This window comes from Aphidius gifuensis, linkage group LG3, assembly GCF_014905175.1.
Source record: "Aphidius gifuensis isolate YNYX2018 linkage group LG3, ASM1490517v1, whole genome shotgun sequence".
NCBI lineage: Eukaryota > Metazoa > Arthropoda > Insecta > Hymenoptera > Braconidae > Aphidius > Aphidius gifuensis.
Genome location: NC_057790.1, coordinates 7070879 through 7215057, shown reverse-complemented (window position 1 = coordinate 7215057; position 144179 = coordinate 7070879). Strand labels below are relative to the sequence as shown.

The 144179-nt window shown below is 24.8% G+C and overlaps 17 protein-coding genes, 1 long non-coding RNA gene and 2 pseudogenes across 25 annotated transcripts; 8 read left to right on the top strand and 12 right to left on the bottom strand.

Annotated features, from left to right (window-relative positions):
- Nucleotides 1–3474: 3474 nt before the first annotated feature.
- On the bottom strand, nucleotides 3475–8199 carry LOC122851804 (sodium-coupled monocarboxylate transporter 2-like). Of its 2 annotated transcripts, none has more exons than XM_044151266.1 (13): nucleotides 7566–8199; nucleotides 6853–7219; nucleotides 6643–6781; nucleotides 6472–6558; nucleotides 6344–6395; nucleotides 6126–6193; nucleotides 5008–5528; nucleotides 4763–4946; nucleotides 4616–4702; nucleotides 4371–4549; nucleotides 4129–4287; nucleotides 3973–4051; nucleotides 3475–3905 (listed from the first exon to the last, which is right to left on the bottom strand). In XM_044151266.1, exons 2-13 carry the CDS (start codon nucleotides 7038–7040, stop codon nucleotides 3879–3881), a joined length of 1770 nt encoding a protein of 589 aa, XP_044007201.1. In that variant the 5' UTR covers nucleotides 7041–7219; nucleotides 7566–8199; the 3' UTR covers nucleotides 3475–3878. The 2 variants fall into 2 exon arrangements, with proteins under 2 accessions (XP_044007201.1, XP_044007202.1); XM_044151267.1 differs by having other exon boundaries at nucleotides 3481–3905; nucleotides 6853–7059.
- A 259-nt stretch (nucleotides 8200–8458) lies between these two features.
- Nucleotides 8459–12956, bottom strand: LOC122851803 (endoplasmic reticulum transmembrane helix translocase). Its single transcript, XM_044151265.1, has 3 exons — nucleotides 12471–12956; nucleotides 9386–12391; nucleotides 8459–9303 (listed from the first exon to the last, which is right to left on the bottom strand). Exons 1-3 carry the CDS (start codon nucleotides 12735–12737, stop codon nucleotides 9052–9054), a joined length of 3525 nt encoding a protein of 1174 aa, XP_044007200.1. The 5' UTR covers nucleotides 12738–12956; the 3' UTR covers nucleotides 8459–9051.
- Nucleotides 12957–13213: 257 nt separating this feature from the next.
- Nucleotides 13214–14207, top strand: LOC122851802 (mitochondrial import receptor subunit TOM40 homolog 1-like). Its single transcript, XM_044151264.1, has one exon. The coding sequence runs from the start codon at nucleotides 13214–13216 to the stop codon at nucleotides 14150–14152; it is 939 nt and encodes a 312-aa protein (XP_044007199.1). The 3' UTR covers nucleotides 14153–14207.
- Nucleotides 14208–14229: 22 nt separating this feature from the next.
- On the bottom strand, nucleotides 14230–16958 carry LOC122851799 (endoplasmic reticulum lectin 1). Of its 2 annotated transcripts, XM_044151259.1 has the most exons (7): nucleotides 16618–16958; nucleotides 16331–16504; nucleotides 15737–16255; nucleotides 15274–15327; nucleotides 14923–15081; nucleotides 14624–14863; nucleotides 14230–14548 (listed from the first exon to the last, which is right to left on the bottom strand). In XM_044151259.1, the coding sequence occupies exons 1-7, from the start codon at nucleotides 16759–16761 to the stop codon at nucleotides 14294–14296; spliced, it is 1545 nt and encodes a 514-aa protein (XP_044007194.1). In that variant the 5' UTR covers nucleotides 16762–16958; the 3' UTR covers nucleotides 14230–14293. The 2 variants fall into 2 exon arrangements, with proteins under 2 accessions (XP_044007194.1, XP_044007195.1); XM_044151260.1 differs by lacking the exon at nucleotides 15274–15327 and having other exon boundaries at nucleotides 14236–14548.
- Nucleotides 16959–17015: 57 nt separating this feature from the next.
- LOC122851800 (chitinase domain-containing protein 1-like) lies at nucleotides 17016–18996 on the top strand. Its single transcript, XM_044151262.1, has 7 exons — nucleotides 17016–17297; nucleotides 17360–17506; nucleotides 17586–17766; nucleotides 17831–17940; nucleotides 18015–18169; nucleotides 18246–18578; nucleotides 18657–18996. Exons 1-7 carry the CDS (start codon nucleotides 17181–17183, stop codon nucleotides 18796–18798), a joined length of 1185 nt encoding a protein of 394 aa, XP_044007197.1. The 5' UTR covers nucleotides 17016–17180; the 3' UTR covers nucleotides 18799–18996.
- A 431-nt stretch (nucleotides 18997–19427) lies between these two features.
- On the bottom strand, nucleotides 19428–22244 carry LOC122851801. The gene is made up of 8 exons (XM_044151263.1): nucleotides 22097–22244; nucleotides 20637–20736; nucleotides 20482–20544; nucleotides 20294–20374; nucleotides 20135–20215; nucleotides 19965–20045; nucleotides 19806–19886; nucleotides 19428–19709 (listed from the first exon to the last, which is right to left on the bottom strand). The coding sequence occupies exons 1-8, from the start codon at nucleotides 22154–22156 to the stop codon at nucleotides 19519–19521; spliced, it is 738 nt and encodes a 245-aa protein (XP_044007198.1). The 5' UTR covers nucleotides 22157–22244; the 3' UTR covers nucleotides 19428–19518.
- Nucleotides 22245–22486: 242 nt separating this feature from the next.
- LOC122850824 lies at nucleotides 22487–23744 on the top strand (annotated as a pseudogene).
- A 9-nt stretch (nucleotides 23745–23753) lies between these two features.
- On the bottom strand, nucleotides 23754–25519 carry LOC122850822 (estradiol 17-beta-dehydrogenase 11-like). Its single transcript, XM_044149887.1, has 8 exons — nucleotides 25162–25519; nucleotides 24793–24917; nucleotides 24612–24722; nucleotides 24386–24547; nucleotides 24232–24317; nucleotides 24049–24168; nucleotides 23881–23975; nucleotides 23754–23761 (listed from the first exon to the last, which is right to left on the bottom strand). The coding sequence occupies exons 1-8, from the start codon at nucleotides 25397–25399 to the stop codon at nucleotides 23754–23756; spliced, it is 945 nt and encodes a 314-aa protein (XP_044005822.1). The 5' UTR covers nucleotides 25400–25519.
- Nucleotides 25520–26315: 796 nt separating this feature from the next.
- Nucleotides 26316–30631, bottom strand: LOC122851798 (estradiol 17-beta-dehydrogenase 11-like; the record flags this gene model as incomplete). Its single annotated transcript, XM_044151258.1, has 8 exons — nucleotides 30513–30631; nucleotides 29276–29522; nucleotides 27414–27538; nucleotides 27196–27306; nucleotides 26950–27111; nucleotides 26738–26820; nucleotides 26525–26641; nucleotides 26316–26433 (listed from the first exon to the last, which is right to left on the bottom strand). Coding segments are annotated over exons 2-8 (954 nt in total), but the record flags the coding sequence as incomplete, so codon positions are not given.
- A 3035-nt stretch (nucleotides 30632–33666) lies between these two features.
- LOC122851796 (laccase-5-like) lies at nucleotides 33667–37042 on the top strand. Of its 2 annotated transcripts, none has more exons than XM_044151256.1 (12): nucleotides 33667–33857; nucleotides 33934–34201; nucleotides 34295–34618; nucleotides 34700–34940; nucleotides 35067–35271; nucleotides 35357–35544; nucleotides 35629–35824; nucleotides 35911–36132; nucleotides 36209–36436; nucleotides 36512–36545; nucleotides 36617–36728; nucleotides 36946–37042. In XM_044151256.1, exons 1-12 carry the CDS (start codon nucleotides 33728–33730, stop codon nucleotides 36949–36951), a joined length of 2154 nt encoding a protein of 717 aa, XP_044007191.1. In that variant the 5' UTR covers nucleotides 33667–33727; the 3' UTR covers nucleotides 36952–37042. The 2 variants fall into 2 exon arrangements, with proteins under 2 accessions (XP_044007191.1, XP_044007192.1); XM_044151257.1 differs by having other exon boundaries at nucleotides 36617–36724; nucleotides 36942–37024.
- Nucleotides 37043–66269: 29227 nt separating this feature from the next.
- Nucleotides 66270–66546, top strand: LOC122851795. Its single transcript, XR_006373744.1, has 2 exons — nucleotides 66270–66326; nucleotides 66408–66546. It is a non-coding gene; the product is annotated as an uncharacterized LOC122851795 (long non-coding RNA).
- A 4002-nt stretch (nucleotides 66547–70548) lies between these two features.
- LOC122850821 lies at nucleotides 70549–77440 on the bottom strand (annotated as a pseudogene).
- Nucleotides 77441–77837: 397 nt separating this feature from the next.
- On the bottom strand, nucleotides 77838–89275 carry LOC122850820 (laccase-5-like). The gene is made up of 9 exons (XM_044149886.1): nucleotides 89098–89275; nucleotides 88747–89020; nucleotides 88120–88684; nucleotides 87818–88022; nucleotides 87547–87734; nucleotides 87274–87469; nucleotides 86980–87201; nucleotides 86681–86898; nucleotides 77838–77954 (listed from the first exon to the last, which is right to left on the bottom strand). Exons 1-9 carry the CDS (start codon nucleotides 89234–89236, stop codon nucleotides 77838–77840), a joined length of 2124 nt encoding a protein of 707 aa, XP_044005821.1. The 5' UTR covers nucleotides 89237–89275.
- A 2512-nt stretch (nucleotides 89276–91787) lies between these two features.
- LOC122850819 (vascular endothelial growth factor receptor kdr-like) lies at nucleotides 91788–96533 on the bottom strand. The gene is given in 9 exon segments (XM_044149885.1): nucleotides 91788–92169; nucleotides 92171–92466; nucleotides 92537–92690; nucleotides 92770–92915; nucleotides 92918–93316; nucleotides 93884–94041; nucleotides 94124–94532; nucleotides 94616–94758; nucleotides 96518–96533. Coding segments are annotated over 9 exon segments (2103 nt in total).
- A 440-nt stretch (nucleotides 96534–96973) lies between these two features.
- LOC122851794 (laccase-like) lies at nucleotides 96974–100080 on the bottom strand. Its single transcript, XM_044151255.1, has 10 exons — nucleotides 99924–100080; nucleotides 99532–99799; nucleotides 98872–99436; nucleotides 98596–98800; nucleotides 98332–98519; nucleotides 98048–98243; nucleotides 97767–97988; nucleotides 97456–97686; nucleotides 97338–97371; nucleotides 96974–97260 (listed from the first exon to the last, which is right to left on the bottom strand). Exons 1-10 carry the CDS (start codon nucleotides 100021–100023, stop codon nucleotides 97149–97151), a joined length of 2121 nt encoding a protein of 706 aa, XP_044007190.1. The 5' UTR covers nucleotides 100024–100080; the 3' UTR covers nucleotides 96974–97148.
- Nucleotides 100081–100634: 554 nt separating this feature from the next.
- On the bottom strand, nucleotides 100635–106018 carry LOC122850818 (laccase-like). The gene is made up of 12 exons (XM_044149884.1): nucleotides 105956–106018; nucleotides 104411–104509; nucleotides 103576–103663; nucleotides 103070–103316; nucleotides 102409–102973; nucleotides 102139–102343; nucleotides 101875–102062; nucleotides 101591–101786; nucleotides 101294–101515; nucleotides 100937–101161; nucleotides 100819–100852; nucleotides 100635–100740 (listed from the first exon to the last, which is right to left on the bottom strand). Exons 1-12 carry the CDS (start codon nucleotides 106016–106018, stop codon nucleotides 100635–100637), a joined length of 2238 nt encoding a protein of 745 aa, XP_044005819.1.
- A 548-nt stretch (nucleotides 106019–106566) lies between these two features.
- Nucleotides 106567–110125, bottom strand: LOC122851793 (laccase-like). The gene is made up of 10 exons (XM_044151254.1): nucleotides 109812–110125; nucleotides 109476–109746; nucleotides 108823–109387; nucleotides 108555–108759; nucleotides 108277–108467; nucleotides 108011–108206; nucleotides 107692–107913; nucleotides 107334–107558; nucleotides 107216–107249; nucleotides 106567–107137 (listed from the first exon to the last, which is right to left on the bottom strand). Exons 1-10 carry the CDS (start codon nucleotides 109984–109986, stop codon nucleotides 107017–107019), a joined length of 2205 nt encoding a protein of 734 aa, XP_044007189.1. The 5' UTR covers nucleotides 109987–110125; the 3' UTR covers nucleotides 106567–107016.
- A 609-nt stretch (nucleotides 110126–110734) lies between these two features.
- Nucleotides 110735–121297, top strand: LOC122851792 (short-chain dehydrogenase/reductase family 16C member 6-like). 3 transcript variants are annotated; one of them, XM_044151251.1, is made up of 9 exons: nucleotides 110746–110786; nucleotides 112413–112488; nucleotides 112580–113132; nucleotides 116507–116631; nucleotides 117151–117261; nucleotides 117818–117979; nucleotides 118671–118753; nucleotides 118833–118949; nucleotides 119481–121297. In XM_044151251.1, exons 3-9 carry the CDS (start codon nucleotides 112904–112906, stop codon nucleotides 119659–119661), a joined length of 1008 nt encoding a protein of 335 aa, XP_044007186.1. In that variant the 5' UTR covers nucleotides 110746–110786; nucleotides 112413–112488; nucleotides 112580–112903; the 3' UTR covers nucleotides 119662–121297. The 3 variants fall into 3 exon arrangements, with proteins under 3 accessions (XP_044007188.1, XP_044007186.1, XP_044007187.1); XM_044151252.1 differs by lacking the exon at nucleotides 110746–110786 and adding an exon at nucleotides 110796–110811; XM_044151253.1 differs by lacking the exon at nucleotides 112413–112488 and having other exon boundaries at nucleotides 110735–110811.
- A 1124-nt stretch (nucleotides 121298–122421) lies between these two features.
- LOC122851791 (NADH dehydrogenase [ubiquinone] 1 beta subcomplex subunit 2, mitochondrial-like) lies at nucleotides 122422–123264 on the top strand. Its single transcript, XM_044151250.1, has 3 exons — nucleotides 122422–122600; nucleotides 122722–122842; nucleotides 122941–123264. The coding sequence occupies exons 1-3, from the start codon at nucleotides 122500–122502 to the stop codon at nucleotides 123016–123018; spliced, it is 300 nt and encodes a 99-aa protein (XP_044007185.1). The 5' UTR covers nucleotides 122422–122499; the 3' UTR covers nucleotides 123019–123264.
- Nucleotides 123265–124803: 1539 nt separating this feature from the next.
- Nucleotides 124804–141721, top strand: LOC122851790 (dual 3',5'-cyclic-AMP and -GMP phosphodiesterase 11-like). 3 transcript variants are annotated; one of them, XM_044151246.1, is made up of 16 exons: nucleotides 124804–125314; nucleotides 129899–130015; nucleotides 135227–135563; nucleotides 135819–136209; nucleotides 136287–136706; nucleotides 136771–137019; nucleotides 137118–137228; nucleotides 137454–137551; nucleotides 137786–137849; nucleotides 138511–138746; nucleotides 138847–138946; nucleotides 139054–139311; nucleotides 139388–139497; nucleotides 139570–139975; nucleotides 140136–140219; nucleotides 140346–141721. In XM_044151246.1, exons 3-16 carry the CDS (start codon nucleotides 135259–135261, stop codon nucleotides 140526–140528), a joined length of 3015 nt encoding a protein of 1004 aa, XP_044007181.1. In that variant the 5' UTR covers nucleotides 124804–125314; nucleotides 129899–130015; nucleotides 135227–135258; the 3' UTR covers nucleotides 140529–141721. The 3 variants fall into 3 exon arrangements, with proteins under 3 accessions (XP_044007181.1, XP_044007183.1, XP_044007182.1); XM_044151248.1 differs by having other exon boundaries at nucleotides 139057–139311; nucleotides 140346–141553; XM_044151247.1 differs by lacking the exons at nucleotides 124804–125314; nucleotides 129899–130015 and adding an exon at nucleotides 133725–133842 and having other exon boundaries at nucleotides 140346–141553.
- The last annotated feature ends 2458 nt before the right edge of the window (nucleotides 141722–144179 follow it).

Sequence of the window (144179 nt, the reverse complement as noted above, 5' to 3'; positions counted from 1 at the left end):
AATCGATTACATTGAATTAATTTGATGGTATCCGTTGGAAAATATTTATAATTTATAAATCATTATCAAGTGATAGAAAAGGGGTAACAAACGGAGGCAATTAACAGTCAATCACAGGTGTCTTTCGCGTCATTGAAATAATGTCAAACATTGTATTTGTGTAATTGTCCATTTATCCCATCTCTTGTCTGTCACCTGACAAATTGCCTTCCAATTGCAATGCATCCATTTCATATAAATTTTTTTTAATATTATTTTTTTATAAATATTATTTTTTTTTTAAACCTTTATAATATTTCCATGAATGATAGACCACCACGACCACCACCAAACACACATGAGTTTCATTTTAATGTCAATCCCAGATGTATTGTCATTGGTTATATTAATTAGTATATGAAAACTCCAGTGGGACATGCTGTCTGTAATTGCAACTGTCAAAACAATTAAAACAACTAAAAATATTTATAATATGCAAAACGTTCTTTGATAACGTCATTGTCCAAATTATTGATTTGTAATATTTTTGTTAGTTATTTTTATGTTATTATTATTTAAAATAATAATAAATAATATTATTTAGTTTTTAAATTTACAAAACAAAAGATTTTAAAAAATATATTTTAACATATATACGACATTGAAACATTGTAAAGATATTTTTATCAAAAGACTTTTAAGACTTTGGTTATATATGCAAATTTATTAGAATGAAAATACCGTATATAGTAAATGTATTTTAGGATAAACCCACCAGTATATACCAATGTCTTTTACTTTAACTTGAAAAGGAGTGTCTTCATGATGTATTTATAACTCCTTTTTCCTTCCTCTCGTTGGTATACATAGTTTTACCTCTACAGTTGGTGATGATTCTCTCTTCTCTCTTGATGAATGCCCATTCTCATTTTACTTTCCAACAAGTGACTATGACTTTATTAAACTTTATACTTGTATGATAAAATTATGAATAATTTTCATCACCATTGTGCTATTTTGTATCATCTGTAATCTACAGAACAATAATTATTCTACGCGTATTATTATTAGATTTTTTTTTTATTATTATTTTTATTGTTGATGTCATTGGTGCATCAGTTTATGATTAATTTATTTAATAATTTTATCCAACAGTTTTTAAACTTAATGATAGTTATATGAATAATTTTTTAATGCAAATTTGTATTAAACGTGGTGGTTCATTTAGTCAATATGTAGATTTTGAACTAAGAAAGATATATTTATAAAATTTATGTGTGTATGGGTGTGCGAATTGATATTTATGTGTGTCAAGAATATTGTCTAAAGATATTAAGGATTTTCAAGATGTTATATTGAAATTTCTTGTGGTTTATGTGTGGAAAATTATGTGTCATATAGATTTGTGTTTATCTTGGATTTTCGGTGACTTAGATCAACGTTTCTCTTATGCTTGAATACACAGTATCATCCTGGTAGTTTTGGGATTTAATTTAATGTATAAATATTAATGCTATACAAATATTTCTGATTTCTTGCTAGACATATATTTTTCTGTATTAATCATCTTACATTTAAAAAAACAAACTTTTAAAAGTATAGGCTTGAGTCGTATAGTTAATCTTGTAAGTTAAATTTTCAATCTTATATACATAATACTCGCTTTTTCTTCAACGAAGAATGTTTGTTATAGAGCTCTTGTTATAGAGTATACTTCATGCAAGAAAAAATTTCTTCAGTCAATCTAATTCTAAAAGTATTCCTTTTTTCAAGCATTAAATTTTTTTTTCAAGTGAATTAGATTGACTGAAGAAATTTCTCTCGAATAAAGAAATTTCTTTTTCTTTAGAAAAATTTCTTTATTCGAGAAAAATTTCTAGAAGGAAAGAAATAAACAACAGAACGCTTCAAAACAATTGTTAACAATTAGATCATGATGGGAATGAAGAAGAAAATATTTATGGGGTCAATATCAATAAACAATCATCAATTCGATTTGTATTTTCTCCCAATTAACGTTATGAGGGAAAGTGAATGAACACATTTATGTAATGACACAATGAATATTAGTATAGGTGAGAATCACATTAAGAAAAACAGGTGATACGTGATCTCAATGAATTATGAAAAAATCTATTTGTTATAAATCATAAAATTTTCCGAGTGGAAACATTTCTCCGACTTTCTCCGATCTTTCCGTCTTTTTCCGATTTTTCTTCGAAATTCCTCTGAGAGAAATAAGTCGGAGAAATATTTCGACCAGGGTTTGTTCGGTAAAAAATTTGTTCAATATCATGTTTCTCTTGTTCCACCTATTATTTCGAGGAGTCATTGGTTAATCTCATGACATTTTTGTGAAATTAATAAATACACTTGTTTAATTAATCAAGAAAAAAATTAATTATCAGCCATTTTTATAAACTCCCTTATAAAAAAATAGAAAGCTGCAACTTTAGACAAAATAATATAAAACGAAACAAATTAAAAAATTTAATAATTCAATAAAAATTTTGTAGATTATTAAATATTGACACATTAAAATATTATATTTATATCTTGACTAAAAAGAATTAATGTTAAATATACTTAACTAAAATTTACACGTGAACGTTTTGTTTGTTAAAGTTGAATATATTTTGGCTCAATACCCACGGCGATTTTCCGTACAAATATAAACCAAACTAGTCAATGTATATGATACCAAATGAAAACGGACTGGTATATTTACACGAGTTTGTAAATAGTGTCTTTCCTTCAATCGATGCTGAGCAAAGAATTGATAAATTAGTTATTCCGTTTATTCATTTCTGTCGTTGACAGTAACTATATATATATCCACTCAAATGTAGTATTTGATCAGAGTATTCCTTTACAAATTGACATTAAATTCTTGACATTGCCAGTGCTCTTGAAATTTTTTAAAATTACCTAATGAACATTTTATGAATTTTAAACATACTTAATTTAATTAAATAATCATCATGTTTAATCACTCTGTTTCTTTGAAATAAATTTATAAATAATAATTCAAAAATTTTATCCCGGGATTTTATGGAAATATTTTTTTATCATTATTTTAATTAAATTTAAGATAAAAATATTATTAACAATAAGTAAATATATTGTGAAATTATTTAATCATTTGGTTTATAACAAGCGTGTTTACTTATCATTAAACTAAAGGTCCGAGTTGATTTTCCATTTGGTTTAGTTTACCCAAGGATTTTGTTCTTCCACTATTTCAGCCGCTAACACTACAGAGTCCAATTAATTCTGTAAGAATTCATTTATATAGTCAAGATTATTCCAAGATATCTGCAAAAGTTTAACGGATTATTCTCACAAATAATATTTATTTAACTACTTATAGTTATGCATATTAGTGTTAATTTATTTTTACGAATTTTAAAAATTATTTTTTAAATCTTAAATTATAGCAAAAATATATTTATTATTTTTCAAATATTAATTATTTGAATAAAAAAAAAAGATAAATTAAGTTTTCAAAAGTTTTATTATTTTTGACTATATCATTTATATATAATTACGAATTTAATTGTTTTTTAAATGAAAATAAGGCAGTTAATAATTAAAATACATTCATATAGTAAAAAATTTTTCATTGGTAAGTAAATGTAAACGTGTGTTTCATTATTCAGGATGTTTGTCGTTGCTTTTCCTTAATATCCTGGTTGGACTGCTGTGAGCTTGAAAACCAAACAAACTCAGTTTATACTCATAGAAAAGTTTTCAAAAGAGTGAGTGAGAAAGAAATATATATACAAATATATAATCTTGTTCAACACTCCATAAATTCATAGAAATGTTTATATAACATTTAAATAAAATTTAATAAATTTTTTATTTTCATTAATTAACTCAACGAAAATTAATTTATTTTATGTTGCACTTGGTACGTATGGTTTCTGTAAATTGAAAAGAAAAATTTAATTTTGTATCTTAAACATTTATTAATTTATTAATTTTAATTACCCTTGATGATCTTGGTGCTTCTTTTAGAGGATAATGTTGACCTGTTTGGTCAAATGAATTTGTTGTTTTTGGCACCCACCTGTAAAATTAAATAAATTTATTTGTTTTAAATGATCTAAATCAAAATTAAAAGTATATTTAAGATAACAATCATACCTGTGTATCACAGGTGATAGCAGATCACGATCAATATTGCCAGAAGTTGAGGATCTTGTTATCCAACTAACTAAACTACCAACAATGATAACGACAATTGTGCCCATTGGTGAAATCCAATGATAGGATAATCGATAAAGTGGAAAAATGTTACTCTCACTGTTGATTATAAAAGTTTAATTATTTAATTATTCTTTTCATTAAAATGAATTTATTTTTTCAATTTAAAAAGTATTACTAACTCATGGTCAACTGGAAATTGATTGAGAAAACTTTGACTTATATTACTTGGACAACCAATACTCGTAAGATCAACTGGCAATTTTTTTGGAATAATATCACCAGTTGCGACCATTGCATTTGAACCAAGGCTAGACCATCCAGCAACGATGAATCCTGTTATAGCACCAATAAATGCTCCCTAAATAATTGATAAAAATTAATTAATCAAATACTCAATTAATAAATGAGAAAATAATAAAAATACCTTTGAATTTGCTGAAGGATTTAACATTCCAAGTGAAAATACACCAAATGATGTACCAGCAGCAATAGCAGCTAGACTATTCGTCAGCTAAAATAAAAATAAAAAGTTAATCAATGCATATCTACAGCTAGAAAAATTTAAACTCACAGCTAATACTCCACCAAGTTGTTCAACAACAAACATCAATCCTAGAGCAACAAGACCCAATAAAATAACAACAAATTTAACAAAAATTGTTGCTGATCGATCATTTGGTTTGAGTCTAAATGTTCCTTTGACAAAATCTTCCAACAAAACAACAGAAGTTGAATTTAATCCAACTGATAAAGTACTAAATAGAAAAATAAATTAATTATAAAATTAATTATAATAAAAAAAAGCAATTAATTTACCTCAAAGCAGCACTGAATATACCAGCAACAAATAATCCTGGTATACCATAAAATTTACCAGCAATTTGCATGACATAAGCAGGCAACATTTGATCATCAGCTTTTACAAGACCTGATGCTCTTGGATCACATTTTGGTGATGACCACCATGCTAATACAACAAGCCCACACCAACATGTCAATGATATAAAAAACATAACTCCAATTGTAAATATTGTAAGTGCTATTTTTGAATCTTTAATTCTGGGTAATGAACTGTATCTCTGTACAACTGTTTGATTGACAGCAATATATGCTGTACTATACATACAAGAACCAAATAATACTGACCAAACAGTGTGTCTTGTATATAATGATAAATCAAAGTTTAAAAATTCAATTCTATTTGAATTTAATGCTTTTTTCCATACTTCACTTGGACCACCAACTTCATAAGTACCTAAAATTGTTACTGTTATAAATGCAGCAGTCATAACACAAACTTGAAATGCATCAGCCCAAACAACAGCTCTAATACCACCCTAAAAATAAAACAAATCAATACCAATTACTTTGATAATTAACAATACATTATTTATCATTATTCATTATCAAAAAATTTAACAAATAATCATTGACAAAATTAAACAAATAAATTGTATAAATACATTTAATATATATATATACTTTTTTTTGTTTAAATTTACTTTTTAAATAATAGGATAGTCTGATACAATTTATCAAAGTGATTCAACTGACCCATTGTAAATTTTCATTAATTTGAAAGTTTAACAAATTGTTCAAATAATTACATGAACGAGTAATTAATCACTTTGCTTTTGAGTTGATAGGACAAACAAGGACAGTTGTTAAATGAAAAAAGAAAGAATGGCTTCTACGTGTTTGTGTTGGAGCTCATTGTTAAAGGGATCAGTTTAGGTATATTGCACTTGTTATACATATATTTTTAAGTGAAATTGACATTGTAAGAAGTCTTTTCTTCCATAAACAATTTCAATGGCCTCTAAGCATTTTTTATTGTGTTTAAAATTTATTTATTTATATATATATATGCTCTCATAGAAAATTACTACAGAGTAATTTTTAATTTTTTTTTTTTTTTAATTAAAAGTTCTTACCATCACTGTGTAAAATACACAAACAGAGCAAACAATAACTCCAATCAAATGTATATTAATTCCCGTAACTGAAATGAAAAAAAAAAAAAAAACACATTTAGTAAACAGAAAAAATTGATTTTTTTAAACTTCAATATAAAATTATTTTCATCTTTTTTTTTTTTTAATTGCATTTGATTAAAAAACTTTTTGAGTTTTATAATTAATTTTAAAAATACCTTGATTAAGTGCTAATGATGGAACGTAAACGACAATCGATTGATACAAAACCTACGATAAAATTAAATTATTTTCAAACTAATTACAAATTTTTTATTTTTCATTATACAATAATTATCGTACTTACCACATCAATAACGAATATCAGTGATATTAATACTCTCACACTTCTATTGAAACGTAATTCCAAATATTCATAACAAGAATTGAGTTTCTATAATAAATTGATTTTAAATAATATTTTATATTTAGTATTATATTAATTAAAATAACTAATAGGTTTTTTTTTTTTAATTACCAATTTCATGAATACCGGTAAATAAACATTTCCAACAATTATTCCAGCAAACAAAATTGAAATTATTGTTACCCAATATTGTGTGCCAAAGTTATAAATTTCTGTTGGTGTTCCAAGTAAAGTTATTCCCGAAATAAAACTGTAAATTTAATTAATCATTCGTTAAAATAATGATACATCAATACCTAAGAAATTAATAAATAATTTCACCTGGAAATTAATGATGCAGAAACTGGAAAAACACTTAGTCCTGATTTACCAAGTGCATAATCAATTGTTGTTGATTTTTTTGCTTTTTGATAATGCCAAATACCGACAATTGCTGAAAAACTCAGCATCAATCCAAAAACAAGCCAATCAGTCCAATGAAAAAACCATCTATCATCCATTTCTGTCATGATTTATTATCTGTTTCAACTTATAATTTATAAAAAAAAAAATACTCGAATGTTCAACTGTGGCATAACAAGCAGTACATTGTAATTTACAATATCAAAGTCTCAACCAACACTCAATAAAAATAATAAATTATTAAATAATAAATCTTGTATTTTAATATCCTACACTACATGTTCTTCTAGAGCAATAATTATCATCAATAAAAACTTCATTTTATTCAATCACATTATTTAAAAATAAACAACAATTGTAGCTAATGCCAAAACAAGATTTTATCAAGGTCAATTTAACATAAGTGTATAATAAATATTGGCTCAAGAGCATCAATCATAAAAGGAATATAAAAAAATGAAAAAAAAATAAATAATCATACAATTATTGTTATACAAGATAAGTGTGCAATTAAATCAATATGTAAATAATTTTAAAAAATTATAATTATTAATTAAAAACTAATTAGTTATAAATTACAAGTCGATAAGAAAGAATGTATAAGAGAAATTCTTGGACAGTTGGATACCTACTTTTATATAAATAGTTTAATTTATATTTATAGTATATTTTATTGGTGTTACATAGAAACTAAAAAATGTGACTTTTAAGCTAAATTTGAGTCGTTAAAATCTTGTTAAAATATTTTTAAAAAACTTATATAAAACACTGATCACGCGAGTGCAAGTTTGAATAACAGTTTGGTCATTATAAAGATAATAATAATAATGTTCGATATACTGTCATGCATTAATCAACCATCGGTAATAATTGCACAGACACATTCAAATGAGTTTTTTTTTGTGTTATTTTATCATTGTAAAAACAAGTTGAATAAAATTGTATTTAAGTCACAATGTTGCACTTGATATTTGAGATAATTTAAAAATTATAATTCTGATGACAGGTCATTGACCTTGTGAAGAAATTTTATCAGTCTATGTTTATTATGAGATTACAATGTGTTGTGTAAACTTGAACTCAAAGTGTAGCACTAATTACGCGAATATTTTATTTATTTATTGTTTTTGTTTAAATAATAAACAGCATGTTTTTAATATTAAACAAGATACTGAATTGAAATTGGCTAACTGTAGTCTACTAAGATATCGTAATGACGAATTGCTTACAGTTCTTTAACAGCGAAAGTTTCCACTTGAAACTTTTCCCTCTCCTCCAGTTAAAATGCCAACCAATAAAAAATTATCATTTATAAAATCGTGTTACGTCTGAAATATTATTTAATTTTTAGTAAATAAGTTGAAAAAAAATACATAATAACTTGTTGATTGTTGATAATATTTTTAGCTTTTTAAATAATAAAATTTAATTCGGTGACACACATCAATTGACCGCAACAATTTATTTATATAAATAAAAAAAATTGATGCAAAATATTTTTTTTTTTTTTAAATAACACAACTTCATTTACTTACAATGTTTATTTTATTTATTATTTTTCTATTACATTTATTAATTAAAAAACAATCAATTAATTGCACGTTAAATCTAATTTTCAATCAGCCTTTTTTTTTTTTTTTATTTTAACTGTTTACAATTACTGTTTTTCTTTATTTCTTAAGTTTTTTTATTCTTTTATTTATAAAAAAAAAAAAAAAAAGATGCTAAAAATTTTTTATTTCGTGAAATGGTATTATGAGAAAGTGACGAAAAATATTGGATACACGTAGTTGAATAAATATTCACAAACAATTGGAATGTTATGACTTTAAATTATGCTTATGATAATCGATATTTATACATCAAAATTTGCCACATTCAATATATTTACGTATTATTGTATTTTTATAAATTAACTAAATTCATTGTTCCTAAGATTTATTGAAAATTCTAGATTAAAAAAAAAAAAAAAATACAATTTTTATTGTGAGCATAAACTAAAAATTATTCCCAAGAGAGAAAAACTTTTTTTTCTTGTTTTTCTATTAATTATTTATCATTTGTTTGACAGTATTCTTTTTTTTTGTTTTTAAATTATTTCTAATTTGCAATTTTAAATCACAATTTTTTCAATTCGCCTTCGCCAAATAGCCAGCGACATGATCTATCAACAGCAAATGTTGCCATAAAATTACCAATCAATACCATGATTAATATTTTACGAAATTCATCTGGAAAATCAACAATTTTAAGCATTTCAGCCATTGGTGGTATTAAATTACAGGTCAAGCCTATAATAAGACCAAAACTAGCAACGAGTGAATAAAACAATGGTTTATTTTCAGTCAAACCTTCCATAAAAGGTACCCCCTGTAAATATAAAAACAAAATAATTATATATAAATAGTAAATATAAAATATTTAATAATATATTAAAATAATAAAAACATACCCTATAATTGACAGCAAAGTTTGATACTTGAAGTGCCAATGAAATAATGTAAACAGCACTGTTGACAACATTAGCTTCAAATATTTCTTCAACTTCTTCAGCATCATTAACAACAGTTTCTGTAACATTTGAAGTTCCTAAAAGAGCTCGTAATTTTTCTTCTGGTGGTGAATAAATAGTTGCTTCTCTAACCAAATATATAAGACATACAAAATGTACTGAAAATTGTAGTAAAACAGTTAAAATAGTATATAAATTAAATATATTTGGTAATGGTCTCTGTTTTGAAAGTGTCTTTAGTGGTTTTGATCTTGATATAAAAAAAAATGAAAATGACAAAAGAAAACTTTGTACAGTTGCTTGTGAATCACTAAATTTAATACCAGAACAATATAAAACTGATTGACTATATGCAAGTACAAGTGCATTTAATGCCAATATTTTAAACATTTGTAATGTTGTTACAAGTGTACATCTTCCTTGTTTAATAACATGACAAATACATTGTATTGATGATAATTTACTTGTAAATGGTGCTGCAATTGATGCATCACCTAATTTAACAATTGTTGCTCGTTCTTGTTCATCAATTTCTTGTAATAATTGTTGTAATTGAACATTATTTAATTGTTGTTTTGTCAAATTTTTAGATGTATTATTTGTGATTGATGTGGTTGATGATGTTGTTGTTGCTGTTGTTGTTGTTGTTGAGCTTTTATTTGCTGATGAATTATCAATTTTATTTGATAATAATTTTTCTGGTGGACTTGATAATATTGCAACACCAACTTGTGCATGTTTTAATGCACCAACATCATTTGTACCATCACCACACATTAATGTTGTATAACCAAGTTCTTGTAATGATATTATTATAAATTCTTTTTGTTTTGGTTCACAACGTGCATGTATAACAACATGTGGTAATAATTTCATTAAAATATCTGTATGATTATTTTTTAAATAATCAATACCATCACCAGTTAAGCATAAAGCATATGTATTCCATATTTCATTTGATTTTTTAATGTTGTCATAACCAAATGGTACAATAATTTCTTTATCAACACTTTCCCAACGATAATTATCAATATGCTTTGTTAATATAAGTGTTGTTGGTTTATCAGAAAAATATAATTCTTTACCAACATGACATGCTGTTAATGGATTATCACCAGTTATCATAACAACAATATGTGATGCATTAATAATTTCTTTAATAACTTTACTTGAATCAAGTTTTAATGGACAACTTATTATAACAAAACCAGCAAATGTTAAATCTTTTTCAACTTGATCTCTTGTAAGTGAACGTAAATCTTGTGATGTCATTGGTCCTGTTAATTTTTTATGTCCTAATGCTAATACTCTTGCACCTCTTCTTGAAAATGATAAATAAATATTTTCATAATTTTTTGGTATATCAATAAACATACTTTGTAATGTTTCTGGTGCACCTTTAACTGTTACAATATAATTTGTTTCAGTTGAATTTTGCATATTATAACCAGCAATAACAGACATTCTTTTTAATGATGATGAAAAATGATATCTATGTACAATTTTTAATGCACGTAATTTTCCTTTTAATGGTACAACAGCATCATTTTTAGTTAAATTCCATTTAACAGCTTTTAATGTTGATTTTTCTAATGGATCACCAACAATACCATCATCAAGTTGTACCAATGAATGACATGTTGCTAATACTTGTATACTTTCAATTGATGATTCATCAGCATCAATAATACAATCACTACCATCAATACCAGTAATACCTTCAACAACTAAATTATCACTTGTTAATGTACCTGTTTTATCAAAACAACATACATCAACTCTACCAGCAAATGGCATTCTAAATGGTTCAGTACAATAAACATCAAGTTTTGATAATGCAAGTAATGATGTATTAACTGCAAGTGATAATTCAATTGGTAATTCTGGTGGTATAACTGATGTTAATATTAAACAACATTCTAAAAATAGCTTATAACGACTTCTTGTTGGATCAGCTGTACCATTTATCCATACATATGATGCAGCAGCAATTGCAAATATTAATAAAAATAATATAAAACCAAATGTTTCAAGATTATTTGCTGTAACACGTTTAACACCAAATAATATTGTTCTTAATAATTTTCCTTGTGATGTTGAAAAACCAGTACGTAATACATAACCAATACATCCTTTATCAGTTGCATTTAATGTTGAATTTTTATTTGGTGGTGTATGTTGTACAACTTTAGTACCACCATATAATACATAAATTTTATGTTTACTATCAATATTTAATGTATTATTATTATCATCAATATCATCAATTGATTCTTTCATTTGTGGTACTGATTCACCAGTTAACATACTTTCATCAACAACACATTGTCCTTTTAATAATAATATATCACAAGGTACTAAATGATCATTTATTGATCTTGTTATTGATATAATATCACCAGGTATTAATTGATCAGTAAACATCATTCTCCATCTACGATTTCTATATACATTTATCATATATGGTTTATTACCCATTTTACGAATTTCAGCCATATTACGTAATTGTTGACGTACCAATATATATTCAAACATTGTTAACATAATTAATGTAAATATACTGTAATACCAATATTCATCAAAACACCATAATGATACACAAAAAATTTGAAATACAAAAAATGGTGCAACAGCACGTTCTTTAAATAATTCCCATGCTTCTGGTATAAACATATCCAATTTATTTGTTCCATATTTTTCTTCAGTATCTAATATATCATTTTCATTTTGATAACCTCTCCAATCACAATAATATTTTATTGTATTATTTATTGGAAAATTTAAACCACAAAATTCATTTTTTTCAGAGCTCCAATAATATTTTGTTTTTTGAAATATAAACCATGGTTCTTTATTTTTTGCTTGATGCAATTTTACTAGCTCAGAACTTCCATTATTTGGTGTTGGTATTACTTTGACAACTGTAGATTTGTATGGATCTTTAGACTAGAAAAATTATTATTAAAATTATATTGTTGTTTTTGTAATTGTTATCAATATTTATAATCAAAATAAATATACTTACTGAACTGCAATTGAGAAAACAGTAAACATGAACAGACCATTGACAACAAAGACATAAAAATATTTGTAATACTCCAATTGCACCAATTCCGACAAGACCCTCATGAAAATAATCATCAATACCATAAACAAATATCCAATTAAATATCCATGCTATTTCAAGTGTTAAAAATGGTAATACATAACCATTTAATAAAAGTTTACGTGGATTATGCAAACTAACTGATTGCACCAGGTCATCAACCCGACCCAATTTTTTATCCATCATATTTTTAATAAAATAAATTTACCAACTTTTAATAAAACATTACAAATTAATAGTATAAATTATTTTTACATTAATATACACATAAACAAAGTTTTTGTTGTATTTTGTTTGTCAGGTTGTAAAAAATCTTTTTTTTTATTCTTGCCAACTCGACGTTTTCATCAAGTCAACAACTCGAATTATTTATTATTTATTATTATTACAAGCCGACACATGCACACACACGTCACACACACATGCACTTTTATTTATTTATTTTGTTTTTTTTTCTATCTGTAATGATTTTTCGAACCGCAAGATGACGTAAGAAATTGTTGTAATCTTTTATACCGACTTGTAAATAAATGGCGGATTTTTTTCAAAAAAAATTTAACTAATATTTATTTGTAAATTTTTAATTTTTTAGATAATTTATTAACCAATAAAAAAGAAAATAATAATATTAATTTAATTTACAAAAAGAGTATAATTGTATGATGGGTATAATTTATGCATCAGGAAGAAAAAAAAATCCACCATGTGTACCATGTCCTCATGGTTATGCACCAGGAAATCCAGGAACACTTGGTGAAGTACACAAAAAAGTTGAAGATTTATATCCAAGATGTTTTGAAGGTGTAAGATTGAATGTTAAAAAAAGTTTAAGTAGTAATTTTTCAACCTGTCATATGATAAAAATAAGTCCAGTTGAACCAACTGGTTATACATTTGGTGCATGTTATCAAGGTGATAAAAAAGCAGCACCAAATGAAAGATATCCAGAAATAAATGGTACATTAAGACCAGATGGACATTTAGCTGCAACATGGATACATACATTGGGTTGTCGTTTAAGAATAAAACATATAACACAAATGTTTAATGGTAAATGTTTAACATCAAAATCAACAATGGAATATAGACGTGATGATATGACATTATCAGCATCAATTGATGATCCTGATTTTTTAAAACAATGTGGAACAATATCATTTTATTATCTTCAAGCATTTACACCAAGATTAACAATGGGAATTGAAGTATCAGCAAAACGTAGTCCTGATATTATTGGTGGACAACAAAGTCATGTTGCTGGAGCATTTAGATATTCAACTGGTATATGGACATTATCAACAACAATTGGACATGCTGGAATTCATGCATGTTATCATCATAAAGCAAGTCAACAGTTACAACTTGGTGTTGAATTACAAACAAAATTACAAAAACAAGATTCAACTGGTACAATTTATTATCAATTTGATATTCCTCATGCTGATATGATATTCAAGGGATATGTTGATACAACAACAACTGTTGCTGGTGTTTTTGAAAAAAAATTATATCCTGTACCTGGTGCATCATTATTACTGAGCTGTCAATACAATCATATTCAAGAAAATCTTCATGTTGGAATTGGCCTCAATGTCGGTTGATCTCTTCATCATTATAATAGTATACTCCCCTCCCAAAAAAAAAAAAGGTCTAATATAAAATTTAATAACAGTAGATATTATATTATTTAAAATGTTTTTTTTTATATATATATAATTTACAAAACTTATCAAACAAAAAATTTATAATTCTATTTTTTTCTCTTCGGTGGTTTCATCTTTGTTTGACGTTTTTGATGATGATGTTTCTGTTTTTAATATTTCAAAATTAATAGTTGGCTCGTTATTTATAAGACCATTGTCATCAGCAAGAGCAAGAATATCACAAATTAACGCTGATTCAACACTCAATACGTATTCACATGTTTTTGGCTCATGAAGTGATAGTGATACACTTGATGTAGAACCTGATTGATTTTCTGCACACATTAATCGAACCTACAGAGAAAAAAATATACACTTAGAAACTATTTTTTTCAGTTGAAATGAATTTTAATTGATGATTATTTTTACCTCAGTTTGTCTTGATTTACCAGTTTTTTCACAATAACTTCCATCACCATAAAAATGAGAAAGTTGTTTTCTTAAATGTATTTGTTTTGGTTTTTTAATGGGGTTTGCTTCAATCCATTCAATATGTTTTTTTTTATCAAATTTACCAAGATCAACAACTAATTTTGAGCCATCTCTTTCAACATGATACTGGACAACTGAACGAGCATAACAAAATTCATATTTCCACCATCCATGACCCTTAAAATATAAATAAATAATTTAACAATTGATTATATGTAAATATAAATAATATTTACCCCATGAAGACAATGTTTTCCACTCAAAAAACTTTTAACTGGGCTTATATCAGTTACTGTTTGACCAGAATTTTCAAGTAACGATCCTAAATTTTCATCTCCCTTAAGATCCTTTTCATCAGCTGAATGAATTTCTACTCTGACTCTTGGCTCACCATCCTAAAATTTTCGTATCAAAAAACATATTTAGTATTTTTATCAAATGATCAATTATATTTTAATTAAGTTTGTTTTTTTTTTTTTAAGGATGCAGTTAGTGTCGAAATAATTAACAAAAGCAAAACACACTTAATGAAATGATATGAAAAAAATTAAAAATATATTCCTATTTTCCTAAATATATTTTCTGACCTTGCTGTTTTTATCTACATGGAAGATTGCATACAGTTTCTGTGGTTTGCCCTCCTGTTTTCAACAAATAATAATAAAATATACAAAAAAAAAAATATTTTTGAGTAAAAGAAAAAAGAAAAATCAATAGAATTTTATTTATTTTGTTAAAATTCTTTTGTTTATTTATTTTTATTTCTGCTCATCTAGTGATTGTCCTGGTGATGAATCTTTTTTTAAAAACTCGTAAATAAATAAATAATTAATTAAAATAAAAAACATGCTTCTAGTAAATACAACTGAGAGGCAAGTTATAAGCTATAAAATAAAAAAATTTATATAAATAATTTGCACTGTGTATAAATAAATATATAAAAAATCATTCGCTTACAAAAAAAAAAAATAAAAAAATAATAATTAAAGAAAATCATAATAAAATGTTGCATTAATTTATTTAAATAATTACTTGATGATTAATTTTTACCATGACTTTTTGATGGCGAAGTTTAATACTTTCTGCTTCAAGTGCAGCAAGTGATTTTGGTTTTTTAGGTGTTTTATCAGTTGGAATACAATTAATTTCATCTTCACCATGACCACGTGGACCATAATCTGGATGACTACATATTAATGATGTAAATATAATTGCTTCATATTCACAGCTTGATGTTTCTTCAAATGATAATATTTCATTTTTACCATGTTGATGACAAATATAAAGTAATTTTATTGTTCTTGGTTTATTACTTAAATCACAAAGTGTACCATTTGTCATTTTAATTTCAACATATGGCATTGGAACACCATCAAATTTTTTAGTTGGTAATTTTTTATCTGGATTTTTAGCAAGTTCATCATAATATACTGATAATCTTTCACGTTCACCTTTTGCAAATGTACCCAATGAATATTCTTGGATTTTTATTTTTTTTCCTTCACGTTCTTCATGAAATTGTCTAACATATCTACCATGACATACTTCATAAGTCCAATATGACTCCAACTAAATATCAAAAAAATATAAAAATTAATTAATAAATACATCAACAAAAACAATTTTAATAATTTTTTTTTATACTTTGTATGAACACGAATTTTGTTCAACTAATTTTGTTAAAAGATCAATTGGATTTGGTCCTGTGTAAAGTTCAGCTGAATTTTTTTCTGCCTCTTTAGCAACTGGAATTGTACAAATATATTTTTCATTATCAGCTGTTGTTATTGGATAATATTCAAGATGTTCTTGTGGTTCCTGAAAATAAAAATAAAGTTGTTTTTAAATATTGTCAACAAACTTGCCATGAAATTATTTACTCCATTTTTTTAAAAACAATTTTATAAACATTAATAAAAAATAATACATACATCAAAATTATGGTCAATTTTTCCTGGCCAATTTATTTTATACAATACATCAGGATTTTGATGTCCACTAAATCCATCAACACTGACAAATATCAATATCACCACTAATATAACCAAACAACTTAAACTATATTTTTTTAACATTTTATATATGATTCAAAATTAACTTTTACATATCATTGTTGAACATTTAATTGTTGATAATCTATTTTTATAATTTGTTATTGAATAAACTATTTTTTTGCAATTGTTGTTATTCTATAACGATGTGTCGTTTTATTTTTGTGACACGTATAACAAAACTAATGGAAAGAAAATACATTGAACCTGTGGTGCGCAATGGATTGACTGCGCACGATTTGTATTTTGGAGTAAATTTTTTGCCAGCTGGTCAAAATCAAAACACATGGATAAATAAAAAAAAAACAGAGTTAGCCGGTTGACACAGACAAAATGTTGACATATTAATTTGAAAATAAGTGGATAAAATGGATAAATAATAAAAACATAATTTGTTAGTTTTTTTTAATTTAATAAAAATAAAATAATATTTCAAGCAAGCCATGAAGTATTGGAGTTTAATTGTTATTGTCTTGTTAATGGTTGGTTTGACGTTATCAACATTGTCACCACCAAAAGACAAACAACGAAAAGACAAAGGAAAAAAAAAAGATAATCAGGTTATTACAATTATTTGAATTATTAATAATAAACAATGTTAATTTTTTAATTTTATTTACAGAAAGGACCAGTTGATCAAAGTGTTTTTGATAGAGGTTTAGTCGTCAAGGATCCAAAAAATATTGATATTCTTCGTGAATCTGGTTTATATCATCAAGATACTAATCATAGAAATTTTGATGGTGAAGTTTTGGGATACATTACACCGGTTTGTTGCTTAATTAATATTTGTTATAATTTTAATAAATAAAATTGTTGGAATGAAACGATTGAGAAATACTTTTTAGTGGAACAGTGGAGGTCTAGAAGTGGCTAAAACATTTCATGGTAAATTAACATCAGTATCACCAACTTGGTTAACACTGCCAAATGGAAGTATCAAAGAATTTAAAATTGCAACACATGATGTACAAGAAAAATGGCTCAAAGACATTCGCACAGCTAATGATGCAATTCATCAACTGAAAGGTAAATAAAGCTAATGTTTTTTTTAATTATAACAATAATTATTGGTTAATGATTTGTTTTTTAGTATTGCCTCGTTTGTTATTTGAAAACTGGAAACCCAAAGAAATAATTAATCTTCATAAAAATGAAGCAAGAAGAGCTCAATTGGTACAAGCACTTATTGAAACAGCCAAGGTAAGATGGAACAAGATTAATTCAAAAATATTTTCATGATAATAATACTTTTTATTGTTTTTTTTTTTTCAAAGAAACACAAATTTCATGGCTACGTTTTAGAAATTTGGATTGGATTTTATTATTCTGGAGTTGACACAAGAATTATTATTGATTTAATTAAATCACTGAGTGAAGAATTGAAGAAAAATAATTTACAAGTTGTTCTTGTTATTCCTCCATCAAGAAGGCAAATTATTTATTTTACTTTTTTATATATTACATTAATAAATAGATAATAATTGAGTAAATTTTTATTTTTATAGTTCAGAAACTGATGTATTTTCACAGACACATTTTGATTTATTATCACCAATCGTTGATTATTTTTCATTGATGACATATGATTATTCATCAGTACAACGTCCAGGACCAAACAGTCCTTTGGATTGGGCTAGAAAATGCATTGAAAAATTAGTCCCTAATGATGATGATCCAAGACGTCAGCAAATACTAATGGGTTTGAATTTTTATGGCTATAATTATAGCCTTGAAGGTGGTGGAGCAATACTTGGCTCACAGTATTTAGAGTTAGTTGAATCACACAAAGGAAAAATTAAATGGGATGATGGAAGCAAGGAACACTATTTTGAAGTCAAGTATGTTTAATTTCATAAATCAAATACGTGAGATTTATCATATAAATAATCAAATTATTTTACTATTTTAATTTACAGAACAAAAGTTGGAAGTTCATTTGTTTTTTATCCAACACTTTTTTCACTTCAACAAAGAATTCAACTTGCCAAAGATATGGGTACTGGAATATCAATTTGGGAACTTGGACAAGGTTTAAACTATTTCTACGATCTTCTCTGAATTTGTTAATCAATTAACTATCAAAAATTTATCATAGTTTATAAAAACATTTAAAAATATTAATATTACAAAAAAATTACATGAATTATATATTTTCTTCCAAATAAAATCCATATTTGATCAAGAAATAAACTATTAATTTTTAGCTATTATTAACAACTATGTAAATGAATTAATAAATAGTTAAAATAATTAAATTTACTTTCACAGTATATTTATTGTTTGTATCATGTTATTTATAGTTGCATACATTTATTTGTATTATTATTATTTATCAGATTATTTGAATTAGAAAAAATTAAGTTTAAAATTAAATAAACTTGCATATCTTGATTCTGATACTTTTAAGAAACTATATCATCTTAAGAATCTTGATGTCAGTAGTAATTAATTAAAATATTTGAAAATTGATATTTTAAAGAATTTAATATCTCTAAATTTAAAATAAAAAAAACTGACAAGTCTTTAGTCTTTTACTTTTAACAGCTTGTCTAATCTTAAATTCTTAGATATCAGTAATAATAAAATATACTACAAAATATATACAGTAAACTATTGTTACTTATATCTAGATATCTAAGATGAGACAAATAGTTAAACGTACGAGACTCAAGCTCTGTCAAATTGTTTTAATGTAAGCTCAAGCAGTTTAAAGTTGTAATTCTTTAAAAGTACCATTTGACAATGATGGCAATTCGTTTGATTCAAGTTTATTTAATATCAAACTTGATGTTTTTCTGTTTGAGATTCATTAAAATCATCTGGCAAAAGCGATTGTAAACCATTAATATTAAGCACCTCGTTCAACGTCAATGGTTGAACAGTACTGTCAATTGTAACAGAAGTAGAAATCAAAGATTCATCAATTGGTCCTATTGTTTCAGGTGCTGTTGCTAAAGTAGAAGTTAATTCTGAAACACATTTAATTAAAACAACTAAAGTATACTATTTAATCAAAAAAAAAATTGGGTTATTATTTGAAATTACAACTAAAAATTGTAACTTACCTTGGAAAAAAGTTGTGGCAGCATCTCTTCTTGATCTTGCTACAATTGTTTCAGTTACCATTGCTAAAGTAGAAGTTAATTCTGAAACACATTGAATTAAAACAATTAAAGTATACCATTTAATTGTGTTATTAATTGTAATTAAAAATTGTAACTTACCTTCAAGAAAAGTTGTGCCAGTATCTCTTCTTGATCTTGGTACAATTGTTTCAGCTTCTGTTGCTAAAGTAGAAGTTAATTCTGAAACACATTTTTTATGAAACAGCTAAAGTATACCATTTAATTGAAAAAAATTGTGTTATTAATTAAAATTAAAAGTTGTAACTTACCTTGAGGAGAACTTGTGCCAGCATCTCTTCTTGATCTTGGTATAATTGTTTCAGCTTCTGTTGCTAAAGTAGAAGTTAATTCTGAAACACATTGAATTAAAACAACTAAAGTATACCATTTAAATGTGTTATTAATTAAAATTAAACGTTGTAATTTACCTTGAGGAGAACTTGTGCCAGCATCTCTTCTTGATCTTGATACAATTGTTTCAGCTTCTGTTGCTAAAGTAGAAGTTAATTCTGAAACACATTGAATTAAATCAACTAAAGTATACCCTTTAACTGAAAAAAAATTGTATTATTAATTATAAGTTATGTACATCTAAAGACTAAAAATTGTAACTTACCTTCAGGAGAACTTGTGACAGCATTTCTTCTTAATCTTGGTAGTCTGATCATAGGAATTGTTGCTGAAATACGTTAAATTAAAGCAATTAGAGTAAACAATTATAAAAAAAATATTAGGTTATTAATTAAAGTTGAAAGAATAAATGCAACTTACTTGTGATACTTTCTTCGGTCATGTCATCTTCTGAGAAAGTGCTGATTCCAGTTGTTGAACCATCATCTTCTGATAGGTCTAGCAATGGTTTACATTCTCCCTGAAATTATATTTTAAATTAATTAAAAATAAATGTGTTGAAATTTTCAATTAATAGAGGTATATTTTATCAACATTGCAATTTAAACTGATATTGAATTGAGCACCATCAACACATAACTATAGTATTTTTTTGATCTACAATTTATTAAACTGCTAAAATAAACGTGAAAAATATTTTTTTATCATTGGACAAATTGTCTTGAAAATAATTTTTATAAACAATCAAAAATATTGTTTCTTTTCATGAAAAATAAAAATTTTCGTTATTCATTACTTAAAAGCTACATTGTGAGTTTTAACTTAAAATACACAAAAAATTATTATAATTTTTTTAAAAGTCAAAAACAATTATATTATTTAATGATATTTAAATCAGTCTATTTTAAAAAAAATTTCTTAATTACATATTTCTTATAAATTATTTTCTATATTAATGTATTTATTTTTTAATTTTTGTAAGCGTTATGTCAACATGGTGATTTGGTAAAATATAGTTTCAAAAGATTAACATCGAAATGTTCGTACAACTCAAAAATGGCCTCATGTTTTTGGCCACATGTTTTTTGTCTCAAAAAAAGGCCATTTCAAGGCCACTTTGAGGCCATTTTTGAGTTGTACGAGCACATTTTTTTAAACTATTCTTCACCATGTTGCCATGGCACTTATAAAAATCTAAAATAACACGTGTCTTCACAGCTCTGCTCATTGAATTTATTCTATTACAAAATATACATGTATGAGTATAAGCTTCAAATTTTTATACATAAAAAGTGGATATTTATTGAATGTAAAAACATTGTTTTTTAATTAGTAATCTATTAAACTATTGAAATAAACGTGAAAAACCTATCAATTTAGATGATGAAATTTTTTTTATCATTGATTAAGCCTATAAATGCATATTTTGAATAATAAAGAAATATAATTATTCTTTAATTTGTGAAAATATTGATAAATAAGTACTTGATATATTATTACTATTATTTATATCAAGTTTAATTTTAATTTTTTAAACGTAAATTATTGAATAGATCTACCAAATTTTTTTTTTCAGTATCATGTTTTTACTCTCAATTAACAATAAAATTAATTTATAAATCATCAAAGGTTATTTTAATTTAAAAAAAAAAAATAAAAAACTACATTAAAAATCATTGTTTTAAAAAAAACTGATTACGTAATCAGAGCCACGTGTTTCCGTCTAGATTCTTATTGAGTATACGAGGAAAATATCTTGTTGAACAGCATCAATTAAATATTTTTTAAAAATATTAATATACAAAGTATATTATTTATACATATATGTATTATAAAGTAGTTTAATATAATTAAATTGTAGAAAATAATTTTTAACTCACCCCAATAAGACAAACAATGACGAAAAGTACGCCAATCGCTCCATAGTTGAACATCTTCATCTTTAAAGTGATTTAACACGACTGAACACGAGTAACACTGAGTAACACGACTGCACGACTATGTAGTCAAAACTTAAAAGTGACCGATACCACCTTGGTCCTCTACTCGTAGATACCACATGGACGACAAAGGACACGTTCAAAAAATCATTTGGAAGACCGGAAAATCCTGGAAAAGTCCGAAAAATTAAAGATAAAAGAAAGTTAAAAGTTACTATATGTTACTATACCGCTCTTTACCTCCACCTCCTATGCAATTGCATATGCCACTTGCTTTTGTTTGCTTCTGTTGCTTGTGGCATTTATTTTTTTGAATTATTATTTTTGTAGATGAAAACAAAATCATGTATATCATTGTATATCACAACAAAATATTAAGTTTTTTAAGATTGCAATCCGGAACTTCCGGTCTTCCGAGTGAATAGTAATTTTTCAAACGAGAATATCATTGAACCTGTTATGCGCAGGGGTGTGGATTGACTGAGTCTGAGCACGATTTGTATTTTGGAGTTAAAATTTTTGCCAGCTCGTCAAAAATCCAAAAAATACTGATATTTTTCGTGAATCTGGTTTATATGATTTCAAAACATTCGCAAAGCTAATAGCAAAGGAACAGTGGAGGTCTAGAAGTGGCTAAAACATTTCATGGTAAATTAACATCAGTATCACCAACTTGGCTAACACTGCCAAATCGAAGTATCAAAGAATTTAAAATTGCAACACATGATGTACAAGAAAAATGGTGAAAAGATATTCACACAGCTAAGCTAATAATGCAATTCATCAATTGAAAGGTAAATTAAGCTAATGTTTTTTTTTATTATAACAATAATTATTGGTTAATGATTTTTTTTTTAGTATTGCCTCGTTTGTTATTTGAAAACTGGAAACCCAAAGAAATAATTAATCTTCATAAAAATGAGGCAAGGAGAGCTCAATTGGTACAAGCACTTGTTGAAACAGCCAAGTCAAAAATATTTTCATGATACTTTTTATTTTTTTTTTTTTATTTAAGAAACACAAATTTCATGGTTACGTTTTAGAAATTTGGATTGGTTTTTATTATTCTGGAGTTGATACAGAAATTATTATAGATTTAATTAAATCACTAAGTGAAGAATTGAAAAAGAATAATTTACAAGTTGTTCTTGTTATTCATCCATCAAGAAGGTAAATTATTTATTTTACATTTTTATATATTACATTAATAAATAGATAATAATTGAGTAAATTTTTATTTTTATAGTTCTGAAACTGATGTATTTCCGCAGACACATTTTGACTTATTATCACTGATTGTTGATTATTTTTCATTGATGACATATGATTATTCATCAGTACAACGTCCAGGACCAAACAGTCCACTGGATTGGGTTAGAAAAAACGTTCCCAATGATGATGATCCAAGACGTCAACAAATAATAATGACTTTTAATTTTTATGGCTATAATTAATTGGAAGTTCATTTGTGTTTTATTTAACACTTTATTCACTTCAACAAAGAATTCAACTTGCCAAAGATATAGATACTGGAATATCAATTTGGGAACTTGAACAAGGTTTAAATTATTTCTACGATCTTCTATGAATTTGGTAATCAATTTACTACATAAAAACATTTAAAAACAGTAATATTACAAAAAATTACATGAATATTTTCTTTCAAATAAAATTCATATTTTATCAAAAAACATATTATTAATTTTTAACTATGGATTTTTTGATGTTTAAATTTTCACATTGTGAAAAAGATTTGATCAATTCTTCAGCTTTATAAACTTTTTTAACAAGTCGAGTGTATGATTTTGTAGGAAAAAGTCTGAAAAATTAAATTTTAATTATATCAATGACATCAATTAAATGTAAAAAAATAATATATAATTGATAAATACTCTATTAAAGCGATGATTAATTTCAAGCTCTTTGATGGTAGCACAATAGTTTTTTTATTTGTCAATATTCCAAAAACAATTTCTTTAACAGTGTAATTTGGATCCAATGCGCCTAAAATTCTGTTTCAAAAATTAATTAATTATATTGATAAGAAATAAGAAATATTAAATTTAAAAATATACCTCGGTCTCACGTTTGGAAATAGACCAATTGTGTGAATAAAATATGGACACACTAATGTCATGTGAATTCCATCATATCCATCGGCCTATTGATTACAAAAATAACAATTACTCATTGATAAAAAAAAATCAAATAAATTTTTCAATAACATACATTTAATTCTGTAAACAAAGATTTGTGATAACCAACAGTTGCATATTTAGTTGTTGAATAACCGGTTGTTCTGTATCCACCAATGAAACCAGCCATGCTCGAAATTGTTACAATATGACCATGATTATTTTTCATCATATTCGGTAAAAATGATTTAGTTGTCTGAAAGTAAAGTAGTTTTAAAAAAATATTTTTAAATTAAATTTATATATAAATATTTATTTACCCAAAAATGAGAAAGTATATTAGTTTTAAAAATTTTTTCAATTTGTTCATCGGTACTATCAACAATTGTTTTTGTGTAGACATAACCAGCATTATTTACCAGAATTGTTACCTATAAATTATTAGAACATTTAATTATATAATTTTAAAAATTAATTGCCAATCAAAAAATAAATATTTACATTTCCAATTTCTTTTTTAACAGTTTTAGCAATTTTATAAACTTCATTTTTTTTTGTGATATCACAAATATAACCAGTACAATTTCCATTTAATGATTTAATTTCATTAACCACTTTTTCAATACCTAAAAATATTTATATTATAAAAAATTAAAAATACAAATTATTAAGAAAATATATGTGTTTTTAAGATGTTGATTTTGTTTCAAATTTTTTATATTTAAATAAACAAAATTTATTATTAAGTTGAAAAATGTATGGGATTTTTCGTGTCCCAACACTGTCTTTTTCAATAGAGATCTTGTTATTAGAATTTTAAACATGATTTTCGATTATGTATCTTCTTAAATAAATTTAAAAATTACTTACCTGATTTATCAATATCCCAAATAACAATATGAGCACCAAGTCCAGCTAATTTAATTGCAATTAATCTACCAATTCCGCTAGCTCCACCAGTTATTAATACAACCTCACCTTGAACACTTTTACATTTATATTTTCGAGGTATCATGAACAATAAAAAAGCCTTGGTAATATCAATTATTGCCATGAATATAAACACAGCAATGTCAAATACAATACTCATTGTTTTTCGAAAATTCATTTTATCACGTTCTAAAATCAATAAATCACACTGTTAACTAATAGCATCTATAATTTAATTTATTCAAAATACAAATTTGTATAATAATTTTTTTATTACTTTAGTATAAAACTTGACTGCTTCTTCTGTATGTTATCAATCAGTAATTTAAAAAAAATAAAAATTCAGCTGAGGAAAAGAGAAAGTAGTCGGTGAAAAAAACATAGAGTGAGAGTATTACTAAGAAAAAGTTTGCTTGAAAATACGTAATATTTAAGATTATTTATTATATATTACTATTACGTGTAATAATTGACTCATCCTAATTATAGTAAAGATCAAACTAACTGATGATTTGGCAAGAAAAAGTATGAAAAATACTAATAGAAAAAAAAATTATTACTTAAATTTGTTTGACAATTTTTTGATTTCTAAAGCCGAATAAAAATAATGATATACATGTAAAAAAATGTCAAATTTTTTTAAAATGTTAAATCAACATTTTTCTTAATTTTTAATATTTTTTTTTCAATATTTATTATCTAATATTTTTCTAAATTTGAAATTTTAATACTTGTACCAAAAAATGTAAATTTTACATTTTTCATTATAATAGCTTTGATTTGAAAATTTAAATACCTAGATAAAATAAAATTTATCTTGAGGGTAATTTATTTATTTAATTAGTAATGTCGAACAATTAAATTCAAACATTTCGAATTAGCTTTCATTACAGTTATGTACATTATATCATAAATTTTAAAAACTGATTTATAAATTTGTTTTGTAAAAATTAGAATACGAAATTAGTTTAAATAAAAAATATTATTTCTATAATACTTCAACTGTTTTATTACACATAAAATTTAAAAAAAAAAATATATACATTTAATAAATTAATTTTATTAATTTAATTTGATGAAACAATTTTTCTTTTATCATCAAATAAAAATTTTTTTCCATCTGATTCGTCATGTTTTTTTAACATCATCATTGCTTGAGGACTTTTGACAACATCATGTATAAATGCCCACCATAATTTTGCCGGTAAAATACTGAAAAATAATAATTTTCATGTTAAATAAAAATTTGCATTACCAAAAAAATAAACAAAACATTAATTTCTATTATCTTTTATTTTCTTACTTTTTAAGTGGTAACATATAATTAGCACTACCTGGTAACGTGACATTTATTTTATTTGTCAATATACCAAATACAATTTCCTCAGCAACATATTCTGGCTCCAATGCAGGAATAAGTCTGTAAAAAAATAAAAAAATTTATACATTTATATTTACAATTCGTCTGGAGTAAAATCCATTATAAATTTTGCATAATATTCGAAAACATACTGACCTTGGTGTAACGTTAGGAAACATTCCTGTGTTGATGACATATGGACATACCAGTGTCATATTGATGCCATGATATCCATGTACCTGATAAGTAAAAGTCAATTTTTAAAATAATTATACACATGTTAAAAGTTTTTCTATAGTAAAAGTGAATATTTCCAACAATATTTTTCGATATTCTCAAAAGAAAAATTAAAAGACTTTTCAACTTACATTTAATTCAGTAAATAGACTCTCGTGATAACCAATAGCAGCAAATTTTGTAGCTGAATAATCAGTACAATTGTAAGTTCCAAGCATTCCAGCAATACTTGCTATTGTCACAATATGACCATGATTATCTTTCATCATTTCTTTGAGAAACGATTTATTTATCTATAAAAAGTAAACAATTGTTTCATTTAGTTATGTAATTAATTAATTTTGTTATTTATTGAAAAAAAAATTGTATTTATTTACCCAATAATGTGAAAGAATATTGACTTTAAATGTTTTTTCTATTTCAACATCTGGAATATCCATAAATGTTTTACCATAAATATATCCTGCATTATTAATGACAATAGTTACCTGAAATAGTTTGTATAAAGAGAGAAAGAAAAATCATAAATATAGATAAATAAAAACCGGTTAAACTGATAAAAAATAATTAGAACGTTCAATGAATTAATAATTACATTTCCAATTTCAATTTGAACGGTTTTAGCAACTCTGTAAACCTCATTTTTATCTGATATATCACAGACATAGCCACTGCATTTTCCTTTCATTGATCTTATTTCATCAATCACATCTTGAATACCTAAAAATATATTTAACGTTTATGGAAATATTCAAATTCGAATTAATAAAAGTCCAACAGATTTATAAATTTTATGGAGCGTCATTAGAAAGTAATGATTGCATGCATGTTTTTTTTTTTTTTTCAATTCAAGTTATAATAAATAATAGAATTGTCATGGAAAATAAAATAAAAATGGCATGTTGATAGTCATACAATTATTTCCGGCAAGTTTATAATAGAATTAAGTATTAAAATATAGAGTCATTTCTCAAAATTTCTTTATTGCAATTGTACATAGATTAAAAATAAAAAAGGAAAAACGACAAAGTCAGAGATCAGTTGCAATGTCAAATGGTTAAAACTTTCAAATAATAATGATGCATCTTTTTTTTCGTGATGATAATTTATTCAACAAACAAATTTATTTGTAAAAAATGAAAACTGAGTTAACCACTAAAATTAGAGTAATATTTGATAATTTTTCAGTCTTTTTTGTATTGTGGTATTTGATAATAAATAATGAAATTTGTTTAAGGAAAGATTTGGCTTCGAGGATCATTGAAAATAATTAAAGCCGAACTTAGGTAAATTTTACAAACATGGTCGGTTAACAGTAATTTAAAAAATCACATAATTATAATTGCATCATTTAATGTCAAGTTCTTTCACTGCTGCAACGACTTTTGTTAATATAGCAATTAATTTTAGTGTTATACTAGTGAAGAAGTTTTTAAGAGTCTACTATCATCGGAGAACTGTATACAGATTTGTGTTAATTAGTATGAGAAAAAAAAAAAAAACAAAATTCTTTCGAATAAAATTGTTTTACTATACATTTTATTAATGTCGTATTTTGTATTGTATTAATGTGGATAATAAATAATAAATAACTATTGATTTGTTTCAATAAAAAAATATATATTTAATTATTTATTTATAATTAAAAGAAATTTTTGTTTCGTTATAAAAATGAATAACAAATATTATTATTATTCAAATACAAATAGAAATTACATCATCATTTTATATATTTATTTCTATCGATAAATAATATTCAGTATTAATCAAATAAAATTACAAGATAAAATATTTCTATTAATTTATATTATAATTAATTCATATATAAAATAATATTATATTGTAATCTTAATACTTAATTATTGATTAATTCAATTTAATTTATAATTGATCAATTAAATAATAATCAATTAAATTAATATAATTAAATTAATTAATATATACAATGAATTTTTTATTTCAATCTAATAATGAATCAATAATATTATTAATCATAATAATAATCATTTAATAATAATCAATTAAATCAATAATAATAATCATATATCATATTAATTTAATCATAATATCAATTAATTAATAATTCAATTTTATAATAATAATAAATAATTAATGTCAATTTAATTACTAATAGTAAATAATAATAATTAATTTGTTTATAATAATATTAAAAATGATTAATTTAATTAATTTCTAATTATTACTAATAAATTGAATTATTCAATTAATAATATCCATTTAATAATGATTAATAAATTATTTAATCATTGATTGAAATAATATGTATATAATATAATAATTATTAATCAGTTTTGATCATAATATACATAAATAATTAATATATAAATTCATTTCATATAATGTCTTTTTATTTTTCTCAATTTTAACATGTAAAATTCAATTATCCATGAAATTATTAATAATGAAAAATTCATAATAAAATATATTGTGGCTTACCTGATTCATTGATATCCCAAATAACAACATGAGCACCAAGTGCAGCCAGTTTAATTGCAATTAATTTGCCAATTCCACCAGCTCCACCAGTTATTAATGCGACCTCACCTTGAATACTTTTGCATTTGTATCGTCGAGGTACGATTAAAAGTAAAAAGGCCTCAATGATGTACACCATGGATGTGCATGCAAATACAAAAACATCGAAAATCACATAAATTGCCTTCTTTAGTTCCATTTTAATGACCTTTAAACATTGCAAAAACATATATTACTAACAAAATAATTTCAATAGTTTTTTAATAATCAATTAAATTTAGTAATAATATATATTGACTCTTTAATTATTAATATTTATCTTTTGTTAAATTTATTAATGCATTATACTATAATCTTTTTATAACAGCCGATAATAAATTAACTTGAACTAACACAAGTAATAAAATTACAAAGCGTAAACAATCTTTTTTATTTTTATTATTTTTATTTATTGTATTTATTTTTTTCTATAAAAACAAGTCAATTGTATCGTTAAATGAAAGTAATAAACAATGCTATTTCTAAAGAAAGTTTTAAAATTGTTAATGATTAATTAAACTACAGTTTGAACTTAGTTAGTTTTTTATTTAAATATATTTTTCAATAATATTGACTTGTTTACTCATAATGATAAAAAAAAATAAAATGAAAATCAAACGACTTTATTAATTTATTTTTTTTCTTTTCAGTATACTTATCATTTGCATATTCGAAGTATATTTGACATAAGTAGTTGATGCAATATATTAAAACATCGACATAATATATTTATAAATGAAAAAAAATAATTTAATTTAATTTATTCATTTAAAAATAATATCAAATTTTTATTAAATATTATATTAAGTTTTCAATCAAGATAACACTGAGAAAGTCGGACGTTAAGTTACCATACATGAAAATAATTTTTCTGCATGTTATTGAGGTTTCTCCAACATTAAAATATATTTATAAGAAAAAAAATAAACAAAGATTAGCATTTACTTGAAAATTCAATAAACGTTTTTTTGTCATAAAAATAAAAAACATGTTTTTTTTTTGGTAGCTCGTATTTTTTTATTACAAGTATATATTGTCTTGAATTAAAATTGATGAAAAACAAATATTCCTTTTTTATATTTATAGACACAAACTTGAACGTTATAAATTTCGAATAATTAGTTATGAAAAAAATAATGTTATTTAAATTTTGTCTTACTTGTAACAATTAAATATATCACTGGTAATTAAAAATATGATTATTTTACTATATATAAACTCTTAGTACGAATTAAGTTCAATGACATTCTCTGTTAAATGCTGTGAACACATCGAGTGTTGGAAGTTGACTGTAGGCCTAACAGACTTACAGAAAACTTGCTGGGTTTACCCACACCTTTATCATCATAAAAAATATTTTTTAAATACTATCAAACATTCAATTATAAGAAATTTAATCTATAATAATTTTTTCATCAACAGAAATTATAATAATTATACCAATGAGACATGCTCGGCCACCATTATTCTTTATTTATCAAGGTCAACCTATCAGTATTACGAAAAAAACAAATTCAAATCATCTATTACACATGTTTAGTATAATAGTATTTTTTTTTAGATGAATATATTATATAAACTATTACAAACTTTTTTTTGACGATTCTATTTATAATTTATTTTGTATAATCATTAATAATATTATATTTCTATATAAAACTAGTTTTAAATTAAACTGTTTTAGTTTTTTTTTTTTCTTTTAAATAAAATTGCACAAACTAAAAAACAAATAAATTCATAAAAATAATATTTGATAAACTTTATTATTTTTTTAAAAAGTATATCAAAAGCTAGATTTTATAAAGTACAAATTAAAGAGAAAGGAAAGAATCATTTCAACAAGTCGGCCAACTATCTCCGTGCAAATAAAAAAAAAGAAAAGAAATGCATATATTTTTTTTTTACGTTTTACACATACAAAAAGATTAAGATTTGTAATTGAGAAAAATAATAATTGATCATAATAAAATGAATGATGACAAGAGTTTTGACAGCTCAAAGAAATCATATAGTTAATTGCATATTGATAGAAAATTCATACAAAAAATAAATACAAAAGACGTGTCGTGATTGTTAATCTAAAGAAGAAAAAAAATTTTAAAAATACACTATTGCAAAAGTTATGAATACAATTGGCATAAATTTATTGTCGATTGTGTTTTTAATTTGAATATTTAATGCGAGATTTTTAGTTCTTTTTTAATTGAGTCTTGATATTTTTAAGAAACATTAGATGAATGAATATTTAAAAATTCATTTAATGCGGTTTATTTTCTATTTCTTGGTGAAACGTTTCAAGTTATGTTTATTATGATGAACCAGGTCATTCATATGACTGTTGAAATATTTACAATTCTATTTGTATATACACAATCCATTCATGCTTTATAAATTCAAATTTTCCATCAGTTCAAGGCTCAGACAAAAATAGATAATAATAAATTGAAAAAAAAAAAAAAACTTATGAAACTTGTACATATATAATATAATAATTAACAATATATTTCATAATACTAATAATAAAATAATAACTTATTGAACCACGATATATCCATTATATTCTTTGATCAGCATCAAAATGTAATAGTATTACCATTAGAGTAGAATTTTTGGGAAATGGGAAGTGATGCCATCCAATATATAATGCAAAAAAAATGATGGTTAACCGGGTAAGCAATAGTAATGATAATGATAATGATAGGCCTCCATGAAATAAATTAATAATTTTGAATGTAAATAAACGTTTGGCATTTTTCACGGCTATTTGACTTATGAGGCGCCTTCCGTATACAGCATTTTTTTGGATCTTCGAGATGGCAGCGAATACATATATTTACAGGTATATTTAAAAATGAATGTATATATGTACGTATAGAAAATTTAAATTACTAAATTGCGTCATCTTGAAGATCCGGAAAAATGCTTTATACGGAACGCGCCTCATAGACAGGCTGAAATAATAAATATAATTGAAATAAACGCATCAGTCATCACAGTATTATATTTCAGCTTGAGATTCCACCACATACAAATTAAATTTTGTTTTTTTAACTATTAAATTCATTTGTACAGTGGATCATTACAAATTGTCAGCTATATGTGCTGCAACGTGTAATTTTGATTGATTAATTACAACTAATAAGGGGGTACAACAAAGTATGAATGCTTGACATTAATCAATTTATTCAATTGAAATACAAATCGAGTACAATCACTGATTTTTTGTCGACCAAAAAATCGTCAGCTACAATGTATAAAAGTTGGGAAAAAAACCGGAGGGAAATTGGAGAAAAATTTGAGAGAAGTCGGAGAAATTTTCCAAGTGAAAAAAGACGGAGAAAGTCGGAGAAATATTAAAAATAAACCAAATATGTGTTGTTTGAAAAAAAAATAATTTAATTGTTATCAAATAAAATATTATCACAACAAAAAAATCATTATCATTGTTATTGATCATTGAACAAAATGTTCCCTTGATTTTGAAAGCCATTAAATCTATCAAAGTCATAATAAAAAGTTAATATAATAAAGACAACATACAGTTGAGGTATATTCGTGGCTTTAAATATTTATTTGTTTGACAATTTATCAGTCTTCACTAAAAGATAATTTTTTATTTGTCTATCATTAAACTCAACAGTTTTTCAATCACTAAATTAATTTAAAAATATTTACATATAAATAAATATTGTAAATTCATTCAGTGATTAAAAAATGTCAAATTTAGTATTAAAAAAAATTGTTTGAAAAAGTGTTTCAATGATTAAAATGACCATTCAAACATTTTTTTTATTTACGTGTAAAGTATAAAGAAACAGATTTTTTTATTTGTTGATTATTTGATTTTTTCTTGAAAGAAAGAGCTAATCAATATTTTTCTTGCATCATAAATGTACTTATCATTATTTTTGCCGACAGTCATCCATCATTTTTCATAATTGAGTTTTGTTGATACTTTCATATCAGCAATATTGTATATCAGATCGATAAAATATTAAATTTAAATACTTTTTCTTTGATCTCTATTAAGATTAAAACACAGAGTATTTGAATTAGAGCTCTTACTATATTGATATTATACAAGTAACTTTTTTTTTTATTTACTCAACTTTTTAAAAGTTCGGATGATCATCATATTTTTGTCATGAATGTTCTTATCAATTTAATCAGCAAATTTTAATAATCTTTTGATGTAACAACTCGTATTCTATTGATATCTCATTTTTTTTTTTTTTATTTACTCAATTTTTTAAAAGGTGGGGTGACCATCATATTTTTTGACCAATCATTGTTACGTGAAGACCTTGATTAAAGACAATATATAAAAGCTTGTGTCTTATAAATTTTATATAAATCAGTAAAATTGACATCAAGATGATAATTTATAATTTTAGTTTTTTTGTGATATTATTTGATGTAGTTTTGACAACATTGGCAGTTAATATATCAGTAGATAGTATTGATAAACATTATAATAGTACGACATACCCAAAAAATACAACTTGTAATAACAATTGAAATTATTTTCAAATAAAATTAATTATAAAACTGTTTTAAATATTTTTTTTTTCTATTTCAAGCATTGGGATCATTTAGAGTGTACAATAAAAATTCAGCACAATGGAAAGAAGTGTATTATTACAAAGAGAAAGAGCCAGAATCAGCAACATCTCACACAAGAAATGAAGAAGATAAAGATATACCAGGTCATTTGAAAATTGGTGGAAAAATCAATGGATGGGGAAATGTAGCAAGCCCGAAAGAATGTGCACGTGAATGTGTAACTGGTGCACAACCAAAAATTTGTTATTATGATTGGACTGTTGAATACTATCGCACACTTGGCGGGTGAATAAAATTACATATTATAATATTTTTCAAATTAATATTAACAGCTGCATAAGCAATTTATGAATGTATAATAATTATCATAATATTTAGAGCATGTGATTTATGTGTACCAAAAACAAATTCATCAATTACAAGTGATTGCCAATGTATTTATGGTGATGGTTATCATATTTCTGGAATAATAACAGTCAACAGGATGTTTCCAGGGCCATCAATCCAAGTATGCCTTGGTGATTTAGTTGTTGTTGATGTTACCAATAAAGCTCCTGGTAATGAAATAACGATTCATTGGCATGGTATTTATCAAATAAATTACCAACATCATGATGGTGTACCATTTGTAACACAGTGTCCAATTCAAAGTGGTACATCATTTAGATATCAATGGAGAGCACAAAATATTGGTACACATTGGTAAGTTTTTTATAAGTTGTGGCTATTAAATAATTATTAATAATTATTTTATAAATTAATTATGAGATTTTTTTCATGCAGGTGGCATTCACATTCCGGTATGCAAGAATCAAAATCACTTGCAGGAACAATTATCATACGTCAACCAAAAGAACACGATCCAAATCACAGCCTGTATGATTATGATGACAATGATAATCTCATTTTTTTGAGTGACTTTTTACATGACAATCCAGATGATCATTTTCCAGGCACATCCAGTAAATTTAATGCAGGCTCTATTCCTAAAAACATCCTCATTAATGGCCAAGGTCAATGGCTGGTATGTTTCTTCAAATCATTATCTGTTTACATGTTTATTTCGGATTACTGCGGTTATCTCGAATAATTATCTTTGACATTCGTGATAAAATAAAATTGACTGTTTGTATTTTTTGTAAAATTGTAGAACACAACATCTGGTGAGTTTACAGAAACACCATTAAGTGTAATCAATGTAAAACCAGGAAAACGATATCGATTTAGAATGATTAATGGTGCTAGTTTTGGTTGTCCTTTAACATTTACCATTCAAAATCACAACTTAACAGTGATTGCAACTGATGGTGAAAGTGTTAAGCCAATAGTAGTTAATTCTATCACTTCTTATTCTGGTAAAAATACAAATTCAGTTTATTCAATTGTTGTTAAATAAATATTATACAAATTAATATTGAAAAATTTTAATTCTACAAATAGCTGAACGTTTTGATTTTATTATAAATGCAAATCAACAGTCTGGAAGTTATTGGATACAAGCACGACTCATTGGCCCATGTACTGCTCGAGAAGTAATGCAACTTGGAATTCTACGTTATGTTGGTGCATTTTCTATGCAACCAAATTTAACACGGCCCACATTTAATAATTCTCTTCCACTAGGAATTGTACGTCTTTTCTCTTTAAATAATTTACATTAAAATGAAAAGTAAAGTATATTATTATATTTAAATTGTATTTTATAATCTTAGTCACTCAATGAATACAATAATGTTTGTGAAGATAAAAAATTCGATATAATTTGTATGAAAAATCTTGAAGCTGCTGAGCCAGTTGATCCAAGGATTCTAGCAGAGAAAACAGATTTTCAATTTTATTTAGCTCATGAGTTTCATAGATGGAATGAAAATGAACTTTTTGTACCGGGCGAATATGATACTTTTTTAAGTGAGAATTTATTAAAAATTTTGTTGAATTTTTTTTTACTTTAATTTGTTAATATTTTTATTTTATATGTAAAATTTTATTTATAGCACCAGATGGAGGAAAACGTGGATACATTCCTATGATCGATGGAATTTCTAATAGGTTTCCAACATCACCATTTTTAACTCAACTTAATGATATTCCAAAACAGCAAATTTGTAATGGAAATAACAAACCAAAAAGTTGTGAAAATAAACCAGTTTGTGGATGCTCACATGTTTTAAAAATACCATTAAACTCATCTGTTGAAATGGTCATAATAAATACTGGTAAATTAATTTAAATGAACAAAAAAATATCAAAAACAAAGTGAGATAATTAATTTATATAATATATTTTTATTAGATCCAATGGATTCACCTCATCCTTTTCACATGCATGGATATGGATTTCACGTGATGGCTCAAGGTTCACGAGAAGTTGTCAATATAACACGAGAAAATAGTTACGAAGCTTTAAAACTTGATAGAGAAATTTATAAATTAGACTCATATGACCGACCACCAGTTAAAGACACGTTGACAGTCACAACAAAAGGCTATACAATCATTAGATTTATTGCCAATAATCCAGGTAATTGATATTTTGATACATCATTTATTGATCAAAGTTTTTAGAATAACTAACACATTTATTTTTTATCTGCAGGATATTGGCTATTACATTGTCACATAATAACACAGTAAGAAATTAATTGATTTACGATTATATAGAGCACAGTGCATTTATTATTTAATAAATTTGTCATTTCAGTTTAATGGTTGGTATGTCTCTCACTCTGCATGTGGGTGAAGACAGTGATATTCCTCCAACACCAGTGAATTTTCCAACTTGTGGAAATTATAAACCACCAATTTTGAGTATAGGGATCTGACCTATGGGCGGGGTTTGGTCGCTCACGCACACATTTATTGTGTAAAAGCTTATCTGTGAGGCAATATGGCGCATTCCAGACCATTTTACTATAGTATGCTATCGTCAACAAACTATACCATATAAAATTTTTCAATGTAGTTTCAATGGTCTGGAAATAGTTCACTGTGCGCCACCAGATGCCATGGTGAATAGGCCAGATTCCTATACTTTAAGTCATCATAATCTTTATTGTTAATTTATTTTAATTGAGTTTAATAAATTTCTATACGTGTCATTCAAGTCTATAAAAAGTATTGAAAAAAAAAATAAAAAAATATTGTTAACGAAATCGTTTCCCGTTGAAAATTGAAAATTTTCAAAACTCCGGTGAATGCGGGTTTTTTAATTACGGAACCATACTTATCATTATTATTATTATACATAATATATTTTTAAATATAAAAATATAATAACAACGATAACATTTGAAACTAACCTCAATATAACATGTATATAATTTTAACTATATACATTAGGGTGGTTCTTATTTGGGTGATAGCACAATTTTCATCGTGCCGCCCCCTAATATCGTTGAAAAAAAATTGAAAAAATTTTTGGGCAATATAAGAAATTTTTATTTTCATCCTAGCCACCCACTGTAAGAGGGTGAAGTTTCCCATTTGAAATACATGGGGTTTTCTTACTTAGACGTAAGAATCGATCTAAAAGCGTCAATTATGCATGGAAAAAATCTTTTATTAAATTAAATCATCGAGAATGAAGTCTGCTTTAAGATAAAAAAAAAAAAAAAATTTATATGGGTTATTCCATAATTTTTTTATTACGCTAAAGTTTTTTTTTTTTGTTCGATTTCGCTAGTTTTCAACGTTTTCAATATAATATATGACCCGGGAAAAAATAGTCTGTATCTGGTTAGATCTGTATGGCCAGATATTATTAGATTCCCCATAGGGCGTGATCTACAAAAATCCCGGGGAATATGCCTAGATCTGCCGGTAGTGACCAGAGTATAGCAAAAAAGATAGATATCTGTAGATCTGTATAGATTTACTTAGATCCGTACAGATCTATTTAGATCTGTTTTATTCTACCACATGAAATAACAAGTCAGTTAGAGTCTCATCTTAAGTTATATAAAATTGAAATTAAAAATGTTGTTAACGAAATCGTTTCTCTTTGAAAATTGAAAATTTTCAAAACTCCGGCGAATGCGGGTTTTTTAATGACGGAACCATATTTATCATTATTATTATTATCCATAATATTTTTTTTTTTTTTAAATATTTATTTGAATATAAATATTGTTAATATAATAAAAAAAAAAAAAATATAAATATTGTCCACAAAAATAACAATGATAACATTTCAACCTAACCTCAATATAACATGTATATATATTTTTAACTATATATATTTGTTGTTTCTTTTCTAGTTGCAATTTAATTTCTAATAAAATTTAAAAAAGTTAACTGTTATCTTATTTTTCTGCTTAGATCAAAAACTTTTACTATTCTTATTTTTTTTAATTTCATTCTTACTATTTAAATGAAAGATCGATGAAAAGAAATACCGACTTACTGATCAAAATATATTTTTTGATTGGCGCATGCGTACGAACTTTTTATTTAGAAGAAATAGTTGTAAATAATAAATTGGTAATTGTTTGGACACCCGATAACTTTTGAATAAATAAACGCAAAAAAATTATGTTGCATTCAAAAAATTATTTATAAAAATTGCCACAACCAAGGATATGATAGAAATTCCAAGTCCAAATTTTTAAAGGCCCTTCATTCATTTTAAAGTTCGCGATGACACCTATTATTATAAACAATCGTCTTACAATTGAAAATGGGTGGTTTTCATATTTTTAAATATAGCCTTGGCTGTAGAGATTTTGATGAGGAAAATTTTAAGACCAAATAGAACTCTGTGAGATAATTTTTAAAAAAGTTATGAAGTGTCTAAAAAAAAAATTACTGAATTCTTTTGATATTCTGTTAACTAAATTTCTAGCAACAATAAAAAAAATCGTAATTTTGTAGAGTTTTAAGAAAAAACCATCCTGGCAAAAAATTGCATCCATGATTTGTTTTTAGTTTTCTTAATATTTCGAGTTTAAAATTTTTTCATTATCTATTTTTATCAACAATTATTTAACTAATAATCCAAATTTTTCCTTTCATATACTTGGTTGTAGATCTTTTGAATACCTTTAATTTAAGCCTATTTCAAACTCTCTATCTTAAATAGTTTAGAAGATATGAACATTATTTATTTTTTGCCAGTGATTTCAATACGTAAGGCTTCGCCTCCGTAAAAAAAAATCTATGATAACAAGAAGTATTAATTAATAATACATTTTATTTGAATAATAATAAAAAATATACAGTAAGTATTACATTTATTTATATCTTATTTAATTAATTAATTTATTAATTTATTAATTAATAATACATTTTATTTGAATAATAATAAAAAATATACAGTAAGTATTACATTTATTTATATCTTATTTATAAAATATCATAGTTTTTTATGTTTTGTGCCTTTTTTTTTTTTAATTCTACTTTATACGAATATTTTATTAATTTTAATAATTAATTCAGGAGAATATTATTAATTTAAAACATAAAAATATTTAAATTAATGAGTTTTTTTTTTTTTTAATAAAGATTCAACTTGATTTTAACATAAGTATATACTGTCGTATCATAAACATATAATTTTCAATTTTAATTTCATAACAAAATAAATTTGTTATTCATTGTTCATAAGCAAGTATATTTATACTATTAAAAAGTATCCAGATAAAACGACTATAAAAAAAAATTAATCTTTTAATATTTAATTTGAAATTTTAATTAAACAATTAACTATATGATGTTTAATTATTCAATTGATAACTATCATGAACAAAAAATTTGTATATATTTAATCATTTATTATTTCTATCAAAAAAGAAAAAAAACAAAGTTCAAAAACAATAATTAAAAATAATTTTTTATCGAATCAACAAATGGTTTGTTTGTGTACTGAATTTGACAGATTATTTTTTACTATACCATTTTGTAAGACTACGTTTATTTTAAAATTTGCTATAAATTTCATTAAGGTGAAACACAAGTTGTTCTGTTTTACCGGTAAAGTCTGTATGCTTTTACATACAAAAAAAATACTATTATTATTATTATTATTTTTTGCTATATAAAACACATGGGCTTTACCGGTAAAACAGAACAACTTGTGTTTCACCTTAACACATGAAATTTTACTATTAACTATAATTTTTAATTATTTATTTTATCATCTTCAAAGATGAAAAATTTTAATACAAAATTATTAATTGTTTTCATCAATAAAACAATCAAATATTTTGATTTATATATAGAAAAATTTTTTTTATATCTGATCTGAATTAAAAGTAAAATTTTATAAGACTAAATTGTACTCGAATCGCTTATTGAATTCACAAAAAAAAAAAAAAAATTTTCGAAACATTTTAGTAAAATGGTACCATATTGAAAATATTTTGAATCAAAAATAAAAATTTTATTATAGAAATTTTTGTTAAAATAAAAAAATGATTATCTGTAAATTTAATTTATCAAACTATTTTTTACGATGTCATATAAGTCCCAAACGCAGTGACTGTAGTGTGGCGTGTTCTTGCGGCAGAACTACTGAGCTAATCTAATATGATTATTTGAAAGAATATTTTTTAAAATAAAATTTATGTTGGGTTTATATTTCAAACATAAAAAATTAAAATTATAATAGAATTTTATAATTATTAATATAATGCCAGAGCCAGTCTCACCCAGCTCTTGATATGTACAAATATATTTTTTGTGTAAGGCGCAAAAATTAGTACATTCATTATATATATATTTGATCTTTGATCAATTGAAAAAAAAAATAAAAAACTAAGGAAATAATGTAAGCATGAAAATGATATACAAAAAATGTCATTATAAATACTTGATAATTCATAATTATTTAAAGAATTTAAATATTATATTTATTTTCAAGGAAAAAAATATTATTGTTATTTCAAAAGTTAAATTACTTCATGGGCGGCAACCCCTCATTTTCTTTTTCCTCAAAAATATTTTATTTTAATTTTGTATCTTTGACAAGTGAAGAGTATATATTGTACATATATAAGCAAGTAAAAGAGACTCACTCAGGTATATTTTTCGGTAACTAAAGATTTCATTGCCAAAACAGAGTTCGAGAATTTCGACGAGGCATAATTTCCAGAAAAAAAAACATTTATTATGATTATTTATTTTTAAAAACTTCACGGTGAGTGTAAAAAAAAAAAAAAAAAGAAAAAATATCTACTGCTATAGTTAAACAAAGGCAGAATTTTTCTTATTTTTCAGTATTTGTATTTTTCACAAATGTAGATACTTATTTAAAAAAAAAAAAAAAAAAGACAAAACTTTTTTGTGAGATAACATTTTCTATAATTTTTTTTTCTATATATTTTATTTTTATTACTTTTTTTTTCGCACCATGTGATTTTCAGCATATGGTTTTTTCTTTATTTTTTTCCTTGCGTATGCTATGAAAATCATAAAAATATTTTTGAAATTAAGATATATTAAAGTTTCTTAAAAGATACGATCATTTTATACTTATACCTTTTATTTTCATGTAACACTGTTCAATTCGTTTAATCTCGTAGTCATAAGGGAGAAAAAGAAAAAATTCAGCCAGGTACATTTTTCAGTACAATGTATCTAACCATAAAATTTTGCAGACACAGATTTTTCTTTTTTTTTTTTTTTTTTTTTAACGGTAATCTTTACTCTTGATGTATTTGTTTTCTTTTAGATTCTAATCCTGAGAATCTTTTGATTTTTACATGCTGTTTTTGTTTTATATTTTTTTTTCTTTTTTTTTTGTCAAGCTGTCGTACAGTCAGAACTGTTTGGATACATTTTTCAAATAAATATTTTCTTTTAATATTTATTAATTTTAAAAAACTATTCTACTAATTATAACATAATAATAATCATTATATATATATAAAAATATATACATTGTCAATATTTAATTTGTAAAAATCATCATTTTGAAAATATTTATTCTAGCTTTTTTTCTAGCAAAAAAAAAAAAGTTATTTTTATTTTAAAAGTTAAATTACTTCATGGCAACTTCTTATTTTCCTTTTCTTTAACAATATTTTTTAAAAATTTTGTATCTTTGACAAGAGTATATTGTATGTATATAAGCATGTAAAAGAGATACTCACCCAGGTATATTTGTCGGTATGTCTATAAGTGAAAATTTCACTGCCAAAACAGAGTTTTAGAATTTCGACCAGGCGTAATTTAAGGGAAAAAAAAACATTTATTATGATTATTTATTTTTTGAAACTTCACGGTGAGTGTAAAATTAAAAAAAAAAAAAAAAGGAAAAAATATCCACTGCCATAGTTAAACAAAGGCAGAATCTTTCTTATTTTTCAGTATTTGTATTTTACACAAATGTAGATTATTTAAAACTTATTTAAAAAAAAAAAAAAAAAAAGACAAAACTTTTTTGTGAGATAAAATTTTCTAGAATTTTTTTTTCCTGTATATTTTATTTTTATAACCTTCGTTTTCGCACCATGTGATTTTCAGCATATGGTTTTTTTTTTTATTCTTTCCATGCGCATGCTAAGAAAATCATGAAAATATTTTTAAAATTAATATATATTAAAGTTTCTTAAAAGATACAACCATTTTATGCTTATTACCTTTTATTTTCATTTTCATATAACACTGTTCAATTCTTTCAATCTCGTACAGTCAAAAAGAGAAAGTGGAAAAATTCCGCCAGGTCCATTTTTCGGTACAATGTATCCAACCATAAAATTTTGCAGACACAGATTTTTCTTTTTTTTTTTTTTCTTTTAACGGTAAACTTTACTCTTGGTATATTTGTTTTCTTTTAGATTTTAGTCCTGAGAATCTTTTGATTTTTACATGCCGTTTTTGTTTTATATTTTTTTTGTCAAACTGTCGTACAGTCAAAACTGCTTGCATGCATTTTTTAAATAAATATTTTTTCTTAATATTTATTATTTTTAAAAAACTATTCTACGAATTATAACATAATAATAATCATTATATACATACTTTGTCATTATCCATTTTATAAAAACTATGACTTTGAGAATATTTAGACTAAAATTATTACTACACTGTGTATTCATTAACTATATGGACCAAAGTAAAATATAAACACCAACCACGAGGGTGTCCTGGTTTTTTGAACTCTAGTCAATTCTCAAAAGTTTCATGTATCGTCAAAACCAGATGTTGTACATTTTTATTCATTTAATAGCCTTTTATTTTCATGAACTCTTAATATATTCGGTCATCAATTGTCATTTAATGCCTTGAGAGTGTTTAGTTTTCACTTTTCTAAGTATTTTGGATTAAATAAATGTCAATCTCAAATGCAATAAAAAAAAAAACATTCGAAATATTTTTGTATTAATTTTATCATATCATAAATCAATTGTTTCACTCTTTTAAATAATGTTATTAAAAGAATTTGACTTTTCAGTTTTTTTTATTTTTTTTTTAAATTAAAATTATAAACAAATAAAACAAAAGAAACTGCGACCAGTAAAATTTCAATTTCAATTTAATTAAAATAATTACTGGAGAGTATGCAACGTTCCTGTTTGTAATTCTTTCAGATGTATATATACATTATACACAGACGGCACTTATACAACCTAAACTATATAAATCATTTAAATAATTAAATAAGGCGAAATAAGCTAAAGAAAGGATGTAATTAAATAAATTGATTTGTTGCCTGAATTATCCATTTTATAAAGATTATTAATTTGAGAATATTTATATTTAAATTTTGGACTACACTGTATATATTTATGTGGACATGAGTAAAATATATACACAAAACACGAGGATGTTCGGGTTATTTCGAAAACCGTCGTAGGTGAAAAAATGTGTTTGTATACCTGGGAACATCCCCAGTATTTACTTTGCATCCAAAGTTGCAATACATGCTTTTCGTTAGTGTCTATTCAATCACAAAACTACCTGTCTTTATCTCAGTTTAAAATGGCAGAATCTGACCGTGAATTTATGCCAAAAGCCAACAAATCAAGAAAGCGCTGGGTAAAGGATAGGAATGAAATGGTAAGTGTTATTTAGAATTACTCCCTCAACAAGTAACGATACTGGCCACAATTTTTCTAGATGTTTTTCTTTTGATGATAGAATTTTTTAAATATCCGCCCTACTGAATACATATATTTGAGCATATGATTTCCTGTTGTGTATGAATTTATTTTACTCTGAAGTAAAATATCATTTTATAAATCGAATACCCAGCACTAAGCAGCATTTTTCTTTTTAGGTACCTTATAGAACTTATCTAAAATTGGCCAAGAGTTGTCAAGAGTTTGGTCTTGATATAAATACTTTTTTTCCACGTCAAGATCAACAAGCAGTTATACCAGTCGCTGCGTCAAGTCACGACCACGACGAAAATCTAAGTTTCAGTGAAAATGGTAGTGAGTCATCGGATGATAAGCAAATTATGGAAAATCATAATAATAATGACCAGCCACAGCCAAATATCATCAACAACACCAACAATCAACAAACTGAAACCGAAGAACTTCCCGTACACCATGTCCGAGAAAACCATCAAGAGAGAGTTAATGTTATTGTTGCCAATGAAATCAATAACCATCACAACAATCACAACATCCAAGACAATGAGCCAAACGAACTTATTTTAATAAATAATATTGTTAATGATGATAATGAGCAAGGTGATGCAACTGAACATGAAGCAGGCCAAGAGAATGAGCAAGAAGAAATGATTGTCATCAATAATGTTATAAACAATAATGAGAACAATAACAACGGTCAAGTAGTCCAGAACCAAAGTGACCAGTATAATAGAATCAATAACAACAATAATATTCTCGCACAGAGGCAACCAGCTGCCCAAGGTCATAGGCAACGAAACTGGATAGACGAGCTGCCTCCTGATGTAGAGCATGAGGATCAATTATATGGTCCCGATCATGAAGGTGGAATGGTAAATATAATAATAATAATAATAATAAATATCGGGATTATTATAATAATTATTCGAGTATACTAATTATTATAAGCATAATATTAAAAATATTAATAATACTTGCGAAAATTCTTGTTTTAGATGCAGAATATAGGACACAACATTTTCTGTCGCAACCATGTATACTTGGACGCAATTCGATCTTCAAGTGGAACTACAATAGCAAGACGATTAATGGATGGAGTTTTTAAACCAGAGATAATTCAATCTTGCACATTGACGGGACAAACAGCAAGAAATGGAGGTGTAAAAAACCCAGTTACTCCACCCCGTCGCCTTCACATCCGAGCAATAGAAGCAATAATAGGTAAAAAAATTCATTATATTCTTTGTATTTAAATCAAACAATAATTTTATTATGCAAATTTTTTACTAATTATTAAAATTATTGTAAAATTAATTTTTTTAATTTGTTTTTCAGAATGTGCCATGAACAATGCACGCTTCCGAAGACTTGTTGCACAAACCCGAGATAAATACAACAAAGCGATTGCCAGCAAAATATGTAAAATTAAGGCGAAACATAAAACAAATAATCATATTAGAATTGCTTAGTAGTTCTGCCGCAAGAGCACGCCACACTACAATCACTACGTTTGGGACTTATAGTACATAGTAAAAAATAGTTTGATGAATTAAATTTACAGATAATCCTTTTTTTATTTTAACAAAAATTTATATATTAAAATTTTTATTTTTGATTCAAAATATTTTTAGTTTGGAACCATTTTATTAAAATGAAAAAGTTTTTTTTTTGTGAATTTAATAAGCAATTTGAGTACAAACTATAAACGAATTACTAAGTTTATTGTTTTTACTGTGTGGGCTGTCTTATAAATTTTTACTTTTCTTTATCATAATTTTTAAAAATATCAAAAGCTTATCAAATATAAAAAAAAATTTTTCTATATATAAATCAAAATATTTGATTGTTTTATTGATGAAAACAATTAATAATTTTGTATTAAAATTTTTCATCTTTGAAGATGATAAAATAAATAATTAAAAATTATAGTTAATAGTAAAATTTCATGTGTTTATGAAATTTATAGCAAATTTTAAAATAAACGTAGTCTTACAAAATGGTATAGTAAAAAATAATCTGTCAAATTCAGTACACAAACAAACCATTTGTTGATTCGATAAAAAATTATTTTTAATTATTGTTTTTGAACTTTGTTTTTTTTCTTTTTTGATAGAAATAATAAATGAATAAATATATAAATTTTTTGTTCATGATAGTTATCAATTGAATAATTAAACATCATAGTTAATTGTTTAATTTAATATTTCAAATTAAATATTAAAAGATTAATTTTTTTTTATAGTCGTTTTATCTGGATACTTTTTTATAGTATAAATATACTTGCTTATGAACAATGAATAACAAATTTATTTTGTTATGAAATTAAAATTGAAAATTAAATGTTTATGATACGACAGTATATACTTATGTTAAAATCAAGTTGAATCTTTATTTAAAAAAAAAAAAACTTATTAATTTAAATATTTTTATGTTTTAAGTTAATAATATTATCCTGAATTAATTATTAAAATTAATAAAATATTCGTATAAAGTAGAATTAAAAAAAAAAAAGGCACAAAACATAAAAAACTATGATATTTTATAAATAAGATATAAATAAATGTAATACTTACTGTATATTTTTTATTATTATTCAAATAAAATGTATTATTAATTAATATTTCTTGTTATCATAGATTTTTTTTTTAATTTCAATTTTATATAACTTAAGATGAGACTCTAACTGACTTGTTATTTCATGTGGTAGAATAAAACAGATCTAAATAGATCTGTACGGATCTAAGTAAATCTATACAGATCTACAGATATCTATCTTTTTTGCTATACTCTGGTCACTACCGGCAGATCTAGGCATATTCCCCGGGATTTCTGTAGATCACGCCCTATGGGGAATCTAATCAGATCTGGCCATACAGATCTAACCAGATACAGACTATTTTTTCCCGGGGAGTGTTATGACATTATACTTTATATATATGATAGAAAAAAATTTAAAATACAAAAATCTATGGGTCATTACACGAAATTCCGTTCAACTCTAAACTATTTCTAATATTATTAGATATTAAATATTGTCTTGAAATGAAAAAAACAAAAAACATTTATTTATACATTTTGAATTATTTATTTTTTTTAAATTTCTACAGGACCGTTATTTTTTTTTTTTTTGCATCAGGAAACGGTATTCTGACACAATCTGTATGACAATTCGCTTTTGATCTTCATTTTGTGTTATTATTGAATTGTATTCATCAAACAGGCTAACAGCTCGTTTAGCAGCAGCATTGACGGCTCTCAACTCCGTCACCGTTTTCAAACCTCTTTTGTAATTGATATCACTATGACTATAGAGATGGATCAACTTCTAAAAATCTTTCATCAATATGAAAACGAAAAAAAAATAAATTGATTTATAATTTAAATTAACTCCATACCCGTGTAGGAGATAAACAGGCCATGTAATACGATTACGAAATTTTATTTACAATGATTATTAATTCAATGTTACACCATTCTAATATTGGCTGCCATTATTGATTAACATTAAGATGTCATTAAATTTGCCAAGATTGGTACATTAAAATTTTCAAGATTGCATTAAACATTTGCTAAATTGGCCCATTACTTGCGAAACTACTTTTATAAACAATAAAAAAAAATATTTTTTCTAAATTGCATATATAGATTATCGAGTCAATGTTTTTTATAATAAATTTTATTAACTACCGAAAAATAAAAATATTTCAAATATGCTTTTAAATAACTGATACGACGATATATAATATTTTCGGAATTTTTTGTTCACTTGTAGTAATTATCTAACTTGGTAGAATTTTTGAAGATGATTATTCAAATACAAAATATATTTATTTATTCATTTAATTTTAAGATTGTTGAATTTTTTTCTATTGTCTTGTTTTTTTGTCAAAAATTATTGATAAGTTAATACGAATTTGTATGAATTCGATGAACAGTATATTAAATGAATTTGATTAATTGATGAACGGTAGCCATTAATAGAATTTCATGAATTATAAAGCCATTAATCAGTCAGCAATTTTAATTGGCCGATAATCATTAAATCATGAATTTGTGAATTCGATAACGGTAGATTCATGAATTTGAATTCGATAACTAGCCATTAATGGCCAGCATTAATTTCATGAATTCTGAACGGCAGCTATTAAATCAGCATGAATTTGCTATGAATTTTGATAACAGTAGCCATTAAATGGCCAGCAAGCAATTCCGATTAGCTACAATGGCCAGCCATGAATATCATAATTGGCTGATAACGGTAGCCATTAATCCAGCCATGAATTTGCCATGAATTGCTTTATAAAGCCATTAAATTGCCATGAATTTGCCATGAATTTATGAACAGTACATTAAATCAGTATTGAATTTGCCATGAATTGATGAACGCAGTATTCAGCCATGAATTTTATAATTCGATGAATCAGCATTAAATAATTTAAATTCGATGAATGGCAATTGAATAGAAAACGTTGGATCACAAACTGCCAATCTTACAATAATACCGATCGTTTCAATATATATTATTGCTTGGATCAATCTCGTTTATCATATGTATTGTTTATGCTTTATGATTTAACTATTTTGATACAATAATTTTAATTTAATATAGGAAAAATTTTTGTAAAGTTAATCTAGGCTTTGGATTAATTTATTTGGTTACACCCTTTCCTTAGCTATTTTTGCCATGATTAATTAATGAAAAAGCTATCAGCAAATGTTCCTAAGGAGAGGATGTAACCAGATAAATTACATCGTAGTCTAGATTAATTTCACAGCAATTTTTTCTATATTAAATTAAAATTATTGTGTCAAATGGCTGTAGAGTTAATTTAGATTATAAATTAACTTATTTGGTTACATCTTTTTCTCAGCAACGTTTGCAAATATTTTTTTAATTAATTAATTATGGCAAATGTATCTAAGAAAAAAATAAAGCCTCAAATAAATTAATTAACAGTCTAGATTAATTTCGTAGCAATATTTTCTATAATAAATTGAAATTATTATGGGAAATGGCCGAGAAATTAATCCAGACTACGCATTAATTTATTCGATTACATTCTTTTCTTAGCAACATTTTCCATTAATAATTTATAAAAAAAACTATTGGCAAATGTATCTAAGGAATGGATGTGACTAAATAAAATAATTTGTAGTCTAAATTAATTCCTCAGCCATTAGCCTTAAATATTTCAATCGTTTATAGAATATTTCGCTGTGGAATTAATTTAGACTAGAAATTAATGTATTTAAAAGGAACTTTTGTATAATATTTAATTGATTTATTTATCTATTTAATTCTTGAAAAGAGTGTGAAAGCACTTCAAGAGGTTCTGCCGATTTTTTAAATCGAAGAGTAAGACAACAGTTTTCTTCTGTTTTTTGTCTTTTTCGCTCTCATAGAAATACTGTGTTTCTAAAAGTCATCCACAAGAGGTCTCTAGCGATTTCTCAATAATTCCTAATCAAAATGGCCATATGGGCTGGTACCCAGGCTGTATATTTTTTTGTACATTTGTACATTTTGTTAATAAAAAAAAAAAAAAAATCCTAATCAAAACCAATTTTTTCTTACTTGAATTATTAATTGTAAAAAAACTAAGCTCCAAACCTCTTTTATTTTATGTCCATACGTTTTGTCTTGTCTCATTTTATAACCCGATAGTTTTTTTTTTTACATTGTCATATTGTCGATTAGAGATATTGCTATTTTGATGGACTTTATTTTGACAAAAATCGCATTCTCCATAACAGCCTATGGTAAAAGTTGCCAACTTTGAAAATTAATTGAAAAATAACAAGCATCCAAACAACTACCAAAAAATTACATAGAATGTATTAGTATTTCAATAATCTACTGTATAATTTTCGAAGCATTCTCATATTCAGAGAAAAATCGACAAAATCCCTTAAAATTAAAATTTTTGTTTCGACTTGAAAAAATTATAAAATGATTTGCAAGAAATGACATCCCTTGAACAATTTGAATTATAAAATGACCTTTAATTTGATTGAAAAATAATAGACGGTAAGCTGATGGAAAAAAATCGCCACAAAACGCCCACGTACAAATACTTGTTAAATGATAGTTTTTTATACCCAGAACACGTTACACCTATTGTCAAGCAGTTTTTTTGTCGTCCGTCCACAGGTAAGACAGGTAAAATATCGATAATTAAAACAGCTCATAACTGCTTGGCGATTGTTTAATACTTTTAATTTTATATTATATTAAGTTAATTTTGCACCCTCAAGCAAATTAATTGTCATACGGCCGAGATATTAATTTTTGAAAACTGAAAAAAACACGAATCAAAAAAATCTCAATCACGCAGATATGTTTATGATAAAATTTCGTAGTGTTGTGACTAAACAATTGTTATATTAATATGGCATTTTATTTGAAAAAAAAAAAAATTACACTAACTAATAATTGCATATAACCCACCGGAGTATTGAAAATTTTAATTTTCGTTATATATGATTTTTTTAATAATTTAGTTTTAAGAAATAAAAAACATAATTATTAATTTTTCTGAATTTATTTTATTTTGTTGTCGAGAAATATTTTTTTCGTAAAGAAACGGGAGATATTTATAATTCAAATTTATACTTATTTATTTATTTTAAATATAACTATATATATTTCATTGATTTTTTATTATCGGAATTCATTTAAAGTGATAAATATTTATGTATTTTTTACCAGAGAGTACATTTATTTGTTGGATTCATTTTGGATCCAATTGGACATTGAAAATCAATCGAAAACTCTTTCATATTAGATAACGGACCAATGACTCGAAATTCGGAAGGTGCATGCCTGTTCAAGAGGACACGTTTTGAATCCTGAACTGTAACTTTTTTACACCATCTATTTGCATAACTTATCCAAAATAATTGTTTTGAATTGTAGTCTAAACCAAGAAGTCTTTCACCTCCACTTGATGATTCTAATTTTTTAATATATGCGTGATAAGCAGCTTTTAATCCAGTATTGTCTGCAATATTATCACCTAAGGTCAATCTTCCATTTACCTAAAAAAAGTAAATAAATAAATAAATGTTAAAAATATGAATAAATTTATTAAAAATTAATTTTATGAATAAAAAATATTATAATTACATTTGCATTTATTTCTGGCACTGTGTAATTCCCATATTGTTTAACCATACACATGGCACGAACATATAATTTTTGTAACGAATCATCTGTCCACCAACGATTTCGAATACCATACGCATTATAATAAATTCCTTGATTATCAAAAGCATGTCCTATTTCATGACCGATAACATATCCTATTGCACCGTAATTTACAAAGTTTAAATTATTTTTTTCAAAGAGAACGTTTTGAAAAACTGGTGGAATAACTAGAATATAAAATTATAAAAATAAAACAACAATGAAATTTTCATTAAAATTTTTAAATTACAATTGATATATTAATAATATATAATATTACTTATAATATTTTTTGTGCGAGCATATCGTGCATTGTAGTCAAGCATGGCCATTCCCCACAAAGCCCAGAAATTTTCATCATTCTGTGTTAATAGATATTTCCTATCAAACACATCTACTCGAATACTTTGATCAATGTAATGATCACTATCAGAAAATTTCAAACGTCCATAAAATTCATCAATTATTGAATTATTCAGAAACTCCTTTGGACATTCAATGAAATATTTTAAGGATTCAAGTTTTTCAATAGCTTTTTCCTTTGTCATATTATCAATCCAGTATGAATCAATAATCATGTCTGAATATTGATTTTTAATATCCAAAATTATTTGTAAAACATCATTTCTAATACTGTTATCACCATAGTTTTGACAATATATTGCTCCCATTGCAATTGGAAGTTTTTCAATTATAATACTAACACAATTATCAGAATTTAATGAATCAAATATCTCATATTTTCTTTGATAATGCTTCCACGTAATGTAATTTGATTGAATAATTTTTTCTGTTGAATTTAACAAATCTTTTAAATTTTTCAAGTATTTAATATTTTCAATAATAACCGTTGTTGCTGTTGCGTTAACTGGAGTGCCACGGAGATAATTAATATATCCTTCCCAATCAAAATAATTATAATTTTTTTTTAATTTATCAAGTGTCATTTCTACGTCTTGAAAGTTATTATTTGACATATTTAAAATATCAGTTTCAAATTTTAAAATGTCTTTGATCATTTTAACTATCGTAATATTTGACGATGCATCTGTATAAAAGGATGCTGAAAGATTCATCATCTTGTCGTAATAATTTTTGACTTCACTGTTATTTAAACCTTGATTAAATTGATCCCTTGTCAATTTAGATGAAAATGGAGAAATTACAATTGACGAATAATCATCAGTATTCAAATTAAATTCAAAAAAATAATTTATCCATTCTGCTGTATTGCCAACTTTGAATATTGTTTTATTAAAATTAAATTCACTCTCATTCCATTGGGATCCTAAAACTGGCCAGGGTTTAATAGGTTTATTTAAATATAACAATGACTGTGAATAATTTTCGTTCAGCTTTAATAGCGAACACTGGTAGTAGAAATTTTTAGCAAACTTTAAGTGTTTTGGATCATCATCTGTAATACTTTGTGTAAGTATCTTTTGAAGTTTTTCAAGTGTTTCAATGCGGTATTTATCATCCGTAGAATTTAAATAATCTCCACATGCAAATTGATAAAAATTATCACAAGGATTAACACTTCGATCCATGTTGTGCAAAAGTTGAGAGGCTGCAACATTTTGATAAAAAAAAAAGTACAGTAACAGACTAATTAGCTATAGAGGAGAGACCAAGTATTTGTGTGTAAGTGTTTTTTTGTTCATGAGGGTTTTCATGAGCATAAACACCCAGTATCACATATAATTAATGTTTATAGTATATTAAATATACTTTTTTTATTACCTGTATCCTTACATGCCAACGTTGCGCAAGGAACAGAATCATCAGTTTTCAATGCCGGCTGTCGAAAAGCTGTGATACAAATAAAAAAAATATACTGTTTGCCATTAATTTATCATTTGGAAAATAAACGTAATAATTTATTAATAATAAATTCTTCCCAATAGTTTAAAACATAATTAAACTAAACAGTAATAAAAAATAAAAATAATAATAATCAAAATCATTCAAAAAGTAGTAAGAGTGATCGATGTCGATTTTTTTTTTAATATTAAAAAATAATGCATACGTGCAAACGAAAAAAAACATTTTTGACAAATAAAATTGAAAATTAATTATATCATTATTATATGAAAAGTATAAATAAATTTTATCGTAATTACTTACCAAAAAATAAGAGTCCAAATAATAAAAGCACTGACAGAGTTGCTAATATCGAAATCACCCAAGTCTTACGATCCATTTTTTTTTTTCAACAATACAATCCACTCGCTGGAAATTTTAGTTTTCTATTGTATTTTAGAAGATTTTACACCTTAATTTTTACTAGGAATCTTATCACTTAACAAACGGCTTATACACTAATGACGTTTGACGAATGATCAAGTCAGCTAGCACACTGATATCTTTTGTTGAAAAAATTAAAAATATATTATTTAGTTTTATCATTATATTTATCAAAAATAAATTTATCAAACAGGTGACACACAAAAAAAAAAAAAAAAAAAAAATGTTATCGAGAATGTTGAAATTATAGTCAAGTTATTATTTTTAGAATTATTATAATTATTATCATGTAAATTGAAGAATAAAAAATATAAAAATTAAAAATTTTCATCATAATAATTGCAACGAATTGAAACTCGTTAATTTTTTTTTCAAATTTATTTCGCTTTGAAGAATAATATTCAAATTTCTTTAGTAAAAAAGAAATTTTCAAGTAATTAAAATATGGATGGAATATACATTCTAATAATTTAGTTTTAAAAAGATAAGAAACATAATTATCAATTTTTCTAAACTTATTTTATTTTGTTATCGAAATATATTTTTCATAAAAAAATTGGACAAACCCACCAGAGATATCAGTTATCGCAGTTAAAAATATTAATATAAAATAAAAACAATATTTATTTGTTTTAAATAAAAGTTACAACTATATACATAAATATTTCATTTATTTTTTATTATTGAAATTTATTAAAAGGTATTCAGAAAGTATTTATTTGAAGATTATTTTAAGATATTGTTATTAAATAATATTAATTTTAATTGAAATTCATTAAAAGTAAAGAATATAATATTTACGTATTTTTTACCAGACAGCACATTTTTTTATTGGATTCATTTTAGATCCAATTGGACATTTAAAATCATTCGAAAATTTCACATATTCGATAATGTATCAATTACTCGAAATTTAGACCGCATCAATACTGTGTGTAAGTTCGTGGCCTATCACAAATCCAAGAGCTTCATAATTCATGTAATCTGGTTTTTCATTGTGAAAAAAATACGTAAATGGAATGACCAAATAAAAAAATATATAAAACACATTGAGTTGTATTACCAACTTTAAATATATTTAAAAAAAAATAAATAAATAAATTTGACTTCGACCATTTATTCTTTTTTAACACTGGCCAGCGTCCAGATGGTTCCATTGAATTAAAAATTTCTACATTTACTTATTTTTTCCCGTGAACCATGACATGATTTGTCTAAATCTTTAGCAATTTTTAGGTACTTAAGATCATTTGATGTTTCATTTTGTTAAATTATTTTTTCGATTTTTTTAACAAATTTTCTTTAGTTTTTCACCGAAATAATTTTTTTTACTTGAATTAATAAATTAAATCGTCATAAAGATTTATACTTGGATCCATGTTATTTAATAGTCCAGCAACTAGATTTAATAATTAATAAAAAATAAAATATAACTATAGAATTACATAAAAATTTTTACGCAATTTTTTGAAGTTAATAATAATTTTTATATTTTTCTTACTGGAGGCTTTTTTGCGCATTGGTGTTTTGCAAATATCAAAAATATTGTTTTTAAATCAATCATCACTAGCTAAAAAATTATTAGGCAAAAAAAAAAAAAAAAAGGATAAACACCCAGTTTAATTAACAGTTTCAAATTTTTTATTTCTGTAGTCATATCTGCAGTTGAGAGTTGTTCAATGAAAAAGTACAATAACTAATTATTTTATTAGGTTTTTGCATTAGTGATTTATTTGAATAAAGATAACAAAAATATAAAGACAATTAAAAATGATAATCGACCAAATGGACTATTTAATAATGGAACTAATAATGACTACGTTTATCGATGTTAGAAAATGAAAAATTATTGAACACAACACATGAATTATTTTAAAAATAATAATTGGAATTGTCAATTGTCACATGGAAACCAATGGAAATGCATGGAAATTGGAAAACCAAGAAAAGTGAAGAGAGAGAAAACCATAGAGTAAAAACGCATGCGACGATTATCACGCAGTTTTTTTATAGTGGTTGATATTTAAACTTGAAAATGAAAACAGGAAAATTTTCCGTTTTTATAGATTACAGGCAACTAAAAAACCTTGGTTTTGTTTTTAATTAAACTTTCATTAAAATAAATTGGAAAATATTATTCGAATGAACTCAAATGAATTTTATAAACGAATAAAAAAAAAATTATAATTTTGTTTTTTTTTTTTTAATTGAAAATTAATATAAAATTCAATTCAAGTTGTAAAAATAATATATATTTTCTTTCATACTACACAGTAATAAAAATAAAATAATTTATCTATTTTAAATATATAACTACTACTTTTTTACCAGACAGTACATTTTTTTATTGGATTCATTTTGGATCCAATTGGACATTGAAAATCAATCGAAAATTCTTTCATATTCGATAACGGACCAATTACTCGAAATTCTAAAGGTGCATGACTGTCCAAGAAGACACGTTTTGAACCCTCAACAGTGACTTTTTCACACCATCTATTTGCATAACTTATCCAAAATAATTGTTTTGAATTGTAGGATAAATGAGTAAGTCTTTCACCATTATTACTTGATGATTTCAATTTTATAATATATGCTCGATAAGCTGCTTTTAGTCCGCTATTGTCTGCAATATTCTCACGTAAAGTCAATATTCCATTTACCTAAAAAAAATAAAAGAATAAATAAATATTAAAAATATACAAAAATTTATTAAAAAATAATTTTATGAATAAAAAACAATATAATAATTACATTTGCATTTACTTCTGGCACTGTGTAATTCCCATATTGTTCAACCATACACATGGCACGATCATCGAAATTTTTTACCGAATCATTTCTCCACCAATTATTTCGAATACCATTTGCATCATAATAAATTCCCTCGTTATCAAAAGCATGTCCTATTTCATGACCTATTAATCTTCCAATTGTAGCGTAATTTACGGAGTTTAAATTATTGTTTTTAAAGAAAACGTTTTGATAAACTGGTGGAAGAACTATAATGGGAAAAAAAATAAAAACCAATGAAATTTTCATTAAGATTTGTAAATTATATAAATGATATATTAATAATATAATAATATTACTTATAATATTTTTGGTGGGAACATTATATGCATTGTAGTCAAGCATAGATTGTCCCCAATAAGCCCAGAAACTTGTATCGTTCTGTGTTAATATAATTTGTTGATTGAATATATCTATTTGAATACTTTGATCAATGTAATTATCACCATCAAAAAATTTTAAACGTCCATAAAATTCATCAATTATTGAATTATTCAGAAACTCCTTTGGACATTCAATGAAATATTTTAAGGATTCAAGTTTTTCAATAGCTTTTTTCTTTGTCATATCATCAATCCAGTATGAATTAATAATCATGTCTGAATATTGATTTTTAATATCCGAAATTATTTGTAAAACATCATCTTTATTACTGCTATCACCATAATTTTGATAATATATTGCTCCCATTGCGATTGGAAGTTTTTTAATCATAATACTAACACAATGTTCGGATTTCAATGCATCTAATATGTCATATTTCGTTTGATAATGCTTCCAGGTAATGTAATTTGATTGAATAATTTTTTCAGTTGAATTTAATAAATATCTTAAATTATTTATGTATTCAATATCTTTAATAATAATTGTTGTTGCTGTTGCATTTATTGGACTGCCACGAAGATAATTAATATATTCTTCCCAATCAAAATAATTATAATTCTTTTTCAATTCTTCAAGTGTCATTTTTACGTCATCAGAGGTACCATTTGACCGTTCATTTTCTGGCACCAGTGTCATATTGAAAATATCAGTTTCAAATTTTAAAATTTCATTGATCATTTTAATTATTGTACTATTTGGCGATGCATCTGTATAAAAAGAAGCTGAAAGATTTGTCATCTTGTCGTAATAATTTTTGACATCACTGTTATTTAAACCTTGATTAAGTTGATCCTTTTTCAATTTATATGAAATTGGAGAAATGATAATAGACGAATAATCATCAGTATTCAAATTAAATTCAAAAAAATAATTTATCCATTCTGTTGTATTGCCAACTTTGAATATTGTTTTAGTAAAATTAAATTCACTCTCATTCCAATGATTTTCTTTGAATACTGGCCAGCTTTCGATTGGCTTTATTAAATCCAACAAAAAATGTGGCCAATCTTTACCAAGCTTCAATGGAAAACACTGCTTGTAGAAATTTTTAGCAAGCGTTAAGTATTTTGGCTCATCAACTGAGCTTTTTTTTTCAAGTAATTTTTGAAGTTTTCCAAGCATATTATTGCGTTGTTTTTTTTCTATATCATATTCATCATCGGTAGAGTTTAAAAAACCTCCACATGCAAATTGATAAAAATCTTCACAAGGATTAACATTTTCATCCATTCTATGCAATAGATCGTAAGCTGCAACATTTTAATAAAAAAAAAAAAAAAATTTATTATTAATCCTACTTTATATAACAATTTACCTTTAAGAAATAATGAATATACATTTGCTGCTTATTCGTATTACAGTAACAGAGCAGAGACCAAGTGATTTTTTTTTTTTGATATGATTTTTTTGATGAACATAAACACCCAGTATCATACATAACTGCTTATAAATTATAATAATAATAAATATATTTTTTTTCTTACCTGTATCAATACATGCCCGTGTTGTGCACGGAACAGAATCATCAGTTTTTAATCGAAAAGCTGTTGTATACAAAAAAAAAAAAAAAACAAAAATTAATTTTGTATGTAGAATATACTCTTTTCCGTTTGTTTATCATTTGGAAAGTGTCAATAATAAATTATTCTCAAGTCAAAAACATAATTATAAATATTATTTATATAAATTAAATAAAATTAATTTAATATATTTTTTCTCTCTAACCAGTAGTAATAATAATAATAATAATAATAATAATAGTAATAATAATAATAATAATAATAATAATAATAATAATAATAATAATAATAATAATAATCAAAGAGTTTAACAGTGATCAATGTTGATTTTTTTTTGTATCAAAAAATAATACATACGTGCAAACGTAAAAAAAAAGAAAAATTCGACAATTAAAATACATATTAATATAATATTAATATACATATTATATCATATTATATAAAATGTAGAAATAATTTTTATTGTATTACTGCTTACCAAAAAACAGGAGTCCAAATAATAAAAGCACTGACAGGATTGCTAATATTGAAATTGCCCAAGTCTTAAGATCCATTTTTTTTTCTTCAACAATACAATCCATTCGTTGGAAGTTTTAGTTTTCTAATGTATTTTAGGATATTTTACACGTTGATTTATATTAAAAATCTTATCAGTTAACAAACGACTCATACACTAATGACATATGACGAACGTTAAGTTAGCCAGCACACTATTATCTTCTGTTGAAAAACTTAAAAATATATTATTTAGTTTTATCATTATATTTGACAAAAATAAATTTATCAAACAGGTGACTCAAAAAAAAAAAAAAAAAAAACCAGAAAATGTCATTAGAAGTCTCGAAACTATCGTCATATTATTATTTTTAGAATTAGTATAATTATTATCATGTGAGAATTAAAAATATTGAAATTAAAAATTTTCATGATATAATAATTGCACCAAATTAAAACTCGTTGAATCTTGATTTTTTTCTGTATGCAAAATAAGCAGCTTTTAATCCACCAATTTCAGCAATTTTTTCATTAATCTAAAACGAACAAAAATTAAAATCAAAATCAATATAATATTAATTTTTTTAATAATATTTATAAATTTATTTTTATTTTTTTTTTTTTGATAAGAAATAAGAATACGGTTATTTAAATATTAAATCGAATACAATAACCACCAGGTATCATTGAAATTATTATTTTCATCATATTTTATTGTTACCGTATCAATACTGTGTGTAAGTTCATCGCCTATCACAAATCTAAGAACTCCATAATTCATGTAATCTGGTTTACTATTGTGAAAAAAATCATCTTCAAAATACGTAAACGGAATCACCAAATAAAAAAAGAAAATATATAAAAACAAATTAAATTTAATAAGTGAATTGCTTAAAAATTCATCAACCAATTAACAATTTCCACTATTTAATTTTCTTTGTAATTTTATTATCTGTTTTATTGTCAATCTAACGAGTATATTTAATAATTTGATAATATCGCTTTTTAATATTTATTGTATTGAAAATATGTAAAAACAACTTGAGTACGCGTACTCAAAAACATTAAATTTGGCTAACTTTAAATGACAAAATTATATTTTTTCTTCAATTAAAATACTGTAAAAGTAAGTAAAAGTAAGAGTAATATTCAATAGTTGATATCGATGAAAAACAAATTTTACTCGGGATCCCTCTAATGGCTACTTGCCGCTGGGTTTTAGAAATAAATAAATAAATAAATAAATAAATATCATAGTTCAATCATTATTTTATTTTAATTTTATATTTAATAATAAATGTAATATATTTATACACATTACATTTATTTATTTTTCTTCATAATTTATTTTTATGTTATTGAAATTTATGATTTCTAAAAATAATAAAAATTAATAATATATTAAAAATTGTAAAAAAAAAAAAAATACAGCCAGACAAAATAATAAATTAAAATTATTGTCAATGTTTAAAATAAAAGTGTGGTTTGTTAATTATTTCGGAAATAAATTGACATTATATAATAATAAAAATTAGAAATTATATACAAAATAAATTATGATTTTATTTTTGATTTATTATCTAAAATTTTATTCTTATTTATATTTTTTACTGACGCACAAGATAAAGAAAAATAAAATTCTATTTTCAACTATATACATTATCAGAGTTTAATATGAGTAGTTTCGGTTATCACTGACGCTTATAGAACAAAATTATCAGTTTCTATTCTATTGATTTGTATTTAAAGAAAAATAAAAATATGGATGACTCCCAAAAAAACAATATATTTTTATTTTTTAATAAAACGGTCAAAAAAAAAATGAGGTCGTGCGTCATTGAGTCGTTAACTATTATCACAGTTTATGATTGCGTTTTTGTCTATTGACGTGGGTTTTTTATTTTTAGTTTTTTTTTTTTAGCTGTTATCAACATTGTTCATTTTTAATGACTTAATATTTTTTTTTTTTTTTTTCTATATATTTAAGTTTAGTTGGTCAGGTGATGTCAGGTGATGCCTATTGACGTAGGTGATTTATCAAAAAATTGATAAAAAAATTGTATAAATAGCTAGATTTTGTATAACGAAAATCACTACTTGGTTGGCCATCGACTCGTTTATATATACTAAATAGTTTAAAGTTATTGCTTGAAGAGAGTGTCTCATTGGTTCAAAATGAGATTACGTGAGTATTATTATTATTTTAAATAACAATTTATTCAATGATATATGTAAAGCAATGTTTGTGAACATAAATAATTAATTATTATTTATTTTTAAATAATTGTTTCAGCAATTATCTCATTTGCCGTTTTTGTGGTATGTTTTGGACTGTTTGGCTGCGCTAATGCAAAAAGCTTTTCAGATCGTGATGAAATCGTGCCTTTGATGCAGCCATCAATATCAAAAAAACAAAGTAAGTCATATTTTTTATTTCACTTAATTTATATTTAAAAAAAACTGTTACGTTTATTGTTTATATATTTAAAATATTAAAAAAACAATTTTTGAAATTTTCTATCGTATTTTTATAATACGATAGAAAATTAAAAATTTCATCGTTATCTATCTATACAATACATATTATTATTATTATTAATTTTTTTTTATATTTTAGATGACTTGACAAATGTATTATTACTTGTAACTGACGACAAAATTTTAAGATCCCAATATTCTACAAAAAATGTAAAATTATCAGAGTGTCAAATTGAGAATCGTAATATATCTTTTGAAGATTATAGCGATGTAGAAGATTTTACATCTTCTTGTGCAGATAATAATATTTATATTTTAAAATTCAAGCGAAATCCAATCAGTAAATATAATTTATTATTTAAATAATAATTTTTTTTTTTTTTTTTTTTTTTTTTTTTTATTCTTTAATTATTGTAAAAAAAAATTATTTTTTTTAGGACATGTACTTGATGTAATACACTATGATAGTAATAACAAATTTCAAAGAATTAATCAAATTAAGAATATGTTTGAAAATGCAACATTTATTGCATCAGACTATATGACAGGCAGAATATATTGGACTGAGAGAGCCGACAGAAAATCGTCAATAAAATTTACAGATGAATCATTTGAAAAAACAGAAACCATTATTCAACCTGCCAGGGATATTTATATTAAAAAACTTCAAGTTTATCCAAAAGGCGGGTGAGTAAAGAAAAAAAACAACACTATATTAACAAATAACAACAAAAGCTGATAGATTAATTTTTCATCAATTATAATACATTAATCTTCATTATAAAAAAAAAAGAAAAACTAAATGATAACATGTACTTATATATAATATAAATAAGTCAATTATTTGCATAACTTTTTAATAATTCATTTTCATTTTTTTTTTTTTTTTTTTCCAGAAAAATATTTTTCTTATCTAATTATGGTCTTTGGTATACTTTTACTTCACCGAATAGTACTCCAAATTTACTATTTGAGTCAGAATTTTTACTTGGCATAACCGATTTGACTATTGATTATGTAACTGATAAATTGTGTTGGACTGCTAATTTCAATGAGGAGAATTATCACTTAGGTTAATATATCGATATTCAATATAGAAAAAAAATATATATATATATAAATTTATTTATTTTTAATTTTTAATTATATTTAGATTGTGTTGATATTGGTACTCTTGATCGTCCATTAAATACCAGTAAAATGGAGAGAATTGCAACAAGCTCAGATTCCTTTATCAGTTTAGCAGCATTTAATAATACATTCTATTGGACTGCATATGACGGCTATGCTGCGTGAGTTATAATATTTTTTTTTTATTTACTTATTTATTTATATTGAATAATATTATTTATTATTTTGTCAGGCCAAAATTGTATTTTAAAAATGGTAATGAAACAAATGCTGTTGTAAAAGCTGCCTTACAAGAAAAAAGTTTGGTATATATTGTTCCTTCAATTTGTTCATGTAAGTATTGAGAATTTATATTTTTTTATCTCTTTAATTTATATTTCTTATGACTCTTTTTTATTTTTTATTCAACTGCAGATGGTCAAAAGAATGATGAAAAAGTGTCTAAATTTAGTACTGAAATTGATTTACCACAACAAGTAAGTTTGATGATAATAATTATTTCAATAAATATATGATCTTGTGATACACTAAGTTTTATATAATTTAAAAATGAAAAAAAAAATCATAACATTATTCTGTTGAATATGAATTTTAAACTTAAAATAAATTTATAAATTATATATTTTTAAATTAAAAACGTGAAATTAATTTCTTTGTAAAATAGAATATACAATTGTTTTTTTTTTTTTTTTTTTTTTTTAAATTATATTGCAATCTCAATATTTAAATTTATTTTCAAATACATTATCTATTGTATAAATAATCTTCAACTTGATACATGGATAACTTATTGTTACTTATGTATATAAATATTTTTGTAAATTTTAATTATTCAAGAAAAAAAAAAAATTTATGAATTATTAATGGAAAAATATAAAAACTTAAAAATTGTAATGTATTAATTATTAAAACATAAATTTATAATTAATTTCAGAATCATGAGCAGCAGTTAGCATTATCCAACAAACAAAGTACGTAAAATTTTTCATTCTTACTAGAATAAATTTATGAGGAAAAAAAAAAAGCTAAAGTTTCATTATATACTTAATTCTATACAACACATTTATTATTATAATGATTTATTTTTTTTTTTTTATATTTTAGATAACTTGACAAATGTATTATTACTTGTAACTGACGACAAAATTTTAAGATCTCAATATTCTAAAAAAGATATAAACTTATTAGAGTGTCAAATTGAAAATCGTAATATATCTTTCGAAGATTATCGCTATGTAAAAGATTTTACTTCTACTTGTGCAGATAATAATATTTATATTTTGAAATACAACAATCACCAAAGTAAATATAATTTATTTTTTACAGATAAATATTTATTATTATATAATTTTTTTTTTGTCTTGTTTTTTTACTATTATAAATAAAAATTATTTATTTTGTAGAAAAAGTACTTGATGTAATACACTATCAAGAAAATTATGTATTTGAAAGAATTAATCAAGTTCCATTCATCTTTGATAATGCAAGATCAATTGCATCAGATTATATGACAAACAAAATATATTGGATTGAATATACTTCCCATATTATTGGTAGATATGCAATAAAAGTTACAGATGAATCATTCAAAAAAGCAGAATACATTATTCAACCTACTCATGAATTTGGTATAAAAAAATTTCAAGTTTATCCAAAAGGCGGGTGAGTAAAAAAACAAAAAAAAAATAATACTATAATTAACAAATAACAACATATAAGCTAATGGATCAATTTTTTGTTAATTATAATACTTTATATCTACATTAGAAAAAAAAAAGAATAACTAAATAATAACATGTACATATATGATGAATGTTCGAGTAAATCATTTTCATATCTTTTCAATAAATTATTTATTATTTTATTTAGCGAAATATTTTTCTTATCTGGTAATGCTCTTTGGTATACCTCTAATGCACTGAATAGTACTGCAAATTTACTATTTTTCCCTGAAGTACATTTTCGAGATATACTTGATTTTACTATTGATTATGTAACTGATAAATTGTGTTGGATTGCATTTTTCAATGACAACTCTTCTATATGTAAGTATAATTTTTTATTGATTATTCTATATTAAAAAATATATATATATATATATATATATATTAATTTATAAATTTTTAATTATTCAGTTTGTGTTGGTATTGGTACTTTTGTTCGTCCATTAAATCCAGTTGACATCGAAATAATTTCAACAATTCCAAATTCCGTTAATAATTTTGTAGCATTTAATAATACATTTTATTGGACTGCAGTAGACAATGATTATATGTGAGTTATAATATTCATTTTTTATTTTATATAAATAAATGCAATTATTGTTTCGTTTTTAAATAATATTCTTTATTCTTTTGTCAGTGAAAAATTGTATTTTAAAAATGGTAAGAAGGCAGATCCTGTTAAGAAAGCTGACTTACGAGAATATGGTTTATTATCTATTGTTCCTTCAATTTGTCCATGTGAGTATTATCAACTGATTTTTTTTCTTATTCATTTTTAAATGTATATTTATTATTTATCAAATTGATAAAATTTTTTTTAATAATTAAACATAATTAATTTACATTCAACAGCTGCTCTAAAGGAGGATGTAAAAAAAAACAAAGTCGTTCCTTACTTGGGTATTGAAATTGATAATCTACCACAACAAGTAAGTTTTATAATGATACTATTATTACATTTATAATTTATATACATTAGTTTTACAGTTTAAAAAAATAATAATAATAATAACATTATTTTGTTGACTATAAATATCAAACTAAAAATATATATTATAATTTATAAATTATATTTTTAAATCGAAAACGTGGCATTATTTTTTCTATTAAATTTTTTTTTTTTATTCAAATGATATTGTGGTCTAAATATTTAAATTTATTTTTAAATATTTTTCGTATAATTAATATTTTTTTTGTCAATTATAATTATCATATTTATGTAGCTATAAAACGTGGAAAGCGATGACTTTTTTTTTTTTTTTCCAATACATATATCAATAATTTACAATGTAACAGCTATTATTTTTTACCATTGATTGATCAAGTCAACAAATTATAAATAATTAATACTTGAAAATTTTAATGCATTAATTTTTAAAATATAAATTTATAATAATTTCAGAATGATAAGCAGCCACCAGCATCATCTGATAACCAAAGTAAGTTACATTTTTCGTCTTAGTCTTATAGACTAAATTTTACAAGGAAAAAAAAAAATTAAAATTTAATATAATTATAATAATTTTGTTTTTTTTTTTTTTTAATATTTCAGATAACTCAACATATGTTTTATTAGCCCTAATTGGTGCAAGAAAAATTTTAACATCACAATATTCTACAGATGTAAACTTAGAGTATCAAATTGAAGGTCGTGGAAGTTATGATTACGTGACTGCTTTTACTTCTTCTTGTTTAGATAATAATATTTATATTTTAAAACACAACAATTCAAACGGAAAATGTAATTTAATTTTTTTTAAAAAAATTATCATTTATTTATTTGTCTTTTTACTCAATTTTTATAAACAAAAAAATTATTTATTTTTTAGCTTTAATGTATAATGAAGGACAAATGCTTGAAGTAATACGCTATAATAAAAATAACAAATTTGAAATAATCAATCAAAAGAAGGATATGTTTGATTATGCAACATCAATTGCATCAGACTATATGACAGGTAGAATATATTGGATTGAGTTAGTTCACAGGGAATTTTCAATAAAATTTACCGATGAATCATTTAAAAAAACAGAGACCATTACTCAACCTACTACTGAAATTAAGATGAAAAAACTTCAAGTTTATCCAAAAAGCGGGTGAGTAAAAAAAAAAAAAAATAAATATTACTATAATTAACAATATAAGCTAATGAATTAATTCTTTATTAATTATAATTTTATCTATATACAAAACAAAAAAAAAAAAAAAAAATTAATAATTTATTTTGATTTTTTTTCAGCAAAATATTTTTCTTATCTAGTGATCAACGTCTTTGGTATACTTCTACTTCACCAAATAGTACTGCAAATTTACTATTTCCGTCTAAAAAATTTAAAAGCATACTTGCTTTGACTATTGATTACATAACTGATAAATTGTGTTGGATTGATTATTACAATGGAAAGTCTCAATTTGGTAGGTATCTTTTATTATAACACAAATATTAAATATAAAAAAAAAAAAAATATAATAAATTTTTAATTTTCAATTATTCAGATTGTATTGTCATTGGTACTCTTGATCGTTCATTAAATCCAGTTGACATCGAAACAATGTCAACAATTCCAAATCTCGTTAATAATTTTGTAGCATTTAATAATACATTTTATTGGACTGCAGTAGACAATGATTATATGTGAGTTATAATATTCATTTTTTATTTTATATAAATAAATGCAATTATTGTTTCGTTTTTAAATAATATTCTTTATTCTTTTGTCAGTCAAAAATTGTATTTTAAAAATGGTAAGAAGGCAGATCCTGTTAAAAAAGCTGACTTACGAGAATATGGTTTATTATCAATTGTTCCTTCAATTTGTCCATGTGAGTATCAAAAATTTATATTTTTTTTCATCAATTTTTAATGTATTTATTTTAATTTATAATATTTTTTGCAATTTTTTATGTTTATTTAGCTAAAGCTGCTTAAAAGAAGGTAGAAACAGGTAGAAAAGAACTAAGAATTCAAGGAGCATGATTTGTTTAATTAAAAAAAAAATTTTTTAATTTCTTACAACAATGAATTATTCTCAATTAATTTAACAATATTTTAAAACAATATAAAGAAAAAATTTTTTAAAAAATTATGTTTATTCTATAAAAAAATATTCATCTAGCCAATAATAATTATTAGTATTAAAAAAAAAAAAAAAAAACAAATAATTAAATATACTTGTTAAATCTGTCAATAATAAAAAAATTAAATTTCAATGAAATCAGCATCATTAGCATAAAAATAAACGTCTTAAATATTTGTTTATCAAAAAAAAATAAATTTTTTTTTAAATTTACTTTTACAATTTGAAAATTAAAATTAATAATAATAACAGTAATAGTTAGTTCAAGTACACGTTTACCAGTACAAATAAATAAATAATAAAGGAATGATTCAAATGATGAGTTGATTATAAATTAATAAATTACACAGAAAGGAAAAATAAAAAAAAATTTTAATCTATAGTAAATAGTAATAATATTTATTTATTTTTATTAATGATTTATATTTAATTTCCTTTTTAAATGAATATTTTTATTTGTATTTTTCTAAAATTTATTTATAACTTAAGAATATTTTCTTCAAATAATATTCAGCACTTTCTTTATTGAATTTGGTGTTGACTTTTATATACTCGATGTGATTTTCATTCACAATTTATTTCATTATTACTATTTTTTTTTAAATATAATATTTCCATTGATATCGCTAGGCGATTATTATTTTTTTACAATTTTATTTCACATATTTTTATTTCATAGAAAGGCTGCTCTTCGACACAAAGTTGTTAGTTTTTTTTTTCAGATAAAATTAATTTTTTTTGATTTTGTGTTACAATCGTTTTCAAAAAATGTTTGATTTGGATAGTTTTTTTTTTTTATTTGAGCAAACTATGATATTTTTTTGATGATTTTATTTTGATCATATAAAGAGTTCGATTATTCTCAAAACTAACAAACATAAAAAGAATTTTGCATCGTTGATTTTACCTGGTGAAAATTTTATTTTGATTGAAAAGTATAGATTATTCAAATTGCAAATACTGCTTGACACATTAACTTAATTTATTATTTTGATGATATTATTAGCTAAATTATACATACTAAATTGTTCTGAGCAATTGATATCTATTTGGAGGGATTTTTTATCAAGTTTTTTTGGAATAAATGTACAATTTTTTTTTTTTTTTTTTTTTTTTTTTTATCTTTATTTAAAGTCGCATTAACAACTGTGGTCATGAGCGACTTAGTACATTATTTTAAAAAATAGTAAGCAAGAAAATGATGAGTTACATAGGTTGTTGTATTACTTTTTTAGTTTTTTTTTTTTTTTTTTTAAATATCAATTTTACTATTTTTTATAAATTTTATTAGGTTTGGGAATTCTTTTTTCTCAGAAAGTAGAGTCTTGATGTTTGTTGGTAGTCCAAGTGCGTTTCTGTGTGTTGAAAAATGATTACAGACTGTTAATAAGTGTGTAACAGTGAGTGATTCATTGCAGTGTTGACATACCGGTGGTTCAGTATTGTTCATCAGGTATTCATGTGTTGTTCTTGTGTGTCCAATTCTGAGCCTGGTGATGATACATTGGTCTTTTCTATTACTACATGATTCAGTATTTTCCCAGATATTGTTTCTCACTTGGTGTAATTTCGTGTTTGTATTAGTCCACAGGTTATTCCAGCAACTTAAACTTATTTTTTTGATGAGTCTTTTGAATTCTTGTGGTGTTAGTGGTTCATCAAGTCTCATCAAACCAGTTGTTGTAGCTTTTTTGGCTTCTACGTCAGCTGTTTCATTTATAATTTACAATTATTTTATAATATTCACTCGACAGTTACAACTATCATCTCAATTAATTTAATTACACTCGAATTCATCTTTTTGTTTCAATTTCCAAACCATATTTGTTCTGTTTTTTTTTTCTTAAAAAACCAAGCACTTTTTTTTCATTGTAACTTTTCTTTCGACAATTATTTTCAGGTCAATTTTTTTCCATTCAAGATTTTTATTAATTTTTAAAATTACATACCAATATATTTATTCATATTTTTCAAATATTTTTTTGATGACTCAGTCAGGTATGATGCAAGACTAAAACTATAATAAAATTTAGTTCTATTTTTTTTTACAAAACAATTTTTTTCAGCCCTAAAAAAGTAACACTCAGATGTATACTCAATTAGGCCAAGCAAATAAAATATTTTCAAATTTTTCTGAAATTGTTGGTGAGTAGCAAAAAAATGACGTCAGTAACATAGTTCAAAAAGGAAAATGTAGGGGCGCTTTTAATGTATAATGCATAGAGTGGGTATAAGCAGAGTGAAGCCATAGATGATTTTTATCTCGGAAGTGACGAAAACCTCTTATACTCGCTCCATACGGCGAGCACAAAATGTCGGACTAATGGGACCTCGGTGGCTTCACTCTGCTTATACCCACTCTAATAATGCATAGAGTGAGTATAACCTGAACCCGCTGTTGGCGTCACTCTGCTTACCCACTCTAATAAAGCATAAAGTGGAAGCTTATCCCCCTTCTAATAATGCATATTGCATGCTATCATGGAGTTTAATAACAACTCCATGCATGAAACTAAAGATGTACATATGTATGAATAGATATCCGTCGTCAATATTATAAACAATTATAAAAGTGTGTAGGCTTGAAACTTTATTTAGGAAGAACCTGGCGGGGTCAAGTATAAAATTTTGTCAAAAGTTAAGACCATTCATATGGGTCAATGATTTTTAAAGAATTTAGTACTTACTACTTTTGTACTTGACTTTTTTAATATTCTCGTTTTTTGTATGTTTAAAAAAAATAATAATAATAATTTCGAATACTTGACTTTCCTTTTTGTACAAAAATTTATTTTTGTTTTTTGTTTGATCCGCTATTGTCTGCAATATTCTCACGTAAAGTCAATCTTCCATTTACCTAAAAAAAATAAAAAAATAAATAAATATTAAAAATATACAAAAATTTATTAAAAAATAATTTTATGAATAAAAAACAATATAATAATTACATTTGCATTTACTTCTGGCACTGTGTAATTCCCATATTATTCAACCATACACACGGCACGATCATCGAAATTTTTTACCGAATCATTTCTCCACCAATTATTTCGAATACCATTTGCATCAAAATAAATTCCCTTGTTATCAAAAGCATGTCCTATTTCATGACCTATTAATCTTCCAATTGTACCGTAATTTACGGAGTTTAATGAATTATTATTTATAAAGAAAACGTTTCGATAAACAGGTGAAAGAACTATAATGGGAAAAAAAAAAATAAAAACCAATGAAATTTTCATTAAGATTTGTAAACTATATAAATGATATATTAATAATATAATAATATTACTTATAATATTTTTTGTGGGAACATTATATGCATTGTAGTCAAGCATATAAATTGTCCCCAATAAGCCCAGAAACTTGTATCGCGTTCTGTGTTAATATAATTTGTTGATTGAATATATCTATTTGAATATTTTGATCAATGTAAATATCACCATTAAAAAATTTTAAACGTCCATAAAATTCATCAATTATTGAATTATTTAGAAACTCTTTTGGACATTCAATGAAATATTTTAGGGATTCAACTTTTTCAATAGCTTTTTTCTTTGTCATATCATCAATCCAGTATATGAATTAATAATCATGTCTAAATATTGATTTTTAATATCCAAAATTATTTGTGCAACATCATCTCTATTACTGCTATCACCATAATTTTGATAATATATTGCTCCCATTGCGATTGGAAGTTTTTTAATCATAATACTAACACAATGTTCGGATTTTAATACATTTAATATGTCATATTTCGTTTGATAATGCTTCCAGGTAATGTAATTTGATTGAATAATTTTTTCAGTTGAATTCAATAAATATTTTAAATTATTCATGTATTCAATATCTTTAATAATAATTGTTGTTGCTGTTGCATTAATTGGAGTGCCACGGAGATAATTAATATATTTTTCCCAATCAAAATAATTATATTTATTTTTTAATTCATCAAGAGTCATTTTTACGTATTTAGTGGGACCATTTGACCGTTCATTTTCTGGCAGCAAAGGCATTTAAAATTTCATTGATCATTTTAATTATTGTACTATTTGACGATGCATCTGTTTAAAAAGAAGCTGAAAGATTTATCATCTTGTAGTGATAATTTTTGACCTTACTGTTATTTAAACCTTGATTAAGGTGATCTCTTGTCAATTCATATGAAACTGAATGAATTTCTATCGACGAATAATCATGAATATTCAATTTAAATTCAAAAAAATAATTTATCCATTCAGGTTTGAATATTTTTTTATTAAAATTAAATTTACTCTCATTCGAATGAATCCATTTCAGTACTGGCCAGCTTTCGATTGGCTTTATTGAATTTTCCAATTTTTTATATGTTTGAGTATCAATTAATGAACACTGGTTGTAAAAATTTTTAGCAAGCTTCAAGTATTCTGGCTCATTAACTGAACTATTTTGTTCCAGTATTTTATGAAGTTTTCTTAGTGTTTCAATATATAGTTTTTTTTCTATATCATATTCATCATCAATAGAATTTAAAAAACCTCCACATGCAAATTGATAAAAATTATCACAAGGATTAATGTTTTGATCCATTCTTTGCAAAAGTTGAAAAGCTGAAACATTTTAATAAAAAGAAACCATTAATCCCACTTTAAATAATAATTTAATTTTAATATATTTACTGCTTATCTGTACTACAGCAACAAAGCAGAGACCGAGTGTTTGCGTACGTTTTACTTTTCATGGGGGTGTTCATAAGCTTAAAGTTGATTCCCAGTCGCATCACCGAACCAATATTTATGCCACGAAGGGCCCGTATATCAATAACGCTATTTTTTATTCCCGTGTCCTAAAATTTTTTGTGGCGCCACTGATGGAAAAAACAAATTCTTTAGTAGTATGTGTGTCGTGGCTACACACTATCGAGCAAAGATTACATCGTACACTGAAGCCATGCTTGTGTTCATGTCTGTGTGCTGCGCTTCTCGCGAAATTTTTGAATTTCAAAGTTATTTATTTTTTAAACGCAAAAGACGAAATACTAAAAATTTATATCAAAAAATTTGTCTTTTCTAGCACTACAAACTGATAGAAATTTAACGTTTTCTGTTGCGTTTTGAAAAAGTTATTAATAAAAATATGAGATACCGCCTATATACCTTGCGTGTTAAAGTTGTCAACTTTGACAGTAAATATCTCAAAAAAACCGAACAAAAAAAAATTGACAATGTAGATAATTATTTCATTTAAACATAAGATAAAAAAAAAAAAAATCTGTTGCGATTTCAGATTTCCAGAATCAACCTTAAACATGCAGTATCACGATTCCACAAATATTAATAATTCGTCATTCATAATTGTTTGATGCAATATATATATATTTTTTGACACTCTGCTTGTAAAAGACACCATTACGCACCAATTATAGTGCGTAAAGAAATACTTTTACGCACGATTTTTTAACAAGAAATGATTTTTTAACAAGCCTTCGGCTCGTTCTTAACTCCTGGTGACTCGTATTGACACCTTCAAAATCGTGCAAGAATCACCTACTTTACGTACTAGTTATATAATATACTATTACCTCTTAGCCAGGATCTTCTTGAGTATTGATCAATAGGCACGGTAGTGCCTCGAGTCAAGTATGAGAAAGAAATAAGCGCTTTACATAAATATTTTCGTGATACTGTTTTGTATTTCCAGTCGTATGATGATATTTGAAATATTGGAAATAATGCTGGAATATCAGCAAATGCTGGTGGTAATCTACCAGCTTCAGTAAGCAACACTTTAAAACTATACCATTCATTGATTTTGATGATAATATTGATCTAGCACTACCAGCACCAACTTTTTTTTTTTTTTTAAATATACAATTAGCTTTTTTATTTAATTTTGATAGTCAATTATTATATTTACCAATTATGTAGTCATAAATTTTGTTAATAGGAAAATAATTATTGAAAATATAATAAATGAACATGTTTTAATCAACAAACCCATGATATTGACATTGTTTATTTATTATTTTATTTTTCAATTTTTTTTCTTCTTGACAAGAGTTTGTTGTTGTTTTAAGAAGAAAAAACATATAAATATAAAATAATTAATTTTGCTGTTATTATTACTATTAAAAGAAAGTTTACATATACTTATATATATTTTTTTTTTTTATTATGTGGACTAAACTGAGCTAAACAGTAAAGTCATCTATTGAAATTTTTTTTTCAAGTAAATATAGCTAACACACTTTTTTAAATTATTTTAATTAGAATTTTTTTTTTTTTTTTGAGATTGAAATTCATGATAAATATTTACGTGTTTTTTACCAGATAGTACATTTTTTCATTGGATTCATTTTAGATCCGATTGGACATTTAAAATCATTCGAAAATTCTTGGATATTTGATAATGGAACAATTACTCGAAACTTAGAAGGTACATGTTCATTAAGAAGGTCACTTTTTAAATCCCTAACTGTAACTTTTTTACACCAGTCATTTGCATAACTTATCCAAAATAATTGTTTTGAAGTGTAATCTAAACCAGGAAGCCTTTCGCCCTTACTTGATGATTTTAATTTTTCAATATATGCTTGATAAGCAGCTTTTAATCCACTATTGTCAGCAATATTCTCACTTAATGTCAATGTTCCATTTATCTAAAAAAGTAAATAAATGAATAAATATTAAAAATATAAATAAATTTATTAAAAATTAATTTTATGAATAAAAATTGTTATAATAATTACATTTGCATTTGTTTCTGGCATTGTGTAATTCCCATATTGTTCAACCATACACATGGCACGATCATTAAAATTTTGCAACGAATCATTTCTCCACCAATTATTTCGAATACCATTTGCATCATAATAAATTCCATCGTTATCAAAAGCATGTCCTACTTCATGACCTATTGTGCTTCCAATTAGACCGTAATTTATGGAGTTTGAATTATTTTTTTTAAAGAGAACGTTTTGATAAACTGGTGGAAGAACTAGAATGAAAAAAATAAAAATGAAAAAACGATGCAATTTTTATTAAGATTTGTAAATTATGAATGATAACTTGAAAATATAATATTACTTATAATATTGTTTGAGATAAAATTATATGCATTGTAGTCAAGCATATACTTTCCCCAATAAGCCCAGAAACTTTCAGCATTCTGTGTTAATAGATATTTCCTATTAAACACATTTACTCGAATACTTTGATCAATATAATTATCACCATCAAAAAATTTTAATCGTCTATAAAATTCATCAATTATTGAATCATTCAAAAACTCTTTTCGGTATCCAATTAAATATATCAAAGTTTCAAGTTTTTCAATTGCTTTTTTCTTTGTCATATCATCAATCCAGTATGAATTAATAATCATGTCTGAATATTGATTTTTAATATCCAAAATTATTTGTGCAACATCATCTCTATTACTGCTATCACCATAATTTTGATAATATATTGCTCCCATTGCGATTGGAAGTTTTTTAATCATAATACTAACACAATGTTCGGATTTTAATACATTTAATATGTCATATTTCGTTTGATAATGCTTCCAGGTAATGTAATTTGATTGAATAATTTTTTCAGTTGAATTTAATAAATATTTTAAATTATTCAAGTATTCAATATCTTCAATAATAATTGTTGTTGCTGTTGCATTAATTGGACTGCCACGAAGATAATTAATATATCCTTCCCAATCAAAATAATTATAATTCTTTTTCAATTCATCAAGTGTCATTTTTACGTCATCAGAGGTACCATTTGACCGTTCATTTTCTGGCAGCAGTGTCATATTGAAAATATCAGTTTCAAATTTTAAAATTTCATTGATCATTTTAATTATTGTACTATTTGACGATGCATCTGTATAAAAAGAAGCTGAAAGATTTGTCATCTTGTCGTAATAATTTTTGACATCACTGTTATTTAAACCTTGATTAAGTTGATCCTTTTTCAATTTATATGAAATTGGAGAAATGATAATTGACGAATAATCATCAGTATTCAAATTAAATTCAAAAAAATAATTTATCCATTCTGTTGTATTGCCAACTTTGAATATTGTTTTAGTAAAATTAAATTCACTCTCATTCCAATGATTTTCTTTGAATACTGGCCAGCTTTCGATTGGCTTTATTAAATCCAACAAAAAATGTGGCCAATCTTTACCAAGCTTCAATGGAAAACACTGCTTGTAGAAATTTTTAGCAAGCGTTAAGTATTTTGGCTCATCAACTGAGCTTTTTTTTTCAAGTAATTTTTGAAGTTTTCCAAGCATATTATTGCGTTGTTTTTTTTCTATATCATATTCATCATCGGTAGAGTTTAAAAAACCTCCACATGCAAATTGATAAAAATCTTCACAAGGATTAACATTTTGATCCATTCTATGCAATAGATAGTAAGCTGCAACATTTTAATAAAAAAAAAAAAAATTTATTATTAATCCTACTTTATATAACAATTTACCTTTAAGAAATAATGAATATACATTTACTGCTTATTCGTATTACAGTAACAGAGCAGAGACCAAGTGATTTTTTCTTTTTGATATGATTTTTTTGATGAACATAAACACCCAGTATCATACATAGCTGCTTATGAATTATAATACTAATAGATACATATATATTTCGCCACGTCGACATGGAAAACACTCGAAATCACACCGTCCACAGGGTCCCAAAATCCCTGTTTTTCTATCGATACGCAAAGGCAGTGGCCAAAGATAGAAATACCATGCGCAAAACATCTGCATCGATGAGCAAAATTTTTTCACATCGAAAGCCATCTAGCGTCAGACATTTTGCGCACTGGAAGTCATCTACCGGGAATACGTGAACTATATTTATGTATTATTATTATCATTATTATTATTATATTATCACTCATATACATATTATTTTTTTTAATATATTCATGGTTAGGTTAGATACCATATGTCAACTGACCAAAAATAAAAAACAATTTATACATATGTGAAATTATCATTGACTTATTGTTTGAAAACTTGTTTTTAAAATTATTAAAAATGTGTAATGAATAAATAGAAATCTATAATTATTTACAAAAGTTAGTGGATGAAGCTGATACCACTGTCTTAGACATGTTGCCTGAAAAATCCAAATCAAAATATCAAGTTTACATATGACAAATTTATTCAATGGACATATGACAAATTTATTCAATTTATTTATAATTTAATCAATCAAAAGATTATAACGTGCTGTTTGTTTAGAGCTAATAGCTATACATTGATTGACTGGTAATGTTGTTGATAATTATTTTGACTCTATAGCTAGCACAGTCTTATGACGAACATCCAAATTATTGTTAGTATCATTATTATTATTATTATTATTATTATTATTATTATTATTATTATTATTATTATCATCGTTACATGGTAGAATTTTTCAAGATAATTGTTTCATAACAAAATGTCGTTTGACACTTGCTACATTTAATTTATATGTATCATCAGTAACTGTCAATGATTCTATCAGTTTTTTTGTCGATTTTTTAATTAATTTTTTCAATGTTGGCTTTTTAACTCGAACATAAGCATTACTATTACTTGACATGATGTCTTCCACAACAAATAAAAATAATAGTGTGAACCAAAAATTATTTTTAATAAAAAACAAAAAAAAAAAAAAGGTAAACGTAACCTAATTTATTAAACAACGTAAGAATGTCAAGGGGCGCAACGTTGATCGCTCAATATCGAGTATCGACGTTATTGTCTCGTGTTTTCCATGTCGTTTGTGACGAAAAATAGTGTTCGACACTCGGTGCCAAAACGGCGATCTGTGCATGGCGGATATAATCTTGTGGAACACTCGCCCAAAGTCTCGTCTTAATCTCGACTTTGGGCTCGTGTTCCACGATTATATCGCAATGCGCAAAACGCCGTTTTGGAACCTTGTATCGAAATATACTAATTTTTTTTCTTACCTGTATCAATACATGCCCGTGTTGTGCAAGGAACAGAATCATCAGTTTTTGATCGAAAAGCTGTTGTATACAAAAAAAAAAAAAAAACAAAAATTAATTTTGTATGTAGAATATACTCTTTTCCGTTTGTTTATCATTTGGAAAGTATCAATAATAAATTATTCTCAAGTCAAAAACATAATTATAAATACTATTTATATAAATTAAATTAAATTAAATTAATAATAATAATAATAATAATCAAAGAGTTTAACAGTGATCAATGTTGATTTTTTTTTGTATCAAAAAATAATACATACGTGCAAACGTAAAAAAAAAGAAAAATTCGACAATTAAAATACATATTAATATAATATTAATATACATATTATATCATATTATATAAAATGTAGAAATAATTTTTATTATATTACTGCTTACGAAAAATCAGGAATCCAAATAATAAAAAAAGCACCGACAAGATTGCTAATATTGAAATTGCCCAAGTCTTACGAGCCATTTTTTATTCTTCAACAATGCAATCAACTCGTTGGAAGTTTTAGTTTTCTAATGTATTTTTGAATATTTTGCACGTTGATTTATATTAAAAATTTTATCGGTTGACAAACCACTTATATACACTAATGACATATGACGAACGTTGAGTTAGCCAGCACACTATTATCTTCTGTTGAAAAACTTAAAAATATATTATTTAGTTTTATCATTATATTTGACAAAAATAAATTTATCAAACAGGTGACTCAAAAGAAAAAAAAAAAAATAAACCAGAAAATGTCATTAGAAGTCTCGAAACTATCGTCATATTATTATTTTTAGAATTAGTATAATTATTATCATGTGAGAATTAAAAATATTGAAATTAAAAATTTTCATGATATAATAATTGCACCAAATTAAAACTCGTTGAACTTAAATTTAGCAATTTTTCTATCACCACATGATCTTGATTTTTTTTTGTATGCAAAATAAGCAGCTTTTAATCCACCAATTTCAGCAATTTTTTCATTAATCTAAAACGAACAAAAATTAAAATCAAAATCAATATAATATTAATTTTTTTAATAATATTTATAAATTTATTTTTATTTTTTTTTTTTGATAAGAAATAAGAATACGTTTATTTAAATATTAAATCGAATACAATAACCACCAGGTATCATTGAAATTATTATTTTCATCATAATTTATTGCTACCGTATCAATACTGTGTGTAAGTTCATCGCCTATCACAAATCTAAGAACTCCATAATTCATGTAATCTGGTTTACTATTGTGAAAAAAATCATCTTCAAAATACGTAAATGGAATCACCAAATAAAAAAAGAAAATATATAAAAACAAATTAAATTCAATAACTGAATTGCTTAAAAATTCATCAACCAATTAACAATTTCCACTATTTAATTTTCTTTGTAATTTTATTATTTGTTTTATTGTCAATCTAACGAGTATATTTAATAATTTGATAATATCGCTTTTTAATATTTATTGTATTGAAAATATGTAAAAACAACTTGAGTACGCGTACTCAAAAACATTAAATTTGGCTAATTTTAAATGACAAAATTATATTTTTTCTTCAATTAAAATACTGTAAAAGTAAGTAAAAGTAAGAATAATATTCAATAGTTGATATCGATGAAAAATAAAACTCTGTTATAGTATTGCCGATTGTACCAGCAGATAATATAACATCCTATTTTGACTGTAATTTTAAGCTTTTTACCTCATTGCATTACTAATACACCATCAGCTTTTGGTTTATTATTTTTCAAATTAAATATAATTTTTTCAACATGTAAATATTCTATTAATAGTTTTATATATTATTTTTATCATTTAAAAATTGTTCTGTACTCCAACGACTTTTATTGATCATTGCAAATTTTACTTTCTCAAAATAATCTAAATTTGTATTATTAGATTTATTATTTTTCGAGTCTGATAGAGCATTGTAAACGGCATAACATATAGTTTAGTATAATGAATTGAATTTTTTTCAATATATTTATCATCACTGAGATGATCTTTATTATCAGGAAACTAGCCATAATACTCCTGGGGATGTCGTTTCATGAATAACATGTTATTTAGTTTACTAGAACCTTTACATGAATATTTTTGTGATACTATTTTGTATTTCCAGTCGTATGATGATACTTGAAATATTGAAAATAATGCTGGAATATCAGCAAATGCTGGTTGTAATCCACCAGCTCCAGTAAGCAACACTTTGAAACTACTATTTGTTTATTCTGATGATAATATTGATCTAGTACTACCAGTACCAACTTTATTTAAAAAAAAAAAATATACAATTGACTATTTTATTTAATTTTGATAGTCAATTATATTTACTCATTATGTATAGTCATAAATTTTAAATTCATTTATATCAAATAAACTTCAATCAATAAATCTGTTGATTAAATTTGATAATTCAATAAATTTTGTTGGTAACAAAATAATTATTGAAAATATAATGAATGAACATGTTTTAATAAACAAATCCATGATATTGACATTGTTATGCAAAATATAAAAAAACAGCAATTTCGTTTTTTTGTTTATTAACAATCTTCTAACGACATTAAAAACAATTTTCAACTCGATTATTATAAATTCTTTCATTCCTAATATCCTGGCAAAAAATCGCATCCATGATTTGTTCTTAGTTTTCTTATTATTTGACTTTGAAAATTATACGGTGATTATTTTTTGTTAATAATAAATTAACTAACAATTGAAATTACTTTTTATAAGTTCCCAGTTTCAGTATTTTCATAGACGAATAAGTTGGTCTTATAATACGATTCTTCTAATTTTATTACTTTGCAAGATATGATCATTTTTTAAAAAACGCGAGTGAATTCAATACTATAGGCTTCGTCTACGTAAAAATCAATTTATAAATAAGGAATTTAATAATAATATATTTTATAATATTAATAATAAAATAATACCTTAATGAAACCACGATATATCTATTATGTTCTTTGATCAGCATTGAAATGTGATTGTACGACTATTAGAGTAAAATTTTTGGAGAGTGATGCCATCCCATATATTATGCAAAAAAAATTATAGTTAACAGGGTAAGCAATAATGATGGTAATAATAATGATAGACTTCCATGAAATAAATTAATAATTTTGAATGTAAATAAACGTTCGCTAATTTCCACAGCTGTTTGACATATGAGGCGCGTTCCGTATAGAGCATTTTTTTGGATCTTCAAGATGGCAGCGAATATATACAAGCTTATCTAAATACATATTTAAGAATGAATATACATGAATATGAATATAATGAATATATGTACGTATACAAAATTTAAATTACTAAATTGTGCCATCGTGGAGATCCAAGAAAATGTTCTATACCGAACGCGCCTCATGGACAGGCTATATAATTTAAAATAAAGTTTGCCTTTGAGATATACTATACGAATGCATACCTGAGTTAATATAAAAATTAAACCTCTGATAAGTATTTTTCACACAAAAATGTTCGGTATTACGATTACAAATACAAGCATAAATTCATTTGTGGTACCTTAAAAATTTTTTGGGTGTGTGCAAAGTGTAATTTTAATTAATTGAAACTGAAATTGATAAGGAAGTACAGAACTTATGAATGCATGACATTGAATTACAACTCGAGTACAATCTAGTACAATCATTGATTTTTTGTGGGTGCGTCAATCGTCGGCAACCGTATAAAAGTTAGAATAAAAAACCAGAGGGAAATTAGGGAAAAATTTGAGAAAAGTCGGAGAAAATTTTCAAGCAAAAAAAGACGGAGTCAGTCGGAGAAATATTAAAAATAAACCAAATAAGTGTTGTTCGAAAAAAAAACTAATTTAATTATCATTAAATAAAATATTATCACAACAAAAAAATCATCATCATTGTTATTATTATCATTGATCATTGAACAAAAAATCCCTTTGATTTTGAAAGCCGTAATGAACTGATGGATATGTTTTGACATAAAAAATCAATGTATATAACTTGGTTAAAGTCGATTCTTTTTTTAATATGATAAATACAACATAAAGATTATGTTAATCACAGACTTATTAAAACATCTTGAATTAATTGTTTAATTTTACTTTTCGCTATTATTTTTTGCAGATGTTATTTTCTCATTCAAATTAACAATTTTTCAACATTGCTGTAAAATATTGTTGACTATAACTCATATCTTTTTTATCATTAAACTCAACAATTTTTTAACACTGAATGAATTTAAAATTATTTATTTACATGTAAAAATTTTTAAATTAATTCAGTGCTTGAAAAATTTTTGAATTTAGTGTTAAAAAAATTTGTTTAAAAAAGTGTTATAATGATCAATCTGACCAGTCGAACATTTTTTTTACTCACGTGTAAAGTAAAGGAAAATATTTTTTTATTTGTTGATTATTTGGTTTTTTTTTTGAAAAAAAGACTTAGTTAATATTTTTCTTGCATCATAAATGTATTTATGATTATATTTGCCAACAGTCATCCATCATTTTTTATAATTAAGTTTTTTTTTTTTTTGTTATATTAATTATAATTAAGTTTTGTTGGTATTTTTATATTAAACCAGAATAAAGCGAGAGATAATAAATACAGAATATCAATGAGATCAAACGTGAATTAGGCCTTTGTATGAATATATCATTTAAGATAAATAACTATTTAAATTATTTAAGCAATAATATTGATGTAAAGAGATAAAATATAGGTAGAACAAGTAATGTAAAAGTTTACAAATTTTCGAGATTGACTTAATACGACTAAACACAATAATCCCTATAGCGTCGGGCAATAGTAAATCCAGACCTTTTCCAAAGTGAAACCAGACTTGTAAAAATGCCATTTATCTATGACAATATCAATAATTATTGATAAACAATGATAAATTAATATGTTTTAATGAACTTTGAAGACTTGTTTAAATTAATTTTTCGTGTGAAAAAAAAAAAAAAAACACATCAATCTGTGGCAATACAAAAGTCAGGTGGAAGCCAGAGTAAAGCCGGAGTCAATACCGTTTGAATCTTATTTGACCTGCCAAGTCTTGAATTGACTCGAACCAAAATCCTACGCCGTCTATCTATTTGGCAATTCCAAAACCGTTCAAACCTTATTTGACCTGCCGAGTCTTGAATTGACTCGCCATATTTCTCCACCCGAAAATAATTCCTCGGAAATTAATAGCCGGAATGAATTTTAGGTGGAGAAAGGTTGGAGAAAATTCGGAATAAATTTTGGGCGGAGAAATGTTCAAGAAATTTTCCCACCATTTCTCTAACCATGGGTCATTCTCGGAAAAAAGTGAAAAAAAGTAGAGAAAAGGCGGAGAAAGATGGACAAAATGCAGAGAAAAATTTACATTGTATATTGCTGCTCAAAAATATCAAAGGACCATTTTCTTGGAGGATTTGAGGAAGAGGAGGACATACGCTGAAAATGTAAGCTTCCATTTTTCAATATTATCAGGAAAAAAAATCAGTGCCTTCCCATATCTAAAATTTTTTAACTCTACTGCCGCATTCTTAATATAATGTGTGTTATTTCATGTAAGTGATTTTCTATTCTTTGACCATATTTTTAGATTGTATTTTTTTGGTTGTTATATATTTTTGTATAAACTTTATTACTCAATTATTTCACTTTCAATAATGAATGGGTTTTATATATGACTATTTATCATGAATGGGTTTAATGAGTTTTTTTTTTTAATATGTTACAGAGATTTGGATGACATTGGATTTTAACACCACACTTCGTTTTATAGTTTTTATTATTTTTAATTTCTTTTTTTTGTTTTTTAGTATAGTATTTAGATATTTTGTATAATTTTTTTAAGTAATTTCAGCAATAAATTTAGTCCAACCAAATAGAAAAAATTATTATTATATAATTTATTTACGAAAAATGATAAATTTAGTTCGAACAAATAGAACAAATTATTATTATTTAATATATTTACGGAAAATGATAAATTTATAGTTTAAACAAATAAAACAAATTATCATTATTTAATATATTTACAGAAAATAATAAATTTAGTTCAACCAAATAGAACAGATTATTATCATTTAATATATTTACGAAGAATAATAAATTAAGTTCAACAAAGAAGAACAAATTTATTGCAGTAAAAAATGGCAGAATTATCAATAAATCTAAAAGTAGATAGACTTCCAAATTTAAGTAACACATGTTACTTAAATGCTGTTGTTCAATCACTATTTGCCGTAACACATTTTTGTGATAAAATTGAAAAAGATGATTCTAAATCGTTTCAATCACTTAAAGATATATTTATATCAATATCACAAAATAAAATTCCATGTTCTACAATTAACGCAAGTTTGCAGCAATTAAGACGGAAAAATTTAAAGCTGTAGAACAACATGATCGTTCAAAATTTTTTCTAGATTTATTTGATCACTATTCAAAGAACGGAAATGGCAGAAAATTAATTCATAATACATTTCATGGTAATTGAATACAAATGAAAAAATGTATAAAATGTGATAATAAAATTCATATTTCCAAACCAAAACAATTTTCTATGATAAACTTGTTGGTTCCAAAATTCTAGATACAACAGTCCAGAGTGTAATTAATATTGATTTAGAACCAGAAACAATTGAAAATATTGAAACTTGTGAAAATTGTAACGTAAATCGTATAGATATAACAAATAAAAAATTGTCACAAGTTTACCCCTGATGGAAATATTTTTCCGGCATTACTCTGACATTACTCTGTTTTTGTCTCATTTCCTGAGAAATTACTCCGGCATATGATGATAACAGCGAAAATACTCCGTCATGAGATCACTGCCGGAGAAACTACTCCGGCATGAGATCAATGCTGGAGTTTTTTCTCCTTCATTTATCTCATGCTGGAATAATTTTTCCGGTACTAATTTCTTGCCGACGAAATTATTCCAGCATCAACCTCATGCCAGAGTAATTTCTCCGATAATAGGCAAAAAACAGAGTAATGCCGAAGTAATGACGGAGAAATATTTCCACAAGGGACCACCTTATTTGATCTGAAATTTAAATTATTTTTATTTCAAAGAGGATTCATTTGAACCAGAAAAAATAATAAGTAACAAAAAAATTGATAAAGAAATAACAATACCAGTTCAAGATATTTCATCAATTCATCAACTATTAATCAAACGTTTGAATTATATGCTATTATTATTTATAAAGATGAAACATTAAAAAGTGGTCATTATTATACATATAGTAAAGATAAAGACACAAAATGCTGGTACAAACATGATGATACTGTTACGTAGATCAAGTCAGGTAAATCGATTAGCTTCAAATCATTCCAACCGAGAACGATCACTATCAGTTCAGAGTATTGATCGTATTTCAATCGCAAGTGAAGCATCAACAACACAGACTATTCGGATGGGAATAGAAAATTTAAATATTGTTTCTGAAAAAAAGAGCTAACAATGATACTGGTATCTTTCTTGCTCCTGCTCCAAAAAAATCAAAATTATCAAATCAAGAAGAGATTACTAATAATAATGATATTAATAATCATCATAGACAATCTTTGATTAAAAAAAATTTAGATAAAAATAAAAACTTCAAACACTCCTCGATCAAATTTAGTTTTAGAAAATTCTGTAGGATTCAAGATATACCACTTGATACACGAACGGAAACTCTTGACAATAATGACAGAACACGAATGGAAGTGTATAATTTAGTGAAAACAATTATGGCATCAATGAAAAGACGCCCTCTTTTTTTTGTTTACAATGTATGGAGAGATAGTTCCTTCAAAAATCGTGGACTAACAATCACCCAAAAAACAACAACCGAACAATAAGAGCAAATTTTAATTGAAAAACAAAAAATAGATGAAATGAAAAGTTAAAATACAAAGAATATATACAATGTAAACCAGATAAAAAAAAAAAAAATTTGCGTGTTGCGAGTACGCTAGTATATAATTCTCCCCTCTTTATCCGCTTGTGACCGAGCGTATACCAGAGAGTATACGAGAGCGCTTAACGCTAGCGGGGCCTCGAATTTTGTCGCTACCCTCCGTAAAGAAGTTTCACTTCAAAAATAGCACTACAAAAAATCGTAGCAAAAGCATTGAAGATGTAACAGAAAGATTGAGCACTAATTTTGCTATTGGTATTTATGAATGGTATGTGACATGTTGAAGTAAAAAAACGAATTCACCTCTGAGAGATGTTCCTAAAACATATCTGTACACGTTTGTTTAAATTTAAAAACTCAAAAATTATCTTCCTGTTAAAAAAAATGTTTGGTATTACTATTAAATACCAGCATAATCTTAGCTGGTTTAAAATCGAATATTTGTACAGTCGTACCTTACAAATTTTCGGGTATGTGCAATGTGTAATTTTACTTAATTGAAATTAAAATTGATAAAGAGGTACAAAACTTATGAATGCATGACATTGAATTGCAACTCGAGTTCAATCAAATACAACCATTGATTTTTTGACGACCCATCTATCGTCGGCAACCTTATAAAAGTTAAAATAAAAACCGGAGGGGAATCGGAGAAAAATTTGAGAGAAGTCGGAGAAATTTTCTAAGCGAAAAAGGGCGGAGAAAGTCGGAGAAATATTAAAAATAGAGCAAATATGTGTTGTTTGAAAAAAAAATAATTTAATTGTCATCAAATAAAATATTATTACAACAAAAAAATCATCATCATTGTTATTATTATTGTTGACCATTGAACAAAACGTTCCCTCGATTTTTGAAGACGTAATGAATTGATAGTTATGTTTTGACATAAAAAATCGATGTATATAATTTGATTATAAAGTCGATTCTTTTAGAAACATAATAAATATAACATAAATTTTACATTGAAAAAAGGCTTTGATTATTAGAATTATAAATTTATAAATTTCTAAAGTTAATCTTAATTGGTACCAATTATTCAAAACTGATGTTTTTTTTATCATTAAATTCAACAATTTTTTAATCACTAAATTAATTCAAACATATTTACATATAAATAAATAGCTTTAAATTTATTCAGTGTTCGAAAAATTGTTAAATTTAGTGTTAAAAAAAACTTTTATTTCGAAATGCGTTTCAACGATCAATATTTGTTAATATTTATCAAACATTTTTTTTATTTACGTATAAAGTAAAGAAAAATATTTTTCTATTTATTGATTATTTGTTTTTTTCTTGAAAGAAAGAACTGATCAATATTTTTCTTGCATTATAAATGTATTTATCATCATATTTGCCAACAGTCATCCATTATTTTTCATAATTGAGTTTTGTTGATATTTTTATATCAGCAATATCGTATATCACATCGATAAAATATACTTTTTTCTTTTATCTCTATCAATATTTCAATTGAAACACAGAGTATTCGGATTCAGCAGCGATTGATAAAATTTCTTTGACATTCAATTATATATAGGTATAAATTTTTTAAAATAATTATAGATATTTCATTTTTTCCCAATCTTTTTCAGAGTAATTTAGACAGTAATTAGTATATGTAAATTTTGAATAATAATTTATAATTGGTTGAATATTATATGTTATTATTTTAACAGCAAAAATATTTATACAAAAATATGTATTCCAACCAAGAATTTATTTACTGGAATGAATGGATGGCTGAAAACTATTGCAAATTGGAAAACCAAGTGGTATAGGTACATAATATGATTAAATATCTGATTACACCTGCACGACTGTATAGCCATTGCCGTGACTGTAGCCAACTGTCAACGTGTCTTTAACTGGTGGTCGATCGTGCGAGTCTAATTTATATATTTCTCTATCAAGTTTCAAAGCTTCGTAACTATTTTCTCGTGTTATATTTACAACTTTTCGTGAACCTTGAGCCATGACGTGAAATCCATATCCATGCATGTGAAGAGGATGAGGCACACCATTTGCAGCTGATAAAAAATAAAATAAAATTGTTTTAATTATGTTGTTATTAATAATTCAAGTTTGATTGGATATGAATTTAAATATACCAGGATCAAACATAATCATTTCAACCGATGAGTTAAGTCGTATATGGAGGACATGTGTACATAGACAAATTGACGAATTATCACAACTTTTCGGCTTATTATTTCCGTCACAAGTTGTTTTTTTGTCAATATCATTTGCTTGTGTAAGAAATGGTGATGTTGGAAATTTGTTTGATATTCCATTGATCATAGGAATTACTCCACTACCTCCACCATTTGGTGCTTTGAATAAAAAAATAAATAAATAATTATAATGATAAAAGAAAAGAAGCAGAGATTTTATTGAATCCTCACCTAAAAAAGGCTTATATGTGCCAGGTGTATAAAGTTCAGTTTCATTCCATCGATGAAATTCAAATGGTAAATAAAATTGAACATCTATTTTTTCAGCAAGAATTCTTTTGTCAACTGGTTCAGCAGCTTTAAGATTTTTCATACAAATTAAATCCGGGTTATTTCCATCACATACCGTATTGAATTCATTCAGTACCTGTTACAAAAATATATTGATAAAGAAATTAAAAATAAATTTATTTATATAATTTCATAAAATAAAAATTAACTTGCAGTTCCTATTGGAAGGCCAGTATTATATGTTGGTCGTGTTAATTGTGGCTCAGTTACAGTTGAACCAGCATAACGAAGAATACCAAGTTGGATTATCTGTCGAGAAGCACATGAGCCAGTTAATCGTACTTGTATCCAGTAACTTCCAAGCTGTTGATTTGCATTTAAAATAAAATCAAAACGTTCGGCTGTTGATAAAATAAAATCAATATTATTATTCCAATAATTCCAATGAGTAGAAAGAAATAAATTTAATGAAAAAAATTGTTACCAGATAATGTTGTAATGCTGTTGACTATTGTTGGTTTTACATTTTCTCCATCGGCTGCTATAACAGTTAAACTGTGATTTTGAATTGTCAATTGAAAGGGACAACTGAAACTGCCAGCATTAATCATTCTAAATCTATATCTTTTTCCTGGTGTGACGTTGACAACATTGAGTGATGTATTGGTCCACGTTCCAGTTGTTTTGTCCTAAATTTATTTAAAAAAAAAAAAGAAATTATATTTTCATTTATTGTTACATCTTTTCTTTAGTAATAAAAAATTATCTATAGTTATGTATACATACAAGCCATTGACCTTGACCATTGATAAGTGCGTTGTCAGGTGATTGACCTGCTTTTAATTTACCAGATGTTCCGGGAAAATGATCATCTGGACTATCATGCATCCAATCACTCAAAAAGATAAGATTATCAGTATCATCATGATCATACAATCGATAATTTGCATCATATTCTTTCGGCTGACGTACGATAACTGCGCCTTCAAGTGTTTTAGCTTTTTGTAATCCAGAATGTGAATGCCACCAGTGTGTACCGATATTTTGTGCTCTCCATTGATATCTAAATGTTGAAGCACTTTGAATCGGACACTGTGTTACAAATGGCACACCATCATAATATTGATAATTCATTTGATAAATACCATGCCAATGAATTGTCAATTCATTACCATCAGCAGCATTATGAAGATCAACAACAACTAAATCACCAAGACATACTTGTACTGATGGTCCTGGATACATTCTATTAACTGATAATAATCCAGCAACATCAACACCATCAGCTAAAATACACTGACAATCTGTTGCAATTGATGAATTTGTTTTTGGCACGCACATATTACAAGCACTGTAAAAATTATTTATTATTTAATGATTATAATATGTTTGGTTACTTTTTTTTATATTTACCCGCCCAAAGTACGATAGTATTCAACAGTCCAGTGATAGTAACAAATTTTTGGCTTTTTACCAGCTATACATTCACGTGCACATTCTTTTGGTCCTGCTACTTTTCCCCAGCCACTGATTTTTTGACCAATTTTCAAATGACCTGGTATCTCTATATTTTTTTCATTCGATTTTAATGTTCCTGGTAAATCACTTGTTGACTCATCTTCTTTTTCATAATACATTGTTTTCCATTGACCTGAATTTTTACTGTACACTTTAAATGATCCCATAACTGAAAGGTGTATTTATAAATATGATTTATATTTTATTCACTTTGAATTGATTGATAAATTTTCAAATTTATAGTACCATTAGTCTTATGATTGTCGGTTTTTGAGGTATTGTTTAGTGTATTTCCATGACTGTTTGATTGATAAATATTTACAGCAAATGATTTTGATAACAAACAAAACAATAATGAGAAAAGAGTTAACTTTTTATTGATCATGTTTTAATGAGATTAAAATAGTCTAAGTGTCAAGTAAAGTACTAGTTAACTAATTATTAAAAAACATCAGATGACATTGAGCTTTTATAGGTGGCAAATAATATCATTTGTGTAGATCTCAAGATGACAATGATCTAATCTTAATCTTTCATCAGCTATATTCTTTTAATCTTCGATAATTAAATGAAAAACTCATCTGTTATCGTATTTTTTTTCATTCTCATTAATACGTCATGTCAATCTTGAAGATATATCTTATAAGTTGAATGACAATAATAAAAATATAATATATAATTGAAAATATTGGATATCGCCACTCTTCACAGCCTCTGTAAAGAGGGAAAGAATAAAACAGTTTCCTTGAATATTACAAATCCTTCATTATCATATCCACATGGACGCCATCCAGTATTGCCAATTACTGTTCGATTTCTCAATCGAACTTAAATGTGCAGCTAAAGCAATAGTTTTTATTATAAAAAAATTTTTATTCATTTTTTTATATGAATAATATTAAAAACAAAAATTGCTATTACGAAAATTTCAAAATATTTAAACAGTAAATTTCACCAAGATTTAATTACTAAAAATTACTCAAAAGTAAACAAAAATACTGTATTTTTACACATAATTAATAATATTCTTTATTCATTCAAAATTATTTATCAATAATGTATTCAGTAGAATACATTTTTTACTACTGACTTTCAACAAAAATAACCCTTGACAGAGAAACATTTTTACCTTTTTCAGACTTTTTTTTACCCTATAGGAAACTGCCGCCTTTTTTCCAACTCGTTTCCGATTTTTTCCACGTCTTTTTAAAATTTTGGATAAATCTGATAAATAAAAATTGATTGCTGAGAAGGAAAGTCAGAGGAAAAGGGAAAAAAAAGAGGAAAAATTCCTCCGCGATGGGTCATTTGGGATTACATGACAAAAAATATATGACATAAAGAATGAGACGAAAAAAAATTGTGACAAAATAAATTTTGATAATAAAAATTAGGACAAAAAAAAGTGCAGATGAAATATATTATGCAACACATAATTATTTTTTTTTTGAATATATTTTGTCTAAATTTTTCTTGTTAAAATTTATTTCGTCATGTTACCGTCAATTGGCATTCTGCCAAATATCATCAGTACAAAACGAAAGTTTAACAACCGTGATAACAATCATATCTATCAATATATTTATATTAAATATATCTATCACTCGAATGCTTTTTTAGCTATTATATATCCGTTAAATGTCAAGCAATATTCATTAACATAGTTCATTGACATATAGCTTGACATTCGACGGATATATAATAGTTAAAAAAGTATTTGAGTTGATATTTGAAATGCAAACGCCAAACAGCAAATGTCTAAAGCGTTATAAGTCTAACACAAGTAGTCTAGAGAAATAAATTAAAGTAATTAACATTATATTATCAAAATTTGTCAAAAAATTTTTAAGTGCAAAAATATTTCCACCAGGGGTATATCAAATATACATAATGTACTCTGGTAGAAAAAATCTCTTTTTTCAAAAAAAATTCCCTATTTTTGTTTCCTATGTAGACTCTTATTTCTCGTTTATTTATTCATTTTCCCATTTATTTCCGTTGGTTTTTCGACGCGAAAATTCCGGAAAAAATCCCGAGATATTATGAAAACAATCTGGAGATCACGGAGTAAATATATTGCTCCGTGAATATCTCCGTAAATTTTTTATTAAAAAACTCTATTTTCAGAAGTCTCAATAACGTAGAAACTCGGAGATATCCTGGGAAATCCAGAACAATTCCGGAATTATCCGGAGAAATTAAAAAGTGAACATTAAAAATTAAAAAAAGTGAACATTACAATTTTTTTTGTAAACCAACCGTTGTTAGAAAAAATATCTCGATAACATATTTAGTTTGTAAATGCATTTTCTCAACATAAAATTTCTACATTAGCCAATAAAATTAAAAAGAAACTTCTCGATAAAAAACTTAATAATACACGGGGTAAAATATCCATTATTTTGATTTTGTCCATTATAAATTATTTTATCCATTATTAATTAAATAGTATATACATATTTTATGAATATATAATATAATATAATAATTAAAAAAAACGATTCTATTGAACCATGATTTAACAAAATTGTTGTTTTTTTTTTTTAATTTTTTGTAGAGGAAGTAAACCATTTGCAATTTCCAATGTTTAACCTTTCAAAAATAAAAGGATCGAAAGAGAACATTATTTTTTTAAATACAAGAGCGACCCCGCGCCTCTGGCGAGTGGTTATCATATATATATTATTGTGTATGTTTATTATAACTATTTTTATCATCATAATTATAATTTTTATTAATAACGTGAAGTACTTTTCTTATTTTTCATTTTCATGAATAACTATATTTATTTCAAGTTAATAATCAGTATTATAATTATCGTAATGACCAAAAATATCATTTGATCAAATTATACAAACAACCATTAAATCATTTTAGTTGCGTCGTTGCTCGAGTCATATTACAGCTTTTTATAAAGTCAATTGTATTATTATGAGTTACAGCTCATTCATCTTTAAATAAGTATGATTTTCGAACTGTTGTATTGGTAATACAACATTTTTGCCTGTCGGTCCTACGCAAGTAGATGAAGTACTCGCATCTGCTGTATACCCATTTTCATATGTTGCTGTTGGCGATGATAATACTGCATGATCTGGTACATTCATCATCATCAAATAGTCACTGTTGGTATTCTCATGATGAATTTTGTTCATATGAACATACGTTGAATTCAAATCAATATAATGATTTCTTACACTTTCATCAAGGAATTCACCAAGATTATAAACAAGACTGGTAAAAGTTGGCCTAAGTTTTGGCTTTGCTTGCCAGCATTGAATCATTATATTGTAAATTTCCCTTGTGGCATATTCTGGCATATCCTTCAATTAATTTCGAATACAGTGTTCTAGTTTCAATGCCTGGATATGGTGATTTAGCAAGAGTAAAAAATTCCCACAGTACAACACCAAACGACCAGACGTCAGATTGTATCGAAAATATTCCATCACTTATAGACTCAATTGCCATCCATTTTACAGGAAGTGGAGCATCACTTTGTCTTATATAATTATCATCTTGGTACAAAGATTTTGCTAAACCAAAATCACAAACTTTAATGATATTATTTTCTGCAAGAAGTATATTTCGAGCAGCCAAATCACCATGAAGTACCTAAAAATAACAAAAATTTTTTTATAAAATTAATTGATTATAATTTACAAATGTATATATAAATAATTACTTTTCTTTGGCTTAGATACTCCATCCCTCGAGCAACTTGAAATGCCCATAAAAATAAATCCTGTGTACGAACTGACTTTAAATTTTTATTCTTATAATCACCACAATAATTTGATCTCCAACCAGGTTGTGCCAAGTTGTCATTGACGACCATACTATCAAATTCCATTTAATCATAAATTGAATTACTTAATTTATTTTAATATAGCGTTAAATTTTTTACAATATACTAACCTCTTGTGACTTCTTGGGCTTGTTGATTGAATCGGGTCATAAAAATTAATAGAACTATCAATTTTACCAGTTTTTGGATTAATTTCATTGATAAAATCATATTGATGTTTCATTAAATAATCATGTAAATTACCAAAATGACAATATATTCAACAATAACAAGTAATTCACCTTCAGCAATATTATTAGTACATGCACCAAGTAAATTAACAATATTTAAATGTTTACCAAGATGAACCAAAATTTTTAGTTCACTTGCCAGTGCTCGTGTATATGTTGTGTCAGTGAATTTTTTGACCATTTTTACTGCTACTGTTGTTGCTAATTCACCAGAACAAATACCTTGTGCTTCAGCTTTTTTTACAACGCCAAATGCGCCACATCCTAATTGAATGCCAAAGTTTAATTTATCTAGTGGGAATTCCCATTTTCTATCATATGGAAGTAAATCTGCTTGATCATCAACTGTCAATGCTGGATTTAAAGACCCTAAATCACCTTTCTCGAAATGTGCCAAATCATTATGTGAAAAATCATCATAGGCTAACTGCATGTGTAATTTTTTTTTTTTTCCCACTTTTGAAGATACATAAATTAGTAAAATAGTGGCGCTCAACAGTGCTGATATAACTGCTATTACTAGAAATTTTTTATATATTGCGGTATTTATTTCTAAAAAAAAGAAAAAAAAAGAAAAATTTACTGTATATTTTCAAAATCAATGCTGCAGGTAAGACGATAAAATAAACAAATAATTTACCAGTTATAATAATCGGAAAATTAGAAGAAGTATTGTTCAATTCATTCTCGGCAGTACATGTTAAATTTCCAGCTGATATGGCTGAAAACGTAACGGTTGAATTGACTGAGTTTATTGATGCGTTCTCAGTGGTTCCCTGTTATAATTAATATACATATTATTTTCCTAGTAAAAATATTTCTCCCAATTTTCTTCAAGATTTTTCTGTATTACTCCAAACTATTGACTATTTATTTGAATGTACTTTTGATAATATTTCACTGTGATTTTTTTAAGCTTGTCAATTCTAGAGGAAAACGGAAAAATCCGGAAATATCTTTTCATCAGGTTTAAACTGGTGAAGTGTTTACTCACGTTTAACACTCTAATCATTGGATCTGAATGCGATTGAAATGTCCAATTAATAATTGGAATTGGAAATCCTTCAGCAAAACAGTGTTTCGTCACCGTTTCTCCTGGACTATAATTTTTTTTTGCATTATCCATTGCAAGATCTTTAATCACTGGTTCCGCTAATTAATGATAATTAAAAAATTAATAATAAAAACAATTAAATATTGTTAATATTGATAAACTAATAATGTAAAAATTTACCTAATACATTAAGAGTAAAATTAATAGTTTGGAGAATTGTTGAATCTACACTTTTAACTTCAACAAAATAGTTTCCCATGTCTTCGAGTGTTAAATTCCAAACACGCAAACATGTTAAGCTGATGTTACGTTCACTTGTAAATTTTCTCTCACTAAAAGGAGGTATTATTTTATCACCTTTTGGAGTAAACCATGTTATGTTAGGTATTAAAGAAGCATTAATGGACACATGCAATTGCGTATCTACACCTTTTATTTTATTAACGTTGGTCTCATTTGGTGATGGTTCTAAATATATATATTTACTGGGATTAGAAACATTTGAATCTGTAGATGTTGATTCATTAAGTTTTGATGTTGTTTGAATGTTTTTTTTTTCGCGTGTTTGAGTTGTCATTATTCTGTTATTCTGTATAATATCAAATTATTGAAGTAATTATTAGTAAATATTAATTATTGAAAAACTGATATTTTATTTTTGACAAATATTACCTGTTTTGAATAGTCCCAAGTCAAAGTTGGCAACTTTCTATTTGGATTTGCTTCAGTTGAAGAGTCACGACTAATATTTTGACCTTCGATAGCATAATAGATTGAACCTCCTTCTATTTTTGGTACACTGAGAGAAATTTTAACTAAAAATTAAAACCCATGTTGAATAGAAAATACTATACTGCTGTGTAATTTTTGTTTTATTTCTGCATGACTAACCGCAGAGATGATATTCACAATAAAATTATTCTTGAAAATGTCACATAATGTATTAAAAAATTGTTATGTACTTCAAGTCTGTACATCGTTATCTATTGTAGATGACATGGGGGTTGAGTGGGGAGTTAATTGGTAGAATTCAATTCCTAAGCAATTTTATAAAGAATTACTTTTTGATTAATGTCTTAGATAATGAGTTATGAGTTAATTAAAATAAAGCACATACATGTTTTGAGGAAACTTGATAAAAAAATATTATAAGTTCAAATAAAAATACTACAGAACAATTTAATAAATATTCTAATACATATAATAAAATTTATCATGTACACATATAAAAGTTTAGCATAGACTTAAATATTTTTTACTATATCACTTTGTAAAATTTGTATTTATGGGGCGAAATAATACAAAAGATGGCCGAATGATTGAACAAATGATTGAATTGTCATGTATTTTCAAGCATTTCTACACCTTATCTGTTGAAGCTAGGTATGGGGTTAATCAAGGGTTTTATTGTTGATAATTTTATTTTCTAAACAATTTATCAAGGTAATTTTCTATTTATCAATTAGTTTTTCGAGAGTTTGAGAGTGTAAGAAATGAAGAAAAATGTTGCCGGGAATTGATTGCCGTTCTCCGTGAATTTAGCACAAAAATGTCCAACTTTTAAATAAAATTTATAATAAAATATAGTAAATTCTAAAACCGGTAGTAGGTAAATTCTCCCAGTCTGCTAGAATTTTACTTTGGCCAATTATCGTATTAATTTAATCATTTTTAAAAGAGTACAATAAAATTATGTAATTTTATTAAGCTTAGATGTTGTATATAGTCAATTTTATCAAATTTTTACATAACTTTATTGTAAAATTGAAATATACGAATAATTCTTACAAATAATCGGAGGAACGCAGTTTTTACTATTCGCTTTGTAATTTTTTCTTATACGTTTGTAATTTTTAGTTAAAATTTCTCTCAGTGTATGTGCTCATCTGTTGAAAATGATACATTTAATTTTTAATACCTCAAGAACAAAGGAGGGTTAATCCCGAGTCATATACTCATACAAATATTTGAGACTTGAAGGGCTCATACATCTTAACGTCATATATTTTATCCTCGCATATTCCAGAAATTTTGTCAGGTTGAAAAATTAAGTTCTTTATATTTAGTATTAAAAGTATGTGTGGGAATAAATACATGATACTATTTTAGAACGCAAAGTTACTTTGGTTGGTTTTTCCTCTGGTGAGTTTATTTATTTTTCATTTATTTATTCATTTTATTTTCATGTTTGAGTAACCCGAATTTTTTTATAATTCATACATACAACAAAAGGGTTTTCAATATCTCAAAAATATAAATATGAAATTTTCTTTTCGATTGCTTCTTCTGCTCTCAATAAAAATTGATTTATAAAATATAAAACTTATAAATTATGACGGAAAAATAAAAAAAAAAAAGAACGTTTTCCTCTTGAATACAGTTTTATGATTCATACAAAACTAAATTGAATTTCATAAATCAAGCATCAACAGCCGATAAAATTCAATTAAATTAGTAATCATCATGACTTTTTTTTATTTTGTATTTATGCGTAGAATTGATTTTAATTATAATTTAAAGTTAAATATTGTAATAATTAAAATAAATAGTATTACTATTTTTAAATGATTTTACCTGTATATTTCACCATAATCACGAGACACACAAAACACTTCATGATGCATCAATAACAAATACATTTTTTTGATATGAAAAAGTTAGATTTTTTTTTTACAATTTTCACATAAAAGTTTTTTTTTTACATATAAAATTTATAGGAATATATTATTTTTTAATTATAGATATTTAATTATAAAAATTGAAACACAATGATTGTAACTTGCAATGCTGATTTACTAATTTCCTACAGACCAGCGACATGAGAATAAAAAATGACAACTGTCGCTTTGAGGACAATCATTCATCATGCGGAAACAACAAGCTGAGTCACAATAACTTGGTATCAAAGTTTAACAACTCCAAACGATGAATATTTCACAATGACCTCATGAAAAATATTTTTTTAATATTATATAATAAAAAGATCAAAAGAAAACATCATTTTTTAAAATTGTTTTATTTTTTTTTTAACAATTAAAAAAATCTAGATAATAATGATCATTTGTATTAGTTTTTTTCTAAGATGTTTGAGCGTATTTGAATCAATATTCTGATCAAAGTGGAATAAACTAAAATACAAAATATAAATAATAATGATAAATAATTGATAATAATAACAATAATTATGGTATTTTTGAAAATTAAATTATTTTGGAATTCGTGGCTGAAAGTTTCCACATGTTGGAAAACCAGGTGGTGTAGGTGGAACATCACTCGGCCCACCAACGTGAACAACCAGAGACATTCCAACCATCAAACTGAAAACAAGAAGAATGAACATTAAATATACTGTAAATAAAAATTGAAAAAAAATAATACAATTTTCCTGACTTACTGTGGTAGTATGTGACAATGGTAGAACCAATATCCTGTAAAAATTAATTTTTCAGATGAGTAAATAAAATTAATATTGATGATCAATTAACCGATAAATAATATTTGAAAATATTAACCTGGATTATCAGCAATAAATCTAATAATTGTATATCCATTTGGTGGAACTGCTAAACTATCTTTTACTGGTGGTCTGCTGTATGAATTGAGTTTGTATTTTTGTCGATCAAGTTGCAATGCTTTATGTATATTTTTTGGTGTTAATTTTACTTTGTCCTGTGAGCCTTGAGCCATTACATGAAAACCATATCCATGCAAATGAAAAGGATGTGATAAATTCGCTGTTCGATCTGTAAAAGAAAAAAAAAAACCGATTGATTTAAAATATTTTTTAAAAAATATTAAATTTTACAATGATATTGGGATTTACCATTATCATATATGACAAATTCGACTGATGAGTTTAAAGCTATTTGAAGAACATGTGTACATTCACAAACTGTTTTATTTTCACAATGCTGTGGCTTTTTGGTTCCATCACAAATTTCTGATGGAGGTATATTTTCAACTTGTGTCAATAAAGGTGATGTTGCAAGACGATTTGTTATTCCATTAATTAATGGAACTACCCCCGTTGGTGATCCATTTGGCACTATTGACAAATGATAATTTTGAGTCATGTGTTCGATATATATATAAGTTATTACTCACCCATATAATGTTGGTAAGTACCAGGTTCAAAAAGTTCATCTTTAGTGTAATCATGAAATGTAAATGGCAAGAAAAATTGTACATCTGTTTTCTCAGCGAGAATTCGTGGATCAACCGGATCAGCTGATTCTAAATTTTTAACACAAATTTCTTTAGGATTGCTTCCATCACAAACTTCACCGATATTATTAAATGTCTAGATAAAAAAGAAAAAAAGAAAACCTGTCATTATTAGAAAATTTTAAATATATAAAACTTGTTCAAAGTATCAAAATATTAATTACAATTCCAGTAGCAATCGGATTATTATAAGTTGGTCGTGCCAGTTTTGGCTCTGTCAATTGTGAACCACTGTACCGAAGTATACCAAATTGTATTATTTCTTGGTCAAAACAAAAGCCAATTAATCGTACTTCAACCCAATAATTACCAGGTTTTTGATCAGCATTGAGAATAAAATCATAACGCTCAGCTGTTATTACAAAAAAATAAATTATCACTCAAATAATTGTCATGCATTGAAATAATTTTTAACTCTCATGACATACCTGCAAAAGAAGTTATTGTATTGACAACTACAGGTTTAACATTTTCTCCATCTGATGCAATAATTGTTAAATTATGACTTTGAATTGAAAATTGTAGTGGGCAATCCCAACTAATTGTATTAATCAAACGGAAACGATATCTAACTCCTGGCTCAACATTAATAACAGCAAGTGGTGTATTTGTAAATTGGCCAGTGGCTGGATTCTGAAAACACGAGCACATTATTATTATTATTCAAAGAAAAATAAAAAGGGATAGCTAAGAAGTAAACATACAAGCCATTGTCCTTGTCCATCAATGAGTATATTGTCTGGCCTTTGGCCAATACGAGATCCACCAGTTGTACCTGGAAAATGCTCATCGGCAAGTGAATGCATCCAATCGTTTAAAAAAATAATATTATCAAAATTATCACAGTCATACAATTTATGATTATAATCGGCTTCTTTAGGTTGTCGTATAACAATAGCACCTTCAAGCAATTTAGCTTGTTGAAGACCAGCATGTGAATGCCACCAGTGAGTACCAATATTTTGTGCTCTCCATATATATCTAAATGATGTACCACTTTGAATTGGACATTGTGTTACAAATGGTACACCATCATAATGTTGATAATTCATTTGATAAATACCATGCCAATGAATCGTCATGTCTTGACCATCAGCCATATTTTTAAGATTAACGACAACTAAATCACCAAGGCAAACTTGTATTGATGGTCCTGGAAACATTCTATTGACTGTTAACATTCCAGAAACATTATAACCATCACCATAAATACATTGACAATCACTTGTAATTGATGAGTTTGTTTTTGGTACACATAAATCACATGCTCTAAAAATTATAATTATTATTATTACACGAATCGCTTACACAGCTGTTATAATTAACGATAAGAAATAAAGAAATAATATTTAATTTTTAATTACCCGTTATTTGTATTATAGTACTGAACAGTCCAATCGTAATAACATATCCTTGGTCGTGCTCCAGCAACACATTCACGAGCACACTCTTCTGGACCTGCAACTATTCCCCAGCCACGTACTTTCTGACCAACTTCAATCTCCTCAGGCATATCAGTATATCCATCTTCTTCATTGCTCAATCGTGAATTAATTTCAGCTTCAATTTCTTTGTAAAAATTATTCGTTTTCCAAAGTCCTCCGCTTCTGCTGTATGATTTAAATGTTCCTACTGTTGTTGTAAATTAACAAGTTTATAATTATTATATGTCTAGATTTTTTTACAACTTGGTTATTATAGTAATTCTAAAACTACTTTCGATTAACTAATTATTATTATTTTTGTCTAGTATTACCTTTAAATTTTTTAGGATTAAATGATGATTGTTTGAAGGACAAAGCTATCTCAGTTAAACTAAATAGTAAAAAACTAATTATTAATTTATTAGTAATCATAATAAACAAATTCTATTTGCTAATAACTCAAGAATAGATTTTTCAACTAACTAAAAATTTATTCACGCTGTACCCATGTATTTATACTGATGAATTTTCACCGATAAATATTTTTTATTTTCATTCGAGAATACATATATATTATTACAATTTCTCCGACATTTACACAGCTTAATTCATCACTTGTATATTTTTATTATAAAATGAAAATTAGTCTGAATTGAAGAAAACAAAAGTTGGCTCATTCATCATATATTTATACTTTTTATATTTTAACATATTAACAAGAATAATAAACAAGTTAGTTTAAGATTAAGATAAGAGTTAATTGAACTTGTATTATATTTATTTCAAATAAAATTAAATAATTATTTTAATATAAAATAAACTTCAATTTATGAAATATTTATTCAAAAAAAAAAAAAACAAAAACATACAACTTTTCTTTTATTTTTTCATAAACAATTGATGATGATCGTTATTATTGATAAATAAAAACAATTATGAGGTTTACAAAATTTTAATACATTATGAATTAATTCTTTTTGTAGCATCATCAAATGAATTTTATTTTGATTGTCAAAATATCGATTGTGTACATAGTTTAATTTTTAAATTGGTGGCTGAAAGTTTCCACATGTTGGAAAACCAGGTGGTGTAGGTGGAACATCACTCGGCGTACCAACATGAATAACCAGAGACATTCCAATCATCAAACTGAAACAAAGAAAAAATCAACATTAAATAAACTGTAAATAAAAATTTTAAAAAAATAATACAATTTTCTTGACTTACTGTGGTAGTATGTGACAATGGTAGAACCAATATCCTGTAAAAATTAATTTTTCAGATAAGTAAATAAAATTAATATTGATGATCAATTAACTGATGAATAATATTTGAAAATATTAACCTGGATTATCAGCAATAAATCTAACAATCGTGTATCCATTTGGTGGAACTGCCAAAGTGTCCTTCACTGGAGGTCGACTATTGAATTTGTATCTTTGTTGATCAAGTTGCAGTGCTCTGTGTATATTTTGTGGTGTTAATTTAACATCATTCTGTGAGCCTTGAGCCATCACATGAAAACCATATCCATGTAAATGAAAAGGATGTGATAAATTTGCTGTTCGATCTGTTGTAAAAAAAACAATTAATAATACAAAAAAGACGTTGTTTTATTTCTGTTTCATTTAGTCAATTTTAATGTAATATAAATAACATCAATAATAAATTATCCAATATGTTTGTATTGAGGTTTATTTACCTTCATCATACATGATAATTTCAACAGACGAGTTCAAAGGTATTTCAAGTACATGAGTGCATTCATAATTTTCATTATTTGACAACGTTTTTAGCTTTGAGGTTCCACTACAAACTTGTGATTGATGGGTTTTATCAGCTTGTGTTAACAAAGGTGATGTTGCAAGACGATTTGTTATTCCATTAAGTAATGGAACAACTCCCATTGGTGCTGCTGTTGGAACTATTAACAAAATAATAATTATTAAACATATGCTCATAATATATAATAAAAAAAAAGATAAAAATTATTACTGACCCATGAAAGATTTGTAGGTACCAGGTTCAAAAAGTTCACTTTGATTGTACAGATAAAACGTATATGGCAAAAAAAATTGTACATCTGTTTTCTCAGCAAGAATCCGTGGATCAACCGGATCAGCTGATTCTAAATTTTTAACACAAACTTCTTTAGGATTGCTTCCATCACAAACTTCACCGATATTATTAAATATCTAGATAAAAAGGAAAAAAAGAAAACCTGTCATTATTAGAAATTTTTAAATATATAAAACTTGTTCAAAGTATCAAAATATTAATTACAATTCCAGTAGCAATCGGATTATTATAAGTTGGTCGTGCAAGTGTTGGCTCTGTTAATTGTGAACCACTGTAGCGAAGTATACCAAGTTGTATTATTTCTCGGTCAAAACAAAAGCCAATTAATCGTACTTGAATCCAATAATTTCCAGGTTTTTGATAAGCATTGAGAATAAAATCATAACGCTCAGCTATGAATACAAAAAAATAAATTATTACTCAAATAATTGTCATGCATTGAAATAATTTTTAGCTCTCGTGACATACCTGCAAAAGAAGTTATTGTATTGACAACTACAGGTTTAACATTTTCGCCATCAGCTGAAATGATTTTCAAATCATGATCTTGGATCGATAATTGTAGAGGGCAATCCCAACTAATTGTATTAATCATACGAAAACGATATCTAACTCCTGGCTCGACATTGATAACAGCAAGTGGTGTATTTGTAAATTCACCAGTGGCTGGATTCTAAAAATATCATCACGTTATCATTCAAAGAAAAATAAAAAGGCATAGCCAAAAAGTAAACATACAAGCCATTTTCCTTGTCCATTTATAAGAATATTTTCTGGTATTTGTCCAAAATTATGTCCACCAGCTGGGCCTGGAAAATGTTCGTCAGGCAGCGAATGAAACCAATCATTCAGAATGATAATATTATCAGAATCATCTCGGTCATATAATTCATAATTATTATCGTCTTCTTTAGGTTGTCGTATAACAATAGCACCTTCAAGCATTTTAGCTTGTTGAAGACCAGTATGTGAATGCCACCAGTGAGTTCCAATATTTTGAGCTCTCCATTTGTATCTAAATGTTGTACCACTTTGAATTGGACACTGTGTTATAAATGGTGCACCATCATAATGCTGATAATTTTTTTGATAAATGCCATGCCAATGAATTGTCATATCATGACCATCAGCCATATTTTTAACATCAACAACAACTAAATCACCAAGGCAAACTTGTATTGATGGTCCAGGAAACATTCTATTGACAGTTAATATTCCAGAAATATTATAGCCATCACCATAAACACATTGGCAATCACTTGTAATTGATGAATTTGTTTTTGGTACACATAAATCACATGCTCTAAAAATTATAATTATTATTATTACTCGAATCGCTTCCACAGCTGTTATAATTAACGATAAGAAATAAAGAAATAATATTTAATTTTTCAATTACCCGTTATTTGTGTTATAATACTGAACAGTCCAGTGGTAATAACATAATTTCGGTGGTGCCCCAGCAACACATTCACGAGCACACTCTTCTGGACCTGCAACTCTTCCCCAATCATCGACTGTCTGGCCAACTTTAAGCTTTTCTTGACTATTATCTTCCAAAGGTAATTCAATCTTACGTTTATTTTTTAAATAGTATGGATGTGTTATCCATTTTGATTGGCTTTTACTGTATGACTTAAACGTTCCTATTATTATGAAAAAATTATTCTTTAATTTAAATATCATTCATTCACACTTATCAAAAACATCTTGAAAAAAATAAAAAAGTGACTTCGATGGGAATCGAAACCGTAATTATTGTTTAGCAGGCAAAAGTCTCAACAAATTGACGACACAATCTGAGCCCCCTTATTTTTTGAATCTTAATCTATTTAGCAGTGTTGTTTATCGAATCGACATTTTTAGCTATTATTACGGACTTTTGTATTTTTTTTTTAAACTTACTTTGAACTGATGGCAATAATTGACCCGCAGCTAGTATTATCAAGGTAGAAAAAAGAATTAATTTCATCATTTTATCAATTCCTCCCTCCTGAAAAAATAAAATAGATTTGAATAAAATCATTATATTAATTTTTTATATATAGAAACATTTTCAGGGAAAGTTTCGTGGAATGAATCAGAAATAAAAATTACACCGACTTACTATTTTACAGTAAAAATGTGTGTATCATTTAATGATAAATTGATTTAATTATTTTTGGTGAGAGAATGAAGAAAACGATGCAGAAATATTTTAATGAAGACAACAAATCAAAAATGACTTTTAGGGTGCTTACCTGAGGATGAAAACTCGTTAACTGTGAATCGTGGTCACTTCAACTCTCGCATTTATACGAAAAATTCATCTTGTAAATGGCTTTTATCCTAATTTTAGAGATCCAAACTTTGACATTGATTTCTATAAAATCTTAGACAAATATATCAAACACGTGTGTTTGAACAATCATCTTCAATACATTACTATTTAGACAATTTAGACTCACAATATATTTTGCATCTATCTTTTATCATAGTTTCAGAGACCTTGGCTGTGATTGCTAAAAAAAAATTTGAGATAAGTATTAGACACGTGTGTTTGAACTATATTGTCTATTTGATTAAAATATTTTTTATTCATTTGCTTACATAAATATATATTTATTGGGTATTTGACGCCATGCATTAAATTAATTTATAACTTTTGTAACACACTTGCAAAAGAAGTTATTGTATTCTTCATCAGCTAAAATAATTTACAAATCATGATCTTGGATCGAAAGTTGTAGGAGGCAATCACAACTAATTGCGTGTTAATCATACGGAAACGATATCTAGCTCCTGGCTTGACATTTATAACAGCAAGTGGTGTATTTGTAAATTCACCAGTAGCTGGATTCTAAAAATATCATTACGTTATTAATAATAACTTATTAATAACTTATTATCATTCAAAGAAAAATAAAAAGTCATAGCTAAAAAGTAAACATACAAGCCATTTTCCTTGACCGTTGATAAGAATTATGACTGGTATTTGGCCAATATGATATTTAAATTCCAAAAATAGTGATTCTTTTTCTTAATCAATATTGTCTATTTCATGATGAGAAGGATCACTCATAAAAATATTAAAATAATATTTTCTTTTTGTATATTTTTATTTTAAAATTTTGAGGTAATTGTTAAAATAAAATTTACATATTTTTTCTTCAATTTATTTTAATAATTTATTTTATTATATTTTTATTTTTTACGATCAATTATTTTTTATTTGTATATAAAAATAAAAAATTCTAATACAATTCAATTTATTATTATTGTTTTTTTATTTTTAGTAAAAAACCTTTTTGTTTATTATAAAGTGATGGTATAAAGTGCAACGAGACCACTTTATACGGCTGCTACATTGTTTGGCTATAATTAAAGCTAAGTAAAAAATGTAGCTAAGTAAAAAATTTTGCTGGTAAAATAATGTAGATATTGATTGTTTGGCTACAATTACAGCTGAGTCAAAAGTTTTAGTTTAGTCATTAGTTTTTTTTAACGCAAAATAAGCAGGAAAATAGGTTATATTTATTGTAATTTTATTTTTATTTTTATATTTATTTGATAAATAATATTTTAGTTATTTAATTTTTTTGATGTCGAATTATCGTTTTTTATCCATCAAAACAACATATCATACAATGGCATCGAACGCTGAAGAAGACACTATCAAGCAGCGTTTGATGATCAGTCTACGCGGTCGCTGTCGTAGAGGCTGAAGCCATCCTCCACGAAAAAATATATATCCTGGATATCCTGGATATACACGCCATTTGGATATATCCGAGAGTGCGCTACTGGTGTTATTCTTAAGAAGTTCCAGGATATATCTGATTGGCGTATATCCAGGATATATATTTTTTCGTGGGGGATTGAACATGGCTTACATGATACTAGTAGTGCTGAACGTGGTGCTGATGATCATCTGAACCACGGGTTAATGAAATAATTAAAAAAAATTTTTTACATTAGTTCTAGATATTGGGGACGAAAATATTAGCTATAGCTAATATTATGTATATATCCATCCATATATATATATCCATCCATGGTACCGAAAGGATAGAAGGCACAGGAAGAGGTAATGGAGGCAGAGGTAGAAGAGGTTACAGAGGTGGTAGGCTGGAATTAAACATATTATTAATTATTATTAAATGTCGTTGATGTAATTATACTTGGCACCATCTCCATACCTTAGTGAAAATATTTCTCCGACTTTTCTCCAACTTATCTCCGCCTTTTTTCTCTCTCTTACGAAAAAGACCCATAGTTGGAGGAATGGTGGAGGAATTTCTTCAACCTGCAATTTACTCCAACTTTTTTCCACGATACCTCCGACTTTTCTCCGACCTTTTTCTGCCATTTCTCTAACCTCCAGTTCAATCTGACTTTTTTCGCTCAAAATTTATTCAAACTTTACATTTATGTATATAATATTTTCCTTTCCTTGAAAGTGAAATTTTAAAAAACTTTTTCAGATAAATTATAACTTTATTGACATAAGGGTATTTATGATTAGAATAATACGAATTTTAATAATTATTATATTGGCAATAATGATAATCCAAAAAATAACAATAATTTAAATTTTTTTTTCAAAAATCTACCTAAAAAAAAGCAACAAATAGTGAATAGTAATCTTTTGAGTTTTGGAGTTTACCAAGAAGTATATTTTTTAGGGGGTTATTAAAAAAGTCCGATAAATCGCAATGAAATTAGAGCTAGATATGAGCAAAAAAAAAAAAATTATTTTGTGACGTTAAATGCCTCATATATACGCACATATTTTTATCAATGTAAACAAATGAATAAAAAAAATATTTTTATCAAGTTTTTTCATTTGATTATAAATGATAATGTTAATTATTCTGTACATATTGTTTTTTAAACGTATCAACAAATTAACACTTGTTTAATATTCAAGATATTTATTATTTACATTATTTTATTATATATTCATCATTTTCTTTTTCAAAATACATTAGTTTTTTTATCTTCCAAGTTAGCTCTTGGTTCGCCAAATAATCGAAACTATTTTTTGTAGAAGGCTATTCATAATTTCTTAAAGTTCCCATGATATTCCTTGGTTAACCAAGAGATTTGGTGATATTTTCGATCATCTTTATGGTTTTTATTTTCAATGAAAAGCTATTATATTTTGAAAATGAAATAATAAAATAATTTCTCGAAGCTCCTCAAGTTATTCTTTTGTGTTGAATAATTTTATAATGCAAGTTTTTTCCAAAATGGCATTATTGAAACAATAAAAGCAAAAATAAAAGAAATTTATTATCATTGATTATAAAACAATCGCTTATAAAAAATAATATATGATTTATAATTATTGATCATGTTGATAAATTAATTATAATGGAATGAAACCGGTGGCTTGAAGTTTCCACAAGTTGGAAAATGTTCAGGTGTAAGTGGAAGATCACTTTCTGTGCCAACATGAAAAGTAAGAGACATTCCAGTCAACAAACTAAAAAAAAAGAAGATTGAACATTAAATATACTGTAAATAAAAATTAAAAAAAAATAATACAATTTTCTTGACTTACTGTGGTAATATGTGACAATGATAAAACCAATATCCTGTAAAAATTAATTTTTTAGATAAGTGAATAAAATTAATATTGATGATCAATTAACTGATAAATAATATTTAAAAATATTAACCTGGATTATCAGCAATAAATCTAACAATTGTGTATCCATTTGGTGGAACTGCCAAAACGTCTTTCACTGGTGGCCGACTGTTGAATTTGTATCTTTGTTGATCAAGTTGCAGTGCTCTGTGTATATTTTGTGATGTTAATTTAACATCATTCTGTGAGCCTTGAGCCATCACATGAAAACCATATCCATGTAAATGAAATGGATGTGATAAATTTGCTGTTCGATCTGTTGTAAAAAAAAAAAATTAATAATAAAAAAAAGATGTTGTTTTATTTCTTTTTCATTTAGTCAATTTTAATGTGATATACATAACATCAATAATAAATTATTCTATATGTTTGTATTAAGTTTTATTTACCATCATCATACATGATAATTTCAACAGATGCGTCGAGAGGTACACGAATAACGTGTGTACATTGACAAACTGGATTATTCAAACAATGACTTGGTTTTCTGTTTCCATTGCAAATTTGTGATTCAGGAATATTTCTAGCTTGTGTTAATAAAGGTGATGTAGGCAATACATTTGATATTCCATTTACTAATGGTACAACTCCTGCTGGGCCACCACCTGGGTCTATTTAATAATAAATTACAATTAACGATATTTATACATTATAATTATGTAACATTTAAAAACAAAAAAAAAACATAAACTTATTACAATTACTCACTCAAAAACGGATCAGCAGTGCCAGCTCTGAACAGCATATTTCTATCGTAAGAATAAAATGTAAATGGTAAAAAAAATTGGTAATCCGTTTTATCTGCAAGTATTCGTGGATCAACTGGATCAGCTGATTCTAAATTTTTAACACAAACAGCTGTAGGATTCATACCATTACAAACTTCGTTTATATTATTAAATATCTAAATGAAAAATAAAATTATCTTATTATTACTGTTTCATTAATTTTTTAAATTGATAAATAATAATTACAATTCCAGTTGAAAGAGGATTATTATAAGTTGGCCTTGCTAATGATGGCTGTGACGATAAACCTGGTACTGAATAACGTAAAATTCCCCATTGAATAATTTCTTGATCGAAACAAAAACCAATTAATCTAACTTGTATCCAAAATACTCCAGGTCTTTGATTTGCATTCAATATAAAATCATAACGTTCAGCTTTAAAATAACAAAACAAAAAAATATTAATTTTCATTGCAATAGCAATTTAGCTTTATATTTAATTAATGAGGTTGTATTTTATACCAGGAAATAATGTAATTGTATTGACAACACGAGGCCTAACATTGTCTCCATCAGATGCGATAATTGTTAAATCATGATTTTGTATTGTCAATTGCATTGGACAATCCCAATTGCCAGAATTGACCATACGAAAACGATATCTAAGTCCTGGTTTAACATTTATAGTTGTAAGTGGTGTAGTTGTAAATTTACCAGTTGCTGGATCCTGGAAAAATTTAAAAATCAATTAAATATTTATACAAATAATTTGTTATAACGAAATACATACAAGCCATTGCCCTTGTCCATTAATAAGAATATTGTCGGCTCTTTGGCCAACAACAGGTGGACCAAATGCACCAGGAAAATGTTGATCAGGAAGTACATGCATCCAATCACCCAAAAAAATATGATTATCAACATCATCACGATCATATAATTTATTATTAGGATCATTTTCTTTTGGCTCACGAATGACAATCATACCATTTAACAGTTTAGCTTGTTGAAGACCAGTATGTGAATGCCACCAATGTGTACCAATATTTTGTGCTACCCATTGATATCTAAATGTTGTTCTACTTTTAATTGGACACTGTGTTATAAGTGGTACACCATCATAGAATTGATAATTTCTTTGATATATTCCATGCCAATGAATTGTCATTTCGCTACCATCCATATTATTTGTTAAATCAACAACAACTAAATCACCAAGACAAACTTGTATTGATGGTCCAGGATACATTCTATTTATTGTTGTCATACCAGAAATATTATAACCATCACCATATATACATTCACAATCATTTACAATTGATGAATTTGTTTTTGGTACACACAAAGCACATGCCCTAAAAAAAAAATCAATGATAATACATTCTTTTAATTATACAGCTGTTAAAATTACCAATTTTAAAAATTTATATAATTTTTATTTACCCGCTAAGTGTACTGTAATAATTTGCCGTCCAATCAAAATAACATATTTTTGGTTGTTCACCAGCTACACATTGACGTGCGCATTCTTGTGGTCCTGAAATTCTTCCCCATCCACTAACTCTTTTACCAATTACCATTTTATCAGGCATATCAATATTTTGTTGTTTCGTTTGCTCTGAATTTTCATCTGGTCCAATATTTGATTCACTATTTTTAACAAATTCAAATGGTTCCCATTTTTCAGAATTTCTATTGTATTTTCTAAATACTCCTTTAAAAAATTAACAATAAAATTAATAAACAATAATTTATTTTAATATTTTTAATTTTAATTACCCATTGTTTCATTTTTTATTGTAGAAATAAATGTTTTTGGTTCTTCTTCTTTTATTTCATCATTGAAAATTTCTGGTTCTTCAGAGTAATAATTATCCCATTGTCTTTTTTTTAATCTTTTAGCTGTTATATTGGTGATTATTAGACCAATAATTATAAGTCTAAAATATTTCATAATTATAAAAATATTATGAGTATAAATTAATTACAACAACAAGTGAATGTTGCAATTCTCTGACTAACTGTAAATTTGAAATAAATATTCTTTTATATAGATGTTTTATATTTATACAATTATTCCAACTGAATTGATTGTTTATTCAGCTTTTAAGAGATTCATTTGGATTATGAGAATACAAACTTTTACGATAAAAATACATAAAAATATATCTGTATATAATTTTTAACGACCAATTTTTCTTCTAATTTAATTTCAAGTAATAATATAATCAGTTTTTTAATCGAGTCTTAAAATGTCAATAAAAAAATTAATTTTTTCTATTTATTTGACATTAAATCCAATGAAAAATTATACAAAAAAATTTATTTAAAAAAAATAATATCAGTTTAATTATTAATACAAGGAAAATTTCTTGTTTAAATATTTGTTTTTTCCTATCATAAATATTAAGACATGATAATGACAAGAGATTAATTTGTAAATTATTTTATTAATCTTGAGTTTTGTAAATAATAATTGAGAATATTATTAAAGTTTCCTCAACATAAACATGATTTTTAATTTTTTTTTATCTTTTGAAACAAATAAAATAACATTATAAACTTAATCATGATAATGTTAATTTTATTATCAAGTTGAGATACGGTCGTTGAATATTTCTGGTAAGGTGATTTCCCCCTCGAGAAAATTTCTAGGCATATTTACGTTGTACACTCACTCATCGTTGGTCAATGTATTAAAATTTATCAGTCATCCACAGTGTTTTGCGGTGATACGATCGTGTTTATTTTAAAGTAAAGAATTATTATTATTATCTTGGTATTTTATATTTTTATTATTATAAAAAATTTTTTTCTTAATTCATTATATCAATAATACGAATTAGATAAAAAAAATTATTGTCATTGTAAATATTATTAATACTCGAAAAGAAAATTTAATTATGAAATATTTTCTTTATTAACTTTTTTTTATATGTCTGATTAGTATTATCAAACATGCGTAAAGTTAAAAAAAATATTTTTTTATATTGTTTATTATTTGTTTTTTCTTTTATCAATAAGAAAAAACTAATTAATATTTTTCTTTTTGCATTATAAATGTCATTATTATATTTGTTTAATTATACCTTTATTTATATATTATTTTTTATTACGTTCGCTATGTGTGTATCATACGAGTGATAGTAAATTACTTTCACTAAATTTTTGCCGATGATAAAAAGAGTATTGTTATTTTTATTAAATTTTTTTGAAATTATTATTATTTATTAAATATTTATTTATGTTATGTTGATAGAGTACCACTTATGTTTGAAATTCCTGGGGAAAGTTGTGATTGAGATTTGTTGTTTTTTATCTCTAATTTAATGTTTTTAAATAATATTATAATAATATTATTTGTTAATGCATTTTGAAGATTATTTTTGGGACATTTTAATAATATTATTTTGATGAATTATAAGTTATAACAAATAATTAATTATCACAGAAATAGAAGTTGACTATTTTAAAAAAATAAAAATCTAAGAGTTTAAAAATTTTTGATATACTTAATAATATTATTGATAAATTAGTCAAGTAAACAATTTAAAAAAAATACAATGTTCACCTTCCAAACGAAACTCACTTTATATAAAAACCTAAAAAATTTAATTCCAATCAATAAAACAAATAAAAAAAAAAGAAAGAGAAAACATAAAATTCCATAAACAATTTTTTGTAATTATTATTTTTTTCTTAACTTTTTGATTTATAATGTTGACCAGTTTTTTTTTTTCATGTTATTTGTGTTCTTGTTCTTTTAATCAACATCTAATCTTTCTCGTGTTTTCAACAACAACAAATAAATTAATAATAATAAAAAGAAAAAAAAAACCAAATGAAAGTAAAATGAGTTTAATTTTTTCTTTTTAAATTTGGTAATTGTTGGAAAGTGTCACATTTATTTAATTTATTATTTTTATCTTTAAAAAATTATTATTTTAATTTGTATACATGTTTTATTTTATGACATTGTGTTTAACATATTTATAAAGCTAATTGTATGAATGTCATGGTTATTTACATAATATTATAATGGTGAAATTGAGATTGGGAGTACAGTTAAATCAAGGACATTAAAAAGGGTTCGGCGATGATATGTAAGGTGAACGGGACAATTAGCAGTATGACCATGGAAAAAAAAAAAAAAACCTGATTAAATCAGAATTTCATTATTAAAAAAAAAAACACACCCTTGAAATACTTTGTATATTATTTACAATGAAATTTTTCAGTAAAAAAAAAAACTAAAAAGGCATAAAAAAATAAAGCATTATCAATTTTCTATTAAATACAATTTTTTTTCTTTCAAATTATCATTAAAAAATTAAATTTATAATCAAAATAAAGTTCAAAATTTATCACTCTTTTTTACAGAGACGATGGAGCCATCAGATTAATTGAAAAAAAATAAACAACGTATTTATCACGTGGCAAAAAAAATATAGATTAAGTAAAGGAAAATTTATTTAGTTTATATTAAAATGCTCTGTTAAAATTTTAATTTTTAATTATTAAATTTTATTTATAATAAAATATTTCAGGATTAATATAATATCTCACAAGTTGAGATTATTTATTGACGTGATTTGTGCTAGTTGGTCTTGACGCACAACTTACAATCTACCCCCCTTCAAATCGAAAAAAGTTAACTCTTAACGTTGTAAATGTTCTACAACAGAATCAGACCTCGACTGGACAACACCGGATCAACAACAACGTCTCAACGTAATGGCGTGAACATCCTTATAAAAGACAATTGAATTGTTTTTATTTTTCCATGTGTTTATAAATTTCATAATAATTATTATTTATTAGAACTTTTTTTTTTTTATAATATTGTGTTTTTAATTTTAAAAAAATTTAAAATGTCGTATATACGTTCAACTGGTGATGTGATTGGATTTTTACTGCTTTCTGCAGTTACAATTATCAAGTCAATATTTAAATTTTTTGTACCAAAAAAATATCAAATGAAATGTGTCTCGGGTGAAATTGCACTTGTTACTGGTGGTGGAGGTGGACTTGGAAGGCTTCTTTCATTAAGACTTGCCAATCTTGGTGCTATTGTTGTCGTTTGGGATATCAACAAAGATGGTATGTAATTAAAAATCTAATAATATATATTTCATCATAATAAATGCTTTTAAATATAATAATTAAATACTCGTTATTTATAAATTAAAAACTTTAAGAAACCTGTAAAGTTCTTGCTTATAACTTTTACAAAAAGAATCCATAAAAAGTTTAGTATTAATTTATATTAGAGAAAAAAATAAGCAAAATAATTTATTATTTTTTAATGTAATTATAATTTATTTAAAATAAATATCAAAACAATGAATAGATAAATTTTTATTTAGACTGGACCATATACAAATAGAATGTACAATGTAGATTATTTAGACTATAAATATATATATATTTAAAAAATACAGTTGCACATCTTATGCAATGTAGCAAGCTGACCGTGACTCGATGACTCTAAACATGTACTATACGACTAAGTCAAACTTAGTAAGACGACGATTAACAAATGAAAGTTTATCCGCACTTTCCATTAATGATAATAATTGTATTATTAAACTTGGTTAAACAAACTTTTTGAAAAACTCACATCAAAGAATAAAATAAATAAATTAAATATAGTTATTTATAAAAAAAACATGATTGAAATTATTTAAATATTTATTAATGAGGATATAAAAAAATATATAAATAATTAAAAAATATATTTTATTTTTTAAAGAAAATATTAAAAAATTATTGATTGATTTATCACTGACAAAATGTGATTTATTATTTTTTTTTTTTAAATAATCTTTTGGGTTATTTTCTGACTTATCAAAGTCATTATCAATTTCATATCTACGTGTGATGTTTTTTGTAAAAAAAAAATAAAATAAAAAAAACCAGGAAAAGAAAATAATGATAATATGAAAAAAAAAATAATTGTAGACTCTTTGAATTTAAATTAACAAGAAAAAAATTATATTGATCATTATGCGTTTAATATAGAAAAAAAAATTTATAAAAAATGTAATTTTAAAAAACAATTATCAATATTACCATGCAATATGGAAATTAAATTGATAAAATTTTCCTTTAGAATATGTCTAAAGTTCAATTAAATACTCATAAATATATCACTTTTTGATAGCAATTTTTTTCCAGATAATAACAATAATTGCTAATAAATATTCATTTTTAATTGATTTTTAATTTATCAGCAAAACTGTTATGAAAAAAAAATGATAAATTACCATTGGACATTAATTAATTATAATTTTTTTACCCCAGAATATAAAAATCTTAATATTTTAAAAATGAATATAAATAATCTTATTTATTGAATTATTTATTAATTTTTTTTTCAAGTGTTAAAGTCCAAATCACTCCTCCACTTACTAAATTGCCAAGTCTATCAGGTTTAATAGATAAAAAAAAAAAAAAATTAAAAAACAATTTAAAGCATGAAAAAGAAAAAAACAAAAAAAAAAGTCATTTACTGCGCACTAAATGTGTGATAAAAAATAAACATAATATTTGAACATAAATAAAAAAACATCTAGTGTCATAACCATCTTGACTTGCAAAATGAGTTGATAAAAAAAAAAAAAAAAAAAATACATACATATCTAAAACATGATGTGAACATTAATCAAACTAAAAAATTCATTATTACTTTTCTCGCAATATTGAAATAAAAAAAAACCAATTGATTAAAAAATTTTATGGAGATATAGAAAAAAAAAAATGCAGTTAAGCGATTGGTTATTAACGCCATCGAAAGAAATCAAGACGTCATTGACCCACTCATTGGTGAATGCCTTTCTGCAAGACAACCTTCAACAATAAAATTTAATTTCCAATAGATCGAAATATTGCATGTTGATATTAAACGATAAAATCATAAATTTCTTAAATGTTTAATCTGATATTTAATTTAACGATTATCTCAGTATTTTTTTTTTAAATAAAAAAAATAAATAAATATCAATTGATTATTAATTTTACATTGTTATTTATCATGTGATGTGAATTACATTTAATATATTTAATCCGTTATACATATACATATGTATTTTTATCTGTAATAATGATTTAAATTGAAAAAAAAAATAATCATCATCTCGTTATTTGCTCTATAAATTCCACACACACAGTTAGAATAAAGTAGCAACTTTGTAGTCTCTCTTAACACGAGTATAGATTAAATTCACACAAGTGAATAATCTTTTACTAATTACATTACTCAACACTGAAAAATAAAATAATATTTTTAAAAATAAAAATACAACAACTTAATTTAAATTAAACACGCGAAACAATATTGATAATTTTAAATTTCCATAAATTAAAAAAATACTTAAGTAACAGAAATTTCAATGAATTTTTTTATATTTTTTCATGGTTCAATGTTTAAATATTTTTATTTATTTAGAATTAGTTATTTTAATGAATAGTGGTTTTTTTAAAAAATGGGGTTTTGAGGCTGACAGACGAAAGAAAAAGTTGGTTAAAAAAAAAATTTATAAAATATATAAAACAAAAATATATATATTTTTTTTTGTTCAAATAATGTATTTCGAGGTTTATTGTGGTAAAATATGCACCCACGTACTATTAGCAAATAAAAGTAGCACAACAAGGAGTCAAGGCCCTCTTGTTTGTATTTATAAAAATATATATACATAGAGATAGATGCCTTGGTGTAAGTCTTCCTACATAAGACAACTCAGTCAACGGTGAAAACAGGTTGATCATTGTAGAAAACTTAAAAATTTTTTAAAAATACTACGGTACATAAACGTAACACAAATAATCTCGCGGTTTACATAGACAACATCTAAAAATTTCAATTTCAATTTTAAGTAACTTACAAAATATAAAAAATATCAAATTTTTTTTTGTCTATAAACAAGTAGTTTTTATTATAAAAAAAAAATTTTTTTTTTATATATATATATTTTAAGTTTTTATTGAATAATTTTATTCAATTTTTAAATAATCACTCATTATTACATAAATGTTATGTATAAAATAAATCAATCAATAAGTAAAAAAAAAAATTGAAAAATTAATAAATGAAAAATATAAAAAAATATGATTACGTTATTTTATGTGGTTGATACAAAATATGCACCTTTCATTTTGAATCTATCCCAGGTAATAGAATAATCATTTTTTTTTTTTTTTTTTTTAGATTAATTTATCAACAAGTCGTAACAACTTAATTTTAATTTATAATTCAAAATATTATTCAAGTGAAAATAATTTTTTCAATTTTTACAAAAAAAAATGTAAAATAATTTGGATATTTTATGTAGTTAATGATAATATTATTGACATAATAATTTGTATAATAAAAAAGTATTATTTTTTTAACTGTACCATATTAAGTGTGTACTTGAAATTTTATTTAAATAACAATTATTTATTGAGGTGTAAATAAAATATGTTTTTTTTAGGAATTGATGAAACTGTAAAATTAGTTCAGTCTGCTGGAGGCACGTGTTACGGCTATGTTTGTAATCTTTGTAATCGTGAAGATGTCTACAAAAAAGCTGCATTATTAAAAGAACAAATTGGAAAGGTAAATAAATTATACATTTTAAATTTTTCAAATGAATGAATTTGTATTTTTTCTATTTGTTTAAGTAAAAAAATAACATTTATATTTGTTTATTTTAATTTTGTATGATACTTAAGAGATAAAAAAAAATAAATAAATTTAAAAAATAAAAAACATACTGTCTCTTGTTGAATTGAGACAACAAATAAATATATTTGAGCATAGACTTGGTCACTCACGTTAAATATTACAAAATATTCTGATTATTGCGACATGAAACATTGCAATATAAGCCTTAATACCACACTCGTCTCATAAAACACGCGTGATTAACCATACTTATCTTCCAAGGATTTAAAAGTTGATGTCCCTAGATGAATAAAGCAAAAAAAAAAAATCAAATTTCTTCATCACATTCTCAAATGAATCGTAATTTTAAAACCAATCAAAAAAAAAAAAAAACTATTAAAAATTTCAAATTAATTATATACACTAATGAAAGGTGAAAAAAATTTGATTATTGTTTAATTTTTTCAACAGGTATCAATACTAGTCAACAATGCTGGAGTTGTTAGTGGCAAAAAATTCATGGACACACCAGATGATCTTATAATAAAAACTATGGATGTCAATATCATGAGCCACTTTTGGGTCAGTTAACTCAATTAATATTTAATATATTTTATTTAAAAAAACATTATGTAATAAATAAATTATTGTCCCCCTAAGTATCTTTTTAGAATTGCTTTAAATTTTGTTGCAAAATAAAAAATAAATAAAAAAAATAAACAATTCCAAAAGAATTCAAGGACGACTAGTGTTTGACTGGAGAATGGTGTGCGAATAATTTTAATCTTATATTGGTGTATATATATTTTTTTTAAGTGGTAGTATATTGCTCACGTAAAATTTAAAAAAGCATGTATAAATAAACCAGTCAAATATGTACCAATGACGTTACTTGATTAACTCGTATTTTGAAATGACCCAACAGTCACAAATACCAGACGGAAAATTTACGAAAACAACAAAATATATCACTATTTTTTTTAAATAATATAAAATTTTTTTTTATTTGTATAAAATAAAGATCAATATTTATTTAAAAAATATACGATAAAATAAATTAATTTATATTTAAATATTTTTTTTGCAACAACTAGAATGAATTATTGAATATAGTATATTTCTTTTTTTGCATTTATAGACGGTTAAAGCATTTCTACCAGGAATGATGGAAGATAATAAAGGTCATATTGTTAGTATTGCAAGTCTTGCTGGACATGTTGGTATACCAAAACTTGTTGATTATTGTGCATCGAAATTTGCAGCAGTTGGTTTTGACGAAGCACTACGTATGGAGCTTGAGGTAACTTTAAAATTTACTCAAATAATTTTTGATTATCACCAGGCTCGGGAAGTTCGTCTGTTATTTCAGATCTTAAAAAGGCCTTATTCAAAAAAGGCCTTGTTTTTTTTGACTTCTTAAAAATGGCTTTATTTTTTTTGGCCTCTTAAAAATGGTCTTTTAAAAAAGGCCTTATTTTTTTTGGCCTCTTAAAAATAGCCTTTTAAAAAAGGTGTTATTTTTTTTTGGCTTTTAAAAAAAGGTCTTATGTTTTTGGCTCAAAGAAATTCTCTCTCCCAAAGAAATTCTCTTCCCTCAAAAAATAAGGCTTTTGTTAAAAGGCCATTTTTTAAGAGGCCAAAGAAAAGGCCATTTTTAAGAAGCCAAAAAAAATAAGGCTTTTTTTTTAAGGCCATTTTTAAGAGGCCAATAAAAATAAGGCCATTTTTTGAGGCCATTTTTCCGATGTACCAGGCTCAGATCGTCTTTTTTTATAACTATTTTTCACCATGTTGCCATGGTATTTTCGACGATCTGAAATAACAGACGTACTTTCCGAGCCTGATTATCACTAAAATACATATAGTGTAAATAAATTTTGATAAATAATTCATTGAATTAATTATAAATATAATAAACCATGATTTTTAAATGTAAATATTATTATCTTTAATATTTAATTTACTAAAAATATTATTTTTAATATTTACAGGCAGACGGTTACAATATTAATACAACTGTAATATGTCCATATTTTATAAGAAGTACTGGCATGTTTGAAGATGTTCAATCAAGGTAAAAAAAAAAATTAAATATCAAAAAAAAAATTAAATATACTTGATGTATTTTAAATATCATTTTTTTTTCTTTACAGATTCATGCCAACCTTGAGTCCAAATGAGGTTGCTGATCGTGTTATATCTGCCATGAGATGTGATGAAAAATTTGCAATTTTACCAAATTTTTTCCAGGGTTTACTTGCTGCTAAATGGTAAGCATAATATTATTTAAACTTTATTTTCATTATGTACTATAATAAAATAAATTTATTTAAAAAAAAAATATTTATGTGTGTTGTTATAAAACAAGTATAATCACATATTAATATCATGAACATATGTAAGCTAAACGGGAACCACATTACCTTCATGACCCATGTCATTATGCACGCTTCTCTGTGACGGAACATAATGATAGTTGACTTTCCCCTCAATACCATGATCATACAGCGCAAAAAAAAAAAATATCATTAAAGAATAAAAATAAATTTAAATCAAAATCAAGATAGTAATGAATAAAAATTCAATTGGCTTATGATTATTTTGCTTCCGGATGTATGTTAGACGTAACTACCTGAAACGTAATCCATACTTGATATTTAATATTCATAATAATCAAAGAAAATGTCGATTATATATATATAGCTTTCAATAAATAATAAAAATTTATTTTTATATTACAAGTATATATTTAAATATCAACATTTATTATTAAATTTAATGATTTTTTTTTTTTTTTTTAGGATATTTCCATGGAATTGTGTATCAATGTTTTTACGTGGACTTGTTCATGATGCATCACCAGAACATTCTGAAGTAATTAAACCTAAATTTGGACAAGAAAATACTGAATCAATGAAAGATCAAAATGTTATTCATCAACAACTTACAAGGCGTATATCAAGCTCTGAAAGAAAACCATAAAATATATATTAATAATAATAATAAAAACTTAATATTGATATTATTTGCCAGATAAAATAAGTCAAAATGTTCATATAATAATAATTGTGATGATAATGAGTAATATGATTGATTATATAACAAATGGAAAAAAAAAAAAATTTCGAAAAAAAGGATTTATAAAGTTTGAAAAATACACCATGTGATATTTTTTTGTTCATTTTTTAAGTTTATATAGTCAAGTCTCCTTTATGTGTAGATAATAATTGAGCTCAATATTTTTTTTCTATTAACATTCTGGTTGGTGCCATTGCTTGCCTTATAAAAATAATCAAATAAAAAATTTCTAAAATTTATTTCAACTAATTTAAATTAAAAAAAAAATAATATTTAATATTTCTTTTTATTTTCTTCTTCTTGAAGTTCTTTTGCGTAAATAAAAAAAAAAGGTTTTTAAAGATATTAATTCAAGAGAAAATAATACGACCCTATTCTTGGAAAATACTCATTCAAAATTAATGAATGAAATTTAAAAAACAAGGAACTACATGAATGAAAAAAATTAAAATCAATCACGATATTTTTTTTGCTAATCTCTCTGTGTAGTAACAAAAATAAATAAATAAATAACTATGTATAATATTGGTTAAAAAAATTTATTTTGATGCCATTAATAATGACACTTGCTTGTTTTTCTAATTCAATAAAAGTATTTTAAATAAATAATAATAATTACAGTGTTGATAAAAAAATTGATTCACTACTTAATTCATTAATTTTTCAAGTGATTAATTTTTTTAACGATGAGGAAAGAAAATAAGAATATTATTCTAATATTTTTTTTATGCTGACAATCAATGCACTGACGTTTTGATGGTGACATTACACGTGGTGTTAAAAAAAACCACAAGATAAATGCATTATTAAAAGCATTTATCTTGTGTTATTTAAATTAAGGAAAAAATTAAATTAAAAAACTATTGCTGGGCTTTGGAGCAATCGTATTTATCGCGGTAACTATCACACAAATTTATTTTTTCCTTCACCATTAATATAATATGTAATCATTGTTAAAAGTTTAAGCACACAAGTTACATTGCTGTTGGATGTTTAAGTGTTATTTAAAATAAAAAATCAAACAGAGAATAATTTAAATTGTGTAATTTTATTACATATACATTTTACATTTTTATTTTCAATCATTAAATAAAATGTAATTATTAATGAGTCGTAAAAAAAATACAAAATTTCTTAAGCAACTTTTAAAATTAATGAATAATTTTTAATTTTTTTTTTATTTTACATATTATTTTTATTAATTTAGTTGGCAAATTTATTATGAAAAAGTTTTTCAATATTTTTATATTTTCTATATGAAGAAATTATAAAAAAGGGAAAAGAAAAAAAAAAATTAAACATGGTTATTTTTTTTTATTGCTTCATTATTATTTAATTATTATTTTATAATTAGTGGATATGGGTATCATGATGAATCATTAAATATAGTAACTATAGTAATCAGCAAGTTTTATTAAAAAATAATGCAAAAATAGAAATACTATCTCATGATAGTTCTAATATACTTGAAATGATGAAACTTATGATTTTAAAATTGAATTATCAATGAAGGATTGTTCAATAAATAAAAATCTTTGGGTAAAATAATTTTTGATAATTTAATTAAAACATTTAAAGTAAAAACAAATAATTATGATTGATAATGTCATGTCATCTCAAGCAACTGATTCACTTATTAAAGTTGAACTCTAATGTGGAGTTTAGCTTTAAATTTAAATTTAAACATTGCAAAAATGATGTTGATGATTGTAGAATTTACAAATGTGATTTAGAATTTCAAATTGGTATGGTTAGTCTAAAATACTTGATGATAAATGAGGAAAAAAAATCAAATAACTATAATTTTAACAGGAGAAACGTGTGATTGGAATGAACGTGCTGAAGCTAAAACATATTGTAATGTATACATGATAAGAAAATTTGTTGTCTACAGTCTACATGGTGAGTGTGTATGTAACACATGCACTTGTGATCCTGGATTTAATGGAAAGTACGTACCAGTGACAAGGTAATTTACAGCAAAAAAAAAAAAAGTAAAATAATGAAAAAAAAGACAAAAAGAAAACATGAACAATTAATGCTGATACTTGTTGGTTTCTTTTGAAAATAAAATAATATTTATCATCACGTCTTTAAGCTGTTTTGTGTTTTTTTTTTTTACTTTTATAAATACAATATTTAATTTTGGATGTAGGACAATAGAGTGGAGTGGAAAAGGTACATGTAATTGTAGAGTTTACAATTGTTTTGATGGATGGCAAGGTGAACGTTGCTCATGTTCAACAGACAAAAAGTTTGTAAAGCACCAGGAAGTGAAAGACAATGCATATTTGCTTATTTATTTCATGTTAATAAGTATTTTTTCAAGAAAAAATATAAACAGATTGAAAAAAATTAAACAGTTTATAAATTGTTTAATAATTATTTATCTTATAAATTTTAAATTAATTTAATTCAAAACTTTTTATAAAAAAACTCCTTGAATTTTCAATAAAAAAAATATTTAAATAAATAAATAATGATTATAGAGATAATTACCTATAAGTATTAATGTATTATTTCAATTGAAAATAAGTAACATAATTAATATTTGAATTTAAAAGCTACTCGGAATATTACCGTGCTCCCATCTACACATAATTTAAACAACTAAACTTCAAAACACTTCCATTTTGAAAACTATTGTTATTATTGTAAATCTGCCAAAAAAAAAAATTGTTGTCAAGAAGAGAGAGAGAGATGGTTTATTGAGTTTGTCAATATTATAAAAATTAATTTATAATGTTGATATCACGAGGATTTGGATTAGCAAAAAATGTTGCTGTTATTGCAACACGTAAATTACCAAAAACTGTAGTTCAAACTCGTAATTCTGGACACAGGTATTTATGATAACTATTATGTAACAATATTTTGATGTGTTTGATGAGGTTAGGTTGAAGTAAATATAATAATTTTTGTTAATTAAATTGTAATAAACTGTTTGTTTATTGTTTTTAACAGTTATATGTATCGTGACGTCAAAGAAGCACCCAGAAAAGATGTTTGGATGGCTGAAATTAGTACTGGTATAATGTGGTGGTGGGTTCTTTGGCATATGTGGCATGACTGGGGACACATTGTTGTAAGTATTATTATAAACAATAATATATTATCATCAACAATAAATATTGTCTAGTTTTATTTGCTTCAAGTTAATTTAAAATACATAATTTTTGACAGGGTGAATTTGATTATCCTGATCCATCAAAATGGACTAATGAAGAGCTTGGAATTCCACCAGATGATGTTGATTTGTAATTTAATTAAAATTACATAGAGATAATAATACATTTATATGTTTGTCTTGTAGACATATTGTAATATACTAGCTATATATTAATCTAAAGAAAAAAACTATACAACTGTTTTTATTTTCTCCAATTAATATAAACACAAAACAACAACAACAATCTAAAATGAAAGGCTTTGTTTATGTTTTTTCGACTTGTTTTAGAATAATCAATTACAATTTGATAAAAAATAATAAATGATAATTATAAAATGGGTAATTTCCATTCATAAATTGATTATTCTCACTGAAAATACCATTTATTCTGAATTACTTGTCATTTACAAACAATCTTATCAAGAATGAATAACAAAACAAAAAAAAAAAAACAAATTAATCTCTTTTTTGTATGTTAAGATTTCTACCGTAAGAAAAATATTAAAAACAAGTAGGTCATACATTATCGTAATTCAAAAGCTACCAAAACAAAATCACCAAACTCATGATGAGTTATCATGAAATAAAAAAAAGAAAAAGAAAAAAAAAAAACAAATCATCAATATCAGCTGCAAGTTAATTTTTTAAAGATAATAAAATGTAATTAATATTTAAAGAAAAATTATAGATCTTACAGGTCAACATTGTTGATGAAAAACAAAAATAAGGATAAATGAAAAAGAGCTAAAAGTCGGTATCATTTATGATTGAATTTTTATACTATTTCATGTGATAATAGATAACAAGCTGGCGCCCATGCGAGGTCATGATAGTGGGAGAACTGGTACAGTCTGGTTACATTGTTTAGTATAAAATTTATCTTTGTTTCAATACTCTCTTCCTCTTTTCCTCTAGCTCTCTTTATCTATTATTTCTCATATCTCAGTCAGTCTATACTAGTTAATAAGACAAAGACAAAACCAATGAATAAACCCACATTCAAGCAGAGCCAGCGCCGTTTTTTTAATACCAACGCGCCGGATCCGTACTACTGCTTACACTAAATTTCAACGACAGTACTCCAGCTACAACCTTAGCTGTAACATAATATTAAAAAACAATTATTTGTTACCTCAACGACAACACAATTAAAATATTTCAAACAATAACATCTGAATAAAAAAAAACATTACAAAGTGATAATAAAATATTATTAATTAAAATATTAATAAACAATGATTAATAATTTAAATAACAATAAAAAGAAAATAGTTTAAAAAAGTACTTAAAATTATGATTTAAAAATCATCAAGATAATTCATTTGACATTTTTTATAATTTAAAATATAAAATAGTGTTTTTTGATAATTATTAATGTTAGCTATTATTATTATTTAAAATTATAAAAAATGAGTAAATAAGTAATACAGCGTGGCATGTTACCATATGAACCGTAACTTAAACTTTGACTACAGTGTGTTGGATATATATATATTTTTTTTTTTTGTGATGTTGAATATGTGTATATGTGTATACTTGAACTGATGATCGGCTCTCACTTGCAGTTGGCATTTTTAAACTAAATAATAATACATATTTTACAAAAAAAAAAAAAATAATTATTACAATAATTTTGTGTGTAGGTTGAATAAATCAATTTTTAATAAATAAAATTTTAAATAAATTTACTGTGCAAGTGTTATTGTGTACAGGTGGACAATAGTGTTATCATTAATCGCATGTGATTGTTAAACATTGTCACCGAGGTCATATACAAACTTAAAACAGATAATCTCATTATTTTATTTGAAAATAAATATATAACAATACAATCAAAACAAATAGTAAAAAAGTATATATTTTAATTAAAACTCATTGTTTATATTTATAAATTTTGATATATAAAATTTAATTAAAAATATTATAATTATTGATAATTTTATATAGTGAATGTTGTTTGTTTTTTATCAAATAATACTTTGAAATTACGTGCTTCCGGATTTTCGATAATAATAATATCATTTGACATTATTCTACTTTAACAGTTGTTATTTTTTTTTTATGCCATAAATAAATAATACGGCTAAACTTGTTGTGATAAAATGTTACGTATATTTCGATTCCATCAGTAATTCGCTGCACGCGGAACAGGCAAGTTGGATTTCCCCGACAATATACTTCCAGTGGCAATTGAAATTTAAAAAAAATTATAAACAATTTTTAATTTAACATATTGGTATATGTAATTTTATTCTTTCATTTTTGAAGATTATTTTAAAAGTGATGATATTAATATTGGAGTTTTATTAACGGGTGACGATTAATTTTGAAAGTGATCGGATGCGATCGAGGAAGAGTTGTAATTGCATCAAATACCTGCCGCGACAAGTAAGTTTATTAAAATTAAAAAAAAAAAATTTCTTCTTAGATTTAATTAAAATATTGTAATAGCTTTGAATTATGCAAGAAAAATTATTTAATTCATTATTTAGATAATGTATTTTTCATTTTTAAATAATTACTCGGAAAAATTATTTCTGCGGTGGATTTCTGTAGTAAATCGGAGTAAAACAGCGAGTTAATTAACATAAATTAAAAGATTAAACAAATAAAAATGTATAGAGATGAGAAACTAAATTAATATTTTTGAAAAATTTCGAAATTTACTCTGTTTTTCTCCGATGAATTTCGATTTAATTCTTTTTTCTCCGTTTTACTCCAAATAATCTATGAATTTATATCGTTTATTGTCAGAATTTTATCATATCTTATTTTATTTTTAATATAAAATTCCTCGGTGTTTCCGGGTTTATCAAAATCGGATTATCAAATGAAATTCTTGGCAGCAAATTCAGATCAATTTTTTTTTATCTGACAGATACAGCATATTCTCTCTTATTATCTCCAATCAACGATGTTATTTCAAATTAAAAAATAAAGGCATGGATATTTTCTTTGACATCAATAAACACATTGATTATATTGTTTTTTCTTTTTGCTCCGAAAAAAAAATATATCTCTACTCAAAAAAACAGAAATAAAATAGTCTCGCTTTCGTAAACGAGACAAATAAAAAAAGTCTACTAAATTTTTCATTGACTTTTATTATTATTATTTTTTGGGCGTAAATAAAAGCATTCTGGAAAATTTATGACTGAATTTTTCATGTGTTCAAAGAATCTCTTTAACAAAAACGAAAGAAAAAAAGAATTAAAAATAAAAAAAATAAAAAATATGTAGACAAAAATAAAGAACAAATATGAAACTTAAAGAAAACCTCATGTATAAAGTGAATATATATTCTGAATATTCTAAAAACAAACATAAAAAATTCTTTATTATTATTATTAAATTTTTTTTATTTTATCTTTTCATAATTTTTTTTTTTTTTTTACTCCTACTTAGTCATATATTTTTGTTGTAATTTTTTATATTTTTTGTTTAGCTTTCACACTGTATGCATGACCTCATCAAAAAAAATTAGGCAATAGCAAATTTACCCTGAATTTTTTTACCTTCAATAAAATTTTATATTTTTGGCAATGACAAAGTCATAAAAATTGTAATGAAAAAATACACAGTCAATATGCGTACAAGCTATTAATGAGTATATAGAAACGCATTCCGACTAAACTAGGGGCCTATTACACATTTTAAATTATGCAATGTCACAATTGTTTTTTTTTTTTTTTTTCAATTACATAAATTTAGTTGTGTTAAATATAAAAGTAATTTAAACAACACAATAATTATTCTAAATAAAACAACTAAAAAACATAATATATCAAATAAAATTACAAGTTCATTATTTGATCCTACAATTTCAGATCAAGATCCTACATTTATTAATTGACATTTTCAAATGATTTTTTTTACAACAAGTCGGTTAAAATGCAGATTAATTTTTGTGATTAATTTCAAAATTTATCGAGAAAAGTAATTAAAAATATCTAGCTCTAAACGAACAACTAAATTATTCATTTTTGAAAATTAATATTTGAAATTCATCTCACCACTAAATATGAATTTTAACCGACACGATGAAAAAAAAAAAAACAATTAAAATTGTCAATCAGTAAATGTAGAATCCAATTGTCAATTTTTAATTATTTTTTCTTTTTTTTTATACACAATTTTCAGTCAGTCACTCATGAATCTATTTATTCAATTTTTTCACATGAACATAGTGATAATGAACTAAAAAAAAATTAAATTTTATCAGTTAAATGTTGATGGTTTTGATATATAACATCATGACCTTGAAAATATAATATCATAAATTGAAACATTAAATGTACAAACTTTTTTTTATAAGCTAATCTAAAAAAAAAAAAAAAAATACTATATATTTTTTTTTCTTATCATTTATTTATTTTTTTTTTTTTCGATATAATTTATCATTCATATGCTTTATATAAAAAATATAAGATAAATAATTTTTTGTTATTTGATTGATCTTCGAGGTGGTTAAAATAACAGAAAAGAAAGAAAAAAAAAAAAAAATATCATAAAATAATATTGATAATCATGTAAATTCTGAGAATGTCTGGAGTTTAAATTTTTAAATGTAGATTGTAATACGATATATTTATTCGAGAATAAATTTGGCGGAGTAAAAAATGAAAAAAAAAAAATTGAAGAAGAGTTGTACTAAATATATAATATATGTATTTGAAAAATAAAAATGTGTTGAATTTTATTAATATTAGTTTATGTAAGTACGCACATGTCAAACTTACTGTCAATAATTTGTGCGTAAATGTTTTTTTTTTTTTAAATAAAAAATTTAAACAAGATCGATAAAACACATTGTCTGAATATCTTAACTCAGCTTCTTGTCTTATCATTGTCGTTTCATTTGTGGTTTTCTTTTTTTTTTTTTTCTTCCAGCACTTGTATACTAAATTCATGAATTTATTGGTTTTTTGTATTTTTTTATTTAATTTTCGAATTCAGTATGTCTATGCTAATGTGTTTATTGACATATGACACAACCCAATTTAAATTCAGTAAATAAAAATATATGAAAAAAATAAATAAAATGAAATATCGAGCAAAAGAGTGAGGAGAATTTTTCATTTCGATTTTTTTTTTTTTCTTATTCAAGTCTTATTTCTTATCTACAGGTGTATTGACTCATTCAAAAATCAAATTAAAAAAGTTTTTTGAAGTGAAAAAAAAAAAAGTTAATCATTTACATATTGCAGGTTGACTATAACCTTTTTTTCACAAAAATATTTCAAGGTAAATCGAAGTAAAAGTCGATTGTAATTATTTGAATTTTATAAATCCATTAGATTGATTTATTTTAAATGTCATTTATTATGTTAATTAGATTGTGATTAAGCTATATATTTGCAGTAAAAGATATGGCGGATGTTTGTTTTATTTAATTATATTTTTTTTTTATATGCAGATGGTTTTTCTGGGTCATTTTTTATTGTTTCTGTACTCTTGACAAGCGAGAACAAAGCCTGAATTTCTGATAAACTTCTGAGTTTTCACTGTTATACCAAGAATTCACTATAGAAATACAATTTTTCCGTCAAACAATGCTGTTCAACAAACACTTTGTTCTTTATTTATCATATATATTCATTTTAAAGTCATTTATTATCAGTAGCATGATATGATTTTGCAGTTTTTTTTTGTTGAATAAATTTTTTCGATATTCTGTACATATTGAATTGATATCTACATTTTTTTACATAATTGTAATCATGTAATCCCTCGATCGAGGTAATCTCATACAATAACTACTGCCAGAAATATCATTGTAAATGATATAAATTTGCACTTGTTGGTGTATATCGATACATCTAGATGACCCTGTATTAAAAAATAAAATCAACAGTCAAAGATTGTAATATTTAATGCGAGACTGATAGAAAGAAGAATTTTTTTTTTTTGTCTTTCAATAGTAAAATTAACAAATTTACAGATAACTTTGAGATATTAATTAACTATCTCAAATAATCGTTGGTTTTTTTCTAGTTATTTTAAATATCATCTTTTTACATGACGTTTTCCCCTCATCTTAAGATAATTTATTTATTTAAAAGTAAAAATTTGAGTCTCAATGGAAATTTAACATTTACCAACTACTCGCGAGTCAAAAACAAATTACATTTATACATTTTATATTTTAATGAAAAAAAAATTATAATATTCCTTATTTTCATGACATAATATTTATAAATTAATATATATTATTTAATAATTTATTGTCTACTTGAAATATGTTTAATACTTTTTAATTATAAATATATATTTACTTGGTTTCTGACTTATGAATGTCAAAATGAAATATTAAACTTTTGAGTAAAATTAAAATTGTAATAAATAATAAAACTGTCCACCTGTTTAAATTAATAATTAAAATGAAAATTTCAATAGTAATTTGTAAAAAAAAAAAAAAAAAATGAAATTGGTCATAAAAAAACTCATTTATATCCCATTAACTTTGACAATCAATATTTTTTCTTTATATATAGTTTTGTATTTGTGAACGTGTGTATTTATACTTAACTATCGTCCTACTTGATGATATTATTTTTTATTCTACAACTTATTGATCGTAAATATGTGTTTGCCTAGTGACAATAATATATTTTTTCATAAAAAGAATATAAAAGGGCAAATAATAATAATAAAGTAAAAAAATAATAAAAAATAGCTTTGACATTATGTAATAATAAAATATTAAACATACTTACATTACATAATAAATGCATGTAATTACCAATTAGATGTATATCTTTTTGATCACGTATATTATTTATTAATTAAATTATATTGTTATTATGACCATCATCATTAAACTAATGAATTTACAAATATTATCCCAAGAGAAATTTAATAATAATTAATGATTCATGTAATTATTATGTTTGACAAATATAATGATAATTAAATTTTATTATTATTATTGAAACTATTATTTATTTATTTATTATCTTTTTATTTTTTAAGGTTCGCGGAACGCAGTCAAGCTGGCTGCCTCTGCTGGTAACCCGGTCGTCGCTGCTGCGTCTGTCACTGCCGCAACTGCGCATCCCCCTGTTCTCTGGGCCACACGGAGAAAACCAAGTAAGTCCCAATATATTCAAACAATAAAAAAAAATAAATACTAATTATTAAAAATTATATACAATTACAAAAATTTATCGTGCGTAAGTTAGCGTGCTTTACTTGAGAATTTTTTTTTTTTTTTTTTTAATTTTTTATATTCTAATTTTGTTGTTTTTGATAAAAGAGCTCTATAGATAAAAAATTAAAGCACTCTATATGTGTGTAAATATAATAGTATGCTTATCCAAGAATAATATTCCTTATCAACTTTAAATGTATTTAATTATTTTAAGTAGAAACGGAAGTACATGGTCAGATAATTTATTAAAAAACCTAATTTCACAACGAGTTTTGTATACCAAAATATTGTTGTCTTATTGTCAAAAAATTAAACCGCTAAACCTCAAAATAAAGAGCCTTTTTCTAATTTTATATATTAGAAATATAACTAATTTGTATTAAAAAAATAAAAAACTGCATACGTGACACTCTGTTTATATTTTTTATTTTAGTTTTTGATTTTTTGTAAAATTATTTTTCAAGATTAGTTTTTGAAATTCATCACACAATTTAGTTCGTATTTTAATAAACACAATGAAAAAAAAATCAATCAAAAAATTCTATTTGCAAATGTAGGAACGAATTTTGAATTTATATTTTTTTTGTCACCACGCTCTTCGTATATACGCTCTCACATTTCACAGCCCGTGATGGCAAAAAAATAAAAAAAAAATTAATAAATTCAAAATTCGTTCCTACTTTTACAAATAAACTTTTTAGATTGAATTTTTTTTCATTGGGTCATTTAAAATGTCAATTTATTTTTGCAATCAATTTCAATAACTGACCTTGAAAAATAACAACAAAAAATTAATAATTAATAAAAAATTTACTTTTTTTTACGTTCCACATTTTTCTGTTTTTTTTTCGCAATGATAATTAAAAAATAGTTTATATAAAAATATAAATAATATTTACAAATTGATGACTAAAGAAATTTATTGCGAAATTGATTCAGTATGATGAATTGAAAATTATTTGCCAAGATAAATAATTGTAATAAACTTTATCGTAAATTTTACATCGTGACTCAAATCTGTTTTTATATTATCAATAATAAAATAGATTCATACAACCGGATATACATGTGTATATATATCCCGGAAGTTTCCAAAACATAAAAATAGATATTATTATTATTTTATGACTATTTAATTTGTATTTTGATGTTTTTCGTGGTTTCCTTTAATTTTTTAAGTGGGATGAGCAAAAAAATTCGTTGAACATTCAGTCACTTCTTGACAACTGACAAGTATACATTTTTATTTGACGAAATAAATATAATTTCTACATTAAAATTAGTTTCAAATCAAATTTTCATTTCATAAAATATTTATTCAACTGAAAGTTTTAGTAATTTAAGAGTGCATTCATTAAAGGTAAAGAAAAATAATAATTTACGTTTTGAATTAAATTATTCAAAAAGTTTAAAATCTAAACAAGACAAACTTTACTTTAAATCTTTTAATCCATTCAATCAAAACATTTATAATAAATTCTATTTGATTTTTTAATCTCGTTATTTAATTTTAAAATTATAAACAAAAAAAAACTTGAGACTTGCAAGCAAGTTGACATGCATTGTTTTATATTTAAAATGAAATGAAAAAAATTAAAAAAAACAAAGCTTATTATTTTTATATTAAATTAAAATTTCAAGGTTAAACTATTATAATAAATTAATTAATTTCATCAAAGATATTTTTGGAATATTGTAATTTCATGAGTACACATTCAGAGGTCCTTTGTGTTTAATTTGTCGGTCATTTTAAAATGAATATTAACGGTTTTTCAACGACCTATTAATCTCAATGGAAAAATAAAATAACAGTGTTTTTATAATCGTAAAATATATATATAAATTCATTCAACACTGTTATTATTATTTTTTTATATCATTATTTATTTCGAGATATAATTTTTTATGGGGAAACTAACAATGTGTATAGAAAAAAAAAAAATTATTCCATCTGAGTAAAAGAAAATTTTGATTTATGATACAAACCATCGACAATCTGACGTTTCGAAAAAAAAAAATGATTGCTTTTGGTTTAATATTTTTCTTATTTCTGATGGAACATTTTTTTTTTTTTTTTTTCGAAATACAAGAAATAAGAAATAATTGTATAACGCTGTTTGAGTTTAATAAAATAAAAGAAACAAATAAAAAAAATACAAGTCCGGATGTTTCTGCGACATAATGTGTAATTTAAATTACTGGAGGTCGGTCAACAATTAGCCCTTGTCTATTCGGGTCAATTTATCCGCTCGTGCTCTTCTTAATTCAATAGAACCTTTCGTATATATATATTTTTTTTTATTTTTTTTATTAATCATTGTTATTATTTGTTGGTTTTATTTTTTATTTTTTTTAGCAAACAAGTCAAAAGTCTTTCTCTTTCTTTCATCAAATAACTGAACTCTACGATTTCATGACTTTCATTTACTCAATTACAAATTTCCGTGATATCCGGTTGTTTAAAAACTCTCTAAAAAGGTCACAAGTGTATATACCATCTTTATTTTAAAAATAAAATATTCAAAAGATTAAAAAAAAAAAAAAACACCATACAAAAATAACTCACAAAATCATGATGTACCCTTAAATATAAAAAAAAAAAAATAATAAATAAATAAAACAAAAATTATCCCAAAATAAAATATCTAATTAAATAAATAAAATAATTTTTTTTTAGATAAAATAAAGTGAACAAACCAAGACTTCATTTATAATAAACTATTAATTTATTTTTTTCATTTCATTTTTTTTTTTTTTTTCTTGTACAGCTATTTCGTGCTAGCATTACCGGTAAAAGTCGGAAGTATATATATATATATGTACAAAAGGAATGATGAGAAGAAAAAATGGTCAAAAAAAAAAGCAAAAAAAAAAAAAATAGGGAGAAGAAGAAGCTTTAGCCGCGAACTTGAAAGCTAAGCGTTTCTTCTATCTGTAACACTCAGTCTTGACTGGTCTTTTTTTGTCGGTTAAACAGACACACAAAAATACATATACCTATACTAATATTATGCCGCAAGTACATTTATATATATGTACTTAATACTTATATATACTAACATCGAATCGTCTAACCGACGAACCCTGGTATTTCAGTTGCGATAGTTTGGCAACCGACGTAGGACTGTTGACGTCATTCATTTGACTACTTGTCTGTTTTTTAAATTACACATATATTTTATTATTATTATTTATATGATTATTATTATTATTTAAAATTATATTTATTGTGAATGTATAGCTACTTGAATGTTATTTTATATATTGCTCATTTTAAATGATAATATTTTAAACATACGTAATTTTTTTTAGAAACAAAAAAAAAGTTTAACATGTGTGTACTTTTTAAAGTTTAAATGACATTACTTGTAAAATGTTTGATTGTTTTTTTTTTTAAATTTTCATTATTTAGTGTTATTTATTATTTCGATAGAAATATTTTTTAAATCTATGTGAAGTTTTTTAAAAAAATATATGAATTATTTCGATTTTATGTTTCGTTGAGTTTCGAAAATTAAAAAATTCATTTCGATGCAATTTAATGTGACACTGTGACTAGTTTTTATTTTAACTATTTAAATTTCAATAAAAAAAATTAATTTGCAAACTTGTTTGCTTATTAAAAAAAATATATAATAATTTTCTTTTACTCTCTGTACGATCGTTTTTGTTGAATCAACTCATCCGGTGATTGTTGGCTGAGGATGGCCCGACAGACGTCATTGAACGAACACGTCAATCCAAGTTGTGGAAAAATGTGATAACGGTATAGAATAAACTTTTTTTTTTTTTTTTTTTTTTGTGGTGTATACAAAATATCCTATATTTTTTTATTCATTTTATTTTTTTATTATCAGCAGTTTATTTTTTTTTTTTCGTTTAAATTACATTTTTTTTCAGTCACACGAGATCATGTTTGTTTATTTATTTTTTTGTGTTGTTAATAAATTTAAATTACTCATGGTACATAAAAAAAAATAAAGAAAGAAAAAAAAATTAATTAAATTTACATGTACAAATTGTATATTTATTTGCAATGATATTTTTTTTATTGTTGTATACGAGTTTTGTGTGAGCACGTGTGTTTTATATTGAAGTATCGTTTTCACTCGTTGCATATTGCAAACTTGATTTTGCTTGGTCTACGGTCATGGAAATATACAGAGAAAAATATATATATATATATTTTCTCAATGCATGTTTAATATTTTGGAATGCTCATCTTTATTATGGTCATGTTACTGAATTTAGGCCGCTAATGGTAGCCAAGAAAATCTTTCCGTCACGCACAACTAGAGTGAACATGTTTTTTTTTCATTTATTATTATTTTTATATATTATAAACCCTCTCTGGCCGTTTGCCTTTTTAAGCAATATAAAAACACTCATAATTTAACATTTAATATTTATTTATTTTTATTGATTTATTGGGTAATTTGTGTTCAAACTAATTTCATATGTTATAAATTATATTACAAATAAACTTGGTTACTTTTTTCATTTAAAAAAACATAATTTATACTAAAATGTTTATGTGAATGAAAAAAAAATTAAAATCAATGGAGTGTATTTTTTTTACTTAGTTGATCAATATGTCTAGTCAAATCATAAAAAAATATAAATTTATTATTAAATTGAATATAAATAATTATATAGAAATAAATTTGCACGTTTTTTAGGGTTGATATTGTACATGTTGATGTACAATTGCCACGTGCAAACGAAAAACCATGCCAATACATTTTTAGTTGAACAAAAATACACGACATTCACGTGCGTCCGGTCAGGTCTTGTTATCATTTACTACCCAGCTCATTTTTTTTATGTATTTTTTTATTTTTTCAACTTATATTTTGTTATTTTACTTGTTTCATTTTATTTCTTTGGTATCTTACATAAAGAGAGGATGTTCGCTATTGAGGACGGACGCGCGGGCGTCAAGGATGATGTAGTAAAGTAAAAAAAAGAGAAAGAACTTTCTGTGTCGTCAGCAGAAATAAATTGTTTTTTTTGTAAATTGCAATGATTTTTTTTCTACAATGTTTATCATCATAAAGAAAAAAAACAATTTTTCAATTGTAAAATTAAAATAATTTTAGTGTAGGCTATTTAATTTTTTGTTTCAACTGTATAAATGTTGTTTGTTGTAGCTCAATATTTGAGAAGCATTAATGAGCCAAGGATGACAGCAGAAACAGTATCACCTTGTGTACAGGGTGTACAAAGTGGACAATCAGATGTCATGGTTAATTCATTGACTCAACAGCATCATCAATCACAGACAAATAAACCACATGTTAATTTATCAAATCGTTCAACATTGTCATCATCTTCATCAGCATCATCATCGTCATCATCATCTTCATCATCATTATCATCTGGTGTTGGTAGCACAGTGACAACATCCGCTGTTTATAAACTTGAATATGCCCAAATGGAAGCTTGGCTTGATGAACATCCTGACTTTGTCACTGATTATTTTTTAAGGTACACTATATTTTAAATTTTCATTTTTTTTTCTTTTTTTATTACTCTGCAATTTTCTTATTTTTATTTTTTACATTATTTCATAAAAGAGGAAGTTGCATTTATCGTTGTCATTTGTAACAGTCATGACGTAAATAAATGGAAAAAAAAAAAATTCTTTATATTTCACAATAAAAAAACTATTTAAAATAAATAATAATTTAATTTGTTACAAATGTTTTTTAGTACAATTTTTATATTTATTATTTATACTAGAAAAGCAACAAGACATATTGTTGATCAATGGTTATTAAGATATTCAACACCAACAACATCATCACCAAATAACTGTGGACAAGATACAATAGGACAAAATAATTGTAATTATGATGTTGGTAATAGTGGTAATAATAATAATAATAATAGTGGTTCTGGTGCAACAACACCAGTAAGAAAAATATCAGCACATGAATTTGAAAGAGGTGGTTTATTAAAACCAATTGTTAATACAATTGATGGTACACCAACATTTTTAAGTGTATCACAAGAAGATCCAAGTCAAAGTAGTGTTGGTACACAAGCTGGACCTGGTGGAACATTAAGACCACAAAGAAAATCAAGACATGAATTACGTCAATTAGATGAAAAAGATCTTATTTTTGAACTGGTAATTAAAAAGATAAAATTAATTAATTCATTCATTCATTAGAAATTTAATTATATATTATTATTTTTATTAATTAGGTTAAAGATATTTGTAATGAACTTGATGTACGATCACTTTGTCATAAAATACTTCAAAATGTCAGTACATTATTACACGCAGATAGAGGATCATTATTTCTCGTTCAAGGTGAACGTCCATGTAAAAATAATAAAAATTATCGAAATATAAATAATAATAGTAATTATACAAATAATGATTGTGATAAAAATAATCAACGTAAAAAAAATCAAAGTCAAATTAATAATAATAACAATAATTATAATAATAAATATTGTCGAGAAACAAGGTGTCTTGTTTCGAAATTATTTGATGTTTGTTCGAGATCAACACTCATCGAAATGGAAAAAAAAATTGAAATTAAAATATCATGGGGTACTGGTATTGTTGGCTATGTTGCTGAAAGTGGTGAACCAGTTAATATTCCAGATGCATACAAGGTAATATATTGCATAAGAAAATATATCAGTAAAAATATTTAACTAAAATATTTTTGTTTTTTAGGATAAAAGATTTAATCGTGAAATTGATTTACTTACTGGTTATACAACAAGAAATCTTTTGTGTATGCCAATAAAAGATTGTAGTGGTAATGTCATTGGTGTTGCACAAGTAATTAATAAATTAGGTGATGAATCACAATTTACAATACAAGATGAAAAAATATTTAAAAGTTATTTACAATTTTGTGGTATTGGATTGAGAAATGCACAATTATATGAAAAAAGTCAACTTGAAGTTAAAAGAAATCAGGTAAATTAAATTATTAATTTATTGATTTTTTATTATTGTTTATGTATCGAAAAAATTAAAATGTAGTTACTTGAAATAACAGAATAAATTACATTTAGGTTTTGCTTGATTTGGCAAGAATGGTTTTTGAAGAACAAAGTACCATTGAACACATGGTTTTTCGAATTTTGACTCACACACAATCACTTATTCAGTGTCAACGAGTACAGGTTTGATTTATGATTTTTTTTCCTCTATTTTTTATATTTTTTTTTTCATCTTTTTGAATGACGTTTTAACATATGAGTGAAAATGACATCACCTTCATACTAATTACCGGTTTCAGATCAAGTATGTCGGTGTATTATAAAAAAAAAAAAAAAATTACAATTCTATGTATGCTTTGTATTGTAAATAATAAAAAACAATAAAAAATAAAAAAATTATATTTGTAGGTACTTTTAGTTCACAAGGCGTCAAAGGGTAGCTTTTCACGGGTGTTTGACTTTGAAGCCAATGACCTGACTGTTGAAGACACGGACTCACGAACCAGGTGCGATATTGTTTTTTATTTTTTTTTTTTTACAATAAAAAAAAATTTCAAATACTAAAAATATAATAACAATAATATACAGTTGACATTTTTAAAAATAAAATATTGATTTATTTCTTTTTTAATACTATAAATAAATTTTTTGTAATTTTTTTTTATAAATATTTTACAACGAAATTGTTTTATTATTGAAACTAATAAAATACTTGGTTTTTTTTTTTTTTAAATTTACAGTCCATTTGAAAGCAGATTTCCAATAAACGTTGGCATAACTGGCTATGTTGCAACAACAGGCGAAGTAAGTATTAATTTACCTTAATTAAATTACTTAATAATATTTAAATCTCAACTTTGAATTGAATATTTATTCAAGAAATAAATAATGGAAATAAAAAAATTTTTTAATATTTACATTGATCGTGTGACGCGTGTTTTTGTCATTTGTGATTTATGTAATAAAAAAAAAATACTTAATTGTCAAGTAGCAGTAATTGAATGTAATTAATTTAAATTTCTAACTTTTTTTAAAAAAATAAAATAACTCTTGAAATTGCTAATTGTTTATAACAATGTGGATGAATAAAATTCGAGAAGCCATATCAATAAACATTTATTTACAAGGCTTTGAATTATTTAATTAATTAAATTATATAATTATTATTGTGACGACAATTTTTAAATGCTCTAGTTTTTTTTTTTTGTTTTTCATTTATAATTTTGTTAACCTATTAATTTAATTAAGATTTAATGATGACATAAATATTTTAAGTAGCGTAAATTCGTTGGGTTTTAAATGATCAATAAATCAATTAAAAAAATTTATAATAATTAATTTTAATATCAATAAAATAAATAGATATTATAAAAGAAAAAAAGAGCTAAAAAATTAATCAGTTAAATATTTTTAATATGGAGATAAATATTAATTTTTATTTGAATAATTTTTATGTTTATTTTAGACAGTTAATATACCAAATGCTTATGAAGACTCAAGATTTGATGCATCAGTTGATGATGGTATAAATTTTAAGCATAAAACAATTTTATGTATGCCAATAAAAAATTCATCTGGTCAAATAATTGGAGTTATACAATTGATTAATAAATTTGATGATTTAATATTTACTAAAAATGATGAAAATTTTGTTGAGGCATTTGCAATATTTTGTGGAATGGGTATACACAATACACACATGTAAGTCAATAATAAATAATAATTTATAAACAAAAATATTACCAAATATCAGAATAATTAAGTGTTGTTAATTAATTAATTATCTTAATTTTCTTTCAAGGTATGAAAAAGCAGTTATTGCAATGGCAAAACAAAGTGTAACATTAGAAGTACTGAGTTATCATGCATCAGCATCAATTGAAGATGCCAAAAGATTAAGGGTTCGTTAAATTAAATATTATATTTATAAAATTTTATATCAAATTTTACTAATGCACGTCATTGTTTTTTTTTGTTTGTTTTTATTTTCTATTTACGCGTGACCCAGCAGGACTTAAGAGTACCATCATCAGCATATTTTGATCTTCATGATTTTAAATTTGATGACATTAGAATGGAGGATGATGAGACACTCACAGCATCATTGAGAATGTTTTTAGATCTTGATTTTGTTGAACGTTTTCATATTGATTATGATGTATTATGTAGATGGTTATTAAGTGTTAAAAAAAATTATCGCAATGTTACTTATCACAATTGGAGACATGCATTTAATGTTGCTCAAATGATGTTTGCAATATTGACTGTAAGTTTAATTAAATTATAAATATTATCTATTATTTTATATAAAAAAAAAATTCTATTGATTTATTTTTTTAAAGGCAACACAATGGTGGAAAATATTTGGAGAAATTGAGTGTTTAGCACTTATGATTGCTTGTCTTTGTCATGATTTAGATCATCGAGGGACCAATAATTCATTCCAAATAAAGTAATAAATAATTAATTATAATTTGTACTCAATTGTTTTGCTAATGAAAAATTATTGTTTTCATTTTTAAAGGGCTTCATCTCCTTTGGCTCAATTATACTCAACTTCAACAATGGAACATCATCATTTTGATCAGTGTTTAATGATATTAAGTAGTCAAGGAAATCAAATATTATCAAATGTATCACCTGAAGAATATTCACGTATTGTTAAAGTACTTGAAGAAGCAATTTTATCAACAGATTTAGCTGTTTATTTTCGTAAACGTGGATCATTTTTAAGTATTGCACGTTCAAAAACTTATAATTGGTCACATGGTGAACATCGTGATCTTTTACGTGGAATGTTAATGACTGTTTGTGATCTTGCTGCAATAACAAAACCATGGGAAATTGAAAAACGTGTTGCTGAATTAGTCAGTAGTGAATTTTTTGAACAAGGAGATATTGAAAGACGAACTTTAAATATAACACCAATTGTAAATATCTATTTTTTTTTAACAATTTTCTATCATGATAAACTAATTTTTATCTTTCAATTATTTATTTTTTTTTCTGATAGAAAAAAACAATATTAAAATTGAATTTTTTACCAAATGTAAATGGTTTTTTTTTATTTTATTTTTTTTCATTTCACAGGATATCATGAATCGAGAAAAAGAGGATCAGTTACCAATGATGCAAGTTGGTTTTATCGATTCAATATGCCTTCCAATTTACGAGGTACATAAAAAAAAATATATTAAATTTTAATACAACACTAATGATAATATATTTATATTTTTTATTATTATTTTATTTAATTATATTTAATATTATTTTCTACATTTCTATTTCATGATAATACAGGCTTTTGCACTTTTATCGGATAAATTAAATCCACTGGTTGAGGGGGTGAGACAAAATAAACAACACTGGCTTGAAATTGCTGAAGACACGTGCTCAAGTAACTGCACAAATCACGACAGGACAACAGTAAGCCAAGATAATAACTCTGAAGAAATAAAACGAGATGGTGTTCTTGTTGAATAAAATGAAAAAAAAAACAACCTATTTCATTTTGTCCATTATTTATTTATTTATTTTTATTTTCATGGGCCAACAATTATACATTGTCTGCAATTTTATTGACAAAAAAAAATTGTTTAAAATACAGTTTGCCATAACGCTACCACTGTACCTGATCGCATTTAAATAATTTCCAGAAATAAAATAGACATCTAAAAAAAAAATAATAACAAAATAAAAAAGAGGAAAAAGCAAATTACGTATACGTATTATTTTCTTGAATGCACGGCAATTATTATCTATTGACATTGAATTGAAGCAAAAAAACAAGACCGTACATGCCAAAGACAACATAGTCAATGGCATATTTAAAAAATAAAAAAAAAAATATATATATTAACTGTATTTTGAAGTGTAATTTTGAAATAATTATTTCATGTTTTTCGTTTTTTTTTTAGTAATACCAAAGTGCGAACTAATCACTCAGACGTGATTAGAAATATTTTTTTTTTGTTTTTTAAGTAAATATAAGTTGATGTTAAGATTGTAGTTGAAAAAAAATTAATAAAAATTAAAATTTATTTATGTAAATAAATTTATAAACAATTATTACTTTTTTTTTTTTATTTTACAAGCACTGAATCCATATGATTACTATCGAAATAATAAAAATTGCGTGAGAAATTTGTGAACACGATACTATATAAATCGACCAAGACTTGAATCAATTTTTAATCATTAACATTCACTTAAATAATAAAAATTTATAACTTCATCAAACATTTAAAAAAAAAATCCAATATACTCTTTTTTTTTTTTCTCATATTAACTTTCAAGATTTTCGTTAAAATTTCCATCAAGTATTCGTAATAAAAAAAAAAAATGCTATTCAAATATATCGAGCGAGAAAAAAAAATAAAAATATTTTAAAAAAGTTTATGCCAGTCACGGGTATCTCGAGTTTAAAATATATACATGCAAAAAAAAAAATTGAAAAAATAAAAATTATAATAATTATTGAATGGATAGAAGCTTTTAAAAAATTAATAAAAAAAAAAAAGCATTATAATTACCGAGGCCAAGCTTGGCATGTATTATTAAATAAAATAATGAAAAAAAAAAATACTGTCAATGGAAAAAATAATAATTTATTAAGATTGTAAAATGAAAAATGAAACAAAAAAAAAAATTATAATAAAATGATAAAATAATTAAAATTGTTTGATAAATTAATTAATTGATTTAATCAATGATGAATTGAGTTGGATGAATACATAATAATATTGGTTTTATTATTTTCATTGAATGCAATGATAATGCACACATTGTCACAAATTGTCTTTAGAAAATATTCCTGATAATTGTGTTGATACTTGATGTATATATAAATTGTATTTTTTTTCTTGTGAAGATATGCGCAAGTCAGTGTACATCATAATAACACAAGTTTAATAAATATTGTATATGTGAATGAAGCTGTGAAAATCGGTTTGTACAGTGGGGAAAAAGCTCCTGGAGAAGGGCGGCGGCGCAGCGCAGTCAAAATGGGCTCAAAGCCTTCATCAAGTTTAGTTTTACCAGTATCACCACCGGTTCTATTCAAGGCAGTCATATTGTCAGTCATAATGACCCTGATAAATAAATACCATTAACAACTTTTGACTATTTTTTTTTTTTTTTCCTTTTCTATCTTATTTATTATCATCATTATTTTGCAATATTTATTTTTCATTCTATTAAGATACTTATCTTGACCCTGAAGATCAAGAAGATCAAGAAAATCAAAAATAAAAATATACGAGTTTCACCCTCGTGTGAGTGTGTTTTTTTTTTTTTTTATACCCTATTATTTATTTATTTATTATAAGACCTTTTTTCGTAAATTTTCTTTACCCTCAATATTAGATTATTTCAATTGTATTTTTTTTTATATCCAGTAAGAAAAAAGAGAAAAAAAAACTTGGCAATGCTAAAAGTGATAATGTCTTTCAGTGGTTAAAATAAAAATTCAACATCTATGTAATTTAGTTTCATCAAACTTGGCACCAAGATTAAACTCAATTATATACAGTGTTAAAAATTAATTTATTATTTCATTTGACTTTCTTTATTACGTTATTCGTTAAATCAAGTTTATCAAAATTTATGAGGGCCAATTTAAATTGAGTTTTTTTTTTTTTTTTTTTAATTTATAATTTGTTTTTTTTTTTTTTTTTTGTAATGGTGCATCAATTGGTGAATAATACAGGTAAGATATGAATTTCGATTCCTGTAAACAGGAGGTTTTTCGCTGCATCGATCGACCTGTGTTTCACCACTCTGACTGTCCCGCATATCTATATGTATAATTTATTTTTCCGGATCACGTTTTCTTGCTTTGCCATCCTTAATATATTGGAATTTTCATGGCTTTTTTATTTTTTTTTCTTCAACAAGCTAACTAGCATTATTTTATTTATATATATATATTTTTTCTATGGGATTTTTATAATCAATCTAAAAAGAAGCCTGTGCAAAATTTAATTTAAAATCCACCTGTCGATTCTAAAAAACCACCTCATGTTGAATATATAATGTATATTATATTGATAAATTTTTTTATATATTTTATATTATTTTCATATACAAAAATAATTATTATGATTTGAAAATAATAATATTTATTATTACATATAATCATGATGATGAGAACCTAATGAAATAACCATGGTTATTATTGGATTTATTATACACCATCAGCATGTTTATTGATTGATTAATGTAGTCTCACATTATTATCCCTCTGTAGGCCTTAGGTATTGGCCTTTGACAAGCCTTTCGTGAAATTACTATCCTATTTTCTCCATCACATTTATTTTTTATCTACCTTCTTGAGCAAAACCAAGAAAAATTATTAATTACATTTTTTTTCTCTATAGTTATTATTATTTTTAATAACTTTTTTTAATCTTTAAAGTTTATATATTTATAATTAAAAATAATATTCAAAATAATATGCAATTTTTTATTCATTTTAAATTGTTTAAATATATAATTTTTAAAGAGAAATAATAATATACACTTGTTAGTAAACTTTTCTTGTTTTTTTTTATGTCAAAAGTTTAATTTATTTTTGACTAGTTTTTTAAAAAGTTTAAAAACACTTGTATTGTTTTTTATTTTTTATCTTTATTTTATTTTTTATCATAATATTTTGTTGTTTTTAATTTTAGATAAATTGTGAAGGATGTTGATTTTCGTGTGATAAATAAGCTAAGAATGAATTGAAATGTAAAAAAAAAATATAAAAAAATTTCAATGTTTAAAAAAAGTCTTTGGAAATTTATGAAATGATAATGATGAAAATGGTGCTTAAGTTAGCAACCACAAGTTTATTCCACATTCACAACAGGGAAGTAATATTTGTTCATCACCGGAGGGATTTTCAAAGGCACTGAAAAACCTCCACCGGATACGATAAACTCAAGCAACACTTTATAATAAAAAAAGGTTTTTTACTAAAAATAAAAAAACAATAATAATAAATTAAATTGTATTATAATTTTTTATTTTTATATACAAATAAAAAAATGATTAATCGTAAAAGCCAAAAATATAATAAAATATATTATTAATATAATAATAAATTAATGAAAAAATATGTAAATTTTATTTTAACAATTACCTTAAAATTTT

Coding starts and splice junctions, on each gene's coding strand:
- LOC122851801 (XM_044151263.1), bottom strand. CDS start 22,156: ATGAAGATGTTCAACTATGGAGCGATTGGCGTACTTTTCGTCATTGTT. Junction 20,375..20,481: donor TGTCACAAGTTCTCCTGAAG/GTAAGTTACAAT, acceptor AATGTGTTTCAG/AATTAACTTCTACTTTAGCA. Junction 19,710..19,805: donor TGCCACAACTTTTTTCCAAG/GTAAGTTACAAT, acceptor AATGTGTTTCAG/AATTAACTTCTACTTTAGCA.
- LOC122851800 (XM_044151262.1), top strand. CDS start 17,181: ATGAAGTATTGGAGTTTAATTGTTATTGTCTTGTTAATGGTTGGTTTG. Junction 17,767..17,830: donor TGCAATTCATCAACTGAAAG/GTAAATAAAGCT, acceptor TTTGTTTTTTAG/TATTGCCTCGTTTGTTATTT. Junction 17,941..18,014: donor CACTTATTGAAACAGCCAAG/GTAAGATGGAAC, acceptor TTTTTTTCAAAG/AAACACAAATTTCATGGCTA.
- LOC122851791 (XM_044151250.1), top strand. CDS start 122,500: ATGTTGATATCACGAGGATTTGGATTAGCAAAAAATGTTGCTGTTATT. Junction 122,601..122,721: donor ACTCGTAATTCTGGACACAG/GTATTTATGATA, acceptor TGTTTTTAACAG/TTATATGTATCGTGACGTCA. Junction 122,843..122,940: donor ATGACTGGGGACACATTGTT/GTAAGTATTATT, acceptor AATTTTTGACAG/GGTGAATTTGATTATCCTGA.
- LOC122851799 (XM_044151259.1), bottom strand. CDS start 16,761: ATGTTAAAAAAATATAGTTTAAGTTGTTTGGTTATATTAGTGGTGATA. Junction 16,505..16,617: donor AAATTGACCATAATTTTGAT/GTATGTATTATT, acceptor TTTTATTTTCAG/GAACCACAAGAACATCTTGA. Junction 15,328..15,736: donor TTCGCCATCAAAAAGTCATG/GTAAAAATTAAT, acceptor TGTTGAAAACAG/GAGGGCAAACCACAGAAACT.
- LOC122851792 (XM_044151253.1), top strand. CDS start 112,904: ATGTCGTATATACGTTCAACTGGTGATGTGATTGGATTTTTACTGCTT. Junction 113,133..116,506: donor TTGGGATATCAACAAAGATG/GTATGTAATTAA, acceptor TGTTTTTTTTAG/GAATTGATGAAACTGTAAAA. Junction 117,980..118,670: donor CACTACGTATGGAGCTTGAG/GTAACTTTAAAA, acceptor TAATATTTACAG/GCAGACGGTTACAATATTAA.
- LOC122851804 (XM_044151266.1), bottom strand. CDS start 7,040: ATGACAGAAATGGATGATAGATGGTTTTTTCATTGGACTGATTGGCTT. Junction 5,529..6,125: donor GTGTATTTTACACAGTGATG/GTAAGAACTTTT, acceptor TTTTATTTTTAG/GGTGGTATTAGAGCTGTTGT. Junction 4,288..4,370: donor CAATTTCCAGTTGACCATGA/GTTAGTAATACT, acceptor TATAATCAACAG/TGAGAGTAACATTTTTCCAC.
- LOC122851796 (XM_044151256.1), top strand. CDS start 33,728: ATGATAATTTATAATTTTAGTTTTTTTGTGATATTATTTGATGTAGTT. Junction 34,941..35,066: donor ATGGCCAAGGTCAATGGCTG/GTATGTTTCTTC, acceptor GTAAAATTGTAG/AACACAACATCTGGTGAGTT. Junction 35,825..35,910: donor CGAATATGATACTTTTTTAA/GTGAGAATTTAT, acceptor TTTTATTTATAG/CACCAGATGGAGGAAAACGT.
- LOC122851794 (XM_044151255.1), bottom strand. CDS start 100,023: ATGATTACTAATAAATTAATAATTAGTTTTTTACTATTTAGTTTAACT. Junction 99,437..99,531: donor TACTATAATACAAATAACGG/GTAATTAAAAAT, acceptor TATAATTTTTAG/AGCATGTGATTTATGTGTAC. Junction 98,520..98,595: donor TACAATAACTTCTTTTGCAG/GTATGTCATGAG, acceptor TTGTAATAACAG/CTGAGCGTTATGATTTTATT.
- LOC122851790 (XM_044151246.1), top strand. CDS start 135,259: ATGACAGCAGAAACAGTATCACCTTGTGTACAGGGTGTACAAAGTGGA. Junction 135,564..135,818: donor GTCACTGATTATTTTTTAAG/GTACACTATATT, acceptor TATTTATACTAG/AAAAGCAACAAGACATATTG. Junction 138,747..138,846: donor GGTATACACAATACACACAT/GTAAGTCAATAA, acceptor TTTTCTTTCAAG/GTATGAAAAAGCAGTTATTG.
- LOC122851802 (XM_044151264.1), top strand. CDS start 13,214: ATGGGTATAATTTATGCATCAGGAAGAAAAAAAAATCCACCATGTGTA.
- LOC122850822 (XM_044149887.1), bottom strand. CDS start 25,399: ATGAATTTTCGAAAAACAATGAGTATTGTATTTGACATTGCTGTGTTT. Junction 24,723..24,792: donor TTAAAAAAGAAATTGGAAAT/GTAAATATTTAT, acceptor AATAATTTATAG/GTAACAATTCTGGTAAATAA. Junction 24,548..24,611: donor ATATACTTTCTCATTTTTGG/GTAAATAAATAT, acceptor CTTTACTTTCAG/ACAACTAAATCATTTTTACC.
- LOC122850818 (XM_044149884.1), bottom strand. CDS start 106,018: ATGGCAGAAAAAGGTCGGAGAAAAGTCGGAGGTATCGTGGAAAAAAGT. Junction 102,974..103,069: donor TATTATAACACAAATAACGG/GTAATTGAAAAA, acceptor TATAATTTTTAG/AGCATGTGATTTATGTGTAC. Junction 101,162..101,293: donor AATTATCATGTATGATGAAG/GTAAATAAACCT, acceptor TTTTTACAACAG/ATCGAACAGCAAATTTATCA.
- LOC122851793 (XM_044151254.1), bottom strand. CDS start 109,986: ATGAAATATTTTAGACTTATAATTATTGGTCTAATAATCACCAATATA. Junction 109,747..109,811: donor AATAAAAAATGAAACAATGG/GTAATTAAAATT, acceptor AATTTTTTAAAG/GAGTATTTAGAAAATACAAT. Junction 108,207..108,276: donor ATCCTCTTTCAACTGGAATT/GTAATTATTATT, acceptor TTTTTCATTTAG/ATATTTAATAATATAAACGA.
- LOC122851803 (XM_044151265.1), bottom strand. CDS start 12,737: ATGATGGATAAAAAATTGGGTCGGGTTGATGACCTGGTGCAATCAGTT. Junction 12,392..12,470: donor GTTTTCTCAATTGCAGTTCA/GTAAGTATATTT, acceptor TAATTTTTCTAG/TCTAAAGATCCATACAAATC. Junction 9,304..9,385: donor ACTTTGCTGTCAATTATAGG/GTATGTTTTTAT, acceptor TTATATTTACAG/GGGGTACCTTTTATGGAAGG.
- LOC122850820 (XM_044149886.1), bottom strand. CDS start 89,236: ATGATCAATAAAAAGTTAACTCTTTTCTCATTATTGTTTTGTTTGTTA. Junction 88,685..88,746: donor TACTATCGTACTTTGGGCGG/GTAAATATAAAA, acceptor TAATTTTTACAG/TGCTTGTAATATGTGCGTGC. Junction 88,023..88,119: donor ATGGTCAAGGTCAATGGCTT/GTATGTATACAT, acceptor AAATAAATTTAG/GACAAAACAACTGGAACGTG.